Source organism: Eretmochelys imbricata, chromosome 1 (genome assembly GCF_965152235.1).
Source record: "Eretmochelys imbricata isolate rEreImb1 chromosome 1, rEreImb1.hap1, whole genome shotgun sequence".
Classification (NCBI taxonomy): Eukaryota; Metazoa; Chordata; order Testudines; family Cheloniidae; genus Eretmochelys; species Eretmochelys imbricata.
The window spans coordinates 120513672-120657850 of NC_135572.1; the positions used below are offsets into that span (position 1 = coordinate 120513672).

The 144179-nt window shown below is 45.1% G+C and overlaps 1 protein-coding gene across 1 annotated transcript; it reads left to right on the forward strand.

Moving 5' to 3' along the window:
• The first annotated feature begins 13757 nt into the window (after positions 1–13757).
• On the forward strand, positions 13758–84189 carry TSGA10 (testis specific 10). Its single transcript, XM_077810708.1, has 20 exons — positions 13758–13814; positions 18674–18793; positions 23787–24002; positions 25845–25910; positions 29682–29888; positions 30471–30626; positions 31382–31555; positions 31705–31782; positions 39088–39239; positions 42118–42233; positions 47066–47220; positions 55317–55372; positions 66353–66521; positions 68353–68463; positions 69277–69462; positions 70990–71199; positions 73184–73386; positions 73746–73850; positions 78474–78608; positions 83736–84189. The coding sequence occupies exons 1-20, from the start codon at positions 13758–13760 to the stop codon at positions 84187–84189; spliced, it is 3126 nt and encodes a 1041-aa protein (XP_077666834.1).
• The last annotated feature ends 59990 nt before the right edge of the window (positions 84190–144179 follow it).

Consider the following 144179-nt stretch of genomic DNA (forward strand, 5'->3'; position numbering starts at 1 on the left):
AGACTTACCAGAGCAGGGAAACTAGCTTGCGGGGGTCAATCTCCTCTCCTAATAAACCAGCTTAAATCCAAAGAGGAGAAAACAACAGCAAAAGACCCCCAGATACATGTAACTGTAAATGACAAACACATTATTCCTTTCTTAATGGACACAAAAAGAAAAGGAGTACTTGTGGCACCTTAGAGACTAACCAATTTATTTGAGCATGAGCTTTCATGAGCTACAGCTCACTTCATCGGATGCATACCGTGGAAACTGCAGCAGACTTTATATACACACAGAGAATATGAAACAATACCTCCTCCCACCCCACTGTCCTGCTGGTAATAGCTTATCTAAAGTGATCATCCAGCACAAATCCAGGTTTTCTCACCCTCCACCCCCCCCCCCCCACACACACAAATTCACTCTCCTGCTGGTGATAGCCCATCCAAAGTGACAACTCTCTACACAATGTGCATGATAATCAAGTTGGGCCATTTCCTGCACAAATCCAGGTTCTCTCACCCCCCTCCCAAAAACCACACACACAAACTCACTATCCTGCTGGGCCACAAGTACTCCTTTTCTTTTTGCGAATACAGATTAACACGGCTGTTACTCTGAAACCTGTCCTTAATGGACACAGGGGCTCAAATGTCCATGATTAAGCGAGAAAGTTTTCAGGGCTTGCCACCTACTGGCCGAAAGCAGGTACTTGTTACAGGAGTAAATGGCAGTACCATAACTTACCCATTAGTTAAGATAAAACTGGATATCCCATTGCAACCCCACCATCAGCCCCGAAAATATGAGGTGATTTTGGGCAATGCCAACATACTGGGCATGGATGTTTTAAGAGGAAAGAAGGGAAGGATTAATGGGGAAAGATGGGCTTTTGGAGTCAGTTCTGTTCCTCATGCCACCCACCTGGAAGAGGAAAGCCCTCCCCACTATTCTGTAAACTTACTTAGCAGCGCGCCTGCTCTCCCGCCCTCAACAGTAACAAACATAAAGCAGTATAATGTCCCAGCTGAGGCCATAAGCCCTGTTACTGACCTGATCAAAGATTTGGAACAGTGAGGAATTTTAATTCGTACCCACTCTCGCTTTAATTCTCCTGTGTGGCCCATCAAGAAACCAAATGGCAAATGGAGACTCACTATAGACTATAGGAAGCTAAACAGTAACACTGGACCATTAACTGCAGCAGTCCCTAGCATAACAGATATTGTAAACACCATACAAACCTGGGATGAACCCTGGCTAGCAGTATTAGATGTAAAGGACATGTTCTTCATGGTCCCTTTGCAACCAGCTGACCAGGAAAGATTTGCTTTTACTTGGAAAGGTGTACAATACACTTTTACCCGAATGCCACAAGGGTTTAAACACTCACCCACTATTTGCCATGGGGCACTGGCAAAGGTCCTAGATGACCTTATACTGCCACCCAATGTACAAACTGTGCAATACATTGATGACATCTTAATAGGTGGGAAAACCTCAGAAGAGGTACAGGAGGCTATGAATCAAATCAAAGGAGCACTAGAAGCCCTTAATTTAGAGTTACCAGCTGAGAAATGCCAAGGTCCCTCCCAAGAGATAAAATTCTTAGGTACTGTATGGATGGGAGGTAGGAGGTCTGTGCCTAATGACACTGTGCAAGAGCTAAATCAGGCACCCTCCCCTGAAAGTAAAGATCAATTGAGACAGATTTTGGGAACCCTGGGGTTTTGGAGAAAACATGTACCTGGCTTTGCCATTATAGCCAGACCATTGTACAATTTGTTAAAGAAAAGTGCTGCCTGGGAATGGGCTCCTGCCCATGAGGAAGCCCTCAGGCAACTGATAGGGGAGATACACACCTATCAGGCTCTGGGTCCCATACATCCTGAAGCCCCATTCCATTTGTACCTAACTGTGGGAGCCACTGGAATGTCTTATGCTCTCTGGCAAGAAAGTGACACTGCTCCCAGACGACCAATTCAGTTTGGTTCCAAGTCATGGCAAGGGTCACAGGCTAACTACACGCCTTATGAGAAGGTGCTTCTGGCAGCTTACACAGCCTTGAGAGAAACTGAGGAATTAACTCAGGATAAGGACATCACAATTCACACTCCTCTTCCAATTATTAAACCTATATTGGAAGGGAAAGAGTTACCACCTGGTGTAGCACAAAAGATGACTATCCAAAGATGGGCACTTTACATACACCACAGGGTAGGTAGTGCAGACACTGCACAAAACCCCACTATGATTCAGGAATCCCTATGGAAAGTAGGAATGCCTGATGAATACCGCCTACCTCCACAGCAGTCTCCCATTAAGGATGCTGCCCCATTTGATCCTTCTAAGCCTGAGGGAGTATGGTTCACTGATGGCAGTGCCAGGCTGGTAAAAGGAAAATGGAAGGGAAAAGCTGCAGCAGAGCCTGCAGACACCTCTGCAGCACCCCTAACTGCTGAAATTGATGGGTCAGCACAACTTGCAGAATTGGCTGCAATTAAACTGGCCTGTGAAGCAGGAGCCACCGCAGTATATACGGACTCCTATGCGGTCTGGGCAGGTGCCACTCAGTGGATCACTAACTGGAAAAATAACCACTGGGAAATAGGAGGTAAACCAGTCTGGGGACTGGAATACTGGAAGTGGTTATATCAGCATGCCCTGCAACAACCCCTGTCTATAGGACATGTCTCAGCTCATCAGAGGAATAATACCCCAGCTGCACAGTTAAACAATTTAGCCGATGCAGCTGCCCAGCTCTTTACCACACAAGTAGAATGGGAACGCTTATATTCATGGTTACATGATAATTTAGGACACACAGGAAGTGATGAGTTAGTGCGGCAAGCACATATCGGGGGTGGCCTATCACCCACAGACAGGCTAGAGACCTGGTGCAAGCCTGCACTATTTGTGCTGAGACTAGAAAACATATAGCAGAAGGACAAAGGTTTGCCAGGCTAAGAGATGGAAAAACACTATGGGCAACCTGGCAGGTCGACTATGTCGGACCACTGCCCACTACAAGGCAGAGGTGGAAATACATCTTGACTGGGGTAGAAATTGTTTCAGGGATTGGTTTTGCATATCCAACCCGATTGGCAACAGGGTTGTCCACAGTTATGGGACTAAACCACTTAACAGCAATTGTCCCAATGCCTCAAGAAATCCAATCAGATAATGGTTCGCATTTTAAGAATAAACTTGTAAGGGAATGGACCCTTAACCATGGAGTCCAATGGACCTTCCACCTTCCATATTGACCTCAATCTAATGGCATGGTCGAGCTCTGGAATGAGTTGCTAAAGAATCACTTGAAGCCTACTGATGGCACATGGGGAGACAGACTGGACGAAGTGGTGCAGAGATTGAACAACAGAGAGACTCCTACAGGAAGTCCAATCAGCAGGGGATTCTTCCCTACAGGGAAAGCTATCTCCCCTGCCACAACACCACTGCACAGTTCCAAGTATGCTCCCGGAGATACTGTTGTGATTAAACACCCAGCCCTGGGAACCTTTACCTGCGTTTTGCACGCCTATAAAGAGAAAGGTGTATGGAGTGCCTTAAATGCTGATAAAAGGCTAATAACTATTACAGAGGCTTGGATCGCATCCAAGACCGGCTGACCATGTGATTTATTGCAGGAATGGTCCCATGGTTCCGAGCAACCTGCCAGCTAACCTGTCAGCAAAATGGACCATGCAGCAGACCTGTTTGATCACTAGAGACTACTATGGACTGTTGATATATTTGCCATTACTTATAATAGCAGGTGTAATTTTTGCTTTTGGTTTTAAAATAAGTTTTTTAGCTAGAACACGACCCACCAGAGATATGTTCCTGCAAGCCCTCATGATCCTTCTGTTGGCTCCAGTCACCTTGGCAATACCAGAACATCCTCTTCGGGGAGCAATCCAAACCATCGCCTCAGCTGCTGGTGCTACAAATTGCTGGATGTGCACCTTGCTAGATTCAACCAATCTTGTTGTTTTTATGTAAATCATTCAGGGCAAATAGAGCAAGATGTGGTTGCTATTAAAGGTGTAGTTAAAATTTTACATGCAGTGGCTGAGAATGGACAAACCTCATGGATGCAATGGTTAGCTCAACACTTGGGATTTTCCCTCTCCCCATTTTTACATTCAGTTGTAAATACTGTTTTAACCATTTTAATTATTGTAATTGGTTTTTTTTGTGTAACTTTATGTATTATGAAGCCTTTGATTCAAACTGCTCTTTCCTCCACGCAAATCAGATACCTAGAGCTAAAAAGGGATCCTAACCAATTCCGCGAACCCTCATCCTCTAATTTGGTTGTTGGGTATTTCTAGATTTCCCCAAGGAGGGCAAGAGGTGCTGGCATCACTGCCACCTTGCAATCTGGGATGTAGTGCGGTGCATCAGGGGGTGGAATGTAGCCAGACAGCCAGCCCCCCGCCTCAGACCAGCATTGCTGGAAACACAGGAGGAAGCCGGAACAGGGCACTTAACATATATTCCAGCACAGCCTTTGAAGCTGTGAAAAGCACAGGTGTGCTGCGACAATGTGCCTCTGGGAACAGATACAACGATTAAGCTCACAGCAGGCAGAGGCCCTGTGACAGACATGGCTCTTAGCCCCTACTAAATAGCGTGATGCACACACACCAACATCCTAGGTGGGAAAATATTTACCCTGATAAAAGAAATGTCCAGTAGTCAAAACTTATTGTTTCTCTCCCTTGCAAGTGTAAACTACTCTTGCGAAAGCTGGCGTCACCCAGACAGACCAGCCTCAATTTGGCATAAGAAAGGAGAAAGAGAATAAAGGAGTACAGAGGTATAAGTAGGGGACCTACAGCACCATGATTTTTGAGTGCTTTTCACTATCTATCTGCTGGTCAGATAAGTGACAGCTTTCCCAAGGCTTCTGCAGCTAAGAGGGTCCCTAAGCCTTGTCCCTTATTCATCTTTCCGGGGAATTGAGTGACCGATCCTGGCTTGGCACCGCTGGAATCGAGAGATGCAAGGAGGGTAAGACGCACCCACACCTGATCTCCTATCTTTAGTGTACACATATTTTGAAATAGAGCTCTATACTTTGTTTTCTTTCTTTGGGATTGTGGCTTCAGTTTTGTAACCTGTTTGTGTGTGTAACATCTCTACATTTAAATAAGTAGGCACTAGCAATTTTGTAACCACATGATTAGAATCTAGCTTAATAAATTTTGGTAACCATTTGTGCATAAGCCTGACTTGTTTCTCTGGTTTACTGTAAAGCAGCCAACACAATTAAAGAACCTCAGCCGTTTTGGCTCTAAAGCCTGGCCATTAGGTGAGAGTACTAAGAGCCTAGCGTTGAGTTGTGCCGCCTCCACGGGGCAAACTCTTGGGGCACCTGTCAGTCAATCCTGGCTGCCCGCTGCGAAGGAGCTCTGAGCTCTAGCAGTTAAAGTCACGGGTGTGGAGAGGCTCTTAGTGCTGCCATTGGGGCACCTGTCAGTCAGTATTGACTGCCCGCTGTGAAGGAGCTCTGAGCTCTAGCAGTTAAAGTCACGGGTGGTTAGGACCTTGGGGCATCCGTCAGCCTAGCCCGGGCTGCCCGCCGCGAAGGGACAGTGCGTCCTAGCGGTTAAAGTCACGGATGGTATAAACGGGCATAGCTGGCACCTCACCAAACATCCTTGGCCGTCGGCTAACAGGCCCCACATTTCCCAGCACATACATGGGAGCTGGGAAAAGGGCTCAGATCCCCCTCAAGGGGCAGGGACCCTGTGATCCCAAGAACACCTCAGTGCCAAATGGCAAAGTGTTCACTGTTCTATAACAGTAAGTTCTGTCAAGCTGGACAAACTCACTGCACTGAACACACTACTTTCAGAGTATTTATCCATAATATCTTGCAACATAGGTGCCGGCTTCCTCCAGGCCTAGGGAGTGTTCAATCCTGCATTCTGTCCCAGGCCCTGCCCCCACCCCACCATTTTTCCCAAGCCCGTCCCCTCTAACCCTACTCTGCCCCAGGCCTCATCTCCACCCTATCCCTTCCCCCAAGCCCCCACCCTGCCCTGCCTCTTCCTCCCTAGTCCCGCCCCCTCCCCTCAACATGCATCATCCCCACTCCTCCCCCTCCCCTTCAGAGCCTCCTGCAAGCCGCAAAACAGCTGATCACGATGGACAGGAGGTGCTGGGAGGGAGGGAGAGGCGCTGATTAGCAGGGCAGCAGGCACTGGGGGAAAAGGGGATCTGGGTGCCAGTGAGTGCTAAGAACCGACTAATTTTTTTCTGTGGGTGCTCCAGCCCTGAAGCACCCACAAAGTCAGTGTCTATGTCTTGCAAGGTATCAAATAAAAGCAAGTGACACACTGGTCATAATTATCATTGTAAAACATATGTATGGACACTGTATAAGGAGTTGTGTATGCATACTGAAAACATATTTTAAAGTCTGTAACAAGGCAGAGTTGACAAACATGTTTTCTTCTAAACAAAGCATATCTATTCACCTATCTCTCTGATGTGAATTAAGCCTTGTAAGTCAGACACAACGGGAGCCACATTTGCATTCCAAGACAAGACTTGTGAAGTCAATAGGAAAGGAGCACACAGGAAAACAAGCAACAGGGGAGAAGAGTTTTATCTGAGGATGCACTTCAAAAGGCTACACTTCAAAGGTTTACTGGACAATATCTGTGGGGACAGGGACAGCGCCCTGGTTATCCATCACCGAGATAGCAAAATGGATGGAGCTTTCTGCTTCCATGAATGGTGGATCCCAGCCATGTGGGCTGGTGATGCTGGAAGAAAAGGCTTAGAGGAGAAACTACTTTAGGCAAGGATTGTAATCTGTTAAAGTTAAATTTTAGCAACTAAAAAGTGTGTTATATTTTTGTTTTATATTAAACCATTCTACTTCCAATATTCTTACTCACTAGTCATTTGAATCTTTGAATATCTGTTCTTTGTTAATAAACTTATTCTTGTTTTTATTATAAATACATCTCAGTGCTGTGGTATTAAGCAAAGTTTGAGTCCTCAGCTGAATCAAACAAGTGTACACTGTTCCCTTTGGGGACAGAAAACCTGGTAATTTTTGTGAGGGTTCAGTGACAGGGGCTGGAGACAGCAGGAGACACTTTTAGAGGGAGTTCTGAGGCTGGGGTATATCTACAGCTCCCTCAAGATGAGGGAAGGTCTGGCAGAGCCCAAAGGACAGTGCTTGAGCCGCTGAAGGCAATGTCAGGGAGCTGACACCCAGCTACCACAAGAAAGATTCCCTCTTGCTGAAGGCCAGTGCTACCAAGGTGACTCACAGTCCTGGGCATCTTGAGAAAGCATTACAGTCCCTCTGATCCTGCTACAAATATGGGAGAGGAGAACGTGGGGTTGACAGGCTCCTCACCCCTAAATCCCTCACTTCTCTTACTGCCCACCCTTATGTCCTCATTCCCATCTCAATTTATCCCCTCCACATTGCAGTCCCATCCCCTTCTCCTATTCCCCCCAACTCCTCTGCCCCCTAATCCCCTCCCCTTTACTCTCCTAATGCCAATGCTCCCATGCATTGTCTCTCTCACATACACACCCTCCACTGCTCTGATCTCCCTGCCCCATTCCTTATCTCTGCACCAAAAGTTGTAAGAATCTGCATATAAGACACATAAAGTATTATTTTTCAGAAAAAGAAAAGGAGTACCTGTGGCACCTTAGAGACTAACAAATTTATTTGAACCAGCTGAGCAGCGGGGACAGCAGAGCAGCTCACAGCAGGAGTTTGCCTGGGAGTTCGCCTGGAGTGAGCCCAGTGAGGCTTACATCTTGCAAACTGCTCTGAGGAAGCTCGTAGTAGGAAGGTGATATGGAAGGGCGGGGTTCAGCTGTTGTGACCTGCACTGGATGTGCCATGTTTGTCTTTCTTCCACAGGACAGAAGCGACTTTGTCTGTACAAAGTGCAAGCTGGTCTCCATATTGGAAGAGAAGATTGAAGGTCTGGAGCAACAGATAACGACCCTGCGTTGCATACGAGAAACTGAGGATTTTCTAGACAAAACTCAGGATAGGCTTCTAGGGGCACAAAGCTCTAAAGATATAGAGCAGGTTGCACACAGGAGCCAAGAGGCCAGTGAAGAAGCTTGGCAACATGTGACCTCCAGAAGAGGTAAGCGGAATGTCCGGGTTCCAGTAACACAGACACAGGTAACTAACCGCTTTCATGTTCTCTCCACAGGTACTGTTGCGGAGAGTGGACCAGATGATATGTCTGGGGCGAGAAAGCAGAAGGAGACTCCGCTGGTTGGAAGGCATGAGATGCGATGTCCTGAGGTTGTGGGTTCCACGACCACCACTCCCAAGAGGAGAAGGCGGGTGGTGGTGGTCGGGGACTCTCTCCTCCGGGGGACTGAGTCATCTATCTGCCGCCCTGACAGGGAAAACCGAGAAGTCTGCTGCTTGCCGGGGGCTAAGATTCGCGATGTGACGGAGAGACTGCCGAGACTCATCAAGCCCTCGGATCGCTACCCCTTCCTGCTTCTCCACGTGGGCACCAATGATACTGCCAAGAATGACCTTGAGCGGATCACTGCGGACTACGTGGCTCTGGGAAGAAGGATAAAGGAGTTTGAGGCGCAAGTGGTGTTCTCGTCCATCCTCCCCGTGGAAGGAAAAGGCCTGGGTAGGGACCGTCGAATCGTGGAAGTCAACGAATGGCTACGCAGGTGGTGTCGGAGAGAAGGCTTTGGATTCTTTGACCATGGGATGGTGTTCCATGAAGGAGGAGTGCTGGGCAGAGACGGGCTCCATCTTACGAAGAGAGGGAAGAGCATCTTTGCCAGCAGGCTGGCTAACCTAGTGAGGAGGGCTTTAAACTAGGTTCACCGGGGGAAGGAGACCAAAGCCCTGAGGTAAGTGGGAAAGAGGGATACCGGGAGGAAGCACAGGCAGAAATGTCTGTGAGGGGAGGGCTCCTGCCTCATACTGGGAATGAGGGGCGATCAACAGGTTATCTCAAGTGCTTATATACAAATGCACAAAGCCTTGGAAACAAGCAGGGAGAACTGGAGGTCCTGGTAATGTCAAGGAACTATGATGTGATTGGAATCACAGAGACTTGGTGGGATAACTCACATGACTGGAGTACTGTCATGGATGGTTATAAACTGTTCAGGAAGGACAGGCAGGGCAGAAAAGGTGGGGGAATAGCACTGTATGTAAGGGAGCAGTATGACTGCTCAGAGCTCCGGTACGAAACTGTAGAAAAACCTGAGTGTCTCTGGATTAAGTTTAGAAGTGTGTGCAACAAGAGTGATGTAGTGGTGGGAGTCTGCTATAGACCACCGGACCAGGGGGATGAGGTAGATGAGGCTTTCTTCTGGCAGCTCACGGAAGCTACTAGATCGCATGCCCTGATTCTCATGGGTGACTTTAATTTTCCTGATATCTGCTGGGAGAGCAATACTGCGGTGCATAGACAATCCAGGAAGTTTTTGGAAAGCGTAGGGGACAATTTCCTGGTGCAAGTGCTAGAGGAGCCAACTAGGGGGGGCGCTTTTCTTGACCTGCTGCTCACAAACCAGGTAGAATTAGTGGGGGAAGCAAAAGTGGATGGGAATCTGGGAGGCAGTGACCATGAGTTGGTTGAGTTCAGGATCCTGACGCAGGGAAGAAAGGTAAGCAGCAGGATACGGACCCTGGACTTCAGGAAAGCAGACTTCGACTCCCTCAGGGAACGGATGGCCAGGATCCCCTGGGGGACTAACTTGAAGGGGAAAGGAGTCCAGGAGAGCTGGCTGTATTTCAAGGAATCCCTGTTGAGGTTACAGGGACAAACCATCCCGATGAGTCGAAAGAATAGTAAATATGGCAGGCGACCGGCTTGGCTTAACGGTGAAATCCTAGCGGATCTTAAACATAAAAAAGAAGCTTACAAGAAGTGGAAGGTTGGACATATGACCAGGGAAGAGTATAAAAATATTGCTCGGGCATGTAGGAATGAAATCAGGAGGGCCAAATCGCACCTGGAGCTGCAGCTAGCGAGAGATGTCAAGAGTAACAAGAAGGGTTTCTTCAGGTATGTTGGCAACAAGAAGAAAGCCAAGGAAAGTGTGGGACCCTTACTGAATAAGGGAGGCAACCTAGTGACAGAGGATGTGGAAAAAGCTAATGTACTCAATGCTTTTTTTGCCTCTGTTTTCACTAACAAGGTCAGCTCCCAGACTGCTACGCTGGGCATCACAAAATGGAGAAGAGATGGCCAGCCCTCTGTGGAGATAGAGGTGGTTAGGGACTATTTAGAAAAGCTGGACGTGCACAAGTCCATGGGGCCGGACGAGTTGCATCCGAGAGTGCTGAAGGAATTGGCGGCTGTGATTGCAGAGCCATTGGCCATTATCTTTGAAAACTCGTGGCGAACCGGGGAAGTCCCGGATGACTGGAAAAAGGCTAATGTAGTGCCAATCTTTAAAAAAGGGAAGAAGGAGGATCCTGGGAACTACAGGCCAGTCAGCCTCACCTCAGTCCCTGGAAAAATCATGGAGCAGGTCCTCAAAGATTCAATCTTGAAGTACTTGCATGAGAGGAAAGTGATCAGGAACAGCCAGCATGGATTCACCAAGGGAAGGTCATGCCTGACTAATCTAATCGCCTTTTATGATGAGATTACTGGTTCTGTGGATGAAGGGAAAGCAGTGGATGTATTGTTTCTTGACTTTAGCAAAGCTTTTGACACGGTCTCCCACAGTATTCTTGTCAGCAAGTTAAGGAAGTATGGGCTGGATGAATGCACTATAGGGTGGGTAGAAAGCTGGCTAGATTGTCGGGCTCAACGGGTAGTGATCAATGGCTCCATGTCTAGTTGGCAGCCGGTGTCAAGTGGAGTGCCCCAGGGGTCGGTCCTGGGGCCGGTTTTGTTCAATATCTTCATAAATGATCTGGAGGATGGTGTGGATTGCACTCTCAGCAAATTTGCGGACGATACTAAACTGGGAGGAGTGGTAGATACGCTGGAGGGGAGGGATAGGATACAGAAGGACCTAGACAAATTGGAGGATTGGGCCAAAAGAAATCTGATGAGGTTCAATAAGGATAAGTGCAGGGTCCTGCACTTAGGACGGAAGAATCCAATGCACCGCTACAGACTAGGGACCGAATGGCTAGGCAGCAGTTCTGCGGAAAAGGACCTAGGGGTGACAGTGGACGAGAAGCTGGATATGAGTCAGCAGTGTGCCCTTGTTGCCAAGAAGGCAAATGGCATTTTGGGATGTATACGTAGGGGCATAGCGAGCAGATCGAGGGACGTGATCGTCCCCCTCTATTCGACATTGGTGAGGCCTCATCTGGAGTACTGTGTCCAGTTTTGGGCCCCACACTACAAGAAGGATGTGGATAAATTGGAGAGAGTCCAGCGAAGGGCAACAAAAATGATTAGGGGTCTAGAACACATGACTTATGAGGAGAGGCTGAGGGAGCTGGGATTGTTTAGCCTGCAGAAGAGAAGAATGAGGGGGGATTTGATAGCTGCTTTCAACTACCTGAAAGGAGGTTCCAAAGAGGATGGCTCTAGACTGTTCTCAATGGTAGCAGATGACAGAACGAGGAGTAATGGCCTCAAGTTGCAGTGGGGGAGGTTTAGATTGGATATTAGGAAAAACTTTTTCACTAAGAGGGTGGTGAAACACTGGAATGCGTTACCTAGGGAGGTGGTGGAATCTCCTTCCTTGGAAGTTTTTAAGGTCAGGCTTGACAAAGCCCTGGCTGGGATGATTTAACTGGGAATTGGTCCTGCTTCGAGCAGGGGGTTGGACTAGATGACCTTCAGGGGTCCCTTCCAACCCTGATATTCTATGATTCTATGATAAGCTTTCATGAGCTACAGCTCACTTCATTCCACTGAATTCATCCGATGAAGTGAGCTGTAGCTCAGGAAAGCTTATGCTCAAATAAATTTGTTAGTCTCTAAGGTGCCACAAGTACTCCTTTTCTTTTTGAGAATACAGACTAACATGGCTGCTACTCTGAAACCTATTTTTCAGAAAAGAGTTACAACCCCTTCTAACTGAGAATCAGCAGAGCACATTTTCGAAAAGTAAACAAACAAACAAACAAACAAACAACTCATCAAAGGCAGATAATAGCAACGTGCCTAAAGATCATTCTCAGATTTCTAGCATGGGGATAGCTCAGGTTCAAGGACCACATGATGTCCCCTTGAGCTATTAAATTACTAACACAAGCTGCCTGCAGATATAAGAACAGAGGAATGGCCATTGTGGGTCAGACCAAGGGTCCATCTAGCCCAGTATCCTGTATTCCAACAGTGGCCAGTGCCAGTGGGTACCATGCCCTAGCTGAGATAAATGTCAAGAGACTGAGATCAATTGCGGGACAACCAGAGGCATAATCTGATCCCAGATGTGCATTAAGAAAACGCTGTAACGGTCTGTTGATTTTGTAACACGCTGTAGGTTTTTTGGGGTGAGGGCTGAATCTCAGGAGCCCCTTGCTCAAATGACCCCACATCTGGACCACTAACCATCCATTGACAGCAAATTTCAAGTAAAAAATATGAGCACGCCTGTGGATTTCACAGCATTTAGGAGTTGTCCTTAAAACAGAAAACGCATCTCAGTCCGTGAGCGCGAGTCTACAGCCGCGCGGCTGCTGGGCTGGGCGCAGTGAAAAGGGGATTAATGCTGTGGTGTCAGAGTAACAGCCGTGTTAGTCTGTATTCGCAAAAAGAAAAGGAGTACTTGTGGCACCTTAGAGACTAACCAATTTATTTGAGCATAAGCTTTCCTGAGCTACAGCTCACTTCGTGGGATGCATACTGTGGAAACTGCAGAAGACATTATATACACAGAGACCATGAAACAATACCTCCTGGTAAACTACACTATCCAGGAGGTATTGTTTCATGGTCTCTGTGTATATAATGTCTTCTGCAGTTTCCACAGTATGCATCCCATGAAGTGAGCTGTTTCCACAGTATGCATCCCATGAAGTGAGCTGTAGCTCACGAAAGCTTATGCTCAAATAAATTGGTTAGTCTCTAAGGTGCCACAAGTCCTCCTTTTCTTTTTGCGAATGCTGTGGTGGAAACTGCCTCCGCAATTCACTGCTGCCCCAAGCCGGCAGCTGCAATTGTGTGTGTGGCTTTCAGGTTGGGCTTTTGGCACATGATTTAACACTGCAGCCGGCTGCGCTCGCTCCGAGCTCGGTGGGTCGGTAAACCTGGCCGCCCCGGCCATGAACGGGCTGCAGCGAGCTCCCTGCCTCCGGAAAGGGGGGTCATCAATTGACGCCCGACAGCGCGGCTCCTAGGCTGCTCCGCGCTGCCCGGTGCGCGCGTGGAGACAGGTGAGGGAAGGTGGGCTGGGGGGCAGGAGGGCACGCGACAGGCACGCGCTTCACCACCTGCTGTGTGCGCGCGCGAGCGGCGGTTGTGGGGATGGAGGGGGGATGGAGCGCGCGGCTCCGGACGGGGCGGGAGAGGCGCGCAGGGGAGCGAGGGGGTTAATGCAGCAGGTAACGAGAGGGGCGCAGGAGGCTCGGAGGGGTGGCTGGGCGGAGCCCGGGGGCGGCGAGCTGTGGGTGGCCGGCCGGAGATACCTCCTCCCCGCGCGGCCCGGGTGGCTGCGGGGCGAGGCCGCCCTGCCCGGCAGGAGGAGCCGGGGCCGCGGCCGGGGTCTCTGATTGGGCTGCGGGGCTGGAGCGGGAGAAGCGGGAGCCGCGGCGGGTAAGTGCGAGGGGGCGGCGGCGGAGCCCGGCCAGAGCCGGGGGAGTCGCCGCCGCCATGAGCGCCGGAAAGTCCCCGGGGCGCAGGAGGAGGAAAGCGGCGTGTGCCCCGCAGGTACAGACCCCCCAACCCCCGTCCGGGGTAGCTGGGACGGCGGCGGGCGGGGGGGCGGCCCTGTCTGGTGGGAGCCGGGGACCCCTCCTGCCCTGCCGGGGGTGGGGCGTGGGGGCGTAAGGCCTGGGGTTGGGCTCGCGCAGCCTGCGCTGGGAAGACACCCCCCCTCCCCCGTAAGACCCGGCGCGAGGCGCGGGTTCCCCCACTGCGGGTGGCGCGAGAGCGGCCGGCGCCCCGGGGCGGTCGGAGCGCAGGGCGCTGAGCGTGGGCTGGGGACCCGTGCCGTGGGCTAGCCCCGCTATCACCATGGTGACGGCTTGACTCCGGCTGGCGGGCAGGGGGCATGGAGAGACGTTGGGCTTTGTTTGGCGTAAGGGCGATTAGTGCCCTTAGCTCCTGTGCAGCTTCCTTTATTTTTAGAAACGCCTAATCTAGCTGTATGGCGTCTACAGCCCACTTCTGTGCAGATAGTGTAGTTTACTTAAAAAAAAAGAAAAAAGAAGCCATTATCAGTCTTGCAGAATATCAGAATCTCCTGGCCCAGGCACAAAAGCTGCTTGCCCACCATTACGACTATCAGGATGGAAACACTTTATTTTATGTACCTGGTTAACTTCTTCCACCCACTTCCGCCACAAGCACCCGCCACTGCCCAGGCAAAGATAATTCTGAAAGGTTCTGCGTAAAGTTATTCGGATATATTTACTTTCTAAATACAGTAGGTAGCGGGTTTCCCACAACGAACAAATCAGCAAGTTTCAGTGAGGGGCTATCAAAGCTTCACTTCTATTTTTTATTTAAGTCAAATAGATCTGATATAGTAGACTTATAAAAAATACGTAAAGGCATATATATTCCGGCTCTTTTATCTGTTAGTTTTCAAATATACTTTTAAGTTTAAAACAAAAATGAGAAAGGCTAGTTTTCCTTTTTTTCATGGCTGGATCCAGTGAATTTTCTGCTGATTTTCATAGGAACAGACTCTAACCCTCATGCAGTATTTTGCATTTAATATCTTTCATTGTAATCTGTGATAAAATACTATTATTTTACATTCAGTTAGCTGATTTTAATTTTTTTATGTGCCCATTACTAGGAGATAAGGTTGCATTTTGTCTTTGATCTACAGTATTTCCTTCGGTTTCCTTCCATAGCATGACCACTTTTTTTTTTAACTGAACCAATTTGTCCCACCCATATTTCTGGCCCAATCCTGCTTCTTTGAAATCTCTGGGAAAACTCATATTAAATTTAACGAGAGCAGGATCAGACCCTTAAAGTATTTGTCCTATTTTTTTCTTTCAGTTTGTCTAAAAACTGTTTGAACATTACTCCTGAAGGCATTCTACACCAAAAATTCTGTGCCAAAAAATTAAAAATTCTGTGCACAATATTTTAAAATTCTACAAGTTTTATTAATCAATAAATAAATGCAGAGGTTCCACCATGGCAGTGGGGAGCACAGGCCACTGGCTGCATGAAGGTGGGAGATCACCTTGCAGCCCCCTCACCCCCAGGACATGGACTCAGCAGTGAGGCTGCACCTGACCCTGACACAGCACAAGGCTGGGCTTGCCCCAGAAACACCTTGGGGCCATGTCCCGGGCAGGCAGGCTCAACCAGGCAGGATCCAAGTGTGGAGGGGCTTAGTGTGGGGGATCCAGGTGTGGGGTGAGAGGGTTCTGTGTGGGAAAATCTGGGTGCAGGCAGCTCAGTGCGGGGGTCTAGGTGTGGGGGAATCTGGATGCACAGAGGCTCGTGGGGGTTCCAGGTGCAGGGGCAATGGGACTCTGCAGGGGCTTCCAGGTGAAGGTTGTTGGGGCTCAGCGGAGGGGTCTAGGAGTGAGGATCTCAGCCGGGCAGGGGGCGGGTCTGGGTGCTGGGGGAATGGGACTTGGTGGGGTGGAGGTCTGGGTGCAGCTCATTGGTGGTCAGTGGCGTGGAGGTCTGGATGTGGGGGCTCAGGGTGTTGCAGGGGTAGGGCATCAGGGTGGGGGTTTCAGTGCAGGGTGCTCAGTGGGGGTGGTCTGGGTGCAGGGGTGGGGTTCCAGAGGGAGGGGGTCAGGGTGCAGGGGTTGAGGTTCAGTGGGGTGGGGTTTGGGTATGGAGGACTAGGGGGGTTCTGGATGTACCAGGTGAGGCGTGGCAGGGGTGTCTGGCTGCTCTGGGTGCCTGAAACATTATACCTGTGCTGCTAGGAAGTGGTGTGTGACTGCTCTTGCAGCTTCCCTGTCAGAAAGTCATTTTTCTGCAGGGAAGCAAAAAAATCTGCAGAGGACATGAATTCCGTGCACGTGCCGTATTCCCCCAGGGGCAGAACTTGTGGTCAGTTTTTGCCATCTATTTATGACAATAACTTTCCTGATCATTTTCAGTTTGATTCTGCAGAGATGATTATTCTACCAAGTTTGTTGTTTTATAAGATTATAATAATATATCCACTACTGCCTCAAATTGTTCCTCATCTGTTTTGAGATTCTTGGGTTTATTATTAATCATCAATTACTATTAATCTTGTTTTTTGTGGTACTGCTTTAAGGCCAATTAAGAATGGAGAGTGAATTTGTGTGGGGGGGTGGAGGGTGAGAAAACCTGGATTTGTGCTGGAAATGGCCTAACCTGATGCTCACTTTAGATAAGCTATTACCAGCAGGACAGTGGGGTGGGAGGAGGTATTGTTTCATATTCTCTGTGTATATATAAAGTCTGCTGCAGTTTCCACGGTATGCATCTGATGAAGTGAGCTGTAGCTCACGAAAGCTCATGCTCAAATAAATTGGTTAGTCTCTAAGGTGCCACAAGGACTCCTTTTCTTTTTGTCTCTGCCCTGAAGAGTTTACAATCTAAATAGACAAGACAGTTTTGATTTTTTTTCAGGGCTAGATCCAGTGGCTGTTCCGGGACTACTCCAGGTGGTAGGAGCAGCTGCAGAAGCAGGGACCTTTGGATTTTTAGATAACTTTCTACAGTTGTTTTGACAGGACCTTCTCTGTCCTGTTTTAACTGGCTGTTTGTGCCAAACCTCTTTCTCACAGTCTCTTCAGGTCTACTCCTGTTACCTGTTTCTTCCCTGCCCCATCCCCCTCACCTCCATTCCCTTCCCTTTTCTTTCCATTTAGCTTATCCCTTCAGAAGGAACCCCTCTTAAAAACGATTGTAAAACTAATATGATGTCTTCTGCCATCACACTGTTCACTTTGCTTGTGTGTTATACCCTTTCCCACATGGGGTGTCTCCAGCTGGTTTCTCTTTATTTTTTTGCTATCATATTTGACACAACTGATAGGAGCATTGTACTTCAGTTATGTAGGAGGGCCCAGTCCTGCAAACACTTATGCACATTGAAGTCAATGGGACTGCTCACATGTGTAAAGTTACACACTTGTGGAAGTGTTTGCAGGATCAGGATATATATTTGATATACAACATAAGGGTATGCACATAATTGGAGTTTTACCTTTGTAATCAGTCTTCTGGTTTTACAGCAGGAATTTGTTTCTCTCCTATGAATTGTCAGTGCAGGGTTCTATTTTGGGTCCACTGCTTTTTTCCCCCTTTAGTCTGATTCTTTTAAGTATCATTTATATGCAAACTATACTTAACTTAGTTTCTTTATTTTTTTAGGACAGCAACTAGCTGCTTTTTATTGCTTAATATGGACAAAATAAAAATGCTAACAAAACTTTTTTGCTTCCAAACTGAGTTATTTTATTTTCTGCATTAAGGGCCTGATCCAGTGCCTACTGAAGTCAGTGGAAATATTCCAGTTGACTTCAATGGGTGTTGGATCAAACCCTGACTCCCATTTCTACAGTTTTGGGGTTTAATTCTGCCTCTTATGTTTTACATATTAAGTCAATAATTAAAATGTATAGAATTTAATATTTGTAATTTTTTGTCTTTGTTACTAAATCATTGATGTATGATTCAGTTATTTCTTGGCTTAACTGTTGTAATGGCTTTCTTGCCAGGTTTCCTACTTTTTTCTTTTTGGTATACAGTCTGTTCAGAAATATGAAGCTTGTTTCATTATGTTTATTATTATTCTATTACTGCTTTATTCAGGCCATTACACTGCCTAAACCTAACCTGTAGAATTAAGTTAAATCTAATGCTTTTTGTATATTTACACTCACTCATTTTTAAGATTTTGTTTATTCTTCTTATTGCAATTTACTCTAAGCTTCAGATTTGAGTCTTATTGCTTCTATGCTACTAGTTTTCCACATCAAAATATCAGGCCTTTGTGGTGTGGGGCCCTGGTGGTATACATTTGTTTTCTTTTAAAAAAAAATATTTTCCACTTTGTTGAATGTATTTTTGGGTTTTGTCTGTTGAGATTTTTTTTTATATTTGTTTTTTGTTATACTTGTAAAAGATGGTAGATATTATTAATAATGAAATTGATGCCAATGTCAGACTCAGTTAAAACAAGATCCTCCCCACTCTTGCTTTTTAAACTTGTCAAAGGAACGGAAAATCTATATGCTTTACTGCTACCTCCCTCTCCCCTCATTCTCCCCAACCAGTGGAGCAAGAGACCAGTAATGAAATCTAGGTGTCTTGCATGGGATTGTAGAACAATTCCACTAAACTACCAGACTAACCTAAACCCTTTTGTTTGTTTTTAAAAATGAAATGGACAAAATTTATCTTTAGCTGCTCTGGTGCATTCATGAATAGTGTTATCTCAGGATGTTCTCTCAGTGTGCAGTGTTAGGTACCTTAAGGGGAAATATTGTTATGAAATATCTTCAGGAGTATGTCTTCTCCCATTTTCAAAGGTCACACTTCATGACTGCATGCAGAAATTCATTCCACAGAAGTACTACTTATGCTGTTTTCCATTCCTCCAAAAGGTAACAACAAGAGAAGACCATTTTGATATAAGGGATCCACCGTCTGACAGTGAGAAACCTTTTAAATTGGAAGGAAAGCCTAAGAACAAAGACAAAGTCATCCATAAACTGAATTTAAAGGTTGTTTTATTTTTCTACTTTTTGTCTTTTGCTTTGGTGACAGTTTGTAAGGAACAGGAATTCTGATAATTTTATATAATGAAATGATAACTCAGCAATAACATCTGTTATTTAAATCAGTGTCACAGTCTGTAGAGCTGGCAAGCCTTTTCTTACCGAATAGAGTTGCAGAACCAAATCAGTTATGGCGTGATATCCTGACTATGTTGCATCATTTACATTATAGCATTTTGTCAGTATGTGATGACGTTATGTAAATGTGACTTAACATCCTTTAAATATTGATGGAACTTCACAAAACAAAAAACATCATAGTTCAGTTAGTGACTTGTGTATATTCATTTGAGGTCAACTACTGTCATTCCTTCATCTCTCTGTTGTTGGGAGAGAAGGGAATCTTCCCAGGACTAATGGCCAGATTAGGAGGAAATTATGGTTATGCACCCAAGACTTGTTCACAGTCCCAAATATCTAAATGTTTCAGCTGAAATCATTAGCAGTGAAGTAGTTACCAATGTTGCATTTAGATTGACATAATTTTTTTTTTGTCTGTAGGGTTGCAGGCACTTCCCCAAATTTAATGCACAGAGTTAGTCATTAATTTATCATTACACATTTTCCAGTTAATATGCTCTCCCACAAAAACTAAAGACATCCTAAACCATCCTCAGTGTTCAGCCCCTCTACTTAAGTGCCTATGAGAAAAGAGGGGTTTTGTAGCATGTCTGGATGCTAACAAATTCATGGTCTGGTTATCGAGACGGGACACTAGTTCTAGAGTCGAGGATACGCTTCCAGGAATTCCTTATTTATGAGAAAAGAAAAGGAGTACTTGTGGCACCTCAGAGATTAACAAAATAAATTTTAGTCTCTGAGGTGCCACAAGTACTCCTTTTCTTTTCTCGAATACAGACTAACACGGCTGCTGCTCTGAAACCTTATTTATGAGGAAGCTCCAGCTCAGATGTAGGGTTGCCAACTTTCTAATCGCGCAAACACGAACATCCTAGCCTGGCTCCTTCCCCGAGGCCAGCCCCCCACTCACTACATTTCCCCCTCCCTCGGAGGCTCGCTCCTCCCCCCTCACTTTCACTGGGTTGGGGCAGGGAGTTGGGGTGCAGGAGGGGTTGAGGGCTCTAACTGGGGGTGTGGGCTCTAGGGTGAGGTCAGAAATGAGGAGTTCAGGGTGTGGGAGGGGGCTCTGGGCAGGGGCAGGGAGTTTGAGTGTGTGGAGGGGTACAGGCTCTGGGCTGGGGGTGTGAGCTCTGGGGTGGGACCAGGAATGAGGGGTTTGGGGTACAGGAGGGGGCTCCAGGCTGGGGGGTGAGGCTGAGGGATTTGGAGTGTGGGAGGGGGCTGCGGGTTGAGGCAGGCAGTTGGGGTGCAGGAGGGGGTGTGGGTGCTGGACTGGGGGTGTGGGCTCTGGGGTGGGGCCAGGGATGAGGGGTTTGGGGTGCAGGAGGGGGCTCTGGGTTTGGGGGGGGCTCAGAGCTGGGGCAAGAGGTTGGGGCTCGGGGTTGGGGTGCAGGCTTATCTCGGTCAGCAGCGCAGCAGGGCTAAGGCAGGCTCCCTGCCTATCCTGGCTGTGCTGTGCCCCAAAAGCGGCCAGGAGCAGGTCCGGCTCCCGGGCGGGGTGGGGGCGGGGCAGGAGACTCCACATGGCTGCTCTCACCCACAGGCAGTGCCCCCCAGCTCCCATTGGTCATGGTTCCCAGCCAATGGCAGTGCGGAGCAGTGCTCAGGGCAGGGGCAGCACATTTTTAGTGCATTATAGTAGTCTGGTGGCTGATGGTAGCAAGGTCAGCACTGGAAAGGTTACTCTCTTCTAGCAGGCACAGGTGAAAGAACTATTTTTTTTATTACAAGTGCTATTCTATCTTCCAGAAACAGCCCAGGTGCTAATATGATTCCAAGATTGCTAATTTGAATCATGTAATTTGAATCACAAATGGTATTTTGAGAGCACAAAGGCTAAGCGTTCTCTTGCTGAGTTTAGGTCAATAACAATCACTGAGGTACTTAGGCTGACCAGTTAGCAAAAAAATCGGGACAGGAGGTGGGGGGGTAATAGGTGCTTGTGTGAGAAGAAGACCCAAAAATCAGGACTGTCCCTATGAAATCAGGACATCTGGTCACCCTAGAAGTACTAGAAGAGTTGGGACCCCACAACCTGTTTTTGGAACCTGTGTCCTACCTGGCTGGGGAAGGCTAAAAGAGAAAACTTGATCCATTGCTGGTGGATATTGTCAAATGAGAGAGTGTAGAATGCCAGTGTCTCTTAGGAAAGCTGTTGCTTGGCTTTTTCTCAAGAAATCAGCATTTGATGTAGTAATCTGGCTCCTGTTTAGTATCTAATCTTCTGTCTGGTTAAAATTAGATAGAATGTTATAGTGAGACAACCTTCAGAATACCTAGATACCTCGAGTCTTCTTGACCCTTGTCAATTTAGATATGTACCCTGGTGCAAGACAGAAGCTGCCGTGGTAGTAGTGGTGGTAGATTTCCTACTGATGGATAATCTGAGATCTCCATACTGATATTGTTAGGTCTACTGGCTGTTTTCCTATCCTGTTGATTATGGAGTAGTAGTCACTTATCTGCAGACTAACGGAAATGGACAAGCAGTTCCTCAGATGATACTATCTTTTCCTTATTGAGTGTTCTCTGATGGTTGTTAAGGGCAATAGCATGAGGTCATTTGGAGTTTCACAATTGGTTCCATCTTGTGTTCCTTTTTCTTCAATGTATATTTGAGCTGGGAGGACGTATGGGCAGCAGTAGTGGTATGTTGATAATATCCAGCGTCATATCCTTGTTTCACTTGATCCAGCAGCTGGTGCTGTTGAACGAATTGGCGCATGGGAGGAAAGTTTGCTGAAGTGATGCTGGTCAGTTGGGAGAAGAAATCAGAAGATATTGTTTATATTATGTCTGTCCCTCATATTTAGCATGTGTGCCTGCCATTTGTTTCTAGAGTTCATAATCTACAGGTGCTTTTGGACTCCTGGTTGCTGCTGAATGATCCTATAGTAACATTGCCCAGGAAAGTTTTTCTCCATCCTTCTTTGGCTAGGAGACTGCTACCGTTTTTGTGCCTTTGTCATCTCAAGATTGTTATAGTAACATGCTCTACATGAGGCTATACCTCAGTCAACCTGGAAAATGAAGCTGGTGCAGAGTGCAGAATTTTGGTAGGAGCATGTAACGTGTGCTCTGTGATCTGTGCTATCTGCCTTTTGATTTTTGGGTAGAATTTAAGGTGTTACTTTTTATCTGAAAAACCCTAAATGGTTTGGATCCTGTGTACTTGAGAAACTGCCTCTTTCACCTTCTCACAGTTGCTCAGATTAGAATCCTGTTAATATAAAGGAGAGGGAGATACCAGCAGGGTGTTCTCTGTTAGGGCCCTCAGCTTTGGAGAACACTTCTTTCCTTTGTGGGCCAAAACAGCCTGAATATGGTGACCTTTTGAGCATGCTTCAAGGCCTGTCTATTTAGCCTGGGTTTTGGGGATAGAGGAGATGATATAGGTGGTTTGTGTGGAGTAAGGGAAATTTTTTTACTGTGGTTAGTTATTTTCAGGTATGAAGGCGAGCAGCTGTTGGCCTCACCTTTATTTTTGTAATTTTAAATGTTGGTCATGTTAAAACTTGAAAGACATTTAAAAAAATAATGTATTCCCTCAACCAAGTGTGCAGATATCCCCCTTGCTGACATTACTTCGGTTTTGTCTGTTTTAAGACTCAACCACTTTACCTTTATCCATTCTCCAAATTCATAACTGCATTGGGTTATTCATTCCACTGCGCCAACTGGATCAGTTGTGGGGGAAATATGAAGCTGATTCTCATCAGTTGTTGCAACTCATATTTCTGCGGGTTGAGGCAGGCAGTGTATGTATAAAACTCTGTTAATATAGTATATGAGTTGAACAACAGGGGTGACAAAATTAGCCCCGGTAGAAATCCCGGTTTTGACAGAAGGAACAAACTTTTGTCCCAAACCACTCTTAGGGACCTCCCTGATAAGAATGATTCAAGGGCAGGTCTGTTGACTGCTGTTCATGACTGCAGATATACCAATAAAATGTTGTGGTAATTGGTGTTGTTTGCAGCTGACAGATCCAATAATATCAGCATGGACACTTAATCCTTATCAATTACTATGAAATCATTCACCAGTGCAGTTTTTATATCATATCAGGTCTAAAGCCTGATTGACTGAGATCTCTGAAATCTGAGGACTCGAGATTGCCTGGGTGTCTGCCACAACTTTCTTAGGGACCTTCCCCAAAAGTGAGCAGGTCAGAGCAGGTTGATAGGTGACAAGATCATTGACATGTTATTGTTTCTTAAGCAGTTTTCTTAAGAACATCAGGTACCCTGTCCTCTTCCCCTTTAGGGGGATATTAACAATCTTCACCAATAATGAACCTAGTACATCCCTGCTGGCTTTTTCCACACATGAAGTACATAGACCCCACATGCAGGTGGTGGAAAAGATACTTGCAAAGTCTTGGTGGGCAAGACTAATTGATATTCAGGCAGAGCTTGAGAGCCATTTCTTCTCCCAGCGCTATCAGAGAAATGCTACTGTAGCAGCTCAGTTGTGAGGGTGGTCAAGGGAACACTGGGGGGTTACATATCACACTGGGAGACCAACAAATGGTGTACACATCACATGGAGAGGACAGCCAAAGAAGCTGTGGAGCTGCTGATCAAAGGAAAACAACTAGTATGGATAAGAGAAATAAACAGAAGCAGATAGCTTCATTTTAGGGTGGAAATTAGGAGCCTGTTTCTTCATTGCCTTTCACGTTGGATAGTCACTACAAAATGCTACTAGTGTAAATTAATGAAAATTTTGGGCTTGTCACTGTCTGTCTTTGCACTCAGTTTAGTGTAAATAAATATTTCTGCTGTGAAATGACTTCAGTTTATATCTTTTAAGATTAAGAAAAGTAAAATGTCTTTGTTCTTCCTGGTCCTAGTAGATTGACGATCTGAAGAAGAAAAACCATGATTTAGAGCAACACGTTACGGAACTGCTTGATAATAAGCAGGTGGTGGAGAGTCAGGTGGATAGTTTGACCAATAAGAATGAGTATCTGTGTAAAGAACTTGCTGTAGTTGACAAATTAGCTGAACAGCTGGAAAAAGAAAAAGAATTAGTTTTGGATACTGCTGATCAGGAGCTTGAGGAAGCAAAGGTATTAAATGCTAAACAGAATACGTATATTATAGGGGGAGCCAGTAAGTTTTATAAAACTTTTTGGATGAAACTTTATAGCCATGGTCTCTGTCTGAAGGTAAATTATTTTTGTTTATTTTTAAATTTAAAATCTTACTCATTTTAAAACTTAAAAATGAATAAAGGAAAGAGGGAGTAATGGGTAATGAAGATTGGAACATTCCAACCTGATAAGTCTTGAAAAGGGCTCCTAGTGTAGTGGGTTAAACTGAATGTCTGAGGACAAGGAGTTACGTTTAATTTGGGGAAGAGAGGTCACGAGGAGGCTGCCACACATCTCATAATTTGTGGAAGTACCACTATATCTGTTAAGACTGTGTAGCCAATATAATACATGTGGGAAGTGCTGCAATAGAGCCTGAAATATGAAAAACTGGCTTCTCTGAGCTCAAAATAAAAAAATTAATTCGTTCCAGAGCAATACGAGAACCCTTCCCTGACCCTAAATAAATTATTCAAGTATATGACTGAACCTTTTGAGATCTTGTATCTTGAATTTATTCAGCAGATGAGGAAAGAGTACCATTTCAGTTCACTGTATATATGAAAGTGAGAGAGAAAACACTAGTGTCCCAGAGCTTGTTGAATTTATTAAAGAGGACCAAATCCTCAGATGATGTAAATTATCATAGATCAACTGAAATAAGTGGAGCTATGACAACATAAACAAGCTGAAGATCTATCCTAGGGTGAATATTTAGAGAATGAGTTTTTGTAGTAAATTATCATAGAATATCAGGGTTGTAAGGGACCTCAGGAGGTCATCTAGTCCAACCCCCTGCTCAAAGCAGGACCGATCCCCAACTAAATCATCCCAGCCAGGGCTTTGTCAAGCCTGACCTTAAAAACTTCTAGGGAAGGAGATTCCACCACCTCCCTAGGTAACGCATTCCAGTGTTTCACCACCCTCGTAGTGAAAAAGTTTTTCCTAATATCCAACCTAAATCTCCCCCACTACAACTTGAGACCATTACTCCTTGTTCTGTCATCTGCTACCACTGAGAACAGTCTAGAGCCATCCTCTTTGGAACTCCCTTTCAGGTAGTTGAAAGCAGCTATCAAATCCTGCCTCATTCTTCTCTTCTGAAGACTAAACATCCCCAGTTTTGTAAGATTAGGGCAGTAATGGCTGGAATATGGCCATTTAAAATGGCTGGAATGAACATTTTATGGTGGGTACTGGGAAGAAGAAAGTAGAATACATCCTTGCTATTTTTTTTTATATGGCCATTCCTGTGCCAAAATGGTTGAGGGATGAAAGTTGTAATAGTTATAGTTGAAAAGTGCTTTTGAGTATTCCAGTGAAAATTGCTTTTGATTTCACAGCGTGATGAAAAATCACACTTTGTGCATGGATAGTACATTTAGTGTGATTGTATTAGCATTATTCAGAGGGAAGGTAAGTTGAGCTATGCATGTGTGGTTAACGTAACTACATGCTTATCTTCTTAGTCCTTTGGAATACTCAAACTGGTCCGATTTCCAGAAGTTTATTGAAAATGCAGATCTGGTAAAAGGGGATCCTGCACTTTCTTTTTGCTCACCCAGACAGACACTGCTCCTTCTTTGTCCTGATCCTGTACAGTTTATGCAAGCAAAATGCTAATTGACTGCACATTTGTGTTCTAGTTAATTCTTTAAAGGTTCATCTTGTTAAATAGCGTGTCTCCAGTCCAACCAACCTGGAAGAGAATTCCAATTAGATGCTTCAAAGGAATAAGAAAATGGGGCAAAAAATGCTGTATTTTCAGTTTACTACCTGTAAATAAAGAAATGTAATTTTTATTACTTTTTATTCTAGACTCAAATTAGATGCCAGCAAAACAATATTAGAAAGTTGGAGCACACAATCAAAATACTTAGATCTGTAAGTTAAATATGTATTCTTAGTATTTTTGCAGCTATGCATTTATGTAGGTTATTACTTTCAAAGAGCAATTAATACTAGTATACGTACATTTAATTGTCTTTTGGTTTTTACTGGTTCAATGAAATAGAAAGATTATGAAGAATATTTCCGTTTTGGTATATATTGGCAATTCTCTTTCTTTAACTAGACTGTAATATATCCTTTATCTTTCAACTCACTTTGAATTTTTTTTGTTTTTGGTAGTCTCTTTAACTTTTCTACCAAATCCAAAATGATTGACTGCTCTGAATACTCCTAAAACAGAATTCTGCATATACGTGAAATACACACAGCCAGTATTTTATCCTTTAAATATTTATTTTAATATTCTATCTTCCCCAAATGTTCATAACCATAACACTGAACAATGACATTTGGAAATATACACAAACGTGTATAAAAGTCTAATAAACAATTTATCAGCAAGAAAAACTTCTGGGTAACAAAATGGATATATATTATTTGCTTCCAGATTAAATTGGTATAATTAATAGACTCCTTCATTTAACTGGGAAGTATTTTTTTGAATTTATCGAGATCACATAGACCTCTTACCATATTACAGTATTAAGCTTTTTCACAAATTTCCATGTTTACAGTATAAGGCTTTTAGTAATTACACTTGCTTCTTAGACCCCAATCCTTTAATGAGCTCCCTGTGGAAGGACCCCTCTGCAGATCTCACTGCCAGATTAGGGCCTTAGTGGCTCTGATCCTCTGAGTAGGAATTGTGGGAATTAAGAGCCCTGGAGAATTGGGCCCCATGAAACGTTTTCCTGTGATCTTGTCATTAAATGTTGCCAAGCAAAATAGCCTTTTTTTGTTGTTGTACCAAATTGAGACACGTATTTATAGCACATGTATCTACCTGTGTGATAAAATTAACTCATATTGAAATGGGATTTTTCTCAGCCAAAACACAGAAATGGTATACAGATCTTATTTCATGAGTGTTCAACAATTTTTAAAGGTGACTTGTAAAACTAAACATTTGGTTTATCATCCAACAGCAATAAGTGAATATTTTAAAAAACCCTTTCAGGCCTTCTTCCTTGCTTTGTTTCTTTTTCATTCGAAAATTAGGTTTTGTCTATCCTGTTTTTCCTGAAAGATTCTGTGGATGACTGGCGAACTTGATGTAGTATAAACCTATTAGGACTCTAATCGGGTCAAACTTGAGTGAAAGAGAAAGTGATTCTTATTCAGTTTAACATCTATTTAAATTAAATTCATTAGAAATCTTTGGAGAAAAGATATCATTGTTAAAGACTCAGCACCTCTGCCTGCTCAAATAAAGGCTTGACACTCCCACCCAACTCCCGCAATCCACATCTGAGACCTCCGAAGAGTTCCCGGAAGATGTGGAAGATGTTACTTAACATTCCTGGCATTTTTAAAGTAAAAAAACAAGCAGAAAAATATGGGTAGATCTTCTTTACGCATCATAAAAAAACAAAAATAAAAAAACCCACATCGTTTTTTTCTTTGCAGATGACCTTTAATTAACATAGTTATCTACACTCCAGTTTACTACCATCCTCAAAATTCACCATCCATTACCCACATCAGACAGGATAGCCTCATGTTTTTCCTATTAGTAGTAGTAGTAATTAGGGTTGTTGATTAATGGCAGTTAACGTGCATGATTAATTAAAAAAATTAATTGTGATTAATCGCAGTTTTAATCACACTGTTAAACAATAGAGTACCAAGTGACATTTATTAAATATTTTTGGATGTTTTTCTACATTTTAAAATATATTTATTTCTATTACAACATAGAATACACAGTGAACAGTGATCACTTTATATTATATTTTTAATTACAAATATTTGCTCTGTAAAAATGATAAACAAAAGAAATAGTATTTTTCAGTTCACCTTGTACAAGTACTTGTACTACAATCTCTTTGTCCTGAAAGTGCAACTTACAAATGTCAGTTTTGTTTGTTTGTTACATAACTGCACTCAAAAACAAAACAATGCAAAACTTTAGAGCCTACAAGTCCGCTCAGTCCTACTTATTGTTCAGCCAATCGCTAAGGCAAACAAGTTTGTTTACATTTATGGGAGATCATGATGCCCATTCTTTATTTACAATGTCACCAGAAAATGAGAACAGGCGTTTACATGGGACTTTTGTAGCTGGCATTGCAAGGTATTTACTTGCCAGATATGCTAAACATTTGTATGCCCCTTCATATTTTGTCTACCATTCCAGAGGACATGCTTCCATGCTGATGACGCTTGTTTAAAAAAATGTGTTAATTAAATTTGTGACTGAACTCCTTGGAGGAGAACTGTGTCTCTGGCTCTGTTTTACCCACATTCTGCCATATATTTCATGTTGTAATAGTATCGGATGATGACTCAGCACATGTTCATTTTAAGAACACTTTTGCTACAGATTTGACGAAACGCAAAGAAGGTACCAATGTGAGATTTCTAACCGACCCAAGTTTTAAGAAGTGCCTTCCAAAACTTGAGAGGGATGAGGTGTGGAGCATGCTTTCAGAAGTCTTAAAAGATCAACACCCAATGAGGAAACTACAGAACCCAAACTACCAAAAAAGAAAATCAACCTTCTGCTGGTGGCATCTGACTCAGAGGATCAAAATGAACGTGCATCAGTCTGCACTGCTTTGGATTGTTGTCGAGCAGAACCTGTCATCAGCATGGATGCATGTCCTCTGGAATGATGATTGAAGCATGAAGGAACATATGAATCTTTAGCACATCTGGCATGTAAATATCTTGCGACGCCAGCTACAACAGTGCCATGTGAATGCCTGTTCTCACTTTCAGGTGACATTGTGAACAAGAAGCGGGCAGCATTATCTCCTGCAAATGTAAACAAACTTGTTTGTCTGAGCGATTGGCTGAACAAGATATAGGACTGAGTGGACTTGTAGGTTCTAAAGTTTTACATTGTTTTATTTGTGAATGCAGCTATTTTTTGTACATAATTCTACAAATCATCAACTTTAATGATAAAGAGATTGCACTACAGTACTTGTGTTAGGTGAATTGAAAAATACTATTTTGTTTTTTACAGTGCAAATATTTGTAATCAGAAATAAATATAAAGTGAGCACTGTACCCTTTGCATTCTGTGTTGCAAATGAAATCAATATATATGAAAATGTAGAAAACATCCAAAATATTTAAATAAATGGTATTGTTTAATTGTGATTAATTTTTTTAATCGCGTGATTAATTGCAATTATTTTTTTTAATAACTCGACAGCCCTAGTTATAATATAATAATTAGACACTGCTATATAAGTCAGTAGTTTAATGGTGCTTCCTGTTAACTTGGTGGTAATGTATCAAGGATTAATCATCATTTCCCCATTTTGTCTTGGCGTTTATTTAGCTCAGGATTACCTTTTAAGCAGGAAGCCTTCTCAAGTTGCCATTCTAAGTACACAATCTTTGTTATATTTAAGATGCTAAAAGTTTCAAGGAGAACTCTTGTAAAAAGAAAAGTAGTTAAGAGAAAAGATGGAAGAAACTAAATAACTGAACAGCCTGTTAGATCAACTGTGTAGAATTACGTACTCGTACTTGGGGAAAGTGTTTCAAAATGTGAAAGTGCAAATATCCACAAGCGGTTACTTCACTTTAATATTTGAAGAGTGTTTATCCACTTTGTGTTGAAATATAAGTGCATTACATTTTAAAATCTTATATTTCAATGAACACATTTTTCATTTTGGCACTTAAAAGGTTATTTTAGAAACAGAATCTGAAAAAACACTAGGGAAGTCTCCTTCAAGACTTGATACCTTTATCAAGACATTGGAGGAGGACAGAGATTATTATAAAAGTGAAGCTGAGAATCTGAGGAAGATGTTTCGAAACACATCCACATCTTCAAGTCCTAAGCACAGCCCCACTCGTAGCAGCATTTCAAAACATTCTTCGCCGATGCAGGTAAGCTTGGAATATATTATAGTATAGTAGTCATGCATTTATTTTGTACTGAAATCCCTAACACAGGACTTGGCTCCAAATCCATGTTCAGTAATAAGATAATCTATTAGTTATGAAAATGGATGGCAAGCTCAGGCAATTCACACGTAGCTAAGCACTGCCTTAAGGGTTCTAGATTTACATCTCCTTAAACATGTCTTAAGGCTTACTGTGATTACATTTAAATACTCCCTAAGGTGTTTAATAAAAATAGTTTTGTAATAGTTAGGCAATTAGTAACTCAAAACAAGGTGAATCAAACCCTTTAGTTCCATGATATAAAGTGAGTAGAGAATACTGAGTCAGATTGATAAGAGACTGAGTTTTTGCATATGAAAGAGATTTCCAATCTCCGTTTAATGTTTTTATTTAGTATATAATATTGATAAAATTCATATGCATCTAGTTTTGACTGTGTTCAATCTGTTCAATGCTGGGCTTTCTTCTTTGTGTGTGTGTATAGTAGTAGTTTCAAAACCTAAAGTACTAGGAAATGTGTACAAATTTGTTTCTCATCATTAAACTTTTTTGACATTCTTTAAGGGAATGAGTTCAGATGCAGAAGTTATGAAAATATTCAGAGAACGTGAAGAACTGAAGTCAATGCTGGAAAAATATGAGCGCCACATGGCAGAAATTCAGGGTAACATCAAGGTTCTAACAGCTGAGAGAGACAAAATCGTCATTCTTTATGATCGGGTAATTGTATTCACGGGAGTGTGAAAGACAGTGGAAAAATATTTGCAACACTTTAAAGGAAAAAAATATTTTAGTCTTGTTCTTGCATTAGAAATTCAGGTCTCATCTACCCTGGAAGATTCTATGGTTGAAGTTTATCCCTTTTTGGGATGGCACTTAGGCAGGTGTTTAAGTCCCCTTGACTTCAATTTAAGCTCATTCATAAATGCTGCCCTGAATAGGGCTGCTTTCCTGAATGGAAGAATACATACATGCGTCATTGCATTCAGACTTTGACCTCATTACCCCCAATGTTGCTGAGGTGCACTTATATCACTAGTCACATGTCTTGTGATTAAAGTTGGTCAGAATTTTTTTTGAAAATGTTGACTTTTTGAAAAATCCAAAATTGAAATAGTTTGATTTGGACATGCCACTGCAGCATTTTATGGGAGTTGTAGTTTTGGTGCCTCATGCTTCTGTTCTCTTCTATAGCCAAGTTTCCTGGTCAGACTATATCTCCCATGATGCACCATAGTCTTTCTTGACGAGAGTAGGTGGTGCATCATCGGAATGTTCAGGTGCTTAGTTTTTCAATGAAAAAAATCTCAATTTTCTGCAGAAAGCAGACTTTTTTTTGCAAAAACATTCAGTGAAAAATCCAATTTCCTGTTAGTTTTGATGGGAATTTTTTTACCAGCCTTATTTGTAAAATATGTAGTCCATAATGCATTAAAGTATCTGTTTCACATTTCACATGTGTTTAACAATAACAGGCACAGGAAGAAATATCCCGACTTCGCCGAGATGTTATCAAATCCCCCAAGACTCCTAAAACGACTGTGACAGCCCAGGCTATCTTGAGGCGTGTGGAGACAGAAAGGGATACAGCTCTTTCTGACTTCCGAAGGATGACCACAGAACGAGATAGCCTCAGGGAGAGGTTAAAGGTTTGATTTTTATCCCAGCTTGTTATAGCATTAATGTATAGTTAAGATTGTAATGTGGTATCCATTCTAATAAATATGTAGTTAAACTAAATGTATGCAATGAACTTTAAAAGTAACGTTTTGTATGCATTTTTTGTTGTTTGAAACAGATTGCCCAGGAGACTGCATTTAATGAGAAGGCTCACCTGGAACAGAGAATTGAAGAGCTGGAATCAACAGTTCAAGATGTAAGGAAAATATGTCTTGTTTACATACAGAATTGTTATTAATGTCATAAAGGTGACATTTGTGGCTAAAGATCTGTGGGTATAGTTTTAGGGCCTGCTTTTCTAAAGGCACATGTGAGTAACTGTACATGTCTGAATAGTCCCATTTAAGTCGATTTGATTAGATGAGTAAAGCGTTTGCTGGATTGAGCCCTTAATTTATAAAAGAAAAGCATTAATAAAGGAAATGTACATATTAAATATATTGTTTCAGAGATTATAGTGTTTGAAGTAAAAACTGGAGTGCATCCACACTGAAGAATGTAATGGAAGCTTGTATTGCTCTGAAAGTGAGATTCTAATATACCAATTAACTGAACATTTACTTACAAGCAGGGCTTAAATTCATCCAGAGCCCACTGGAGCAGAGCCCTGGTAAATATTTTCAAACCTGCAAAAGCCTTGTGGCTTGGGGCTTCAGACCCGTAGGAGCCCTGTTGGTGGGGGAGGGAGCTCCGGGAAATAATTGTTGAGAATTTAAGCCCTGATTTACAAGTTTAAATAGTTGTTCCGTACTCTGCATTCTCTTGGGAATCCCAGTGGTTAATGGACACCCTTTTCTTTCTGCAACTCACCTGATAAATATGGAGATTGGTACTTCAATATTCGGGTCTTGTCATTTTAATGTTGGGAAGGTTGCTGAATGTACAGGAGTCCTATTGATTTGCTCTCAAATGGTTTGACCATTGATCAGAGTAACTTAGTGAATCAGTAAACTAGGAGAGAGAAGAAGGTGGAGAATTTTTATAGGTTTTTTTTTTTTCTTACAGTGTTAAATCTTTAAATAGATTATAGCAGGTGATTTCTTTGAATATTAAGTTGAAACCTTTTACTAATCAAGCTGTCATATTTTTGAAGTGATCTGATTTTAATGTTGGTTTGCAGGGAATCCAAATTGAGATTCTGGACTTACTTTTTGTTTCTGGACTCCAGAACTGAGGGAACTCCAGAGATAAGACTTAAATTGGAGCGTTATGCTCTACAGTAACCTATCTGGGTGTCTTTGCTCAGGAGAGAGCTATGTCTTGCATTTTTGATGCAGTGATTTTATTGCACTGTGATTCTTTCACTCATTATCATCATCATGTTACAATACCTTTTGCTGTATCATCCAACTCTGTGATTTTTAACTCTGTTAGGCACTATATGACTTTTATGGTTGGGCATAAGCACCAAACCAAGACTTCCACTAGCGGAGCAACCTACTACTAGAGCTGAAAGATATGACCCAGTAACTCACACTTTGTTTCTATGATTGGTCTCAGGCAAATAGTATAGTTTTGCCAGTGCTGCTCTGTTTCAGGTACATAGATATACTACAAGAAAGATGAAACGCACACTCCAATTTCTTTCTATTGATCAGTGGACTTTGAATCGGGCCCTGAGCACAGATGGTATGGAGATCTGCCTTTCAAATAAAAGATTTACAGTACAAATCAGGGTAGAAATTGAACTAGCAGAAGAAATATTCTATATAAAATATATTCTTCTTAGAGTAATTGCTAATGTCAATTCCAATTAGATCTGCACGACAGCCTGAAGACTTTTCCTCTAGCGGTATCAGTAGGGTTGGGCTGGGCACCCCCTGGGATCTCGCCTTCTTGGTGCTCAATATAGGGCCCTGCCAACCTGCCACCTACTCACTTCCTTCTTACTGCCAGTGATGGCTAGCTGGAACATCCCATAGCTCTTGTCTTGGCAAGCATGTTTTCCTGGCAGTGTCCTTTGTCTCTGTTGTACACAGTTGTAGCTAGTGGTAGTTTCTTAAGTTTCCTTTGTGATCCCCTGGCACTGGGGCATGCTTCGGTCCCCAGGCTTGAAGGTGTGTATAGACTGTGGCAGGCCTTCCCAGAAGTGTTCCGCCTGCTTCATGCTTGAAGTGTCTTGGTGAGGGTCATCTCAGGGACCGCTGCAAAATTTGCAGAGGGTTCCATCTTTGGACCCTAAAAGACCAAGATCAGCACTTCCATATTTTACTCACAGAGGCAGCTCTTTGACCCCAGTCAGACCCCAGCGCGCTGGAGCCAGCCCCAAGCACCTCCTCTTTGGTGTGCCGTGCGCCGGCACCCGCAAGCCAGTGCCGAGGTCTTCCAGAGACCCTCAGCAGTGCCAGAGCTCCACGCACAGAGCCATGCCACAGACCTCTGTGAGGCTCCGGTCACAATCTCCGGTACCTCAGAAGAAGAGGAAACCTGACAGAGGTCTTTCCCCAACCAGGCCTAAGGACCCGGCAGATGGAAGGCCCCCATCTGGTGCCTAACCGCCACAGGTTTTGTCGACTCCTGTCCCAGTGGGGGTTCAGTTGTGTCCAGACCCCCATCACTTGCTGACCTGCCACAATGAAGACCTGCAGCTCCCCTCCACACCGGAGGTGTTTGAAGCTGTCTCGGGTCTCTTGGTGATTATGGTGGGAGAGGTCGCTGGCAACGGTTCGGGCCCTGGTGCAATCAGTGGCCAAGCTGGGGATTATGGGTCAACGTGCACCATCCCCTGCGCACCGCCCTCTGGAACCTGCCGCTCATGTGGAGGAGACACATTGGTCTCCCAGCCCTCGGTATCGATCCCAGTGCCAAGGGGCTTCGCACCTCTGTGGTTGTCCCAGTTGGAGACTTCGGAGTCGGAAGCAGAGTCATCGCGCTCCAGTAGGAGCAGGAGGTCCCGGTCCTGCAGAAACCATCAGTCCTACCTGGCACCATGGCCGAGTCAGTGGCAAGCCCTACCTCAGTGGCCCATCACCAGAGCCAGGGGTAGATCCAGGTCGGTGTTGGTAGTCTCAGCATCCTTTGGGCTGCCGCAGACACCTTCAGCACCAGGGACATCAACGGTAACGCAGCCGATCACAGTACTGGCATTGACGGTTCCGGCACTGATACCATCTGAGGTGCTGGCACCAACACTCTTGGCTCCAGGAACCTTCCTGTCGGCTTCAGCACCAGAGATCTTCACTCTTTGGGACCCCAGAGGGGCCAAGGGCAGAGATCAGGCTCTGGTTCAGGTCAGTTTCTTATCCTCTTCCTCCCTGGATGATGCAGTGGTTGGCACATTGACTGCCCCAGCCTCGGAGGACAGCCAGGTTCTACAACAGCTGCTGAGACAGGTGGCCCAGAACCTTAACATCAAGACAGAGGAAGTGGTGGAGGATGCCAACCCTATGGTTGATATCCTTTCCCCTCGTGGGCCATCCCGTATTGCGCTACTGCTGATAAAGACTATGGTGAAGTCACTAAGACCCTGTGTCAGACCCCGGCCTATTTGCCTCCTACCACTAAGAGATATGAGCAGAGGTATTTTGTCCCCTCCAAGGGGTTTTAACATCTTTATACGCACCCCTGCCGGATTCCCTGGCAGTGGATGTGGCCAACCAGTGCGAGTACCAGGGCTACCTTGGGCCCTCCCCAAAAAATTGAGAGGCCAAAAAATTGGGCCTTTTCTGGAGGAAGGTGTACTCAAGGTAGCTGGGGAGGTGGGGCATTGCAGCTCTGCATTGCGAACCAGCAAGCCATGGTCAGCAGGTCTAATTTGAATACCTGTGGGGTGATGGCAATGTTTGCAGAGTTCCTGCTCCCGCACTCATGCGCAGAATTCTCTGCACTAGTGGAGGAGCGCAAGCTGATTTCCCGCACTTCCCTACAAGCAGCCTTACACGCAGCATATGCAGCGTCCCGCACCATGGCGACGGGGGTGGCTGTGAGGAGGAGTTCCTGGCTGCAGGTCTGGCCTCCCTTATGAAGTTTATCAGACAATCCAGGACCTCCCATTTGAGGGTCTGGCCCTGTTTTCAGAAAAGACTGACTCTCGGCTACACAGCTTGAAGGACTTCAGGGCCACCCTAAAGTCCCTTGGGCTCCACACTTCCGCCATGCAGTGGAAACATTTTTAGACTGCAGCCCCCGCCAAAGTTTTACCAGCCGCAGAATAGGCAGGAGAGCTCATGGTGGAGGAATAGGAACTCCAGGAAGAGATCACACCCCTCGTCTGGTCAGGGCTCTGGCCAGTTGAAACCTTCATCAAGCCAGAAGCAGGCCTTTTGAAGGCGCGAATGAGAAAGGCGCACCAGTTCAAAGACTGGATCCATCCCGCCTTACCATTTTGTCCCAACTATCCCCTTTCTACCCTGCGTGGTCCTGTATCACATCGGACTGTTGGGTGCTCCGCACAATAGAGAGGGGATACTCCCTCCAATTCTCTGCCCTCCCACCGTTCCACCCCCCCCTCTTCATCCCTCTTCAGGGACCCTTCTCACGAGCAACTCCTCTTATAGGACATGCAATCGCTCCTATCGCTGGGGGCAGTGGATGAGGTTCCTCAGGAGCTGAAGGGCAAGGGCTTCTATTCCTGTTATCTCCTAATACCAAAAGCCGAAGGTGGCCTCGGGCCCATCCTAGACCTGTGAAATCTCAACAGATTCATGAAGAAACTGAAGTTTCGCATGTCTCTTTGGCCTCCATTACCCCTTCCTTGGATCCAGGGAACTGGTATGCCGCCCTCGACTTGAAGGATGCACACTTTCACATAGCAATCACACCGTCCCACAGAAGGTACCTCAGGTTTGTGATCAGCCATACCCATTACCAGTTCACAGTCTTCGTTCGGCCTGTCATTGACACCTCAAGTATTTACCAAATGCAGTTATGGCTGCATTCCTGTGCAGGTGGCAAGTACAGGTGTTTCTGTACCTCGACGACTTGCTGATTAAGGCCGCTCCAGGCTTCAAGTGGAGGCACAAGTTGACTTCATAAAAATGACATTCGACGAACTGGGCCTTCTTCTGAACGTGGGAAAATCAACGGTTCCCTACCACCACAGCAAGGAATTACCTGAATCTCCTGGAATATATGGCTAATTGTACATACGTAGTGCAACACACCAGGCTCAGACTCCGGCTGCTCCAATCATGGCTAGCCTCATTGTATCGGCCGGTGAGGGACAAGTTGGACAGGGTCATCCCTCTACCTCACCCAGTCCTGGACTCCCTCCTGTGGTGGCTCGACCCACAGGTAGTGTGTGCAGGAGTCCCCTTCACTGAGCCTCAGCCAGCTCTCTTACTAGTGACGGGTGCGTTGGTCTTGAGATGGGGTGCACATCAGGGAGACCTCAAGACTCAAGGTCTCTGGTCCCAGGCAGAACTTGCTCTCCACATTAATGTCAGAGAACTGAGCGTGTTCCACCTAGCATACCAGACCTTCCAAACTCATTTGGAAGGGAAATGTGTGTCGGTAATGATGGACAACAGCACAGTGGTGTTTTATATAAACAAACAAGGGGGTGCATGCTCCTCTGCCCTTTGCCAAGAAGCCCTCAAGCTGTGGGACTTCTGCGTAGCACATTCGATACACCTGGAAGCATCATACGTTCCTGGGGTACAGAATGAGTTGGCGGACTATCTCAGCAGGTCATTCCATGGCCACGAGTGGTCCCTGCACCTGAACGTCATGAACTCTATCTTATAACCGTGGGGGTTTCCCCAGATAGACCTGTTCGTGATGCAACAGAAAGTGCCAGCAGTTTTTTGCTTCTTCCTGAATCGCAGCCCAGGCTCCATCACGGACACATTCCACCTTCCTTGGGGAGACCATGTCCTCTACGCATTTACTCCCTTCCCGCTCATTCACAAGGTGCTCCTCAAAGTTCAGAGGGACAAGGCCTACGTTGATAGCCCCAGCCTGGCCCCATCAACATTGGTACACATCTCTCCTGGAAATGTCCGTGGAAGCCCTAATCTCCTTGCCCCTCTTCCCAGACTTGATAACTCAAAATCATGGCTGTCTCCAGCATCTGAACCTCAAGTCATTGCATCTCACGGTGTGGTAGCTCCATGGCTGAGCCTGATGGAGCTCTCCTGTTCAGACCCGGTCACAGAAGTCTTCCTTGGCAATAGGAAACCCTCCACCAGGGCTACCTACTTGGCCAAATGGAAGAGATTTTCAGTCTGGTCAGTGCAACGCTATCTGTCTCTGACGCTCATGTCTATTTACCTTATACTGGACTACCTTCTCCATCTTAAGCAGCAGGGGCTGTCCATGTTGTCAATAAATGTTCATTTGGCTGCCATCTCTGCCTTCCATCCAGGTGGAAAGGGCTGGTCAGTCTTTGCCAACCCTATGATCAATTGTTTCCTGAAAGGTCTCGAGAGGCTATATCCGCACGTCCGACAGCTGGTACCAGCCTGGGACCTCAATCTGGTTCTTTCCAGACTGACGGGGCTACCCTTGGAACCGCTGGCAACGTGCTCTCTGCTCTACCTTTTGTACAAGTGTGTGTTTCTGGTAGCTATAACCTCAGCCAGAAGGGTGTCTGAGCTCAAGGCCTTAACATCAGAGCCTCCTTACACTGTGTTCCACAAGGACATGGTTCAGCTCAGATCCCAGCCAGCATTCCTCCTTAAGGTTGTCTCCCGGTTTCATGTCAACCAGGACATTTTTCTCCTAGTTTCTGATCCTAAGCTGCACATAAGCAGCAGGGAACAAAGACTTCACTCACTAGATGTTCGCTGGGCATTGAGTGAACCAAATCGTTCCGGAAGTCCATTCAGTTGTTCATCGTGGTAGCAGACAGAATGAAAGGGCTTTCAGTCTCCTCACAAAGGATTTTGTCATGGATCATGTCCTCCATCCGGGCATGCCACGACCTGGTGAAGGTACCTGCCCCTCCGCTCACAGCACACTCCACCAGGGCACAGGCTTCGTCAGCAGCGTTCCTGGCACATGTTCCAACCCAGGAAACATGCAGAGCGGCAATGTGATCCTCTGTTCATACATTCATATCGCATTATGCCATTACCGAGCAGGCCAGATACAATGCAGCCTTTGGTAAGCGGAGCTGCGGTCAGTGAACATTTAAGCTCCGCCACGCCTCCAAATTTAGGCTTGGGAATCACCTAATTGGCATTGACATGAGCAACACATCTCCAAGAACAACAGTTACTCACCTTCTCATAACCGTTGTTCTTTGAGATGTGTTGCTCATGTCCATTCCAATATCCACCCTCCTACCCCTCTATCAGAGTAGCCAGCAGGAAGAAACTGACAGGGTGGTGGTTTGGCAGGGTGCTATATCGAGTGCCATGAAGGTGTGACCACAGTGGGTGTCCAGGCCAACCCTATGGATACTATTAGGGGGAAAATATTCCAGCTGTCATGCACGCGCTTGTATATACACCTAATTGGAACGGACATGAGCAACACATCTCGAAGAACAACAGTTACAAGAAAGTTGTTAACTGTTTTTTTCTGCAGTTCTTAATGTTTAGTCATTTTACTCCTATAGCTTGACGGTGAACGTTTGGAACAAATATCAAAGATAGCACTGATGAAAGAGACCATAGATTCTGTGGAAATGGAGATGAAAATATTGGCAAGAAGGGCACTGGATTCAGAAAGTGAGCTCAGCAGACAAAAAGCAGAGTGTGCTTCACTAAGGTAAATAAAAGCATATACATAAAAACTACTGCAATTATAAAAGTAAGCATATATCCACTGTTTTTTTCAAAGCTATTCTGTTTATTTAAAGGAGAAGGAGCTTGTGACAGAGTGCTCTCATGAGGGGCCCACAGATTTCTAATCTGCTCTCCTCCCTTCCCCAGTCTTCACCTTGGTCTGATATAGCCTAGGTTTGTTGACCTTCAGAGCATGCTGCAAGGCATATCTATTTTCTCTGTCTTTTGCAAAAGGTGAAATTTTATGGGGATTGAGGTTTGTGGGGTTAGGGATTTTTCTAGGCGTGTGTAAGGGTTACATTTTGTTGGATATTTTTGAGTCAGCAGCATAACTCCTTTAAGACCTTTGTTTACTTCTATAAATTGAAGTAAATACAGAAACAAACATACATTTCATGTAATAGCCAGGTTGTCAGCCTTCTCAAGCTTCCCTCTCTCTGTCCTTGAGAGAGGCTCCAAGAGGAGGAAATGATATTGGAGCTTCTTTCAAGGACTGGAGCTACCAGCCTGACTGGAACTTCTAGCCACTACCAAGAGCCACTAGTGGGACAAGAGCCATGAGCCATCCTCATGAGAGGACTACAGGGAAGAAGGCAAGTTAGGCAGCATGTGCAGGAGGAAGAGGGGAACCAAGTGGCAAGGGAGAATGATCAACAAAAGGGAAGCATGTGCAGAGAAGTGGGGAAGAAGAGGACAAGGTGGCACAGAAGCATATACAGGAGATAGGGGAACACATTGGAAGGAAAGATATTGTGATTCTTTTCCAAGATGGTAAAAAATCTAATTCCCTTAAACATACTTCAAATACATGTCTACTGTTACTTACAAGTAATTGCTGTTGTTGCCATGTGAATGTTGCACTGTTATAAGTAGGTCTGTAATGGACAGGGGAGCTGCTCCACAGAATTGTGAATGCGAGTGGGGCTGGCCCACAATACTCTCTCTCTTTTAAGATGTGGCCTACATTAAGATGTAGGCCTATATTATCTGAGAAACTGCTACTTCCTGTTAGTCTCTCAGCTTCATGAGCACCATCAAAAAAAATCTGTGTTCTTTATCTTAATTTCAATTATTTTTAAGATTGTTCTCATACCTCCAAAGTAGCACTAATAGCTCTTTCCAGTTCCAAAGCACAGTATGAGCAGGTATAAGCTTCGCTATCTAGCTCTATCAGTGCATCTCAGTCATGATTTATAACAGTTTGTAACTTTGCCCATCCCAGTTTTAGGCATTTTCTAAGAACATAAGAATGGCCATACTGGATCAGACCAAAGGTCCATCCAGCCCAGTATCCTGTCTGCCGACAGTGGCCAATGCCAGGTGCCCCAGAGGGAGTGAACCTAACAGGTAATGATCAAGTGATCTCTCTCCTGCCATCCATCTCCACCCTCTAACAAACAGAGGCTAGGGACACCATTCCTTACCCATCCTGGATAATAGCCATTAATGGACTTAACCTCCATGAATTTATCCAGTTCTCTTTTAAACCCTGTTATTGTCCTAGCTTTCACAACCTCCTCAGGCAAGGAGTTCCACAGGTTGACTGTGAGCTGAGTGAAGAAGAACTTCCTTGTATTTTTTTTTAAACCTGCTACCCATTAATTTCATTTGGTGGCCCCTAGTTCTTATATTATGGGAACAATTAAATAACTTTTCCTTATTCACTTTCTCCACACCACTCATGATTTTAAATACCTCTATCGTATCCCCCCTTAGTCTCCTCTTTTCCAAGCTGAAAAGTCCTAACCTCTTTAATCTATCTTCATATATGGGACCTGTTCCATATCCCTAATCATTTTAGTTGCCCTTTTCTGAATCTTTTCTAATTCCAGTATATCTTTTTTGAGATGAGGGGACCATATCTGTACACCATATTCAAGATGTGGGCGTACCTTATAAAAGGGCAATAAGATATTCTCCATCTTATTCTCTATCCCTTTTTTAATGATTCCTAACATCCCAATTTCTTTTTTGACTGCCGCTGCACACTGCGTGGACGTCTTCAGAGAGCTATCCACGATGACTCCAAGATCTTTCTCCTGATTAGCTGTAGCTAAATTAGTCCCCATCATATTGTACATATAGTTGGGGTTATTTTTTCCAATGTGCATCACTTTACGTTTATCCACATTAAATTCCATTTTGTTGCCCAATCGCTTAGTTTTGTGAGATCTTTTTGAAGTTCTTCACAGTCTGCTTTGGTCTTAACTATCTTGAGCAGTTTAGTGTCATCTGCAAACTTTGCCACCTCACTATTTACCCCTTTCTCCAGATCATTTATGAATAAATTGAATAGGATTGGTCCTAGGACTGACCCTTGGGGAACACCACTAGTTACCCCTTTCCATTCTGAAAATTTACCATTTATTCCTACCCTTTGTTCCCTGTCTTTTAACCAGTTCTCAGTCCATGAAAGGATCTTCCCTCTTATACCATGACAACTTAATTTACATAAGAGCCTTTGGTGAGGGACCTTGTCAAAGGCTTTCTGGAAATCTAAGTACACTATGTCCACTGGATCCCCCTTGTCCACATGTTTGTTGACCCCCTCAAAGAACTCTAATAGAGAGCTGATAGTTGATTAAAAGCTTTATTTCATTTTAATCCTTGGAGCTGTCCGCTCTCTCAAAACCCCTCTAATTTTGTGGGATTCTTCTCAGGAATGGACCAGCCTTCACAATTAAAGATAGACAAAGATAGACTAAGATAAACGTTGGTGCACTATCCGAGATTACTTGAAATATCTGAAGAAATGCTGATTTACTTAACTTTGGCAGTTGTGGTGACATTACAGAACGTGAGAAAAGCCATTTTAATATAAAATGTTTGCATTAAAGCTGTCACTCTTAATACTTCTACAGCTTATTAAATGAAAAGACAGAACAGAGTCTTTCAGAGACACAGCGACATCTTGCTAAAAAAAAATATGAATTACAACTTACCCAGGAGAAAATTATGGTTTTGGATGAAAAAATTGGTGAGTTAGATATTTAGTTAAAATTAATGGTAGTATTGCTTTCTCTCCCTCACTTCTTCTACGTTATATAAAAAGTAATGTTTACTCAACTATTTTATTTTATACTATTTTAAGTGTTCCAGTAGTACAAAAGAAAAACAATTAATTTGTCACCAGAAATTCAAAATTAAAATAGTCTTATATTTTATGGCTAGAGGAAAGCTTATGGGTACATCAAAAACCTTTTTTTTTTTCCTTTCATCAACAAAAAGCAAACAACTTATTTTCTGTTTTTAGAAGGAGTTTTCTCCCTATCTCAGACCAGCATAATTAAGATGGTTATCAATGAAGTTGTTCCTGATAAACTGCTCATACTATTAGTTGAACAATAAGTTTTGTTACCCATTTGATTTGTTTGGGCTCATCAGTAATATTTGCTTAACAAACTGGAGCTCCCAATCCTGCAAGGTGCTGAGATAGCACTTCCTGGGACTGTTCCTTTAATTAAGGATGTAAGTAGTCACAATAAATTTTCAAATGCAGTACAGAGCAATATGCTAAAGACAGGAGTAAAAGAGATGGGTACAGGAATGGCGGGGCATTTGACTAAACTAGAGTCCAGTTATATAGCACTGGATAACTACTTTCTAGATCACAGTCAACATCATCTGCACTCACCAAAGTAAAATGCAGCAGTTTGCAAAAAGAAAAGAAAATTTATTATAGGTGGCAAAACCTACAGTTAAAATTGCCCAACGTTTTCTGTTATGAGATTTTGTTTTCAGTTGCTTATGTGTACCTGTTGTGGTCCCTGGGAGATAGGGGACCTAAGGTGCCCAAAGCTAAAAACCCTCAACCAAGAGGGATCCAGGCCACAAATAAATTCTGGGGACAACAGATGGAAAAAAACAGGGACAGGAGTGAAGGTCAAAGGCTAAAAATTAGGGAACCGGAATGGGAGACAGCTCAGAGAACTCCTGACAGCACCCACTGCTCCTCAGAGGCATCTTAAGGAGTCAGTGGACACTGCCCAGAGGAACTCTACTCGGAGGCGTGACTTAACAAGGGATTTGAAATAGGCCCCATAGTTGCACCCCTTGGAAGTACCCCTTGGAAGTTGTATACTGTTTGTACCACTGGGGCAGGCAGATCTAGGATCACCCAAAAATAAGGGCCCACCCCCTCAATTGAGGGGGAGGAACCACTAAGTCCAGGCTACAAGAAAGTAGTTGGGGTAACAAATGAAAAAACAGGAGCAGGAGTGAGGTGAGAGGTAAAGAATCAGGGATTCAGAAGTGGACATTGAGCAGAGAACCCGTGACAGTGCCCACTGCTCCTCAAAGGCATCCAGGGATAAACTAATGACTGACTGAGCGTGGATTTGTACTGATGACCTACAGGTGAAAGCCTGAATCATGTATAATTATCATGCCACCCCCAAGCCATTTGGTTCCCTCCTGTTGGAAGGTGTGGATGAATGAGGTAGGGGATTGCAGAAAGGGTGGTCTCATGGTTAAGGCAGCTGAATGCTGCCATGGGGAAATGCATTCTGTCCCTGCCTCTGCCATACAGTTCCTGTGTGATGCTAGGAAAGCCAATAAACCACATCTTTTAAAAGTGGTCACTAATTGTTTGTTCCTCATTTTCTGGGTGCCAAACTTGAGACCCTGGAGCCTGATTTGCAGAATTGATGAGTAATTCAGTCTTGGTGGCACATATTCAATAAGGAGAAAACAAATATTAAATAGCAGCTCACTGAGTGAGCGTCCCTTATTCTGTACGCTGAATGAGGCAGTGGAAAAACTGTGATAATATAACTAAAGGATGTATGATGATATGTATGCATAAGGAGACTGAACTAAAGTAGCACAGGCAACCTTAATTCTGGTCTGTCATAACTTTTGAGTTACTCCTGGGGGAATTCTGCACCTTGCGGGGGGTACAGAATTCATACCTTCTGCAGATTTCTTGGTTCCCCTGTAGAAAAATGGGACAGCAAAGAAATCTGTGGGGAACACATGCTCCTTCCGCAGCAGCCCAGGTGCATCTGCTGGGAGCAGCTGGCAGCAGAGAGCAGATGACCGCAGGGGAGTGGAGGGATGCTGGCCATGCATCCATGGAGAGATGTTTAGGGGGTGGGGCTGGGCACCTGCCTGCATGCGAATGAGTGAGAGAGACTCACTCTGTCCCTCTCCTCGCTGTTGCTGCATCCTGGGTTTGGAGATGTAGGGCTGTGTGAAGCAGCCTCTATCCCTGAGGCAGAGCAGAAATGTAACAACTAAACAGGCTGGCTGCTAATGTTCCCATTGTTTCCATTCTTAGTCAGTTAAGGCTCCTTTACCTTTCCAGAGTGGTGTAAAGGAGACTTATTTTAAATGACAGGAATGGAATCCTCAGCTAGGAAGGTCAAAGTGCTTTCTTGCTTTTTCCTTTGCCTGAGAGGCACAGTGGGGTTAGATTGCAGCTCAGGATCTATTTTACTTATCCATTTAAAAAAAATGCAGGACAATGATTAGCAAAACTGTATGACTTTCTTGTGTGGAAGTCTGAGCAATTTAAAACGACCTTCTACTTTTACAGAACACCAAAATAAAAGTAATCTAATTTAAATGAAAATCCAGGATTATAACTGGAATACAGGGTCTTGGTTACCAAGTATTTGTAACTTAACTTTCATGTGTTTAGGAAATGCTGAACACTTACTGTGATTTTTTTTCTGTATGGTAATTTAAATAAATTAACAAAATAAGTGGAACTGGTGTGATTATATTGCATTATTTTGACAAAATATGCAGAATTTTGCATTTTTTTGGTGCAGAATTTTGCATTTTTTGGCGCAGAATTCCCCAAGGAGTATTGAGTTCTTGACTTTGCAGCCTCAATACTTTTCTTTTAAATGTAGGTTTCAGAGTAACAGCCGTGTTAGTCTGTATTCGCAAAAAGAAAAGGAGTACTTGTGGCACCTTAGAGACTAACACATTTATTTGAGCATGAGCTTTAGTTGCCTTGTGTGTAATACATATGCATTTAGGCATTCGTTGTGTCAAAAACATTTCATTAGTTATTTCTTAACTACTAAAACTTTTGGTAATTTCTTACAAGTTATAGATAGAGCATGATCTAGGTTTGCTTTACGTAGAGTATGTATGTATGTGTGTAGCTGCACTGCAGCTGTGAGCGTGCTTTCCAGCACTAATAAAGAGACGCATGCTAGCTCTGCTCTAGTTAGCACGCTAAAAATAATAGTGTGGACACAGTAGCACAGGAGGTGGTTTGGGCTAGCCGCCTGAGTACATACCCAGGAGGTCTGGTGTAACTGTATTTGGGCAGCTAGCCCATGCTGCCCTGGCCACACTGCTATAGCATTTGTCTATCTGCTGGGATGCATTCTCGCATGTGCAGTGTAGACTTACCCTTAGTGCAGAGGTGGGCAAACTATAGCCCACGGGCCACATCCTGAGCTCCTGGCCGGGGAAGCTAGCCTCCGGCCCCTCCCCGCTATCCCCCCTCTCCCACAGCCTCAGCGCGCTGTGCTGCCAGCACTCTGGCCTGCTGCTCCTGCTGGGTAGTGTGGCTGGCTCTGGCCCAACGGCGGGGCTGTGAAAGCTCCTGCTGCTCTGAGCAGCATGGTAAGGGGGTGGGGAAGCGGGGGTGGGTGGGTGGGGGTTGGGTAAGGGGGTGGGGAAGCGGGGGCGGGTGGGGGGGGGTTGGGTAAGGGGGTGGGGGTCCCAGGAGCAGGTGGGGAGGGGGGTTGGATAAGGGGCAGGGGATCCCAGGAGCAGTCAGGGAGCAGAGGGCAGTTGGATGAGGTGGAGGTTCTGGGGGGGCAGTCAGGGGACAGGGAGCAGGGAGTGGTTGGATAGGCGTGGGAGTCCTGGTGGGGGGGCTGTCAGAGGGTGGGTGTGTGGATAGGGGTCGGGGCAGTCAGGGGACAGGGAGCGGGGGGGGGGGGGAGATTGGATAGGGGGTGGGGTCCTAGGGGGGGTTAGGGGCGGGGGTGTGGATAGGGGTCGGGGCAGTCAGGGGACAAGGAGCAGGGGATGGGTCAGGGATTCTGAGGGGGGCAGTCAGGGGGCAGGAAGTGGGAGGGGGCAAATAGGGGGCAGGGGCCAGGCTGTTTGGGGAGGCACAGCCTTCCCTACCCGGTCCTCCATATTGTTTCACAATGCCAATGTGGCCCTGAGGCCAAACAGTTTCCCCACCCCTGCCTTAGTGTCATATAATTCAGTTACAGCCTTCTAAAAGTGTTTTGCAGTATTTACGTGATATTTTATTATGAATTTGTTATTTTTCTTTAGTTATTCATTCTGAATACTCTTGTGTGGAATACTCAATGTCTTTTTTTGGTTTATAATTAGCATTTATAGATCTTTCTCTCTTAAGTAAATGTCTTTCTCTTAACATAACAGAGAAGACCAACGTTTTGCACAAGGACAAGAAAGTTTAATAATACCCAGCTTTATATTTTGTAATTTGCACTTTACTTTGCTCTGTTTTAAACCTATTTCCTAGGCACTTCAATTTACATTATTGAGTTATTATAATTATTGTCTTAATAGTCTTAATATTTGCAATTAAAAAACATCCTAAAAAGGGGTAAATTTGCATCGAGTCTTTAATAACTTAGGCCCTGATCCAGCAAAGCACTCAAGCACAGGCTTTCAGCATGTGAGTAGTGCCATTGACATTAGTAGGACTATTTCTGTCCCCATCATCATGCTTCAGTGCTTTGCTGGTTCTGGGCCTTAGTTATGTTTTCTTGTGGTTTAGAAGTGTATCAAACTATGTGAAATGGAAAATAATTATTTTAAATTGAGTTAATAAAAATGAGGCCTTTATGGTTATATGTGCAGATAACTTTTTGAAACAAAATGTTTCACAACAAGAAGAAATCCATATTCTCAAAGAAACTATTGCTGAGCTGGATACAGAAAGGGACTCCTTACAAGAATGTGTGGATGAAAAAACTGAGAAAATTTCTTCTTTTCAAGAAACCCTGGCAATTAAAGTATGTTCTTGCATGTAAATTTCTATATAATTTATTATTGATTCTTTAGTTTTAAAACTTTTTTCATAATAGTTATATATGCAGAGGACCCATTAGGACCCCCCACCTCATCACTGGGATCCTCAAAAGTGCTCAGTGTTAGCTAAATTCTGCTCCCGTTAAAGTCCATAAAAAACTCCCATTGACTTCAATAGCAACTGAGTTAGGCCAGTGTGGAGCTCCCCATCCTTAGTGTTTTGTACAGTCTAATTTTAAAAATGACAAAAGATGGGATTTTCACCACTTTGCTTGGGTGAAGCAGACTAAACTAACAGGCTAATAAGTTTCACTTCAGAAACTTTTTCTTGAAATTCAGACTTAATTTTCTCTTCTAGGGCCCATTTATGTAACCAATACAACCAAATTGGTGATTGTAGTTACAACTTTGTTATCCCTTGAAATGGTTACAGTATATTTCCAGTTTGTAGTGCAAATGGGCCCTTCACAGGGCTCAAGCATTCAACATCTCCCCTTGGGATGTGTCTTTACTGCAGTCCAAGGTGTGATTGCAACCCAGGTAGATATACCCATGCTAACATTGCTAAAAGTAGCAGTGTGGATGTGTCAGAAATGCAAGTAGGTACCCAGAATTCTTCTTCGAGTGGAGTCCCTGTGGGTGCTCCACTTTAGGTGATTGTGCACCGTGCAACTCTAGTCAGAGAATTTCGACAGCAGTACCTGGCTGTGGCGCACATATGCTCTCCCCGCCTGGCACCTGCAGTGGCAATTACCTAGTGATGTGCGGCTCCTCCCCCAGCCCTGTTCCTTCTTAACCTCCCGTGGTCTGAGTCGGAGCTCCAGCAGTGTGTGCACCTGCTTTACCTCAGATTTAGTTTAGTCAAGTAGCTTAGTGCAGTTAGGTTAGTTGATTAAGAACCTTTTATTTCTTTTTCTCCCGCATTTAAAAGAAACACCCCAACAACTTTTTTTCCTTTTGTCCCCTTAAGGGACGTTATTTTTCCTCAGAATGCCAGGGTTACTTGGCCTTAAGCGCTGCCTCTGCTGTTGTGAGGCAATTCCGCCTTCTGACAGACACTTGCAATGTGTTTGGTCCCTGGGGAAAACTCATATGCCCCAGAAGTCCACCCGTTGCCACTCCACAATTTTAAGACGTGGACTAGGAAAGCGAGGGACCTTAAACTGAAACTTATCCTATTGGAGAAGTCCCTCCGTCCTGCCTCAGACCCAGGCTAGCAAATTTCTCCTGCCGCCCTAGGTGGCTTCTGACAGACCCCTCTCCTCCACACCACACGGAAGGGACGTGTCTCCTAAAGTACTTGGAAAGAGGAGAAATAACACTAACCCTACCAAGACCATGTGAAAGAGGAAATGTTCCCTGACTCTGTCCACTACATCGGTACCAACCGCCCCACAGCTTAGTACCTTTGAGTCAGCAGGGACCTCTGGTACTGGTGGTACCGTCTCAGCTGCAGACCCTAATTGGGCAGGCTCTAAGAAGGAGGACAGGCAGAAGACTGCCTTCTCCACCTCGGCACTGGCAGCACAGACAAAGTGCTCGGTATTGAGCGACTCTGCAGTACAAAAGGCAACAGCACCACCTGCTGGCCCTATGTTGAATAGCACAGACACTGCACCGCACATTGCCACACCGTCCTTGGCACGCTGTCTGTCGGCTCCTTTCCTACTGGTACCATGAGGTCCCCTAGTACTGCCGCCATTCTCTGTACCACCTTTCACACAGGTACCTCAAATGGTACCACAGCCTCAACAGTTCCTTGCTCTGAAGGACCTGAAAATTTCCCCGGTACCGGAATCGCCTCTACTCAGTACCAGTACTGCTTCGGTACTTTCACTACTGCTCACTCCGCCAACTGGAGCCATTTCTCCTTTCTCTAGTGAGGAGGATGAAGATGAGGAAGGGGAGGCTTTTTCCTCTCAACACTCTTCACCTATGGAAGGCAGAGTTCGGTCCATACATCAGGAGTGTCCTAAGCCTCCGCCAGGGTCTGAATTGCAAGGGTGGTATGGTCACCCCTTGGGCCCCCACCTATGCCCTTACCACCTCAAAGAGCATTCTGGGACCCAGGGGCAGCTTATAGACAGTTTTACCCCAAACCCCGAAGTGACACCGCGGAAGTACATAGGCACTCTTCACAAAGATCCACAGTGCCACCGGCTGCCCCTCCCGAACAGAGCCTTGAGGAGATGGAAGAAGTTTTAGCTCAGGAGGCAGCTCATGCCACCTGCACTTCATTCTCACCAGATGAGATGTTATGCCCCATATGCCTACTGCTGGAGATGAGTTCAGGAATTTCCAGGAGCTCTTCAAAAGCGAAGATGCTCCAGATAACCCTAGAGGAGGTCTCCGAGTCACGTCATGAGCTCTTGGACATACTCCACATGTCCACCTCCTCCAAGATTGTCCTTTTGATTTACTCCAGAATCATGGAACCCACCACAAATATCTGGCAGACCTTGCTACCATCCTGGTCACATGTAAGAGAGTGGACAAAAAGTATTACATCCCTTCAAAAGGGATGGAATTTCTATTCATACACCCTCAGACAAATTCATTGGCAATCGATGCAGTTAACGAATGGGGCAAAGAGCATTACTCTAGAATTGCTCCTTATGATAAAGCGTGGAACAGACTGGATTTACTTGGCTGCAAGACCTGTTCATCAGCCTTCTGGATTGCCAGTTATGAAGCCCTTATGGTGAAGTATGACCATATAAACTATTCCAAATTTTCTTACTTTATTGACTACATACTAGAGGACAAAAGAGAGCAGTTTACATCGTTCATTTCTGAGGGCCAGCTCTTAGCTAGAATTGCCCTTCAAGCCTCTTTTGGACCCTGCTGACGCAGCAGCAAGGACCATTACCATTGCCACCGCCATAGTAATGCGCCAGGCCTCTTGACTTCATCTGTAAGGCTTCCCTAGGGAGGTCCAAGCCACGGTCCAAGGTAAAGAACCTTCTGTTCGAGGGTCCAAAACTGTTAGCCGCCAAGACCGACAAGTCGCTCCATTTGTTGAAAGATTCGAGGTCCATGATCAGGTCTCTTGGTATCTGTACACCTGCAACAAAATGCAAACAAGGCAGGTATTATACATCGCAGTGTCCCAGACAGGCCCCGTACACACAGCAACCGAGACAATACGATAACCAGAGGCACAGACAGAGACCACCCAGACGCAGACTAAGCTCTGCCCAAGCCACCACATGTTAACAACCAACCTCTAAACAGCAGATTTGAAGTTTGGCTGAGGGTTTGCCAGACCTCCCCCAACTTTTGCTGCCAACACTATCTCCCACCAACCATCCCTTTACCAATTGTCTAACACTATTCTATCCAAACTGGCGAGCCATCACCGCCAACAGATGTTTACTGGAAATGATCAAGACTAGCTAGGCCATCAGTTCCTCTCCATCCCTTCTACCCACTCTGCCTCCCCATCCTTCTTCAGGGACCCCTCTTATGAGCCCCTCCTGAGACAGGAAGTAGAGCATCTCCTACAAATGGGCACGGTAGATTCAGTTCTGGTACATCACAGAGGGAAGGGCTTCTATTCCCATTATTTTTTAACCTGAAAGAAGTCTGGAGGATGGAGACCCATCTTCGATCTCAGGAAGCTGAACAAAGAACACAATGATACAGGATGGTTACGTTAGCTACAATCATTCCAGCACTGCAGCAAGGAGATTGGTTTGCAGCCCTTGACCTGCAAGATGCATATTTTTACATTACTATATGCCCTACACACAGGAAATTTCTTTGATTCATACTGGGACAGGACCATTTCCAATATACAGTACTACCCTTTGGCCTCTCCATGGTTCCCTGGGCATTTTCTAAAGTCCTTGCTGTGGCAACAACTCACCTTCACCAGCACGGGGTCACGATATACCCCTACTTAGATGACTGTCTAATCAAGCCTGACACTCAGGCAGAAGTCGTCGCAGCCATGCACCAGACAATATCGCTCTTCACCAGTCTCAGTCTACAAATAAACCTCCAAAAGTCCATATTAATGCTAGTCCAGAAACTAGACTTTATCGTTGTGCACCTAAATTCTCTAGAAGCAACCGCCTCATTACCTTTTCAGAGATTCACCGCTCTAATGAACCTCATCAATACATCGGTGCATAGCCCAAGGATATTGGCCAGGACCTGTCTTCAGTTAGTAGGTCACATGGCGGCAACCGCGTACATGGTGAAACATGCCAGGCTGCATATGCACTGCTTGCAGAGTTGGCTCAAGACAGTGTTCAGGCCACACAAACACAATTTGAATAAAATTCTGAGTATGCCAATGACGGTCAAGGACTCGCTACAATGGTGGAGTCACCCGCACAACATCTGCACAGGTGTCCCTTTCCTTCAGCCTCCTCCCGAATTGATAATCACAACGGATGCCCCTCTTCTGGGGTGTTGTGCCCACCTAGGCAAGCTCACAGTACAGAGAAGCTCTTATGGCCTAGTACAGAGAAGATAGTCTCCTTCCAAATCAACACTCCACATCAGTGTACTGGAACTACGCATAGTTCGCAATCCCTGTGCCCACTTCATGCCTCTGATCAAGGACGAAAACATACAGATAATGATGGACAATGTAACCTGCATGTTCCACGTAAACAGGGAGGAGCGAGATCACACTTCCTTTGTACAGAGGCCATAAAACTCTGGACATGGTACATACAACACAATGTCACCAAACCAGCCACCTCCCTGCCTCGGTCTCAGAATATCACAGCCAATGCATTAAGTCGAAGGTTCTTGAACGACCACAAGTGGGATATCAATACCTGCATGATCCAGTCATATTTCAACTATGTGAGTTCCCCGCAGTAGACCTATTTGCCACAAAACACCCCCAGCAAATGTCCAGCTTTTTCCTCCAGAGTGGGACTGGGATTGGGATCAGGATTCAACGGCAATGCATTTTTCATTTCATGTCACGCACCCCTCCTGTACGCTTTTTCCTCCTGCCCCATTGCTGTCCAGCATCCTGCACAAGATCAGAATCGATGCAGCTAAAGTCATCCTGATAGCACCAGCATGGCCCAGACAAACCTGATACCCATACCTGAAACAGATGTCATCATGCCCCCTATGTCTCCTCCTGCTTCTTCTAAATGTCCTCTCTCAGGACACGGGTCAGACTCTGCATCCAAACCTGGAGTCGCTCCATCTCAGTCTGGCTCCTCAATGATTCCAGGGCAAGGAGATAACTTGTTCTGAGGACGCTAAAGACATCCTGCTAAACAGCAGAAGGCCCACTACACAGCACACTACCTCCACAAACAGAAGGGATTCCACATGTGGTGCCTAAATAAACAAATCAACGCCACCACCTCTACCATACCAGTCATCCTGGACTACATGCTCTACTTTAAGAAATCTGGCCTTTTAATGATTTCACTGTAGGTGAATCTGGCAGCCATTACAACATTCCATGACACAGTGGATGGCATTTATCTTTGCTCACCCAATTACCAAAGGATTCCTCCAGGGAGTATGCAACCTCTACCCAGAGGCCCAACATCCCCATGAGACCTGACTTTAGTGCTTCGATTTCTCTTTCTCAACTGCCCATTTGAACCTTTGGCCATGTGTTCTCTTCTACATCTTTCCTTGAAGATGGCCTTCCTAGTCGCCATCACATCTGCGAGATGTGGGAGAAATTGGTGCTCTTATGGCTGGACCACCCTATACAGTTTTTTCCAAAAACAAGATCAGTGACCTCACCCCAAATTTTTGCCTAAAGTCCTTTCTTCCTTCCACATCAATCAACCTATCCATCTTCCCACGTTCTTCCCTAAACCTCACAAGGACAGGCAAGAAGCAGTTTTCCATGCCCTGGACGTCGGAAAGGCGCTAGTCTTTTATCTTGAATGGATCAAATTGTTCAGGAAAACTCCTAGATTGCTCCTCTCCACCGTGGACCGCTCCAAAGGCAAACCCATCTCTAAGCTCAGACTTTCCAGATGTATTTCTGATTGCATTCAGCTCTGTTACCAACAACATGACCTATAACCCCCCTCGTGTTAGAACACACTCCACAAGTAGACACAAGTTGCCTTCCTGCATGATGTGCCTATTACTGACATAAGCAACACAGCTACTTGGACATCTCACACGTTCATTTAACACTACATCACTGGTCAGGTCTCAGCCTCTGACACTCGGTTGGGACACATGGTCTTATTGTCCATTCAGGCCTAACTCTGAAGCCCCTCCTTTCCCCTGAGGGGCACTGTTCTACTGTCACCTAAAATGGAGCACCCACAGGGACACTGCTGAGGGGGGGGGAGGGGAGAGGATTGTTCACCTGATGCAGTAACAGGTTCTTCAAGATGTGAGTCCCTGTGGGTGCTCCACTACCCTCCCCCTACTTCAGAGTTATAATTAAATCCTCTGTGGTAAGGAAAGAACTGGGGGGCGGGGGGCTGCACAGCACTAGTTAATTGCCATTGCAGGTGCGAGAAAGGGAGAGCATATGTGCAGCCCAGCCAGGTATTGCTGTCGAAATTGTCCAACTATAGGTGCAGGGCGCACAATCCCTGAAAGTGGAGCACGCACAGGGACTCACATCTCGAAGAACTTCAGTTACTGCACAAAGTGAGTAACCCTCTCTTCCAAGTGGGGCAATGAAACCCATACCACCTCCTCTACACAGTTACTTTTAGCAATGCTAGTCTCAAGTAAAGCTCGCAGGAGTATGTCTGAACTACAGTCAACACCCTTAGCTTTACGTAACCAAGTGTTACATATTTATCTCTTTTTTTAAACTTTCCTTCTAACTCTTTCCAGCACCATGATCATTTTATTGCTCTCTTCTAAATGCCCTTCAGTTCTCGACACTTCATTACCAAAAAGATGATTGACGAGCTGAACATTTTATTCCTGCTTTGTTTATACCAGAGCCATATAGAAAGGGTCTATTTCCTGCCTTTCCCATGAATTGTGGCTTTGTTTATTCAGCCCAAAATTGCATTGCCCTCTATTATTGCAGTTAGGTCTGAATAACAACATCCTTTGCACTCTAAGGGCTTGTCTACATGAGAAAGTTGCACTGGTTTAATTTAAGGTATGAATTTAAACTGATTTAATTAAAACTGGTGCAGACTTGTGTGTGGACACTCTTATTTCAGTTTTGAAGTGTTCAGTTTAGTTTAAGTTGATTTTGTATCAGTTTAACCTAAACTGAAATAAATCACTCTTAAAGTATAATAAAATTGTCTACACAGGGATTTGCACCAGTTTTATCTAAATCATTTCAAGGATGTTCAGTACCTTGTAGAATGATCTGTAAGCTAACAGGATAGCCAGCACAGGCAACAACTTTCCTGACATTAAAGCTTTATGAAAAAGAATTGTTCATTTAAGAATTGTTTCTCTTTGAAGAGAATGTGGCCCCTAAATCATGAATGAATTTGTATCAGTGAATCAGCATGCCAGGTCATCATATTTTGCTCCAATATGGGAAATTGTCTCCATCCAGTTTTGGGCCCTCTTTCCCAGCCTGTCTCTTTCTGCAGCAGAATGAAATTGATTTGATTCTTGTTGGTATCCCTGCTTTCCGGGCTGTCAGCAGAATTAAATGGCAACAGTAAAAGCTGACACTCTAGTTAGTTTTCATTTAGCTGCACTATAGGAAAGCTATGAGAAGATGGAGCTAATCGTCAGCAGTCATAGGAAGACACACTGTATCTGCTAGCATTTGGTTCACATTCAGGAGATTATCTTTGTAACCATGGAGGATGAAGAAATGTAAGTTCTAAAAAAAAAAAAAGTTTAACTTTTGCAGAATCTAATATTATTGGTTCCTCCACTCCCCAGTGGCAAGTAGGTGATTAGACCTTTACAAGTCCTGGCCAAGTCAAAGTACTGTATACTATTGGCATAGTGATTCTTTATAAAATGTATGGTGAAGTTTTGCAAAACCAGAATGAGTTTCAATGTAGACAATTACATCAAGCTGGAGAGCTAACTGAGCCAGAAGAAAAGCAGTATTTCTGATTTTGCTCAATCCTTTTCTTTTATTAACTGGGGAGAAACAGGTTTACTGAACTTTTTATCTCTTTTCAAGGAAGAAACCATTTCAGGTTTGAAGGATCTCATTTCTGAGATGGAGCAATCATCAAAGTAAGTCTCAGATTCCAGTTATAGCATCACAGAGGTTTTAGTTTGATAACTATAAAATCTGTGAAAATATTGCATTGTTAGCCAAGTGTGGCAAATAGTCGACATTATTATGGTGGGTCCCGTGCTTTTCCTTTGTGTGATGAGTCAGGGTGCCGCCTCTTGCCCCTATTCTTGGGCATCGATGGTTCTGCTAGTGCCCTGGTGGGGGAGGGAAGGGGAATGGGGAAGGGACCCAGGTCTGCCCTCTACTCCGCCCAGGGGCCCTATGGACAGTGACTAAGCAGTTGAAGCTGTAATTCTTTCTCCTGGGCTAGCTCCTGCTCTTCCCCTTCAGCTTCTCAGGCTTCCTGACCTCTCTCCTCTTGGGCAGGGTTTCTCTTGGTCCTCGGGGCCTGGGGAGTCCCTCTGCTCTGCTTGAGCAGGGTTTCCCTTCCCCTGGTGTTCTGATCCTCTGGTCAACAATAGTACTCCTCCAAACTACAGTCAGCTGTCCTTCCCCTCTCTCATATGACTGAAGCAGGGATTTTTATTAGGCCTTGGGCAGGGCCTTACTTAGCTCCAGGTGATCTAATTAACCTGTAGTAACCTCTCAGTCAACAGGGACGAAGGCTCTGATTATCCTGGGACCTCCCATCTATCACTCTCCTGCTGCCCTCTGCTCAATCTCCCTCCACCCCCCCAACACCATGGTGTTGAGCTACTTAGGATGAGAGGCAGTGCTGTCGCGAAAGGCTATCAGCGTTGCTGTGTTGGCTTCCTGCCCTATATTGTCCTGGAATTGGAAGGGTTGCAGGGATAGGAACTATCTGGTCACTCTTGCATTCTTTTCCTTGCTTCTGTGCATCCGCTGGAGTGGGGTGTGGTCCGTCATGAGGGTGAACTGCTGCCCCAGTAGGTAATATCAGAGAGTCTTCATGGCTCATGTAACCACCAGACATTCCTTTTCGACGATGGCTTACTGTTCCTCCCTGGGGAAGAGTTTCTGGCTGAGTTACAGGATTGGGTGCTCATCCTCCTCCACCATCTGCAAAAGGATGGGCCCTAGCCCTACCTCCGAGGCATCTATCTCTAGGAGGAATTCCCTCTTGAAGTCTGGGGCTATGAGCACTGGATGACTGTAAAGGGCTGTCCTTAAATCTGTGAATGTGTATTCCGCCTCATCTGTCTACTTTACTATATCTGCAAAAAGAAAAGGAGTACTTGTGGCACCTTAGAGACTAACCAATTTATTTGAGCATGAGCTTTCGTGAGCTACAGCTCACTTCATCAGATGCATACCGTGGAAACTGCAGCAGACTTTATATATACACAGAGAATATGAAACAATACCTCCTCCCACCCCACTGTCCTGCTGGTAATAGCTTATCTAAAGTAATCTTCAGGTTAGGCCATTTCCAGCACAAATCCAGGTTTTCTCACCCTCCACCCCCCCACACAAATTCACTCTCCTATCACCAGCAGGAGAGTGAATTTGTGTGGGGGGGTGGAGGGTGAGAAAACCTGGATTTGCGCTGGAAATGGCCTAACCTGAAGATTACTTTAGATAAGCTATTACCAGCAGGACAGTGGGGTGGGAGGAGGTATTGTTTCATATTCTCTGTGTATATATAAAGTCTGCTGCAGTTTCCACGGTATGCATCTGATGAAGTGAGCTGTAGCTCACGAAAGCTCATGCTCAAATAAATTGGTTAGTCTCTAAGGTGCCACAAGTACTCCTTTTCTTTTTGCGAATACAGACTAACACGGCTGTTACTTTGAAACTTTACTATATCTGTGCTCCGAGCTTTCATCAGGTCTGTCAATGGCCAGACTCTCGTGGCGAAGTGAGGGATGAATCTGCGATAGTACCCCACTATCCCTAAAAATGCTCTGACTTGCTTTTTGCAGACTGGTCAGGGCCAATCCTGTATTGCCTCTACTTTGTTCCATTGGGGTTTCAACAAGCCCCTTCCTATTACGTACCCGAGGTATCTGACCTTGGTTAGCCCCCCCACACACTTGGGAGGGTTGGCGGTGAGGCTGGTCTGTCTGAGGACATCTAGCACCGCTTCTACTTTTCCTAGGTGCATCTCCCAGTCAGGGCTATGAATGACTGTCGTCTAAATAGGCAGCGGCATACTTGCCAGGGGGTGTATCCATTAGTCCATTTATCCATTAGTCTTTTTGGAATGTTTGCATTTATCTACATTGAATTTCACCTGCCAGTTTCTTGCCCAGTCACCCAGTTTTATGAGATCCATTTGTAACCCTTCACAATCTGCTTTGGACTTAACTTTCTTCAGTAATTTTGTACCATTTACAAACTTTGCTACCTCACTGTTGACCCCCTTTTCAAGATAATTTATTAATATGTTCAATAGCACTGGTCCCTGTACAGATCCCTGGGGGACACCACTACTTACTTCTCTCCACTGTGAAAATTGATCATTTATTCCTACCCTTTGTTTCCTATCTTAGAATAATAGAACTGGAAGGGACCTTGAGAGGTCATCTAGTCCAGTCTCCTGCACTCAAGGCAGGACTAAGTATTATCTCCCTGACAGGTGTTTGTCCAACCTGCTCTTAAAAATCCCCAATGATGGAAATTCCACCACCTCCCTACGCAATTTATTCCAGTGCTTAACCACCCTGACAGTCAGGAAGTTTTTCCTAACGTCCAACCTAAACCTCCCTTGCTGCAATTTAAGCCCATTGCTTCTTGTCATATCTTCAGAGGTTAACGAGAACAATTTTTCTCCCTCTTCCTTGTCACAACCTTTTATGTACTTGAAAACTGTTATCATGTCCCCTCTGTCTTCTCTTCTCCAGACTAAACAAACCCAATTTTTTCAATGTTCCCTTATAGATCATGTTTTCTAGACCTTTAATCATTTTTGTTGCTCTTCTCTGGACTCTCTCCAATTTGTCCACATCTTTCCTGAAATGTAGCACCCAGAACTGGACACAATACTTCAGCTGAGGCCTAATCAGTGCAGAGTAGAGCGAAAGAATTACTTTTCATGTCTTGCTTACAGTACTCCTGCTAATACATCCAGAATGATGTCTGCTTTTTTTGCAACAGCATTACGCTGTTGACTTATATTTAGCTTGTGATCCACTATGACCCCCAGATCCCTTTCCACAGTATTCCTTCCTAGGCAGTCATTTCCCATTTTGTATGTGTGCAACTGATTGTTCCTTCCTCAGTGGAGTACTTTGCATTTGTCCTTATTGAATTTCATGCTATTTACTTCAGACCATTTTTCCAGTTTGTCCAAATCATTTTAAATTGTAATCTTATCCTCCAAAGCACTTGCAACCCCTCCCAGCTTGGTATCATCCACAAACTTTATAAGTGTACTCTCTCTGTCATTATCTAAATCTTTTAACTGCTTACTGATTCATGAGATGACCTTGGCTTATCCCATGACTCTTTACTTTGCTCAAGATCCTTTGATGATGGCACTTGTGAAAGGCTTTCTGATAGTCTATAACCACTATAGCAAATGGATAACCCTTGTCCACTTTTGCTGACCCTCCCCACAATGAATTCTAAGAGATTAGTGGTGTATGATTTTCTTTTACAAAAGCCATGTTGACCCTTCCCCAACAAATCACGTTTATCTATCTGTTTGATCATTCTCATCTTCATTATAGTTTCAGCCAATTTGCCTAGTACTGAAGTTAGATTCAGAGGCTTGTAACTGCCAGGATCGCCTTTGAAGACTATTTTAAAAATCAGTGCTACATTAACAACCTTCCAGTCAGCAAGTACAGAGGCTGGTTTAAGCGACAAGTTACACATGACAGGATAGCGCAGATGTTGCAGGGGTCCCATGGAGTCCGAAAGGGAGGACGGTGTATTGGAAGAGGCTGTTGGGTATAGAGAAAACGGTTTTCTCCTTGGCATCCTCAGCCAGGCGGATTTGCCAGTAGCCTTTCTTCAGGTCCAGGATGGTCAAGTATTAGGCCTTGCCTAACTGATCAACTAGCTCATCAATGCGCAGTTTCGGGTAGGCATTGAATTGGGATATTTCATTCAACTTCCGGAAGTCATTTACAAAACCTCAGGGTGCCATCACGCTTGGGGACTAGGACAATAGGGCTGGACCACTGTCTGTGGGATTCTGCAATAACCCTGAGTTCTAGCATCTTCCTTACTTCCATCCTAATTTCTTCCCTTTTTGCCATCGGTACTCGGTATGGTTTTATCGTTACCCTTGCTCCGGGACAGGTGACGATATGGTGTTGGATCGTTGTTGTATGGCCTGGCTGCATGGAGAACACATCTTGGTTCTGCTGGATCATATCAATGACCTCTGTTCCTTGTTCCGCGGTTAGTTTGAAGGATATCGTCTGCCTGGGGTGGAGCTCCCTGGGTGACCAGACTTGTCTCCCAGTCGCACCAGGGTTTCAGTAAGTTGATGTGGTAGATCTGCTCTGGCCTAGTGGCGGTCTGGTTGCTTTACCTTATAGTCCACGAACTCAATGACTTCCACTATCTCGTGGCCCATGCCAGCTGGCCAGGAGCTTGCTTTCTGCTGTCGGCACCATCACCCGTTCTCCTGAATGGAAATCTCTGTGCTTTTGCCCGCTGGTTGTAATAGGTTTGCTGGGCCTCTTGTGCTTTCTCCAAATGCTCTCGTACTATGGGGGTCACTCAGGCTATTCGTGCTCTTATCTGTGCCACGTGCTCAGTGATGTTCTTCCCTGGGTTGGGCTGTTCTTACCAGTCCTCCTTGGCCATATCTAATATGCCGCGTGGGTGGTGTCCATATAGTAGCTCGAAGGGGGAGAATCCAGTAGATGCCTGGTTAACCTCCCATATCACAAACATCAGGTACAATGGAAGAGTATCCCAGTCTTCCATCCTGGGCCACCACCTTCTGGATCGTGCTTCTGAGGGTACAATTAAATCGCTCAACCAGGTCATCTGTTTGAGGATGGTAGACTGAGGTCTGCAGGGCCTGGATGCAGACTAGGATACATAAGTCCTTCATTAATTTCTACATGAAGGGAGTTCCTTGGTTGGTCAGGATCTCCTTAGGGATGCCCACTCTAGCGAAAACCTGGAGCAGTCATTTTGCTATTGCCTTGGATGTGGGGCTTCTTAGTGGAATGGCTTCTGGGTACCATGTGGCATAGTCAAGGATGACAGGTATGCTTCCGTGGCCCTATGCCAATCTTTCTAGTGGGCCCACTAGGTCCATGGCTGTCCTTTCGAAAGGGACTTCAATAACAGGCAAGGGCATTCTGGGCAGGAGGCGCAATAGCGCTGGACTTCCGCTCATACCCCTGGCCAGTAAAGCCTCCTTAGGACTCTATCCAGGGTCTAATCTACTCCTAGCTGTCCCCCAAATAAATGGCTGTGCGCTAGCTCTAACACTTCCCTTGTGTGCTTCCGTGGTACTAAGAGCTGCTTTACTTCCCCCCCCTGTATTTGCACTACCTGGTACAAGAGATTGTTTTTGATCACATAGTGCGGCCCTGGGCCTTTGATTTTTCCCCTCCATGGACATGCTGTTTACCTCCACTACCTCCTCCCTCACGTTTGCATATAGCAGGTCGTAGGTTTGGTCCTGCCCGAAACTCTCGCATACGAGACTTGATCTGGCCTAATTTTATGGGATTGGTTTCAACTCTGCCCCCTGGGTTGCTCCTACTGGTGCTGGGGACCGCCTCTGGGTCCAAACTGGTCAGAGCTGTCTCCTGGCCTCCCAGACGGGTTTGCCTACCAATCAGGGAGTTCTGGTTCCCCGCCCAAATCCTGGATCCTAACTTTTTATCTGCCTTTCTTTCTGGACTACATTTTTGGGGCTTCTCAGGGGATGAAAATAATTCTGGGGCAAATCCGACAAAAATTCGGGTGGGGCTATCCATGGTTACCTCGGTCTCAGCCTGGGGGTTGCTACCCTCCCCTAGCTCTACTGGGGTGGGGGGGTAGGTTCTCCAACCTTAGGTTCTCAAACCCTGGGAAATTCCTACCGATTAAGGCAGGGTAGGGGAGTCTGGGGACCATCCCTGCAGTCACCTTGGTAGTGTTCCCCTGGAACTCAATCCACACTGGGGTCATGGGGTAGAAATTTACCATGCCGTGGACACACGTTACTCCTGTGTCTTGTCCCACTAACTTCCCCGAGACCAGTGTGACAGCACTTCCAGAATCCACCAAAGCTATGCCATTCATTTTTACCGACGTTGTGTACCCACGTGGGGTCATTGCAACCCCCATCAGGCCGATTAGGCTACATCGCTTCCCATGTTCCCCCAGATTGCACTGCATGGGCTCCTCCCTGTTGGAGCACTGGGCTGCTATGTGCCCCACTTCCCCACACAAGTAACACTGATACCTTACCCCGGTTGTCACCCTCTGCCTTGGGCTATTTGGCCTGCTCCCCGAGCTCTCTCCCTCCAAGTCTCCCGGTCCCTTCAGGGCCTCAGGCTGCTCCTCAGCGCCCTTCCTTCCAGTTATGGTTCCCCTGGAATCTGGAACAATTCACGGGCTGCCAGTTGTCTCTCTACAAGGGTGGCCAACTCGTTATAGGTGGAAGGGTCATTGTGGCCAACTCTGGCTTGGAGGCCTGATTGTGGCCCCTTCGTATACTGGTCCAGCAGCAGAAGCTCCTTATTTTCTCAGAGCTGAGGGCCTCAGGGCACAGCCACTTCCAGGTCAGGTGGATTAGGTCAAACAGTTGCAACCATGGTGCCTTGTCCTCACTATATCGCCACTCATGGAACCTCCGGGCTCGCAACGCCGTCATTACTTCAGAGCCGGCCAGGATCTCTGCTTTCAACTGGGGTAGTCTGCTGCAGCCTCCGCGGCTATATCGTAGTAGGTCTTCTGGGCCTCCTGACACAGGAACCGGCCCAGGATGCCAGACCACTGATCTCAGGGCCAGGCCTCCCACAGGGCTGCCCTCTCGAAGGTCAGGAGGTACACCTCCACATCATCCTCCCGCATCATTTTCTGCAGACAGTTACTGGCTTATACAGACCGTGTCTCGTCGCAGCTGCAGCTCAGCTCAGCTCTTCATCTGGTTCGCCACTTCCTGCAGCATGGCCTAGTCCTGGGCAGCCTGGCTCATCAGCAGATGATTGGTCTCCTGCTGCAGGCGTACTGCCTCCTGTTGGACAGCTGCCTGGACCCAGGTAGCCTCCTATTGGGCCGCTGTGGCTTACAGTGGTGCTTTGACCACATCATCCATCTTGGAGCTGGGATGGTTTTGGCTTACCCTGGATTAAGTCCACAGCACGGAATCCCACTCCTAACACCACATGTGGCAAATGGCCGATACTATTATGGTGGATCCTGTGCTTTTCCTTCATGTGATGGGTCAGGGTACTGCCTCTTGCCCCTATTCTTGGGTGTTGATGGTTCTGCTAGTGTCCTGGTGGGAGAGGGAAAGGGAGCAGGGAAGGGACCTAGACCCACCCTCTACTTGAGGTTCCAGCCTAGGGGCCCTATGGACAGTGACTAAGCACTTGAAGCTGTGATTCTTTCCCCTGGACTAGCTCCCACACTGCCCCTTCAGCTTCTCGGGCTTCCTGACCTCTCTCCCCTTGGGCAGGGTTTCTCTTGGTTCTTTGTGACTGGGGAGTCCCTCTGCTCTGCTTGAGCAAGGTTTCCCTTCCCCTGGTGCGCTGATCCTCTGGTTAACAACAGTATTAATTCAAACTAGAGTCAGCTCTCCTTCCCATCTCTCACCTGACTGAAGCAGGGGTTTTTATTAGGTCTTTGGCAGGGCCTTAATTGGTTCCAGGTGCTCTAATTAACCTGTAGTAATCTCTCCTCAGTCCACAGGGAATAAGGCTCTGATCATCCTGGGGTTTATATACTTCCCATCTATCACTCTCCTGTGTCAGTCCTGCGGTGCTTTTGTTTGATTCTGCATCCATCTCCTTCTTCTACGCCCTGGAGAAAAAGAGGGGGGCGAAAAAGCACGTCATCCGCCTCTTGGCGGAGGACAGCGCCCCCTTCATGGATCCAGTGGAGATGCGTGAGAGGGCCAGGGCTTTCTACGCCAGCCTCTTCTCGATGGATCCAACCGACTCCAATGACTGCAGGGTGCTTTGCAATGACCTCCTGACAGCCAGTCCGACAACTGGCTGGAGCTGCCTCTCACTCTGGTTGAGTTCTGGGAAGCCCTCCATCTCATGCCCACCAATAAATCTCCGGGCATGGACAGGCTCACTGTGGAGTTCTGCTGATTGTCCTTGGCCTGGACCTTGTCATTGACTGGGCTGAGCCTTTGGGGAGTGGGTTTCCCCTCTCTGTCGTGCAGGTGAGCCATGCTAACCTTGCTCCCAAAGAGGGGGGACCTCCGCAACTTTAGGAATTGGCATCCTATCTCGCTCCTTAGCACGGACTATAAGGTTGTGGCAAAGGCCATCTCGCTATGACTGGGGTCTGTGCTGGTAGATATGGTCCATTCTGACCAGACCTACACTGTCCCGGGATCTCCTTGAGCTTGGGTGTATGGATGGTCTGTTGTTCATCCTCCTGTCTTTGGATCAGGAGAAGGTGTTTGATCAGATGGACCATGGATATCTCCTGGGCACTCTGCAGGCGTTCAGCTTCAGGCCCCGATTTGTGTGTTTTCTCCAGGTGCTGTACACCTCCGTGGAGTGTTTGGTCAGGCTCAACCTGACCGAACCCATCCACTTTGGGTGAGGAGTGCGTCAAGGCTGCCCGCTGTCAGGCCAGCTGTATGCTCTGGAGATTGAGCCCTTCCTCCATCTCCTCTGAAAGAGGTTGGCGGGGATGGTGCTCTGTGAGCCAGAGATGCGGCTGGTCCTGTGAGCATATGCCAATGATGTGCTCCTCGTGGTCCAGAATCCGGGAGACCTGGTGTGGGTAGAGGGCTGCCAAGCTGTGTACTCGGCGGCCTCCTCTGCCCAGGTCAACTGGGTCAAGAGCTCTGGCCTGATGGTCGGAGCTGGGTGGCAGGTGAGCTCCCTCCCACCCACACTTCAGGCCATTCAGTGGGGCGCAGCTCCACTGCTCTATCTCGGCGTTTTAATTTTCTGCGCTGGAGAACTGGCACGATTTGGAGGGCAGGGTGGTTGAATGGTTACGAAGGTGGGAAGGAGTGCTCCAGTGCCTCTCCCTTCGGGGGAGGGCACTGGTGCTCAGTCAGTCTTGTCCATGCTCTGGCACCAGCTCAACACCCTCTGCCCAGCCCCAGGGTTCTTGGTCTGGCTCCAGAAGCTGGTTCTGGAGTTCTTTTGTCCAGGGCTGCACTGGGTCTCTGCGGGGGTTCTGCATCTTCCCCTGGAGAAGAGAGGACAGGTGTGCACAGGCACACCAGGTCCATATCTTCCGCCTCCAGGCCCTACAGAGACTCCTTTATGGTACAGATAGCTCGGCGTGGAGTACGTTGGCGCATGCCTTCCACCTCCGCCTCCAAGGGCTCTAGTATGACCGGCAGCTTTTTTATCTCTGTCCGAGAGGTCTTCTGTGAGACCTCTCTGAGCTGCCGGTCTTCTACCAGGACCTCCTCCAGACCTGGAAGCTGGTTTCAGCGACTAGGTCCATGGCGGCCACAGAGGGGGGCAGATTTCCACGTAGAACCCCTGCTACACAATCTTCATCTTCATGTGCAGGTGGCGGAGTTGCCCTCAGTGCGCCAGAGGTTGGTCCTGGAGGAAGTTACCAGGATCGGAGACCTCCTGGACTACAACCGGGGGACTGGTTGGATCCCTATGCGGTCGGCTGGCTCGTGGTGTTCTCCACCCTTGGTTCCCCCGGTGCATATTTTGGGAGATGGAGGCAGCCTTGTTGCCCACTTCTCGGTCTTTCCTTCAGTGAGTCGTATGAGAGGGTATCCCCCGCCTGCCCATCACCCCAGGCCCTCCGGATCTCTTCATCAGGCCCCTGCCATGTGAGCCCTCTCAGCCCCCACCCCTTTGTACCCCGAGCCAGCTGCGTGATTTCCAGCCGGATCGCCTCCGAACGGCGCCACGGTACCATATTTACATGCTCGTGCTCCACACTCTTCACTTCCCTACGCTCATGTCCCACCCCGACACCAAGTGGCTGGACCTTCTACCAGCTGTAGAGGCTGAGGGACCCTGGTGGGCCATCCTGTATTCCATCTTGGTTCCATGGCCCGCTGGGGACATTAACTGGTGGCTCCTTCATGGAGCCATGGGCATGTACCTAGCGTGGTCACCCCTGTTCCTGGCGCCTGCCCTTTTTGCGGTGTGAGGGAGACCCTGGCGCATGTCTATCTGCAGTGTGCCAGGTTGCAGCCCCTCTTCCAGCTCCTCCAGAATCTCTTGTTGAGGTTCTGGCTGCACTTTTCCCTGCACCTATTTATTTATGCACACCCCATCCATGGTCTCATGAAGTCGAGGGACCTCCTTGTCAACCTCCTCCTAGCTGTAGCCAAGGTGTTCATTGAATACACATGGGAGAGTAGGTTGGCTGAGGGGGGGCTCTGCAACTGTGGGGCCTGTTTTCATTCCTTTATCCATTCACGCATCCAGGCAGAGTTCCTCTGGGTGGCTCCTTGGATGCTTTTGAGGAGCAGCGGGCACTGTACGGGGTTCTCTGCTCAGTGTCCCCTTCTGGTTCCCTAGTTTTGGCCCTTTGACCTCCACACCTGTTCCTATTCTGTTTTTTCGTTGTCCTTTGTATTTAGTTGAGTACTGGCTGCGGGAGAGGCCTTTAGCAGTGGGCAGGCTTGTGCCTGCCCACTTCCCAGCACTCAATAAGATCACTCTCCTGCGGGATGTGGAGCTACTTAAAAAAAAAAAAATCACTCTCCTGCTGCTCTCTGGCCCAGCTGTATCCCACTAGCCACTGAAATCTAAATGTGTTAACAAATAAATTATTTGTAGTTTATTATCTTATTAAAAGTGACTTTCTATTTTATAACTGTTTTTTTGTTTAATGTTTATTTGTAAACTCTTTGACTCCTTGGAAATATGTCTCTTGTTAGGTTAATTATTGTTGTTATATTGAAATGCTTATTACATTCTGTCTTATTTGCTGCATAGACAGTCTACTGAAGCTCTATGCATCTGTAAGGAGGATATCACCAGATTGCGTCAACAACTGGATGAAACCAATGATGAACTTGCTCAGACTGGCAGGGACAGAGAATCATTAGCTCAGGAGAATGACAAGTTGCAGGAGCAACTTCATAGAGTTAAGAAGGAAAATCAGGTATATCTAGGTACAAAAACCTAGGCTGAAAGGTAAAATTGCATATTTCCCAAAGTGTTGCATGTAATTTATGTGCTATTATATGCAAAAGAACTAAACTCAGATCATCTGACTGGTTTCTGATCTCATCTCTGTCCTGTCATGTCCTGTTTTCTCCTACATCTCATCTGCAAATGGTGTGAAATAAGTTTCTAGGTCAGGGATTCTCAAATTTTTTCATAGGGTGGATCACAGAGAGGTATCTTGAGGAGCCACTACACCAGTTGCTTACATGGAAAAGTAATATTAAGAAAGTATTTAGTATTTTAGTTGTCTTTAAGGTGACAAATATTTTGTCCTTTTAAAAGTAAGTATTACACTGTCATCTTTCATTCTTTCTTTCCCTCCCAAGTGTTCTGTTCCTTTTGCTCCTCTTCTCTCTTGCACATGCTTCCCTCATGTCTGGTCGTCTTCTCCCCTGTTGCCTGGTTGTCCTCTTTGCTCTGCAGATTCTTTCCTGTAACTTGGTTCACTCTTCTGGGCATGTTGCCCAGTCACCTGGTGGTCTTCTCCATCTGATGTCTTGAATGTTTTATTCTTTTCTCTTGTTGACATTCTTTCTTTTTATTTACAGTATTTATATCCCTAGGAAGAGAGCCCAATCTGTGTGCATGTCTGTCTCTCTAGGAAGCTCAGTTATCCTCCTCTTCATCATCATTTTGTTCCTTCTCCTCCATCCGTTCATCATCATCATTCTCCTCCTCCCTGCTCTTGTCTTGTTCCTCAGAGTCTGCCTTCTTGTCTTTGTCTTTCCTTGCTTCTTTCTTGCCTTTGTGCTCACTCCTGTAAACTTCCAATGATTTCTTTAGAGGGGCTATGAATCTCTGGAACTCCATTTCCTCCATGGCTGAGAGCACATCTCCAGCATTCTATGTTTTTCTCTTCCCCTTCACTGCAAAGTTATTTTTGCTTGTGCTAGATAGCTTTGATAGATAGGAGTTGAAGGAGGCTCCTGTTTCTTCTTCTCTTAAGTAGCAGTGGTTTAATGTAGGCCTAATCTGCCCTCAGAAATTGCATTGATTAAATATATTTCGGAATTGATTTTGTTAAATTAGTGCAACCCCTCCTTCTGTGGACATTCTTAAATGGCTGTGTTATTAGTGTTGTTAATTTGTGTAATTTCTGTGTGTAGACCAACTGACAGAGACAGCAAAGCTTGCTGTTCCGTCTTGTTTCTAGTTACTTTTACAGGGCTCCAGGTTTTTCTTTGCAGTGATGAGTCAGGATGCCTGTGGAAGCAGTTGGAAGTAAGGAAGAAAGCCAGCATCTTATAACTGGCCAACTTTCATTGGACCAACAGGAAGTGCTTTGTAGCTTTAATCATTTTGCTCTTGCCCTATGGAACAGTTTTATCCTGGACTGTGTCTCACAAATAAATCAGAACCTTGTAAAGTCCTATCAAAGAGCTGACCTCTTCTCCCCTACCCTTTTGCTGAAGAACTTTAGTACCAATTACCTCCGCACCTTTTTATAAATCATTGTTTTTGTCTTACATTAGCCAACTATGTTTTTTGCATAATGTTGTGTTTTGTAACAGATTCAAATGTCCTCTTACAACTTTTTATAAAAATTAATCTGTGAAGATTAACTAGAAGTGTAATCACCATGTTAATATTTTCTGATGTGTTTGCACAGCTGAAATGTTTGAGTTTATAATTTTTTTTGCAACTTTTAACCATAAAAAACTATGCATCAAAGCAATATTCACTATTTACCTGCTAGTAAAATGGAATAAGAAACTAAAGGCATGAAGAGTGTTAACCTTGTGGAAAAACTATATCTTTTTTCACAGATTCTACACCAAAAACTTGCAAAGTGTCAGAATGAGCTTGACGATATGAAGTTGAAAGGGCAGGATTCAAGCTCAGATATTGCCAGATTGAAGAGCACATTGAATTCTGTAGTAAGTGTTTGCATGTAGGTGAGACAGGTAGAAAAAGCTGAGTTGCAGTTTTACTACTTTTGCACTAGGCAAGCACTAGGCAAGAAGTGTACTTTACTGTTTTTTTGGTTTGTTCGTTTTTTTTGACGTTCATAAGATGGGATACTACATGATGCAGGGACTGGGTGTCTTGTATCTCCAGGTCATTGGTTTAATACCAGATTGGATCAATAGTGACTGAAATGTAGCATCTACTCACTGTCCAGGGACTTTTGTGAATGCTTGAACTCAATCACCTGTTTGCTTCCCATGGTATTCTTTGCCTCCATTGTTTTGGGGAGTGCTGTACACAACAGAATGGGCCACACAACTCCCCATTAGTGATAGTGCTGGCACTAGTCTATGAAGTGGTAACAATTCACCACATTTTTTTCTCACTATGAACTATTCCAATAATATTCTATAAATGTTAGAACTTGTAATTTAATGGTATTTCTAGGATTTAGTATACAGAGTTGAAAATCATTTATCTGCAGGAATAGGGAAATTATTCCAATCATTTGTGTCTGTTCAGGAAGTTTTAATTTAAAACATGAATGGGGCATATCACCGTATTGAAGAAATTCATTTTTATCATTTAACTTAAAAATGTGGCTAGTAGATAAATGTAAGCAGATACAAAACATTCTGCCTCTTGCGAAACCTTTTATTTGATGTCTTGGCTGAAAGGGCAGACTCTTTGTGTCATCCCTTTAGATACTATGCTTCCTATATTTATTTTGTCCCACTTAATGCAGAAGATCAGTTTAAAAAAAATCAGATGCTGTATTTTAGGAGAGACAGAACCGTGAACTTTCGGAGAGCTACCACAGAGCCAGTGAACAGGCAGAAAGCTGGGAAACAAAATTCCACCAAGCGGAGGGAGATTGCAGCTCTGTCAGAGTGATGCTCCTCAATACAGAGTCTGAGAGCCGTAGGCTGAAAGAAAGAATGGAGTCCCTTGAAACAGAGATTGAGCAAGTAAGGTGGCATAGTATCTTAATAATCCCCCTCACCTAAACAATGTCTGGCAATATCTTAACTCTGCAGTTGTTTAAAGATTTGGTATAATACCTACTTCAAAGACAGGTGGGATAAAAGACACAATTTTATGAAGAATCCTGGACCATATTGTATCTTATAGTAGCATGGATTGGAATACTGTTAGCCACAGATTTAGGAGGCTGTTGATGGAATTTAGATTCCTAAGTGCCTAATTCCCATTTGAAAATGAGATTTAGGCTCCTGAATCAGTTAGGAGTTGCAATGCTGAGTGTAGCAACATCTATAGACTTTTAACAATGTGGGACGAAATGTTTGGGTGATCCAGGAAAACTGGGACAAAACCCCAGTTCCACTAGAACTGGCCAGGACACTGGCACTGCCTCCTCAGATTGGGACATACCATGGGTGGCAGTTCGCATAGGCTGGGGGAGGCTGTGCCTCCCCAAACAGCCAGGCGTGACCCCACCCCCCTGCTCCCTGTGTGTAGCCGCTCCAGTCCTGCTCCAGCCCCGCAGTGCTCCAGCTGGGGATGCTGTGATGGCGCGCCGCCTGCCCTCCCACGCTCTGGGGCTGAGGGGCTGGGGCTGCCTGTCCTCCCGAGCTGGGGAGCCTGTGGCCTCATGCCTTCCCGGTGTTCCAGGCCTGGGGGGACTGCAGCCACTGCCCACCCTCCTGCACTCTGAAGCTGGGGGGACTGCAGCTGCATGCCACCCGCCTTCCCAGCACTCCGGAGTTGGGGAGTCTGGGGCCACACACCGCCCGCCTTCCCGGCACTCCAAGGCTAGGGGGCTAGCCTGGGGCAGGACTGGGGCATTGGCCGCACTGGGGGCAGGGAGCACTCTGGGCTCTGGTGGGGGTGGAAGGGGCAGGGCCGTGGGCGGGTGGAAGGAGCAGGGCTGGGGTTCATACGCTGCCCATGGACATATCAGGATGTGCTCGCCCTAAGCAAGGATGTTAGTGAGAAGACCTGTGGCTGTCATCTTGGGAATGTTTCTTTGGCGTGATTTTTTTTGGTCACTTCCATAGGAGTGACAGCAGTGTAAGTATTACTCACAATATCTAACTACTCATTGATCTTTTTTTTCCTTTTCAATCTGTTTTCTATACATAGAAAGATGGGATTTATTTTATTGTTCAGATAAGTGATTCTCTTATGAAAATGAATGTAGGGCTGAAAGCAGAATTTTGAAGATATCTGCTCCACAGGCACTGCAAAATCCCAAACAGGGATTCCAAAACGTCAGTGACAACTTTATGATCAGAAACAAGATTTTTTAAAAATTATTTGATACAAGGGGTGTGAAAAGTTTATTTTAAAACTTACTCTAGAATCTTTCAGAAGTTCTGACATTTTACAAAAGAATGTGCAGGGTTTTTTTCATTTTCCATGGGAAGTTTCTCAAAAACAGTATGGATTGTTTTCTAATAAGATCAGGTTTTTGGATAGTGTTAAATAATTTTCAGTACAAATTGTTACTTAACTTAGACCATTCATTTTGGCAGCACTTAACAACAGAAAAAGCCTACAAGTCACAGATTTCTACCATAAACAAGTCTCTTATGAAAATGGAAGAGGAGCTTCAGAATGTGCAGCTGGAGAAAGTCTCTGTACTTGCAGATCTCACATCTACACAAGAGCTTTGTATTAAATTAGACTCTAGCAAAGAGCTACTAAATCGGCAGCTAAACTCTACAGCACAAGAAGTAGAAAGGGTATGTAAAATAATATGTACTGGAAGAATAGTTTACATGTGAAAATTACATTTCAGTTTATAAGAGAGAATTTTTTTTTGGTGCCTTGGGTCTAAATTTTCAGAAGGAACTGGTGATGACATTGAAGAGGGAAGATACTCTGAAAATCAGGCCCCTTTGAGGTGTCTTAAATTGAACAGCTTGGTAATTGAGGCAGCTAAAATCACTCGTCACTTTTGACAGTGTGAGCCTTGGATTTTAAATCCATACACCTGGTGTCATCTTCCTTTGGAGTAGCTGGCTGCTAACAAAGAAGTTTCCCAGAAGGAATGTTGAGATGCCCAAACTTGACTCTTGTAGGATGTACAGTATAGGCTGTCTTGTCCATAAGGTTATTTAGTATGCTTGATAATTACAGTATGTTTTTGTTGGTCCTGATTTTCACAAGCATTGTGAAGTTAAAGTTGGTGATAGACAAACTTCAAAAGCTTCAGTCTGATAAACTGAAGAATATGGACGCTTAGTCATACTACTCAAATATTTTCAGTATAATGCCTCCTCTGTGTCATTCCCTGTCTCAGCCTTTCTTTATTTTTGTTTTTGTCCCTCCTCCCAACACCACTAGATCATTCCTCTTTTTCTTCCCTGACTTCCAGCATTCTCCTTTATCTTTTTTTCTCCTCCATAACAGACCCGCTACCTTTGAAGATAACATTGTGAGGTCTGGTAGTCTCTTTGCTGGGCTATAGGACAATTGTTCTAGTCAAATCTTGCATGTTCTGCAGGCTTTTCATATCATAAGCGTGCAATACATTCTGAGATGCTTCCGATAGGAGAAGCCACCACCTTCGTCTTCTTTTGTATGGCTTGGGTAGGTAGCAACAACTACAAATGTATATCTAAGTTTGATAGCCAGCACATTGCCGCAGCAGTGGGCTGGTGAATGTCCTTCAGGCCCCCAGCAAAAGAACAAAGTGGACACTCAGATATGTGCAGGGGAAGCCTTATACTGTATGACGGGGTAGTCAATTATTTTTTGTCAAGATCCAAATTCTTGGTCAAGGCCCAGACTTCAGAGAAAATAATAATAATTAAAAAAAATTATGATAAGTAAATAAAAAGATTTTGGGGTCTGTTCAAAAGCATCTGGCAGTCTAGATTAGTAGAGCCCTATGCAGATACAAAATTTGTATATGTATCCAATCCGTGATCCGCAAAAATGGTCTACGGATATAATGCGAATAGCTGCGGATTTGCAGGACTCTACGGATTAGGCCCGTGGTCTGCCTATTGACTACCCTCTCTCTATGAGGTCTGACTGAAGCTGTCTGAGATGTAATGTGAGATTACCATACTTGCTGGATCCTTCCATGAACTCATCAAGTAGGAGGGCTGTTAGTGATTGTGGAGAGGGAGAAAAGTTGCAGAAAAGAAGGAAGCAACTTGAATGTATATTAGATTCTGGGAAGAGTTTTTGGAGGAAGGACAGAAGTTGGGAAACTGTCTCTAGCTTTGCACCCGTTTAACGTACGCTTTACCCAAAGCTATGTGTACTCTGCCACACAGGCCTCTACTTTCTACAGCATTCCATTGCAAAAATCAGCAACAAACTGGAAATTCTATGGCAGCATGAAGTATATTCAAAATTGGAAATTTTTATGAATTAAAGTGATTATGAATAATACTGTTACAGTATTCCTCATATTACAGTATGCTTTATACCACTGATTTCATATTAACTTCATGCTGCTTCCAAACTTTCAGTTTTCAGTGTGGTGCAGATTTTTGTATTGACCTATATAGAACTGCATTGTGAAAGTTATTGAGGGGAGAGGGAACTGGAGGTTTTGACTGCTGGGTAGTAGAAAGTTGGGCATCTGAGACCCGGAAAGATGATTTAGGTTTCAACAGCCATCCTGAAATCTTAAATTAATACAGTATATTAAAGAATGGTCAATAGGCTAAATAGGTATAAATGGAAAACCTGTAAATCTATGTCTTTCAGCTGCAGAATGAATGGGAGTCTTCTCGTTCTGAAGTAGAACTCCTGAGGAAACAACTAGCTAATGAAAGAATCTCTATGAAAAACCTGGAATCTTTGCTGGTGTCCAACCGAGAGAAAGAATTTCAGTCTCAGATAGCCAAACAAGAAAAGGAATCTGAAATTCAGCTTCTTAAAGAGCAGCTTTCTCTGGCTGAGAATAAACTGTGAGTAAATAACCAAGAGATAAAACTATTTGATTATCTGAGCAGAAGTGATTTTTGTCTCTCTTCTGGATGTATATACATATATTGGTTATTTACCTGCATTTCTGAGCAATTAGAGTACCTGAATAACTTTTTAAAAATGGAAGAAGTCCAAGAGTTGATACCTGCTTTTGATTCAGCAGCTGTACCATATAATGTTTCCCCTTTAGATTTTTATTTAACTCCTTTTTAAAACTGTTTATGTGAACTGCATGCGAATGCTGCCCTTGCTAACTAATCAGCTGTGTATATTGATATATTTGGAAGGTTATAATTGCCCCTTTTTTCTGAATCAAATGACAATTTAATGTACTTTACAGTGCTATCCAGAGTCGAGATTTTGCCCAGCTCAGAAATACAACAACTCAGCTAGAGTCTGAGCTAGATATCACCAAAAGGCAGCTGGGGACAGAGCGCTTTGAAAGGCAAGTGTATGTTTTTGTACTATTCCTAATTCCCCATATTATTTCAGATGAAGTATAATATAGTAGTTAGAGTAATAGAGTAGTAATTGAGAAGAAAGATGGCAGAGTATTTAAGGTAATACCCTGGGATGTAGGTTCAATGCCTGTGTGCTGCCACAGTAAAATTAATTAATTAAAAGCAGTCAAATCAAGGTCCATATTTATTTTGATACTGAGGCCATGGCAAAATCTGCAAAAAGTTAGTTTAAAACCTGGAAAATGTTAGTTGAAAAACTGTTACCCATAATGCTCCTATAGTATGTAAAATAGATCAGTTTGTAACACTTGTATCCTAATCGATCAATACCAGTGCTTTTCAAACAAAACAACCTCCTAACAGTTCAGTCGCTTTCTTTTGATGCCCTCCCCACCTTTACTTTGGAAGTGCTAGCTAATCTGATCAAAGATAGTCGAAAGGAGGAGAAAGAAATAAAGTAGAGGAAAAAGGAGTATGGAGGAGAGGCGGGCTAGAGAAAGAAGAGTAGGAAAGTGAAGAGAAGGAGGAAAGGAGTTAGAGGTAATGGGGATATAGAGGGGTGGGGAAGGAATACAGGAAATTCTGAAGTATTTTGAAAAAATCTTCAAAAACAATGACAATTCACCAGCTTCTCCTATAGTTTTCCTGTTGCATCCCCTCCCTCTACCCCAGTAATGCAATCTGTCCATACCTCCCCTCATACTGCACAATTGGCTCAGCAGAGGAGTTGGGGCTAAAGGTGAACCTGAGGGTAGAACTGGGGATGGGAAAGGAGCTGGGACGAGAGGCAGAACTGGCCTGGGAGTGGAGAGGGAATGAGAGCAGAGCTGGGCTGGAAATGAACAGGGGACGGAGTGGAGCTGCGGCTGGGGATGGAGCTGGGCTGAGCAGGGGGCAGAGTGGAGGTAGAGTGGAGGTGTGGCTGTGGTTGGAGCTGGGCGGGGTGCGGAGCAGGGGACGGAGTGAAGCTGCATCTGGGGCCGGAGCTGGGCTGGGGGCAGAGCAGGGGTGAAGTGAAGCTGCAGCTAGGGGTAGAGCTGGGCGGAGGCAGAGGGGCTGGGTAGTGCTCCCTCCCTGCCCCTTTTGGGGCTGGTCTGGGTGCCACCATGCGCCCCCCTGAATGCTCCTCCATGCTCTCCCTGGGGGACATGCCCCACAATTTTGGGCCACTGTTCTAGAAGACATTATAATTTGATAAAATGAGGATAGTATGGTAAACTAGTCCTAATACAGTTATTGTAAGTTCTCCTAAAGTCCATAATTCTGAACCTTTGCTGTATCAATCAGAATCTTTGCTTTAATAAATCATTTTGTGAACAACATACCTCCAATATCTGTCTAATACTGTTTTATATTGCATAATCTACTGGTATGTTCTGTTCCTTGTGTACCACAGCCAGCAGCATATTTTATATCAGGAAATCCTGACATTTGGCAACAGTAAAGTGAATAGAATAACATTTATAGTATTTTTCATAATCCAGACAATGAAGTAGTTTTAGAAAGTAATGTGTTAGAGACACATATTGCGGTGTCTGTAGGGAACTGGAGCAGCCATTATGTGCTCCGCAATAGCTCTTGCAGAACCCTGAGGAATGCAAGGAAGAGAACATTGGCCGAGAGAGATTGGGATTACCCTCTCTATTATGGAATTTTTAGCTTTGGTCTGAGGAACCACCAGAGAAGTTCAAAAGAATCTTCTGCTTAGTATGTCTTCTAGCAGATAAATATTTCTAATAGTGCAGAACAATTTCTCTTTAGTGCATTGGGTATGTGTCCTAGCCTTGTGCAGATGTTGTGGAAAAAGCTGAAGTACTCAATGCTCTTTTTGCCTCAGTCTTCACAGACAAGGACAGCTCCCAGACTGCTGCACTGGGCAACACTGTATGGGGAGGAGGTGAGCAGCCCTCAGGGATGAAAGAACAAGTTAAGGACTATTTAGAAAAGCTGGACATGCACAAGTCCATGGGTCCAGATCTAATGCATCCAAGGGTGCTGAGGGAGTTGGCTGATGTAATTGCAGAGCCATTAGTCATTTTCTTTGAAAATTCGTGGCAATCGGGGGAGGTCCTGGATGATTGGAAAAAGGCAAATATAGTGCCCATATTTTAAAAAGGGAAGAAAGAGAACCCAGGGAACTACAGACCGGTCAGCCTCACTTCAGTCCCCAGCAAAATCATGGAGCAGGTCCTCAAGGAATCCATTTTGAAGAACTTGGAGTTGGAGGAGAGGAAGGTGATCAGGAACAGTCAACATGGATTCACCAAGGGCAAGTCATGCCTGACCAACCTGATTGCCTTCTGTGATGAGATAACTGGCTCTGTGGATATGGGGAAAGCAGTAGATGTGATATATCTTGACTTTAGCAAAGCTTTTGATACGGTCTCCCACAGTATTCTTGCCAGCAAGTTAAAGTAGTATGGATTGGATGAATGGGCTATAAAGTGGATAGAAAGCTGGCTAGATTGTCGGGCTCAACGCCTAGTGATTGTTAGTAGGCTTGATGTCTAGTTGGCAGCCGGTATCAAGCAGAGTGCTCCAGGGGTCGGTCCTGGGGCCGGTTTTGTTCAACATCTTTATTAATGATGTGGATGATGGGATTCATTACACCCTCAGCAAGTTTGCAGATGACACTAAAATGGAGGGAGAGGTAGGTACGCTGGAGGGTAGGGATATGGTCCAGAGTGACCTAGACAAATTGGAGGGTTGGGCCATAAGAAATCTGATGAGGTTCAACAAGGACAAGTGCAGAGGCCTGCACTTAGGAAGGAAGAATCTCATGTAGTGCTACAGGCTGGGGACTAACTGGCTAAGCAGCAGTTCTGCAGAAAAGGACCTGGGGATTGCAGTGGACGAGAAGCTGGATATGAGTCAGCAGTGTGCCCTTGTTGCCGAGAAGACCAACAGCATATTGGGCTGTATTCGTAGGAGCATTACCAGCAGATCGAGGGAAGTGATTATTCCCCTCTATTTGGCACTGGTGAGGCCTCACCTGGAGTATTGCGTCCAGATTTGGTCCCCCCACTACAGAAGGGATGTGGACAAATTGGAGAGAGTCCAGCGGAGGGAAACAAAAATGATTAGGGGACTGGAACACATGACTGATCAGGAGAAGCTGAGGGAACTGGGGTTATTTAGTCTGCAGAAGAGAAGAGTCGGGAGGATTTGATAGCAGCCTTCAACTACCTGAAGGGGGGTTCCAAAGAGGATGGAGCTAGGCTGTTCTTAGTGGTGGCAGATGACAGAACAAGAAGCAATGGTCTCAAGTTGCAGTGGGGGAGATCTAGGTTGGCTATCAGGAAACACTATTTCACTAGGAAGGTGGTGAAGCACTGGAATGGGTTATCTAGGGAGGTGGTGGAATCTCCATCCTTAGAGGTTTTTAAGGCCCGGCTTGACAGAGCCCCGGCTGGGATGATTTAGTTGGTGTTGGCCCTGCTTTGAGCAGGGGATTGGACTAGATGACCTCCTGAGGTTTCTTCCAACCCTAATATTCTATGAGTCTATGAATACAGCAGAACCCCGTTTTTCTGATCTAATTGGGGGACTGGTACCGGATCGGATAATCAAAAATTCAGATAATCCGGAGCAGTGGTTCTCAAACTTTTTTTTCCATGGACCACTTGAAAATTGCTGAGGGTCTCGGAGGACTACTTAATGATCTTTCTAAATGTCCTTTGTACCATTAACTAACTATTGTTAAGTGCTTTGGATAAAAGCACTATATAAAAAAACCAATAATAATTAACATTTTTGTTCTACAAATAAAAGCACACAACTCATATTTTAATATCATTACTTACCTTTCTAACGCAATGGATGTGCCCTCCCTCCCGAACTGGGGCTGGGAAGGAGGGGGGTCTCTCCCCCACCACAGCAGCCACAGAACTGAGGTTTGGAAGGAGGCCCATCTCTCCCCGGCAGCCACAGCCCTGGAGCTGGAGTAAGTCACCTCTTTCTCTGGCTGCCTCAGCCCTGCACATCCCAAATTCCCCTCATCCCGTCTTCTTGCCCCACCTACCCCCTATTTCCCCCCCTCCCCAAGGCTGCCACCACCTCACCTTACATGTGTGTCTTCTCCAGGGTCCAGGCACCTAATTAGTGGAGCCACGCCTGCGCGGCTCCACTAATTAGATGGTTGGCCCTTCATTCTCTTGTGTGCGGCTGCCCAGAGGCGCAATTTAGAGGGAACTATCCATGGACCACCTGAATGGAGCTCGCAGACCACTGGTGGTCCGTGGACCACAGTTTGAGAACCTCTGATCCAGAGAATAGGAAAGTCTGAGGCCACAGCACTGTCTAGTGGCCACAGAAGAGATCACCTGCTTCTGGACCTGTGTGCGCTGGATGTTCAGATAATACGGAGAGTTGGATAATGGAGGGTCAAATAAATGGGGTTCTACTGTATTTCTAACTACAACTTTCTGGTTTAGAGATTGAGTGCTATCCATTGAACTGTGCTGACAAAACATTTATGCACCCTCTTTTTTTATTGCACGCCATACTATAACATAAGACTACTTTGGATCTAAAGTAGAGTCTTGTAGAGAGGCTTTGCTTCTTAGCTGGTAATGTCTCCTTTAATATCAATTACCATTTTGATTTAGGGAACGTGCTGTACAAGAGCTTCGTCGCCAGAGTATTACTACTTCATACCAATTAAGCTCTACTTTAAGGACATCATCACCTGAACGTTCCCTCCATCGATCTCCTGATTGGACTCTGGACAGATCCTTGGAAGGGTAAGTCATTCAAGAATATCCCAACTCATGGTGGGAAAAGAGTACAGAGACTTAAAACTTAACTTTTGAGGAGACAGAAGAAGTAGCACGGACCTGTTTCAGCTCGTGGTTGAAGTCTATGGAATTTCAGTACTGTAAAAACTGGTGTGAGTGAAAGGAGAATCAGGCCCAAAGTCCCTACTAATGATCTTAAAATTTTGTATTCAATTATATCAAATATACAGTACATAGTAGCTATATGCACTGTAATTGCTATAGTTATAACACTGACAATACTGTACAGACTTTCCTAATAATCGTAAATCATCCCACTGTTCAATTTTAGGTACAAATATTTGATCTTGCCAACAACAAAGTCAGTATTTCATGTTAGTCCAACACTTCTTTAAGTATTCGTCCACTGTAGTTAGACTCCACTGTAGGTGCACATGTGCCCCATGCATGTGTAACCCTTCTGCCAGCCAGAGTTTACAGCAACAAGGGCTGGGTTCAGTACATAGGGGTTCCCTTTCAACAATACAGTGCAAAACCGGCTCAAGCCCCCACCCAGTGACCTGGGAAAATTACACACACACACACCCTGGGTGCCTCAAAGAGGCAATACTTCCCCTCTCGCAAGCACAGAGTCTCGGTGTAGCAAAACATCTTTAATAACAGAAGGTAAGCAACTCAGCATTAAATTGGGAAAACACCACAACTAGGGTTCATTAACACAAACCATGAACTAGAAGACCCACCCATAAGTAGATTGGGCTGTGTCTTTTCCCTTTGGTTCTTGAGTCCAGCAACCCAAAAGTCACCCCACTTGCAGTTGCTGTCGTTGGTCAGTGCAGCCCCAGAGTTCAGAAGTTCAGCTGCAGAGTTTACCTCCCAGCCTGGGTAGAAGCTGGGGAGGTATGGAAGCCCCTCACACGCTCCACTGCTCGGGCCCTCGACAGCTGATTGCCACGCCTCTCTGTGGGGTTCTGCTCCCGTCTTTACTGCCAGCCGTGCCTTTCCGCCAGCCGCCCCGCTGGCTGTGCCTCTCCGCTAGCCATTCCGCTAGTCGCTCACCAATATGTCTTCAGGCCCCCCCTACAGCTCTCAATGATTTCAGCTCTTAGTGATTTCAGCTGTTAATAAGGGAGCCTCACTGCTGGTGCACCTGGATAGTCTTCTTGCATCAGAACTACTAGCCCAAAGTAGCTCAAATGCTTAGACCTAGGTATCAGTGATTTCAGCTGTGCAGCATGTAACAAGACTCCTAATTGAGTCTAAATTAGCTCTGTTATTACACAGTGGAAAGAGGAAGGGTCAAAGTGGTGTTTAGGGCCCTCAGAAGGGCCCCACACTACCAGGTGCAAATACCTGTCCCCAACCCCTCTCAATTCACTGGGCTTTGGAACCCATGTCCCTTGCCTAGCAAGTGCTGCTTAGTTGAGGGTGAGTCTCTCAGTCATAAAATGCCAAGTACAGTTCTACTGTCCTTGATTCACATAACCAGAATAACAATCCGTTATTACTCCTGCCCCAATAACAAAGAAACTGGGGATCCCACAGCAGCCAAAGTGACCGTTTGACTCTGCGTACACATGCAAGATTGGATTCTTTTGCCCAGCAGTGTTTGGTGGGGGCATTTTGTTCCCTGCATGCCCTCACACACACCTTTAGGCATAAATGGCAGAGCAAACCCAACCATCTCTCAGTTACTTCTTAATGCCAGTGGCAGCAAGACAGAATCTCCACAGTGTTTGACTGCTATCTCATAGCTCTCCATCTTAGTTATACTTAGTGTTCATATAATGTTAGTTTTGTAATGACTGGAGCTGCTCAGTACACCAAACCCCTAGGTTGCCAGTATCCTGTCAGATGTATCACAACTTGCGGATAGAAAAGCAGTACTTGTGGCACCGTAGAGACTAACAAATTTATTTGAGCATAAGCTTTTGTGAGCTACAGCTCACTTCATCGGATGCATGCCATGGAAAATTCAGTGGGGAGATTTTATATACACAGAGAACATGAAATAATGGGTGTTACCATACACGCTGTAACGAGAGTGATCTGGTAAGGTGAGCTATTACCAGCAGGAGAGGGAAAAAAAAACCTTTTGTAGTGATAATCGAGGTAGGCCATTTCCAGCAGTTGACAAGAACGTGTGAGGAACAGTGGGGGGAGGGGGAATAAACATGGGGAAATAGTTTTACTTTGTGTAATGACACATCCACTCCCAGGCTTTATTCAAGCCTAATGTAATGGTGTCCAGTTTGCAAATTAATTCCAATTCAGCAGTCTCTCGTTGGAGTCTGTTTTGAAGTTTGTTTAAGAATTGCAACTTTTAGGTCTGTAATCGAGTGACCAAGAGATTGAAGTGTTCTCCGACTGGTTTTTGAATGTTATAATTCTTGATGTCTGATTTGTGTCCATTTATTGTTTTACGTAGAGACTGTCCAGTTTGGCCAATGTACATGGCAGAGGGGCATTGCTGGCACATGATGGCATATATCACACTGGTAGATGTGCAGGTGAACGAGCCTCTGATAGTGTGGCTGATGTGATTAGGCCCTATGAGGGTGTCCCCTGAATAGGTATGTGGACACAGCTGGCAACAGGCTTTGTTGCAAGGATAGGTTCCTGGGTTAGCGTTTTTGTTGTGTGGTTGTTGGTGAGTATTTGCTTCAGTAAATTTGCTTCTCTACAAAAGAAAAAGGACACTAAACTATCTAAACTACTACATGCCACAAAGGGCCATAACAGTGGTTCCCTTAACCCACCCAGCAATATCATTAATCTACCCAGCTATACTCTTAGCACAGCAGAAGAATCTGTCCTATCTCGGGGCCTCTCCTTCTGCCCCTCCACCCCCATGAAAGTTTTAGGTGCAGCCACTATAAGAACACTAAGGGAGAGTCATGGGGTTGCTGGCCCCTTTAAGGGGAATCCAGGCCCAGGCTAATTTAAAGAGAACAAGACTTTCTAGGCAGTTAATTGAATAACGAGCACCTGTGCCTGTTAAAAGGCCATCAGGGCTCAGTTAGAGGGAGGTGCTCACAGAGAGAGAACTTCTCCTAAGGAAGTAGAGCTCTCAGCGACCACAGGTCCCACGGAAGAAGGCTGTGCAGAACCCTGAGTCTAAGAAGAGAGACTACAGGTCACACAGATCTGGTGGGTTGGGGCTCTCTGAGCATCAGTCAGGAAAAAGGCAGATGACAGCTGCCTGGTCAGTCAGAAAAGGGCAGGTGAAAGCTGCCTGGGAATGAGAAGTTTGCAGATGAGAGCTGCGCGAGCCAAGAGGCTGTACAGCATGTGGTTCCGGGGGAATTACTGAAAGCTAGAGAGCAACAGAGGGTTGTGCCTGCTGACTTCTAACCTGGACAGCCAAAGCTGAGAGCCAGAGAGCTGAAGGCAGAGGAGTGGCAGACTTATCTGTTGATATCTCCATGCTGTAGAGCTGAACCCAGAGGTCCAGGGGGAGTGAGGATTGCACCCGTAGTGAGGAAGAGGAAGATCTTCGAGCAGAGAGACTGTACAGGTTCCCGCTGGGAAGAGCAGGATTTTAAGGACTCTCTATGCTGGATGTGGGAAATGGACTATGATTGGGACTCACGTTGGGGATTATTTGAACAATGTTTCGGTAATAAACCAGCTCCAAGGAGGGGTATTAAGCAAGAGACCCTAAGTGGTATTACTGTGTGATTCTTGAGGGGCCTTGAGAATAGAGAAACTGAGAGAGGGAGTGCTATGGGGCAGGGATGCACCGCAACAGGGAGAGATGGGGTTTTTAGTCTCCTGTACTGTCTCCTGTTCTTCTTGACTGAAGAAATCAATTCTATTTAGCCTCCAGGCCAGACAAGATTATTCCCATTCTCCAAGGAAGCTTTTAAGATCCCTTATATTTTCTCTTGCAGCACTCCAACAGTCTCAAGGGATTTATTTCAGGTGCTATTTAGGTCGGGCAAGGTCATCTTCCCCCCATGTCCCCACGTGCATCAAACCATGCAGGAGAGCAGAGTGATGTGAGCCCAGGAAGAGCCCCTCAGGCTGGGCAAAGCCAGGTGCTGTGACCCCTCTGAACAACCTGCTTTCCCAGGCTCTGTATAGTAATGCACAAGCGCTGAACTGCTGCACGTACGTGTTGTGCCATAGCTGCTGCCCTGAACCCAACAAACCCGGGGGGATGTGCTGAGAAAGATGAATGAAGTCACCAGAAAAATATTTGATATGTACTATTCAGTTCCCCATTGCCACTTGTACAGATCTGCCATCTACTGGTTATCTGAGATTTAACAGGAGCTAGAAATGTGTTATTTTGTCAATAGAGTCTGACGGAAACTCACGGCTTTCCCGTAACAGGTTTAATTATGCTATTTAGGACTCGCTTTTTATGGTTGCCAACTTCTTATTTCTTCCCTTGTAACTCACTGAGCATTATACATTAAATGTTGTGAATAAGATGCCTTCCTTTCCAGTTTCTAAGCTTTTGGAAGATTCATATAAGAGTCCTGTAATCCAAAAGCCCTCTTCCTAAAGGAGATATCCTTTCTTGCCCATTAGCAAGTTTCAGTCAAATATAAAACAAAGACTAAAATCCTTCTGCAAATTAGAGTATAAATCAATCCCTTTCCCCTTAAGCCAACTCAGTCAGAGTAAATCCAAACAAATAATATTCAGCATGGTCTTCAGTCATTATCACAGGGGAAGGTACAGTTCTTCGAGTGCTTGTTCATGTCAATTCCAATCAGGAGTGTGCAAACGCATGTGCATGGTAGCCAGAAGATTTTTCCCATAGCAGCATCCATCGGGTCAGTTGGGGCGCCCCCTAGAGTCGTGCCTCAGTGGTGCTCAATATAGAGCCCTGCTGACCCACTACCCCCTCAGTACCTTCTTACTGCCAGTGATGGTTAGCTGGAACGTCCCATAGCCCTTGCTTTAGCAAGCGCCTTTATCTTTGTAATTTGGATATAGTTTGTCTGTAGTTAGTTATTGTATAGTAGTTGTTTGTAGTTAGTTTAGGGTTAGTTGGGGGTATTCACCCCCCCCCCCCTTCTGACTCTCTAGAGTCGGTGTATGCCCTGGTCCCCAAGGTTTAAAGACTGTGAGGTCTGCACTAAGCACATGTCAGAGTGACCTTCATGCCTCTTGTTTAAGGTGCCATGGGGAAGGTCACCAAAAGTACTATTGTAAAATCTGCTGCGAGTTCCGTCCCAGAACTGTTAAAGAAAGGGAACAGCGGCTTAAAGTTCTCCTTTATGGAGGCAGCTCTCCACCCCCACTCAAACCCAGGGTCCGGGGACCCTGCACCAGCATATCCTCGTTAGCACGGAGCGCTCCAGCACTGTCATCCCAGAAACTGGTGCTAAGGAAGGACTCTTCACAAGACGCTCGGCCCCGGCACAGCTCCTCCCATGGCCAATTGGCAGATAGGCACCGTTCTCAGTCACCAGTACCTCAGAAGACAAAGAAGCTGAAGAGAGATCATTCTCCCCCGGCCAAATCCAAGGAGCCAGTTGGGCCACAGCACCAGATTCCTGGGCAGGGCCACGTCAACTCCTGCCCGGGCGAGGCAGTTGAGTCCAGGCCTGCCGCACTTGCCAGACCCTAGTATCCAGCAACTGCCGCTCCCCTCGAGACCAGAAGCTTTTGAGGTGGCTCAGGACTTGCTGCAGCTCACGGTGTCATTTTTGCACCCTAGGACAGTGGAGACACCGCACCATCAGCACTACCCCGCCCCCAGGTGCAATCAAGAGGGAAGCCAGCGATGATGTCCCAGCGCTCTCCTTCTCCACAGCACCCTCCGGCACCAGCATCTCCAGAGAGAGAGCCCAGTTGGTCCCTGAGCTCCCAACGATTGATGCCCTGAAGTACGGCTCCTCTGTGGTCTTCTTTTTCAGAGACCTTGGAGTCGGAGTCAGACTCCTGCAGCTCTGATAAGAGCAAGAGCAGGAGCAGGAGGTCCAGATCGCGATGGGAGAGATGGGTTTACCCAGCACTCGGGCTGCCGCCATGGCAGAACCCATCGCAGTGGCCCTTCTGGACTCCCTGGGCCTTCCACCAGAGCCAGGAAAGGAACCAGGGGTCCCGCTCAGGAGCAACTTGGGTAGCTTCGGCCACCTTTATTCCACCTTCGGCCGAGTGACCAGGCACTGAGCCGCCACCACCTACGTCAACGCCATCGGCTGCAGTACCATTGCCGACACCGGCTTCGGCACCGAAATCAGCTTTGGCGGCGGTACCAACAGCGGCTCAGATACTGATACCAGCATAGAGTTCGGAGCTGACAGCCCCAGCACTGAGGGGCACGGCAACGTCCACGTCAGCACCTGTCCAGGACCCCCGAGAGTCATGGAACCCCTTGGCTGCTGACGAAAGGAAGCAGCTGCCTTTCATGGGGACCTCCTCCTTGTCATTGCCAAACGAGACACTGGTGGGCACTGCTTGAAGACAGAAGGGTGTTGCAGCACTTGCTGCACAGGGTTGCCCAGGATCTGGGCATCAAGGCAGAGGAGGTAGTTGAGGATTCTGATCCCGTGATGGATATCCTCATCCTCATGACCGCTGGATCTTCTCATATTGCCCTGCCGCTCATAAAAATCATTGCAGGCACCACCTTGACCCTGTGGCAGACCCCAGCCTCATTGCCACCCACTGCCAAGTGCAACTAACAATGAAACTTTGTGCCCTCTAAGGGCTATGAACACCGATATTACCACCCGCAGCCTGATTCCCTTGTTGTGGACGCTGCCAATCAGCACAAGCGGCAAGGCTTCCAAGGGTCCTTCCCCAAAAATAGGGAGGCTAAAAGACTCTACCTTTTCAGGAGAAAGGTCTGTTCTATAGGTGGATTGCAGCTTCGAATTTCAAACCAGCAGGCCATTGTTAGTTGGTACTCTTATAACACCTGTGTGGCAATGGCAAAATTTGCGGACCTCCTCCCCCTAGACTCCCGTGCCAAGTTTTCAGCCTTGGTTGAAGAGGGCAATCTAATCTCCCAAGCTTCCCTACAGGCTGCGCTGGATGGTGCTTATGCCACCACGAGAGTCATGGCTACAGGAGTGGCCATGGGAATGGGCTCCTGGCTCCAGGTCTCTGGTCTCCTGCATGAGGTCCAGCAGACCATATAGGACCTCTCCTTTGGGGGTGTGACTCCGTTCTCTGAGAAGACGGATAAAAGGCTGCATAGCCTGAAAGACTCCATCAAATCCTTGGGCCTACACACTCCCACCACACAGCGGAAGCACATCAGGCCACAACCTCCTCCGCAATTCTACCAACAGGATGGTTCCTGGAGGAGGAATAGGAGTGGCAGGAAAAGGCTGCACCCGTCCTCAGGCCAGGGCTCTGTCCAGCCCAAGCCACTGTCCAGCCCGAAACAGGCCTTCTGAAGGTGCACCAGAGCAAGAACTGGATCCACCCCGCCTTACTTTTTCATCCCAACTATCCCCTTTCTACTGTGCATGGTCCCGTATCACTTTGGACTGCTGCTGCTCTGCACGATAGAGAGGGGAAACTCCATCCAATTATATGCCCTCCCCCTCTTCCCCCCCCCATTCCCCATTCCTCTTCAGGGACCCTTCTCACAAGAAACTCCTTATATAGGAGGTGCACTTGCTCCTATTGCTAGGGGCAGTGGAAGAGGTTCCTCAGGAGCAGAAGGGCAAAGGCTTCTAGTCCCTAATACCAAAATCCAAAGCTGGGCTCAGGCCCATCCTAGACCTGTGAGAACTCAACAGGTTTGTGAAGAAACTCAAGTTCTGCATGGTCTCTTTGGTGTCCATTGGATCCAGGAAACCGGTATGCCGTCCTTGACTTGAAGGATGCATACTTTCACATAGCAATAACTCCATCCCACAGAAAATACCTCACGTTTGTGGTGAACAACACCCACTACCAGTTCACATTCCTCCCATTCAGCCTGTCCGCGTGTTCATCGAGTGCATGGCAGTCGTGGCCGTGTTCCTACGCAGGCGACAGGTACAGGTGTTTCCGTACGTCGATGACTAGCTGATCAAGGGCCGATCCAGGACTCAAGTGGAGATTCAAGTCTGGGATTGCTTGGACATGATCATAACCCTGCCTCACCTGGTACTTGACTCCTTCCTGTGCTGGCTCGACCTCAGTATGTGCAGGGGTCCCCTTCACCAGCCCTCAGTCGTTTCTCTCGCTAGTGACAGATGCATTAGCCTTGGACTGGGGAGCACATTTGGGAGACCTCAGTACACAAGGCCTCTGGTCTCATGTGGAACTCACTCTCCATATCAATGTCAGAGAGCTGAGAGCGGTACGCCTGGCATGCCAGACTTTCTGAGCCCACTTGACAGGGAGATGTGTATCAGTTATCACAGACAACACCATGGCAATGTTTTATATCAACAAGCAGTGGGTGCACACTCCTCTCCCCTGTGCTAGGAAGCCCACATGCTGTGGGACTTCGGTGTGTAGAGCATTCGACACATCTACAAGCATTGTACCTCCCTGGAGTACAGAATGAGTTGGCGGACTATATCAGCAGGTTGTTCCATGGCCATGAATGGTCCCTTCACCTGAACATTGCAAACTCAATCCCCCATCAGTGGGGCTTTCCCGAGATAGACCTGTTCACCATGCAACGCACCAGGAAGTGCCAGTAGTTTTGCTCCTTCCTGAATCACAGCCTAGGCTCCATCGCAGACACATTCCTCCTCATTTCTTATAAGTGTTTCTGCATGTCCCTCTTGTTCACAAGGTGCTCCTCAAGATACAGAGGGAACAAGCTTCGGTGATATTGATAGCTCCAGCCTGGCCCCACCAACAGTGGTATACATCACTCCTGGAAATGTCCATGGAAGCTCCAGTCACCTTGCCACTCTTCCTGGACTTACTAACTCAGGATCATGGCCGTCTCCAACACCTGAACCTCGAGTCACTGCACCTCACGGCATGGAAGCTCCATGGCTACACCCAATGGAGCTTTCTTGCTCGGATCAGGTTAGACAAGTCTTCCTTGGCAGCAGGAAACCCTCCACAAGAGCCACCTATCTTGCCAAGTGGAGGAGATTTTCAATCTGGTCAGCACAACACCATTTGTCCCCGACGCTTGCCTCTGTGCCACTTATACTGAACTATCTTCTCCATCTCAAGCAGCAGGAGCTGTCCATGTCATCAATAAGGGTTCACTTGGCTGCCATCTCTGCCTTCTATCTAGGCGCAGAGAGCCGCTCGGTCTTTGCTAACCCTATGGTCAGGTGTTTCCTTAAAGGTCTCAACAGGCTATACCCGTGTGTCCCACAGCCTGTCCCAGCTTGGAACCTCAGTCTTTCCAGACTCATGGGACCACCCTTTGAACTTTTGGCGACGGGCTCCCTATTCTATCTCTCATACAAAGTAGCGTTTCTGGTAGCGATAATCTCAGCTAGGAGGCTGTCTGAGCTCAAGGCCCTGACATCAGAGCCCCCTTACACTGTGTTCTATAAGGACAAGGTTCAGCTCAGGCCTCACCCAGCTTTCCTCCTGAAGGTTGTCTCCCAGTTTCACATCAGCCAGGACATCTTCCTCCCAGCGTTCTATCCTAAGCCGCACTCGAGCAGCAGGGAGCAAAGGCTTCACTCATTGGATGTCTGCAGAGCGCGAGTGCTAACATCGAGTGAACTAAGCCGTTCCAAAAGTCTGTCCAGTTATTCGTGGCAGTGGTGGACAGAATGGAAGGACTTCCTGTCTCTTCTCAATAGATTTCATCATGGATCACATCCTGCACCTGTGAGTGCTACAACCTGGTAGGGGTGCCTACTTCTCCAATCACTGCACACTCCACCAGGGCTCAGGCCTCTTCAATAGCATTCCTGGCACAGGTTCCCACCCAGGAAATCTGCACAGCAGCGACATGGTCCTCCGTACATACTTTTAGCACACACTGTGCAATCACCCAGCAGGCCAGAGACAATGCGGCCTTTGGAAGAGCAGTGCTCCAATCAGTGGACGACTCCGACCCCACCTCCTGAACTTGGGCTTGTGTGTCACCTGATTGGAATTGACATGAACAAGCATTCGAAGAAGAAAAAGCGGTTACTCACCTTCTTGTAACTGTTGTTCGTTGAAATATGTTGTTCATGTCCATTCCAATACCCACCCTCCTACCCCTCTGTTGGAGTAGCCAGCAAGAAGGAACGGAGGGGGAGGTGGGTCGGCAGGGCTCTATATTGAGCGCCATGGAGGCGCGACTCCAGGGGACGCCCAGGCCGACCTAACGGATGCTGCTATGGGAAAAATCTTCCAGCTGCCGTGCACGTGTGCGCACACACACCTGATTGGAATGGACATGAACAATGCATCTCGAAGAACAACATTTACAAGAAGGTGCGTAACTGTTTTTTCTTTCTTAGGTATTGTCTACACATAAAAGTTCCACTGGTTTAATTTACTAAATGAATTTAAATTGATATAAACCACATATAAACCAATTTAAGTTTGTCCACGTAAGAGTTTCTATGGGTTTAATTAAATTGGTTTTTTAACAAAAACAAATTTTTAAACAAAAAGGTGTGTATACAAACTCCTTAGTTCCCAAAGGAATGTACTTCCTGAGCTGCTGTTTTTCTTCTTTCCTTTTGTTTGGTTTTTGGGACTGAATGTTCAAGGTGGTAATCTTGCCCAGTTTTTTGACAATTTAGACAAACTGGAGGGAACTCAGCCACAGTAATTGAGACTAGATTGAAAGAAGAGAAAACAATGTAAAATATGTATCTTGACCAAATTAATAACAAAAATATTTTAAGGTTGTTAAAACTTGTAAAACAGAAAAATTGCTTAGGATGGTTCAAACAGGTAAAATTAGGAGTTAATACAACTATTTTCTTCCTGTAAGATCTTATTATACTATGAAATAGTCCTTCAACAGAAGTGATGAAATCATATTTATCACCTGAATCATTGATAACTGGACAAATCATTGGACAAAGTAGACACAATTCACCATTGGAAGGAGAGACCTTTTTCATAGCTGATATCTGGTTCTATAATACCTAAAATATTTTGGGAGCCCACACCAATGTTGACATTACCAGCACTCTTCTTTCACTCCTCCTGCCTTCCTGCTCCTCTGCCTCATAAAAACAAATCAAGTGGCTGGACTGTGATCTGGTTGGAGACTAAGTCAGCCAATTAACATCTTTCTGTTTCAGTGGGATTGTGGCATCAGAAATAAATCAGACAATAATTGTCTTCTCCCTCATACTTTTTTCATCTTCTTCTTCTCTCCTTTCCTGATATCTTCGTTTCATAATATTTAGTGCATTTATCTCATGAGTTTCCACTGCCTGTAAAATAGTACTCCTCTGTTTCTGTAAAGTGAACCCAAATGGTGTGTACCTACTATCCTGCTCAGGAAGTAGGAAAGGCTCTTGATTTTTCAGAGATGGTGGAAGGAGCCCAAAGTTCCTTTGACTTCAGTGGGCATTTTGGGTGCTCATTGCTTCTGAAAATTGGGCTATTAGCGCCTAATCCTGCAAATCCTCTGTGCATGGAATCCCTGTTGAAGTGAATCGTTACTTACAAAGTGGAGTTACTTACAAAGGGGGCTTGCAGGATTAAGCACTTAAGTTTTACACATATAAACCTCTGAATGGGTTTCTATATTAAGTGAATATAAGAACAATTCAACTTCACACTTTCTTCTCTTGTAGGAATTCTACATTCAGGGACTTCTAACATTACTCAGGATGACTTGAAAAGAATCAGCACATCCTCTAGAAAGCTGCAGGTTTAAAATTGAACTCAGGGTTTGTTAATTGTTTTTCCCTGATGACTGCTACATTACGTTAAATATATGTTAATATACCAGTGTAAGAGAACACATACTCTGAAATTATTTTATTTTGGTCAATGGAAAGAAATCAGTCTTGATGTTCTGAATTTTTTGATACAGCTAACCTTTACTATTTAGTGCCATATCACAATGACCCATTTCAGGAAACAGAAGGAGAAATGCACACAGCTGCATCTGTACATTGATAGTGTGCAAAGGAAAAAGTTCGTATGTTCCCCTATTAAAAAAGTATACGGTAGTAGGGAAAATGAAGAAGAGTGTAACAATACAAAACTTACAACAGATATTCGGATGCAGATTGTTTTTTAAGTTGGTTGTATTTTTGCCAAGGTATGTTGTGTTTACATTTGCAAGCATGTGCCAAGCCTTCTCTTCAAGATGAGGCATATTCTTCTCTTAATTCCTTAGTTTTGCATTTTGATACTCTTGGGATTAACATCAGGTTTTATTCATTTTTATTTCAAAGCCAGTAAATCTATTACCCATCTATTAAAATTAGTATGAGTGTCTGTTACAAATATATACATACTATGATTGGAAGGAGTATTTAATTACTGAGCATATTACAATTGTGCTAACCTCTTATTAAATTTTATTAATGTAGATAAATGTTATTTGTAAAGATATCTGTATTTTAAATTAATTTGCTTAAAATTTAAAAGAAAACTAATACAAGTCTTAGGGGCTAGGTGACTTTTGTTAATCCATGTCAGATTCTTGCACTCTTCAGATGTGAGGTGCAGGCTTGACAGGTTTTATTCAACTCTTCCAAGTCATTTTATAAACCTATCACTAAAAAATGGATTTAATATGAATTTTAAAGCCTACGTAAAACTTTATCCCTGCTATAACCTGTCTGGGTTTATTACCATTTCTATGTCTGGAAACATTGAAAAATAATGCTGTTGTTTTATTTCCAATAATTTTCCATTTGGCCCTTTCCCTTAATTTTTATTGAGACTTCTTCACCCTTGTGGCCACAGTAACACAAGGAAACCTTTTGAAAATGTTTTATGTAGTCAGTCTTTTCTTTGGGGGCAGGGAGGATTGGTCATTCTAATGGTTTACTCTGGTATGTGTTATATACATACACATACATACATCACTTATGGTGGCTTTCATATTCAGCTTTCAAATGCCATTCATTTCCTCTGAAACCTACTGGTATGTATAGCACATATCAAAACTTTTTATAGTAAAAGAAAGCATTCTTTAAAAAAATCTTTTAAAAAAGTATTTTGAGGAATAATGTGCAAAAACAATTGTTTGTAACATATATATTTTTATAACAAAAATGCTTAAGTTTAGCCTTCTGCTCTCTAGCAACCATTCTCTAGTCTTCTGTTCAGGAGACCTGGGTTTAATTTTTGAGGCTTGATTCTGCAATCTTTATTTAAGTGACTAGTACTTAGCCGCATGAATAGTCCTACTAACATTAATGGTATGAATAAGGACTGTGGGATCAGACCTTGGTATTATCCTTTTGCTCATTGGGCTGCTAATAGGTTGGGAATTCTGCACACAGCTCCAGAATATCTGAGAGAGAGAGAGAATAATTTGTGCCATTCAACACTGGGGCTGCGGTCTGATTTTAAAAGCATTGATGGGGTCTGAAGGGAATTTGATTATCCTTATCCATAAGACTAATGTGGGCAACTTAAGGCATGAAGAGGGAGAGGTTAAGTAAGAAAAAATGAGGTATCCTCAAGACTGTACATGGTATACAAAGGTCCACCCCAAGAAACATGAAGTTTCAAGTATTCATGTTAATAGAAACAATGAATGCTCTGTGCCTGCATAGAAAAATTAGTTAATTTTTGATGATATACTATCATCAAAAAGTAAAAACTCGATTATTTTAAGAAACTTGTTGGTACTGCCTTTTTTAATCAGAACTGATTAGAGCCAGATTAAGAGAATACCACTTCAAAATAACAGTATTAGATGTGACGCTTTCATAATAATGTTCAGGGCTGGCCTTTGTTTAGAAAACACTAAGCGAACCAGAATTTAATACTCCCCTATATACATGGACCTCTTACTGCTAGCCTTACTGCAGTATAGACTGTACATAGAGACTAAGATTTCTGAGGTGGAATGGATGGACAGGAGGAACATAACAGAAGATGGCCTTTAGTCATGAATTTGGGATGGGTTTAGGCCTGGTTTCCAGGAGCATTTAGTTGCTCTATATTTGTGCATATTAAAAATGAATACAATATTAAAATAAGAGAGAGCTTGGACAGGATCTGTGGGCTGGTAGTGGCACTATCACTGCATTTAACTGAAACTGAGATCAAAGAATGAAAGGGAGGGGAGAGGAAAAAATGTGGAAGAAATAAACTGACTTGGCTTTAGTTTGTGAATCACCAAGGTAACATGAAAAACTAAAACCTTGCTGAGATTCTTGTTCAGCTATAGACTGATGAGGGGGTTTGGACAGTATTAGTTCACTGAGCACCGTAGGCTATAACAGTATATTCTAAAGTCTTGAGACTGTTACTTCATTCAAGCATGTTAAACTTTGCTTCATTTCCTAAGTGAAAATTATGTAATGAACTAAACCAGGACACTATTTATAGCTTTTTCCTATTTCTGACAGCAGCCTTTTTAATCTTTTTAATAACATATCTCTTTTCACCCCTTAAAACAGGAAAGTATATTGAATGTGTTCAGATTTAAATGTTTATATAACATTTGCAGTGGTTTATCTTTCCTCATACTGTGGGATCTTGGTGGTAGGGCAGTTTTCTTGTCATTTTATTACAGTAGTCTTGTTTGGAAATAAATAAATGGATTATTTTCATATGTTTATCATTTCTGTTTCTTGTTGGTATATTGTATGTGACATTTAGAAACACTAAATACTGTAATGTTTGTTATGCTTTCATATTTCATTTAATCATTTTATTATTTGCAAACAATCTGAGAAATAGTAATTTTTTACATATTTGAATTTGATAACATAATTGTATTTGTTTTCTAGAATGAATAAAATCATACTAAATCTGTTGAAGTTTTATTTTACCTTGTTCTCAGCTATTTATGAAATGCTATAAAATCTGAGTTTGTGTAACAAAGCATGCTAAAGTAATTCAAAAGGAATTTTTTAAATATTGTTATCTGAGCAGCAGCCATTCTCGGTTCATTTGTGATTAATTCATCCTGTGATTTGTGTTTCACTGGGTTCTGCTTACTCAAGGCTGTGGACACTGTTTCAGGGTAAGCCAACAGAAGATATTTTCCTTAAACATCACTTACTATTAACAGGAGCCACAGTTAACAGTAAAGTGCCTCTCACCTTAGTCCATGTCACATGCTTCATCTGATTTTCTTTTTCAGAGGGAAGTGGTTTATACAAAACACTGTTTCCCTTACCTTTATAATTCCAGAAACTCAGCAGGAGAAATTCATAACACCCTGCTAGACAGAAACCATTTCAACATCTTTTTAACAATCCCTGCAAGCAGACTCTTATTAACATGTGAACAGTCTGGACCAATGGGGTTTATTCTGTTGTTTCAAAGCAAATTGATCAATTATCAGATTAATTTTTTTCTCACTCCCCTGAAAGCTCCTGCTGCCGGTTGCTTCTAGAGCAGTGGTCACCAACTGGTAGATCGCAATCGACTGGCCGATCACTGAGCTTCTGCCAGTCTATTGCAATCTCTGGCCGCTAAAAATCTGGTGGTGCAGTGGGGCTAAGGCAGGATCCCTGCCTGCCCTGGCCCTGCCCTGCTCCCGGAAGCAGCCAGCATGTCCCTGTGAGGGAGGAGCAGGGGCAGGGGGTCTCGGCACATTGCTCCTGCCTGCAAGCACTGCCCCCTCAGCTCCCATTGGCTTGGAACTGCAGCCAATGAGAGCTGTGGGGGTGGCGCCTGCAGGGATGGATAGCATGTGGAGTCAGGTACCCCTACCGGAGGTCGCAGCGCAGGGACGTGCTAGCAGCTTCCGGGAGCAGTGTGGGGCCAAGACAGGCAGGGAGCCTGCCTTAGCCCTGCCGCCTGAGGTAAGTGCCACCTGCTGGGAGCCCGCATCCCAACCCTGAGCCCCCTTTTGGAGCCAGCATCCCATACCCCCTCCCGCACCCCAACCCTGAGCCCCCTCCCAGAGCCAGCACTCTGTACCCCCTCCTTCACACCTGAGTCCCCTGCCCCAAACCACCTCCTGCACTCCAGCCCGGAGCCCCCTCCTGCACCCAAAGTCCCTCCCAGAGCTCACACCCCTCACCTCCTCCTGTACTCCAACCTCTGCCCCAGGCTCATCCTGGACCCCCTCCCACACTCCGAACCCTCGGCCCCACCCCAGTGAAAGTGAGTGAGGGTGCGGGAGAACGAGGGAAGGGGGAATGGAGTGAGCGGGGTGGGGCCTCAGGAAAGGGTAGATCCTGGGTTGCACTTAAATTCAAAGTGATCTTGTGCTTAAAAAGGTTGGAGACCACTGTTCTAGGGAGAGTTCAAATTCTCCTGCCTGTGCTCAGCCAGCTTCTTTTAGCTTCAGCTTTTCACCTGATAAAATGCCCACAGTCTAGAGATTACTTTGGTAGCAGAATTCTGATACCAGAACTAGGATGTCTACCTCTCACCAACTAGTCCAGCCCAGTGTTAATGCACCCTTCCGAGTACAGGCTGTAGAGTGTTACATAGCAGCAAGGCCTGCAGCAGCAAACAGGGCCACTCCAGGTGAGGTGCCTTCTCTTAAGCCTACAGTAATAGAAATATATTTAGTTCAGAAATTAGATTTTTCAAGCCTTAAAAGATGATTTTTAAGAAAGCATCCATGAATGAATGGGGAAGGCTTTTAAATAAGGGTTTAAATGATGGTTAATAACATGATATGGAAGGGGAAGCTATCTCACCATGAATAAAATTGTTTTAAGAAAAATATATACTTGGTCTCTAGCACCCAAGGGCTTAAAGAAGTATATACACTGTCTCATTGATCCGTACTGAAGGATCTGTGAGGAAGTTAAATCTTTAATTCACAACTACTTTAATTACACAAGAAGTAGGGCATCTGGGGAAAGTATATTCTTATATATTAAACAAATACTTTTATATGAACCTCTACAAATTCTAGTTGATCCCCAGCAGAGGTAGTGTGTATAAAAGGGAAGTGAATGAATTAGTAAGTCTGGTGGTGTCAAGAAGTGTGATTGCCTGAGCATGTGGGAAAGGATTTCTGCATCAGAAAGTTCAAGAAGGGTTTTGAGTTTGGGACATTTTTCAAAAGGAAAAAATATTACTATCTGGATGAGTTGAGGAAAATATTCAATTTTTCTTATGTCCTGGCACATGTAATTTGGGTTGGATTGGGTTTAAAAATATGTATCCTTAGCTGACACATTAAGTCAATGCCAGTAAGGCTTTTTTAATACAGTTGTATCTTTCAGAAGGTAAAGTAAAAGTCTGTGAACGTATACACTTAACATTTATAAATAGTCAAATTGAAAGTTATATGTAATGTTCCCATCTAAAGACCGCCATTGCTAGTTGGTCTTCCTTTCTACCATATTGTAATTTGCTTCTGCCTTGGCTTTCTGTGGCTTGAGGTCTGATCTTACTCCCACTGAAGTCCATGAAACAATTTTGCCACTGATTTCAGTAGGATCAGATTGGTCCTGAAATTAGTCTGAGGTTTCCTACCTCTGCCTTCTCATATGGGAATGGTTAGCAACTGACACTCCGAGTGTTTTTTCTTTTGAGGTGTGAGAGAGAATAAATATGTTCATAACAGATGAAATACACACCCATGCAATTATATACAGAACACAAAGAAAGCAACAATCTTCTCTATTTTCAGAGTTGCCCCGCAACTTGGCTGCTGAGCAATAGGCTTCTCACGTTTACCATTCTCTCAGCTCTTCTGCTCCCAGGTGCAGGACAATCAGATTCAGAGAAAATGGCAAAATAAACAGAACAGAGAATAAATAGCAGCAGTGAAGGTTTTCTGAAGTTGCTGTTCAGTGTGATTTTTCTTTTTATTGTTATATTGTACTTTTGCAGTTGTTTCTGTCAAACAATTTAAATTGGCAAATCCAGTTTTTGTTTGAACAAAGCAGTAAATAAACTTGCACCTTTTTATATTTTTTCTGTTGTGAAAAAGGCTGTCTTAATTTGGCATGTGCATAGTTATTAATGAAGCCTTTTGGGGGAAAAATTGTCTAAATATGGATAAGCTAATCTACTTATACTACTAAGCATTTTTAATGTGGCTATTCCAATGGGCACTTGCCCTTAGACAAGATTGTGGCTATTTCTTATGCACTGTAATACTTTCTTTTTAAAATGTATGGTGAGAAAAGTGACTATGTAAAAAACATAACTACTCCTTACTCTGCAGAATGGCTTTCTTGACTCGTCTTTTGATGTGGCAATAGGGACTCCACAGTAAAGGTTGGAACTAATGTCTTGTTATGACTGATTTTTACACGCTCCCTATCTTTTCCAGAAAGAAAACAATATCCCTGAAGGCAGAGCTAGGGGTGGAGTTGGGGATGTGGGAGGAGCTGGGGCTAGAGGCGGAGCTGGTCTGGGATGGGGAGGGAACGAGGGCAGAGCAGGGAGCGGAGTGCAGCTGCAGGTGGAACTGTTCTGGGGGTAGAGAGGGAATGAGAGGAGAGCTGGGAGGGGGGCGGAATGGAGCAGTGGCTTGGGTTGGAGCTGGTCTGCGCGTGGGGAAGAGATGAGGGCAGAGCTGGGCCTAGAGGCAGAGCAGGACTGGGGGCTGAACGGGGCTGGGAGAGGAGTGAGACTGGGCGCAGAGCAGGGCTGGAAGTGTGGCACTACCTCCCCACCCCCATGGGGGTTGGCCCCAGCCCTGCCCGGGGGTGGATGCACCTCACAATTTGGGAACCACTGATTTATGTAGTGCAGCATGCCTTTTAACACCTCAGAGATCTACAGCATTGGTGTACTCACTAGCCCATCGTCACGTGGACAAGATGGTTCAAGTACCAGCTCAGGTTTTGTCCTCCCTGGACTGGTGGCTAGAACTTATGAATATTTGTGAGGGAGTTCATTCATTTGCAGGTCACCAGGAGTGATCTCTTTGACTGGATGTGTCTAGGTCCATTTTCCAGCAACGAGGAACTTCCTAGATGGACCTGTTTGCACCAAGAGGAAACAAAAATGTCATTGTTGTTCTAGCATGGGTCACTACCTGGGTTCACTGTTAGCCGACGGCCAAGGATGTTTGGTGAGCTGCCAGCTATGCCCGTTTATACCATCCGTGACTTTAACCGCTAGGACGCACTGTCCCTTCGCGGCAGGCAGCCCGGGCTAGGCTGACGGATGCCCCAAGGTCCTAACCACCCGTGACTTTAACTGCTAGAGCTCAGAGCTCCTTCGCAGCGGGCAGCCAGGATTGACTGACAGGTGCCCCAAGAGTTTGCCCCATGGAGGCGGCACAACTCAATGCTAGGCTCTTAGTACTCTCACCTAATGGCCAGGCTTTAGAGCCAAAACGGCTGAGGTTCTTTAATTGTGTTGGCTGCTTTACAGTAAACCAGAGAAAACAAGTCAGGCTTATGCACAAATGGTTACCAAAATTTATTAAGCTAGATTCTAATCATGTGGTTACAAAATTGCTAGTGCCTACTTATTGAAATGTAGAGATGTTACGCACACAAACAAGTTACAAAACTGAAGCCACAATCCCAAAGAAAGAAAACAAAGTATAGAGCTCTATTTCAAAATATGTGTACACTAAAGATAGGAGATCAGGTGTGGGTGCTTCTTACCCTCCTTGCATCTCTCGATTCCAGCGGTGCCAAGCCAGGATCGGTCACTCAGTTCCATGGAAAGACGAATAAGGGACAAGGCTTAGGGACCCTCTTAGCTGCAGAAGCCTTGGGAGGCTGTCACTTATCTGACCAGCAGATAGATAGTGAAAAGCACTCAAAAATCATGGTGCTGTAGGTCCCCTACTTATACCTCTGTACTCCTTTATTCTCTTTCTCCTTTCTTATGCCAAATTGAGGCTGGTCTGTCTGGGTGACGCCAGCTTTCGCAAGAGTAGTTTACACTTGCAAGGGAGAGAAACAATAAGTTTCGACTACTGGACATTTCTTTTATCAGGGTAAATATTTTCCCACCTAGGATGTTGGTGTGTGTGCATCACGCTATTTAGTAGGGGCTAAGAGCCATGTCTGTCACAGGGCCTCTGCCTGCTGTGAGCTTAATCGTTGTATCTGTTCCCAGAGGCACACTGTAGCAGCACACCTGTGCTTTTCACAGCTTCAAAGGCTGTGCTGGAATATATGTTAAGTGCCCTGTTCCAGCTTCCTCCTGTGTTTCCAGCAATGCTGGTCGGGGTGGGGGCTGTCTGTCTGGCTACATTCACTGACAGATGCTTTCTTCTTTCCCTGGTCAAAAGCCTGTTGTATGCCTTCCCTCCAGGTCTGTTCCTGGCTACAGTCTTATCCAAAGTCAAGCAAGATTTCATTTACCTTATTCCAATAGCCCCAGCATGGCCTCATCAACTTTGATTTTTGACTCTATTAGCCCTATCGGTCAGACCTCTGTTGTTGCTCCAAAGAGATATGGATGTGATCTCCCAGGCCCCTGGCCTCCTCCTTCATCCCAACTGTCAGGTCCTCTACCTGACAGCGTGAATTCTTTACCATGTGGGCTGTACATGCAGCTGCCAATGAATTACATGGGCTGCATCCACGCAACATATATAGTACCTGTATGGCCCTGAGGATGTCACATGGGCTGTAGCTGTGTGCCGATTGGGCTGCGGATTGAGAACCACTGACTTACCTTATTAAATGGAAGAGATTCTCTATCTGATCCATACAAAGAGGCATCCTCCCTGGTCAAGCTCTGATTTGCCATATCTCAGACTATCTTATGTTTCTGAAACAGCAAAGATTAACTCTTAGTTCTTCTTCGAGGGGTGTCCCTGTGGGTGCTCCACTTCAGGTGTTGGTGTATCCCTGCACTTTGATCAGAGAATTTCAGCAGCAGTGCTCGTCTGGGTTGTGCATATCCTCTCCCTGTCTTGCGCTGTTGTCAGCGCCTACCTCGTGCCACGTGACCAGTCCCCCCTCGGTTCCTTCTCAGCTGTCCTCTGCCTGAGACACAGCTCCCAGCAGTGTTAAGATTGATAGCTATACTTAGTTTTAGAGTAGTCTTTAGTACCCTAGTTATGTTTACTTATCCTTTTCTCCCCATTTCTTTTCTTTTTTTTTAATATTTTTTTCTGTTCCCCTTTTTACTCCAAGTTTGAATACCCCTTAGCTTAGTTAGTGTTCATCCTTAGCGTTGAACCACTATACCTTGAGCCATGCCCAGTTCACTGGGCTTCAAGTGTTGCCTTTCCTGCCGAGAGGTGATCCCAGTCTTGAACAGGCACTATTTGTCTAGGGGAGACACACGTTCCTCAAAAATGCTCTTGTTATGCCAATAAAATAAAAACCAGCAGGATCTTATTAAAGGGGAAAAGGCAAAATACCACATTTATTGTGAATACAGAAAGAATCATAGTAAAGCAGTTAGTTATAGCTATAACATTCCATTCAATCTCATATTTATTCACACATTCATTCATTCATTCATTCATACACACACACAGGTTCGGCAAGGTTGTTACCAGCCTTAGAGTTGCTCATGCCAAGCCACTGGCCAGGTAGCCTGGACATGAGGAGGGAGCAGGGCCTTGTCAGATGCACATCTGATGCTCCTGGAAGTTGGTTTGCAGAATCAGACCCCAAAGTTCTCACTTTCTAGAGTCCATTTTTATAGGAATTTTTTCCTATGCCAGTCTATGGGAATTGCTTCATCATGCTGTTGCTGAATCAATCAGCAGATGTCACATTCCTGACGGCTCCGTGCTGCCAGATGTTATCTTGTTCTTTGGTTCTCCCATTCTTGAGGCTGTTGGGTGGATTCCAGTCTGTGCTCTGGGGGTCCTCTGGTTATTTCCACTTGATGCCTTCTTCAGCTGATGGACACTGCATTTGTAGGCTGGCACCTCCCTGATCATTTAGTTATTATCCACACCAAGCATCCATCCACATATATCCTCTATCTCTATTTTAATCACAATTGTTAACAAAGCGAGATGAATACAACAAAAGGGCGGGGAGTCTCTGGGTGCTGTTTCTATTGTTACAGAGTATTGCTTTGAGTCTCTCTCTGTGTGAGTAGTTGTTACGAAGAATTGCTTTGAGAACAGACTCTGTCTTAGAACGTACTAACACAATTAGCAGCTTGCAAGTTTCACGCATAGAGGGAGAGAAACAGTACCAAAAACCAAGAGACCTCTTAATTAGTAATACCCTGGAATTTAAACTATGGGGACTCAAACTCATTTGTGATTTTAATCAGAACTTCTTTAATATGATCCAAAACTCTCACTGCACCAATCTGAAGGACAGAGATCTATGTCTCAAACTTTGGTTAATGGAGAAGTCTATGCACCCAGCATCTGATCCAGGTCTGCAGACACGCACACACCCCCCACCAATCACCCTGGACAGTGTTCCCTGGTGACTTCATCTGCCTCACAGCAGAAGGTTCACTCCTCCAAAAAGGCAGCAAGGAAAAGGGCTTTGACTTCTCCTCTCATGGACTGGACAAAAACAACAGTCTCTAGCCCGTTCCTCACCCTCAGTACCGACCACACCACAGCTAAGTACTTATGAGGTACTGGGATCTTCCGGCACCACACATACAACGAAAGCCAGTGACCGTAAGCGGGCAGGCTCGGAGTCGAGGAGCAAACAGAAACCTACCTCCTCCGCTCCGACACCAACCAAGCTTCCTAAAGATGTGGCACTGAAACACTCCATGCAGGTTATGGCACCACCTCCTCTTCCAATAGTGCAGAGCGCCCCCATGCCAGCACCAACAGCTACAATAGCACTGTTGGCACCGACCACTTTGGTACCGAAACCATTGGCACAGCACCTTTTCCTACATCATGTGGACTTCCATGTCTCATTGATGTCTCATCAATGCTGGAATCACATCTCTTCGGCACTGATGTTTCTCCAGCATGCACAGCACTGTGTCAGCCCACTTCACCTCTGCCCCCTCCATTCGCTTTGGAGGAAGAAGATAGTGAAGAGGAGGGTGCCTTCTCATCTCGCCACTCGTCTCCCATTCAATCTACTGCAGTGCTGGGTCCACCTGTACAGCCTAAAGCTCATGACAGGGCTGACACCCAGACCTCGTATGGCCCCGTATGGATGCCACCGCCTATACCATTCCCCACTCAGTGGCCCTACTGGGACCCCTGGGATGGGGGGCATACAGGCGACAGTACCCCAGACCCCCGAGCTTATACAGGGAGAGGATTAGATCTCCCCCACCACACTCAGTTACTGCACCTTCAGAGCCCCCTTTGAAGAACATGAGGAGGCCCGGGAACAGGACACAACACCAACAACCAACACTTCTTCTTCATTGCCAAAGGAGGTCATAATGCCCAATCCTCTGGAGATCCCTCTAGAGGAGGCCCCAGAGTCCAAGCACAAATTAATGAACATTCTCCATACATCCTCCTCATCAAAAATTGCGCTTCCCATAAATGACACACACATGGAGCCAGCCAAAAACCTATGGCAGACTCCAGCTACGATACCGCCCACCTGCAAGAGAGTGGATAAGAAGAACTATGTTCCCTCTAAAGGACTAGACTTCTTATTTTCTCACTGCACACTGAACTCGCCAGTGGTCAATGCTGTCAATCAACGAGGCAGACAATGAGCCAGATCTACCCTGTATGACAAAGAGTGGAAATGTCTGGATCTCTTTGGCCGCAAGACCTATTCATCTGCCACTCTTCAGTTCCAGATTGCCAGTTACGCTGCCCTAATGATGAAATACAAACACCCAACAACTCGCTGAATTTATTGACGACATACCGGAGGACAAAAGAAACCAATTTAAGTCCATCATTTGAAAAGGCTAACTCCTATCCAGAACCGCCTTACAAGCATCTCTAGATGCGACTGATACAGTGGCACACTCCATGTCTACTGCCATAGTTATGTGCTGGGCTTCGTGGCTACACCTGTCTGGCTTCCCAAGGGAGGTACAATCCACTATGGAGGACCTTCCGTTGGATGGCCAGAAGGGTAAATACTATCAATACTCAATGTACGCCTCACAACAGAGGCACTACGACACGCAAAGGCAAAGACAGAGACCTCCAAAGTGTCACCAACCTCCAACTCAATCATCATCATCCTGCCAGCCCTCTGCAAAACAACAATTTTGAGGGTTTGGTTGAGGGCCCGAAAGACCTCCCCCATTCTTCAGTGCTGACACCATCACTAACCATCTCCCATTTTGGATACTGCTTGACCCCTTTCAACGCAGCGTAGCAATCCATCACCACGGACGAATAGGTTCTAGAAATAATCCATTCAGGTTATATGATACCATTCATCTCCATCCCACCCATCCACCCTCCCTCTTCAGGGACCCCTCTCATGAACACCTTCTACAGAAAGAAGTAAACCACCTCCTACCTCTGGGTGCCGTGAAACAGGTACCATCATAACACAGAGGGAAGGGTTTTTACTCCCACTACTTCTTAACCCAGAAAAAGAATGGCAGATGGAGGCCTACTTTAGACCTCTGAAAATTCAACGAATTCATAAGGCTCTAATGGTTCAGGATGGTCACATTAGCAACAATAATACCAGCACTGGAACAGGGGGACTAGTTTTCAGCCCTTGACCTCCAAGATGCCTATTTTCATGTAACCATGCATCCCACACATAGGAGGTTCCTCAGATTTACTCTAGGGACAGAACACTATCAACACAAGGTTCTGCTGTTTTGCCTTTCAACAGCACTTTGGGTGTTTTCCAAAGTGCTCGTGGTAGCGGCCACACACCTCCAGAAACATGGAGTGACAATTTTTCCCTATCCGGACTATTGCCTATTAAAAGCACCACTCAGGCAGATGCCATAGCCACTACGCACACAACAATCACCCTCCTCTCATGGCTGGGACTACAACTCAGCGTACAAAAATCAACGCTGACACCTGTGCAGACACTGGACTTTATCGGGCTGCATCTCAATGCTCTAGAGGCCAAAACGTCACTATCACCAATCAGATTTATCATAGTCAATCTGATCTCCTCCGTACGGAATTTATGGTACGACATGCGTATCTTCACATGCGCTGCCTTCAGGGTTGGTTAAGAACCATCTACATACCACACAAACACAGCCTAAACAGAGGCCTCGTAATACCACTCAAAATCAAAGACTCGCTAAACTGGTGGACACAACCCAATAATGTGTGTGTGGAAGTCCCTTTCAAACAGACTCCAACTTCAATGATTCTCACAAGCGACGTCTCTTTGATAGGCTGGGGAGCTCACCTACAACATCAAACAATTCAAGGCAGGTGGTCTCCTACCGAGACACTGTAACACATAAATAGACCATCCATAGACCTCTTTGTGACCTCCCAGAATTGCAAATGTCCACAATGCTTCTTGAGAGCAAGGTTGCCCACCCCCCCCCCAACGTTCCTTGGACGACACCTTTCTCTTCAAATGGAACGTGCCTCTGCTATCCCTCTGCTATCAAAGGTAATACATAAAATAAGAGCTGACAAGGCCAAAATCATCCTGCTAGCCTCTACGTTGCCCAGAGAAACTTGGTACTCGTACCTGTTGAGGATGACTGTATGTGCACCGTGTACTCTTCCACTCTTGCTGAATCTTCTCTCACAAGATGCCAGACAGATTTACCATAGAAACCTACAGAGACTCACCTGAGAGCATGGCTCCTACTAGGCTCCAGCACGGCAAACTGACCTGCTCAGAACAGGTGAAAGACTTATTAGTAAACAGTAGGACAACCACATGGACTACTCACCTGCATAAATGGAAGAGATTCACCATCTGGTGCCAAAACAAATGAGCCCAACCTGTGTTTGCCCCCTTTCCAATGATTTTGGAATACACGCTAGAACTAAAGAACTGCAGCCTATCCCTTAGCTCACTTAGAGTACACCTCACCGCTATTACTGCTTTTCACCATAAAGTGATGAGATATTGATATTTGTCCATCCTACTGCCAAATATTTTCTTAGGGCATCAGAAATGTCTACCCTGAAATACCTATCCCACCTTGGGACTTGAACTTGCTACTATGCTGCCTTACTGGGGCCCATCGAACCATCAGCAACATGCTCTGTCAATGCAGATGGCCTTCTTAGTCGCAATCACATCCGCCCAATGAGTGGGAGAGTTAAGAGCCCTCATGGCACACCCACCATATAACATCTTTTTCAAAGAAAAGGTCACCATAAGACCTCACCCTAAATTTTTACCTAAAGTATCCTCCTCTTTCCACTTGAACCAACCAAACCATCTTTCTTAGTTCTTCCCCAAACCTCATAGAAGCAAACAGGACTCAGTATTACACACCCTGGATGTCAGACGCACACTAGCATTCTACCTTGAGAGAACCAAGACCTTCAGAAAGTCACTGAGATGTTTTATTTCAACTTCGGAATGATCTAAAGTTTCCGCCATTTCCAAGCAGAGACTATCCAAATGGATTTCTGGATGCATTCACCTTCGCTACCAACAGCATGACATACAACCCCCACTAGGGATCCAAACCCTCTCTACCAGGTTATCATCCTCAGTAGCTTTTCTCAACAATGTACAGATCATGGACTTTTGTAAAGTGGACACTTGAGTGTCCGCATACACATTTACAAAACACTGTACGATAGATCAGAGCTCAAGATGGGACGCGTTGGTAGGGCTTAATATACTATCATCAATTACCTACGCAACTCCAAAGCCCCTTCTGCCCACTAAGGGGCACTGCTCCTCAGTCACCTGAAGTGCAGCACCCCCAGGGACAATCCTCGAAGAAGAGAAGGTTATTCACCCTGTGCAGTAACTGAGGTTCTTTGAGATGGTGTCCCTGTGAGTGCTCCACTACCCACCCTCCTCCCCTCTACTTCAGAGTTCAATCTATGGATTTGGTGGTGGTGAAGAAACTGAGGAGGGGTCTGGTCACGTGGTGCTATATAGGCACTGACAACAGCGTGAGATGGGGAGAGAGCATGCACGACCCAGACAAGCACTGCTGCTGAAATTCTCCGATCAAAGGCGCAGGGACACACCAACATCTGAAGTGGAGCATTTCGGGGACGCCATCTTGAAGAACCTCAGTTACTGCACAGGTGAGTAACCTTCTCTTCCATCAGAGTCCATTTGGTGGCTATCTCAGCTTTCCACCCTCCCATGGATAACCAATAAATTTTTTCAAACCCTATGTCTATCAGATTTCTAAAGGTTTTGCTTAGATTTTACTCGTAGGTTCATAACCCAGTTCCAGTGGGGCTTAAATTTAGTGCTAGCAAAGTGGAAGGGTCCCCGCTTTGAGCCCTTAGTGACTTGTTCTCTGTTACATCTGTCTATGAAAGTGGCTTTCCTGGTTGCTATAACCTCAGCCAGGAGAGTAGGGGAGCTGTGAGCTTTAATATCAGAGCCTTTCTATACAATTTTCTTTAGAGACCATATTTTTCTTTGACCTCACCCTAAATTCCTGTCTAAAGTGGTTTCCAAATTTCACATGAATCAAGTGATTTTATTTACCAAATATCTTTCCAAAGCCCTTTTTGAGTAAAAGGGAAGAAAAGCACCGTACTCTAGATAGTAGAAGAGTTTGGGCTTTTTACCTGGATTGGACTACACCATTCAGGTCTTTGTCTCTATTCTTTGTCACAGTTTCAGGCAGAGTAAAGGGCCACACAGTATCCCCCCTAGAGCAGGGGTGAGCAAACTTTTTGGCCCAAGGGCCACATCTGGGTATGGAAATTTTATGGCAGGCCATTGATGCTCATGAAATTGGGAGTTGGGGTGTGGGTTCTCCGGTGGGGCCAGAAATTAGGTTCACAGCCAATGGGAGCTGCAGGGGAGGCGCTTGAGGCAGGGGGAGTGTGCAGAGCCCCCTGGCTGCTCCTACACGTAGGAGCCGGAGGGGGGACATGCTGCTGCTTCCAGGAGCCATGCGGAGCCACGGCATGTGCAGAGCGGGACAAGTCCTGGACCCAGCTCCCCGGCAGGAGCTCAAGGGTCAGATTAAAACGTCTGAAGGGCCAGATGTGGCCCCCGGGCCATAGTTTGCCCACCTCTGACCTAGAGGATCTCTGCCTGGATTTCCAGCTGTATTCACTTATGTACTGATTGGGTGATGTTACACCTCTGAGTAAAGTGGTGGCTCACCCAACCAGGTTCCAGGTGGCTTTCATGGCCTTTCTGGTTCATGTTGTCTTTCTGGATATTTATAGGGCAGCAACCGGGCCATGGCACTATATCTTTGCCTCTCACTATGCCATCTCTCATCAATCTACACACAATGCTAGATTCAGAGGAGTGGTTCTACAATCCATGTTAAAGTTGGACTCTGAGCCCATCTTCAATTCATACTGCTTATGAGTCATTTACAGTGGATGGATGTGCAATCACTCAAAGAATAAAAAAGTTACCTGTGTTTCCGTAACTGCTGTTCTTTGACACGTGTTGCACATGTCCATTCCACGACCCACCCTCCTTCCTCTCTCTCTCACAGTCTTTCTAGTAGGAAGAAATCGAGACGGGTCAGGACAGGGGTCCTTCATTCTTGTCTGCCCTGAAGTGAGGTACCAGAGGGCACTCATGCTGCCCTAATGGTTACAGTTGAGGGAAAAATCTCTGACGTGCACACACTTAAATTAGAATGGACACATGCAACACATCTTGAAGAACAACAGTTACGGAAAGGTAGATAACTTTTTTCAGTTACATCAAGGCTGAGCAAGTTCCAGGGTCAAGGACCTCTCACTGAGCATATTTTAACTTTGTCCCCCTCCCATTTAAACTGAGGTCTGGTAGCTTAAGAACTTTTGATCACAACTGCTGCTCTGTCACACAAAAAGAAAGCCAAGACCAAGTCCTTTTAAGACTTTATAAAGGTCAAAGCCAACACCCTACATTTAAGCCAGACATTCCTCGCTACTTTTCTAACTAACAAAAGTTGCCTCTTGACTTCACCTATTCAGATGAATTGTACTTCAGTATCCTATGTCAACACAATTCTTAAAAACATTCTAGTTACTGGCTCTTTAAAAGGAGAGTGATGTTTGAGCCAGAGCATATAGTTTGGCTTTCATATGCCAGCTTGGGTTTTCATGGCTGTGAGTTAAAGGGAATATACCCAACATTTCTCCCTTTAAACAGAGCTACTTTAATGTGGAAGCCATTGATGGACAACCAGGGACCATCCATCATTGTCCTTTTTGTAACAACTTTTCAGACTACATCCACATTTTAGTAATGAAAGATTCTTAACTGATGGAAAGTGCTACTAAAGAATGACCCTGAACTGAATGGACCTTCCATGGGACCAAAACGGTCTCTCCATGATCTTATTGCTAAACTGCCACATATCGGTATCAATACTAGTTTTTTCTTTAAATGAATATTTGTCTTCTAGTCCCTGAAATGAGTGGTAAGCTACTAAACAGCCATCAGCCGATAGTGAATTGGATTCCAATCTGACTAAGCAGATTCCATTACCAATCCCCTGAGCAAATCAGTCCTCCAACTCAAAGTATAATTAAGTTTTAAATAATAATTTAGTGGCTAAAGGGTTCCACTCTACCCTTGGTGTAGCAACTCCAACTGATGGCTCTAGTTTAAGAACATAAGAAAGGCCATACTGGGTCAGTATCCTGTCTTCCGACACTGGCCAAGGCCAAGTGTTCAGAGGGAATGAACAGAACAGGTAATCATAAAGTGATCCATTCCCTGTCACCCATTTCCAGCTTCTGGCAAACAGAGGCTAAGGACACCATCCCTGCCAGTCCTGGCTAATAGCCATTGATGGACCTATCGTCCATGAATTTATGTAGTTCTTTTTTGAACCCTGTTACAGTTACATCCTCTGGGTAGCAAAAGGCAATAGGTTGACTGTGCAGTGTGTGAAGAAATACTTCCTTTTGTTTGTTTTAAACCTGATGCCTATTAATTTCAGTTGACCCATAGTTCTTGTGTTATGAGGAGTAAAGAACACTTCCTTATTTACTTTCTCCACACCAGTCATGATTTTATAGACCTCTATCATCCCCCCCCCCCTTAGTCATCTCTTTTCCAAGCTAAAAAGTCCCAGTCTTATTAATCTCTCCTCCTATGGAAGCTGTTCCAAACCCCAAATCATTTTTGTTGCCCTTTTCTGAACCTTTTCCAATTCCAATATATCTTTTCTGAGTTGGGGCAATCACATCTGCATGCAGTATTCAAGATGTGGACATACCATGGATTTATAGAAAGGCATTAAGATATTTTCTGCCTTATTATCTATCCCTTTCTTAATGATTCCCAGCATTCTGTTTGCTTTTCTGACTGCCCCTGCATATTGAGTGGACGTTCTCAGAGAACTATCCACAGTCACTCCAAGATCTCTTTCTTGAGTGGTAACAGCTAATTTAGAGCCCATCATTTTATATGCATTGTTGGGATTATGCTTTCCAATGTGCATGACTTTGCATTGATCAACATTGAATTTCACCTGCCATTTTGTTGCCCAGTCAGCCAGTTTTAGACTGATCCGTCTCTACTGGCAAATACCAACTGCAGCTACCTGCCCAAAGCACCCAACCAACAGCAACTCCAATGCTCTCTTTAACCCAGCAGCTTAACCCCAAAGAGCACATCAAACATGATTGAAGGCAAGACAAGAAACTGGGTTTAATCTGCAGCAAGGGAGCTTTAGGTTAAATATTAGGAAACACTTCCTAACTAATTTATAAGGGTAGGCTTCCAAGGGAGAGGGTGAGGGCATGTCGTCCTTACCTTTCTACACCGCTGTAGTTACACCCTGAAGGCATGTTAAACATGCCAGAAATCTGGGTGCAAAAGCGCCAGCTCAGAAATAGCCCTTTCCTTGACAACGTCGCGCGGCCTCGCGGCCCTGGTTTGGACCCTCCCGTTGCTCTGATGAGCCGCGAGGGTAAAATCCCGCGCTCCCGGCTCGGCCAACATTCCCCTTGGACTTTGGGCCCCGGCCAGTTGGGTACACGGGGACTGGGGCTGCCACACCCTCCCCGTCCCCGGCCGCTTTTCAAAGGAACGTGGCGGCGGGGCCGAGGCCTGGCAGAGGCTCCCCGGGTTTGGCTCGCACAGAGGGGAGGCTGGAGCCCCAGCCCCGCAGCCTTGGCTCCCGCTGCGGTGATTGCCGGCGCGTCCCGCCCACACCCTCCCCGGGGCCTCCTCTGCTCCGGCAGCGCCAGCTCCGCTTCCTCCTCGGCCCAGCTGCGCGGGCGGGGCAGGTTCTCCGGCTCCGGCGCGGGTCCCGCCGCGGGCGGTGCGAGCCCGGCTGCCGCTCTCCTGCCTCCTGCAGGGCGCTCGCCGGACGCTGATGCGGGGGCGGCTGCAGCCTTGGTCCGACAGCCAGGAGACAGGTGGGTGCCGGCGCCTTCCCTTCCACTTAATGGGGTGACCCGGCCGCTGCTGAGCCGGCTGGCTCCCGCCCAGCACTGAACTGGCCCCGGCTGAGCAGGGGGCCCGGGTTTGCCACGCCACCCCCGCTATGCTCTCAGTGGCTGCCCCCCCCCACCTCACTTCCCTTACCCCCCATCTGGTTCGTGTCTCCCCAGCGCTAGGGAGAGGAGGCTGCTTGTCCCGAACCTCCTTAGCAGAGTGTAGCACAAGCCTCCAGCGGTTGCATGACTCTGTGCAGTCAGCAAGGGGAGTTACAGCCCAGCCTGCCCCTCCGGCATAGGTGCTGGAACCAGGGGTGCGGGGGTGCTGCAGCACCCCCTGGCTTGAAGTGTTTGCCACATACTCAGCATGTATAAATGTTCTGAGGGAGGCTGCCATATCGATGGCTCTCAGCGCCCCCACTACACACATTGTTCCAGTGCCCCTGCTCTCGGGCAAAGCTGTTCTGCAGGAAAAGTTGTGGGAGGAGGTGGTGAAGCTTTGCTATATGCGGCCCCGTCTACACGAGCATTTTCCGTGAAATCTCCCACTGTTGCACTACCAGCTCTGAGCGGGACTGGGCATAGACAGTATAGTGGTTACAATACCAGTGGGTGTGAGAATAAGAAACGTGTAGAGAAAGGGCCTAAAATAATGCCACTGTAAGATATTGTGGAGATATTTCTCTGGAGTTGGTTCCGGGGGCAGGAAAATAATGCAGCAAAATTGTTTGCAAAGGGAGTGGGGTGGGGATTGCAGTTAATTGGGAGGCTTTCTGCATTGTCAGAGGGTTTTTGCATGCCTTTCTTGAGTGCTTGCTGGTAACACTCAGAACAGATGCTTTGGAAATGAACCGCTGCTGTCTTTGTCATCATGTATACTTGGGGAAAGAGGGTGCAAGAAGCTACCAGTCTGATCTTGTAGCATTTTATACTCACCTGTGTACATGCGAATGAGTGCATGAAGAGCAAGGCAGCAAAGAATGAGGTCCTTCTTTCTTAAAGCATGTAGAACACTTTAAAGCCTTTGGGTCACATTAATCCCGGATGTAACTCCTTTGAGGATTTCCCTCTCTAATGTACTGTATAGTTTTTACAATCATTGTCTAATGTATGCCTAAATTGAATTTATTTTGGAAGGGTACTGAAAGAGAGCAATATATGTTTATGACACAGATTCTGTGTTTCTTACAAACCTGGCAGTTGCAGAGACTTCAGTGGGGGCAGAATGCAAGAAGTGCAGGCTCATTCCCAAAGTTTTTAGGAGGCCAGAAAGATTTTGTATTTCCTATTCTTTGTATGTAGTCAAAAGGCTCCAGGGCGATGGTAAAAGCTTTTTTATACAAAGCATATAGTGAATGAGGTACTTACAACATTCAGAGTTGCAACAGACATTTCAATTTAAGGTGTAGAAGAGACACTTCTTGCAAGGCACTTACAGATTTAATTTTCCATGTACGTAGAAGATTTTTGAGTAGTTTATATTTCGTTGTTAAACATTCATAGTAAACATTGAAAGTGAATTTGTATGAGTCTATACTTCTACTAAGTTTATACCTTTATACAATGTTCTACATTTCCTTTAAACTGTGCAAGATGTGTACAGCTCTGAGGTTTCTTTTGTAGTGCTGAAAAGCTATAGCTTTCTCTCTCATGTTTGTGTAACTACTTATAGCAAGAGTAAGTTGCAAAAAAATTTTACAGAAAAATCTGCATGTATCCTGAAACTGTCCTGTAAGATCTCAGAGGTGGTTGTGTGCATGCATTGTGAAATATTGCTAATCAAGTCACTACTTCACATTCTTATATTGTTTTGGTGTGTCAGTTTCTAAAACCACACACTTTTTTGCAATAAAATACAAGTGTGGTGTAATTTAATTGCTATACTTAAATATTGGCTCTGGTAAATGCAAACTATCTGTAGACAAGTCTGTTAGAAATTACAATCAAAGTTTTAAAAAATGCCGGGACAGAGAATGTTTTGGTTTTTTTTGTTTTTTAAACACCTTTCTATCTTGTAACTATTAACATACATGAACAGCAACAAAATCATTTAAATTATACAAATTTTTAACTTTATTACCACTCAGATAATAAATTCACATTTCCACCCAAGGATTTAAAATAATATTCATAATAATCCCCACATATCTCACCTTTTATTCCACCTTTTTCAATCTACAGAATATAATGAGGGTCTCAGGTCTGTAGTTAGTGACAACGTGAATACCAGTTTAGAAGGTCTAGTCTGTTGTCTGCTGCACGCTTCATCTAAATGTAAATAGTTAGTCTAATTTACACATATGAGACCTTCCAGAAATTTTTCGTTTCTACTTTTTTGCCTCTGTAAATCACATAATAAAATCACATCATAGCAGCAGGCTATATATGTCCCTTCGGATGGGAATCATGTGCCATGCTTCACTTCTGTTTATCCCCTGTATTTGCCACCTTTAAAAGACCCATTTATGTTTGGTCAGCCTCATATTATTGTCTGTATATTTATTTTTTTCAAACTCCAAAAATGGTAACTATATATTGTAAATTCTATTTGATCCTAATATAAGGTTATCTATCATTTCCATTGCAATAATTTTCCAGACCTTGTTTCTCCATGCCCCTAATCTCGTGGGATCAGTCCTTTTCCAAAAACAAGATATAGTTAGTTTTTATGTAAATTTCAGAAGTAAGCTCACATCAGCAGTTTCCACAGGGCAAAGATTAGATTAGCGGGGAGAAAATGGTATTATTATTACAGGCACTTGCCTTTTAGCTTTTTAATCATTGAAAGAAAGCAATTCCATGGTATCTCTGTGGCCTTATCATAGGGAAGGGAGCAGGTGCATTCATGTTGACTGGGCAATGAAGCAAGAATTCTGCTTGCTTTTATTGCTAGGTAATTAATTTGTTTGACTGTTATAAATATGAAGCAAGACACGATAGAGAATTTGCATTTCTGTTTCTTTGTTATTGTCATCTTGCAAACTCTCCTTTTAAATTAAAAAAAAACTTTTTAAATATCTGTATATATTCTTCCAAGTTATTGGACCTGATAGTTCTCTCACAATGATGTAGCCCTGTTGGCTTTGGTAGAGTTACTCCTGATTTACACTTGCAGGAGGAGGAGAATCAATGCCCCCTGATCCATGAATGAGCTCCACCCAGACAGAGGGGTTTACTCATTTGGTGCTCATTGCATCAGAGTGCTAGTGACATTCCAAGCCATTCCCTCCAACAGGAGGTGATACCAACAGCATATCAAATGTTACATAATTTACAGATATATTATTTATAGTCATGATGGAAGTTTATTAAGCAATTGATAGAAAAGAAGATATGTCTATAATGGCAAAGACTGGGTATTGAACTGTTGAAGAAGCAAAATATGATTAAATAATCAAAACATCTCAGCCAAATATTTATTGTAGTGACAAAGCTGCATTATAGATGCAACAGTGTTAGTGTGGTATCGTCCACAGCTAATGATATAGGGCCAAATTCTCCTTTGTGCTAAGACTGAATACATGGGTATTGAGTATGAGCTCTCCAAAGGCATCAAATGATGGAGTCATAAGAACATAAGACCCGAAGGGACCTCTTTGGACATTGGGTTCAATCCCCTACTATCCCAGGCAACCACATCGTATAATCCCACCCATGCTCTCCCATTTCAGGCTGCAGAGTACGAGTGGGAGCTGATCTGTGGCAGACCCACACCAGCCAAAAGCCAACTCAGAGCTACTGTGGATGGGGATCCTTCGGAGTGTACAGAGGGTGAAGATTCCTTCCCCGCACCTCTGTACGGACCCTCTGCTGTCCAAACACCCGCACAGCTGTAATGCGTCATTTCTGCTGCCCTTTGGGGTTCTGCTCACTTGGGGGCAGGGAGCTAGATTTGGCTCAAGACAGATATCTGTTAGCACCAAAATCATTTATCTTTCTGTATTCAGATATCTAAAAGTGCTTTCCCTGAGTCCTAGGTGCTGTTGAACTGAACATGTTTGTTTTGGTTTGCTGAGAAACATTAAAATACACTAATTTGAGCACAATTATTCTTGTCTCAAATTAGCAGACCAAAGCTAGTTCTTGCTAGGATTTCAACACATTCATTTACTACACCAGTCTCCTTCTATAACTTTGCAGACTCTGAAATACAATTAATAATCCCAAAGTAAATGCAAAGTTAAACATCAGGTAAGTTAATTTACTGTGCTTCCAAAGGTCAGTATGAAACAGCCCAAAATATTAAGTATGTCTTGTCTTATTGTAGGGATTTAACGTAATGCACTATGACATAGAAAATAAAGCTCAGCATAAGCTCAAACAAAATGTTCAGTGAAGGAGAGCACTTTGGCATTCATTTCACTATCATGTTTCTAGGATGAATTGTCCCTTAAGGAAGATAGATATATAGATATATGGATTTCCTGTCGCTGTGGATCTCTGTTTACCATCAGGCCAACAGAACTCATTTGGAATCTCCTCCCACTTGTGCAATTTTGGGTTCTGGGGATTTTATTTTCCTCACTCCACCCTTTAAATAGTGGGTATTTAACTAATACCCCAGGCCCAGTGGAATCAGAAGCAAGCTTGATTTGAACTCTATAGTTGGGGGCTCTGGATTCTACTACACTACAGTGCAGAAGGCTAGAGATCCACTGACAGCTTCAGGTAAATTTAAAATGGAGGTTTTTTCAATTGAATTAAATATGTAAATTAAATATAAATACAATAATTGCAGTAATCCCTGTGTAATTTATTTTGATAGTAAATTAATTTTCTCCTACCCATCAATTTAAAATGTCCATTGTAGTGCAGAATATTGAACTGAAAATGCCTACATCTATTGGATAAATTATCAGAGAGGGAAGATGGAAATCTTGGCAGCTAAGTAAGGACCAGTGGGAGTCTCCTGCCACCTGGAGAATTGTGGGAGGCAGTTTGGGATTATGGGATTGTCTCACAGAAGTCAATGGAACTACAGTTGATAATAAACAGTGTACCTGCGATAAGTATTTGCAAGACTGGGCCCTTATTCTAGAGCGTAATAATTCCGTTCCTGAAAATATGCATAGATTTATATTAGGGCTGTCAATTAATCGCAGTTAACTCATGCAATTACTCAAAAAAATTAATTGCAATTAAACAATTAATCACAGTTTTAATTGTACTGTGAGGCAATAGAATACCAATTAAAATGTATTAAATATTTTGGATGTTTTTCTACATTTTCATATATATTGTATTTTGTGTTGTAATTGAAATTAAAGTATGTAATTTTTTATTACAAATATTTGCACTGTAAAAATAATAAACAAAAGAAATAGTATTTTTCAATTCACCTCATACAAGTACTGTAGTGCAATCTCTTTGTCGTGAAAGTGCAATTTACAAATGTAGATTTTTTTTGTTACATAACTGCACTCAAAAACAAAACAATGTAAAACTTCAGAGCCTACAAGTCCACTCAGTCCTACTTCTTGTTCAGCCAATCGCTAAGACCAACAAGTTTGTTTACTTTTACAGGAGATAATGCTGCCCTTTTCTTAGCCCTGGTCTACACTAGGACTTTAGGTCGAATTTAGCAGCATTAAATCGATGTAAACCTGCACCCATCCACACGATGAAGCCCTTTATTTCGACTTAAAGGGCTCTTAAAATCGATTTCCTTACTCCACCCCTGACAAGTGGATTAGCGCTTAAATCGGCCTTGCCAGCTCGAATTTGGGGTACTGTGGACACAATTCGACGGTATTGGCCTCCGGGAGCTATCCCAGAGTGCTCCATTGTGACCGCTCTGGACAGCACTCTCAACTCAGATGCACTGGGCAGGAAGACAGGAAAAGAACCGCGAACTTTTGAATCTCATTTCCTGTTTGGCCAGCGTGGCAAGCTGCAGGTGACCATGCAGAGCTCATCAGCAGAGGTGACCATGATGGAGTCCCAGAATCGCAAAAGAGCTCCAGCATGGACCGAACGGGAGGTACGGGATCTGATCACTGTTTGGGGAGAGGAATCTGTGCTATCAGAACTCCGTTCCAGTTTTCGAAATGCCAAAACCTTTGTCAAAATCTCCCAGGGCATGAAGGACAGAGGCCATAACAGGGACCCGAAGCAGTGCCGCGTGAAACTGAAGGAGCTGAGGCAAGCCTACCAGAAAACCAGAGAGGCGAACGGCCGCTCCGGGTCAGAGCCCCAAACATGCCGCTTCTATGATGAGCTGCATGCCATTTTAGGGGGTTCAGCCACCACTACCCCAGCCATGTTGTTTGACTCCTTCAATGGAGATGGAGGCAATACGGAAGCAGGTTTTGGGGACGAAGAAGATGATGATGATGATGATGATGACGAGGTTGTAGATAGCTCACAGCAAGCAAGCGGAGAAACCGGTTTTCCCGACAGCAAGGAACTGTTTCTCACCCTGGACCTGGAGCCAGTACCCCCCGAACCCACCCAAGGCTGCCTCCTGGACCCAGCAGGCGGAGAAGAGACCTCTGGTGAACGTACCTTTTAAAATACTACACATGGTTTAAAAGCAAGCATGTGAAAGGATTACTTTGCCCTGGCATTCGCGGTTCTCCTGGATGTACTCCCAAAGCCTTTGCAAAAGGTTTCTGGGGAGGGCAGCCTTATTGCATCCTTCATGGTAGGACACTTTACCACTCCAGGCCAGTAACATGTACTCGGGAATCATTGTAGAACAAAGCATTGCAGTGTATGTTTGCTGGCATTCAAACAACATCCGTTCTTTATCTCTCTGTGTTATCCTCAGGAGAGTGAGATATAATTCATGGTCACCTGGTTGAAATAGAGTGCTTTTCTTCAGGGGACACTCAGAGGAGCCCATTCCTGCTGGGCTGTTTTCCTGTGGCTAAACAGAAATGTTCCCCGCTGTTAGCCACGGGGAGGGGGGAGGGTTGAGGGGGTAGCCACACGGTGGGGGGAGGCAAAATGCGACCTTGTAACGAAAGCACATGTGCTATGTATGTAATGTTAACAGCAAGGTTTACCCTGAAAGAGTGTAGCCACTGTTTTATAAAATGTCTTTTTAAATACCGCTGTCCCTTTGTTTTTCTCCACCAGCTGCATGTGTTTCAATGATCACAGGATCTTCTCCTTCCCAGAGGCTAGTGAAGCTTAGAAAGAAAAAAAAACGCACTCGCGATGAAATGTTCTCCGAGCTCATGCTGTCCTCCCACACTGACAGAGCACAGACGAATGCGTGGAGGCAAATAATGTCAGAGTGCAGGAAAGCACAAAATGACCGGGAGGAGAGGTGGCAGGCTGAAGAGAGTAAGTGGCGGGCTGAAGAGAGGGTTGAAGCTCAAATGTGGTGGCAGCGTGATGAGAGGAGGCAGGATTCAATGCTGAGGCTGCTGGAGGACCAAACCAGTATGCTCCAGTGTATGGTTGAGCTGCAGCAAAGGCAGCTGGAGCACAGACTGCCACTGCAGCCCCTCTGTAACCAACCGCCCTCCTCCCCAAGTTCCATAGCCTCCTCACCCAGACGCCCAAGAACACGGTGGGGGGGCCTCCGGACAACCAGCCACCCCACCACAGAGGATTGCCCAAAAAAAAGAAGGCTGTCATTCAATAAATTTTAAAGTTGTAAACTTTTAAAGTGCTGTGCTTAAAGTGCTGTGTGGCATTTTCCTTCCCTCCTCCTCCACCCCTCCTGGGCTACCTTGGTAGTCATCCCCCTATTTGTGTGATGAATGAATAAAGAATGCATGAATGTGAAGCAACAATGACTTTATTGCCTCTGCAAGCGGTGATTGAAGGGAGGAGGGGCGGGTGGTTAGCTTACAGGGAAGTAGAGTGAACCAAGGGGCGGGGGGGTTTCATCAAGGAGAAACAAACAGAACTTTCACACCGTAGCCTGGCCAGTCATGAAACTGGTTTTCAAAGCTTCTCTGATGCATACCGCGCCCTCCTGTGCTCTTCTAACTGCCCTGGTGTCTGGCTGCGCGTAACCAGCAGCCAGGCGATTTGCCTCAACCTCCCACCCCGCCATAAACGTCTCCCCCTTACTCTCACAGATATTGTGGAGCACACAGCAAGCAGTAATAACAGTGGGAATATTGATTTCGCTGAGGTCTAAGCGAGTCAGTAAACTGCGCCAGCGCGCCTTTAAACGTCCAAATGCACATTCTACCACCATTCTGCACTTGCTCAGCCTGTAGTTGAACAGCTCCTGACAACTGTCCAGGCTGCCTGTGTACGGCTTCATGAGCCATGGCATTAAGGGGTAGGCTGGGTCCCCAAGGATACATATAGGCATTTCAACATCCCCAACAGTTATTTTCTGGTCTGGGAATAAAGTCCCTTCCTGCAGCTTTTGAAACAGACCAGAGTTCCTGAAGATGCGAGCGTCATGTACCTTTCCCGGCCATCCCACGTTGATGTTGGTGAAACGTCCCTTGTGATCCACCAGAGCTTGCAGCACTATCGAAAAGTACCCCTTGCGGTTTATGTACTCGGCGGCTTGGTGCTCCGGTGCCAAGATAGGGATATGGGTTCCGTCTATGGCCCCACCACAGTTAGGGAATCCCATTGCAGCAAAGCCATCCACTATGACCTGCACATTTCCCAGGGTCACTACCCTTGATATCAGCAGATCTTTGATTGCGTGGGCTACTTTCATCAAAGCAGCCCCAACAGTAGATTTGCCCACTCCAAATTGATTCCCAACTGACCAGTAGCTGTCTGGCATTGCAAGCTTCCACAGGGCTATCACCACTCGCTTCTCAACTGTGAGGGCTGCTCTCATGTTGGTATTCATGCGCCTCAGGGCAGGGGAAAGCAAGTCACAAAGTTCCATGAAAGTGCCCTGACGCATGCGAAAGTTTTGCAGCCACTGGGAATCGTCCCAGACCTGCAACACTATGCGGTCCCACCAGTCTGTGCTTGTTTCCCGAGCCCAGAATCGGCGTTCCACAGCATGAACCTGCCCCATTAGCACCATGATGCATGCATTGGCAGGGCCCATGCTTTCAGAGAAATCTGTGTCCATGTCCTGATCACTCACGTGACCGCGCTGACGTCGCCTCCTCGCCTGGTATCGCTTTGCCTGGTTCTGGTGCTGCATATACTGCTGGATAATGCGTGTGGTGTTTAATGTGCTCCTAATTGCCAAAGTGAGCTGAGCGGCCTCCATGCTTGCCTTGGTATGGCGTCCGCACAGAAAAAGGGCGCGGAACGATTGTCTGCCGTTGCTCTGACGGAGGGAGGGGCGACTGACGACATGGCTTACAGGGTTGGCTTCAGGGAGCTAAAATCAACAAAGGGGGTGTCTTTACATCAAGGAGTATTTCAGGCAGGACTTCACGGAGGGTTCCAATAAGAAATGGTGCACCTAAGTTATTGTTCTTATTGGAACAAGGAGGTTAGCCTGGCCTCTGATTGATACATGGCTAGATTTACCTCGCTGCACCTTCTCTGTGAGTGACTGCAGTGTGACCCAGAGGAACGAGTCCCCTAGACAGGGGAGGAGGCAAATGAGTACAAAACAAATCTGGTCTATTTCTTGTTTTGATCCACTCCATCTATCTTTTACATCTTTGGCTGGCAGCAGACGGTGCAGAAGGACTGCATGCCATCCACATCTCATGGCTGCTCGGCAGAAGATGGTACAGTACGACTGCTAGCCATCCTCATCTCTTGCCTGCCTGGCAGAAGATGGTACAGTACGACTGCTAGCAATCCGTATCGCCTGCCTGCTCACCATAAGACGGACTGACTGCAGGACTAAAGAGAATGACTTGGTCAAGTCACTCCAAATTTAGTCCCTGCGCCCATGTCTGTCCAGGCGCTCCCAGCCGACGTGGCCAGGAGCACCTTGGACATGACGATGACGGCTACCAGTCGTACTGTACCGTCTGCTGCCACAAGGCAAGGGGTTCTTGCTACTGTGTAGCAATGCCATACCGCGTCTGCCAGCACCCAGGAGACATAGGGTGACGGTTACCTGAGCGGGCTCCATGCTTGCCGTGGTATGGCGTCTGCACAGGTAACTCAGGAAAAAAGGCGCGAAACAATTGTCTGCCCTTGCTTTCACGGAGGGAGGGAGGGAGGGAACGGGGGCCTGACGATATGTACCCAGAATCACCCGCGGCAATGTTTTAGCCCCATCAGGCATTGGGATCTCAACCCAGAATTCCAATGGGCAGCGGAGACTGCGGGAACTGTGGGATAGTTATCCACAGTGCAATGCTCCAGAAGTCGACTCTAGCCTCGGTACTGTGGAAGCACTCCGCCGAGTTAATGCACTTAATGCACTTAGAGCATTTTCTGTGGGAACACACACACTCGAATATATAAAACCGATTTCTAAAAAATCGACTTCTATAAATTCGACCTTATTCCATAGTGTAGACATACCCTTATTTACAGTGTCACTAGAAAGTGAGAACAAGCATTTGCCTGGCACTTTTGTAGCTGGCACTGCAAGATATTTACGTGCCAGATATGCTAAACGTTCATATGCCCCTTCATGCTTCGGCCACCATTCCAGAGGACATGTTCCATGCTGATGACGCTCATTAAAAACATGTGTTAATCAAATTTGTGACCGAACTCCTTGACAGAGAATTGTATGTCTCCTGCTCTGTTTTACCCGCATTCTGGCATATATTTCATGTTTTAGCCATCTTGGATGATGATCGAGCACATGTTGTTCATTTTAAGAACACTTTCATTGCAGATTTCACAAAACGCAAAGAAGGTACCAATGTGAGATTTCTGAAGATAGCGACAGCACTCGACCCAAGGTTTAAGAATCTGAAGTGCCTTCCAAAATCTGAGAGGGAAGAGGTGTGGAGCATGCTTTCAGAAGTCTTAAAAGAGCAACACTCCGCTGTGGAAACTACAGAACCCAAACCACGAAAAAAGAAAATCAATCTTCTGTTAGTGGCATCTGACTCAGATAATGAAAATGAACATGCGTCGGTCCGGACTGCTTTGGATTGTTATTGAGCAGAACCCGTCATCAGCATGGACACATGCCCCTTGGAATGGTGGTGGAAGTATGAAGGGACATATGAATCTTTAGCACATCTGGCACATAAATATCTTGCGACGCCAGCTACAACAGTGCCATGTGAACACCTGTTCTCACTTTCAGGTGACATTGTGAACAAGAAGCAGGCAGCATTATCTCCTGCAAATGTAAACAGACTTGTTTGTCTGAGTGATTGGCTAAACAAGAACTAGGACTGAATGGTCTTGCAGGCTCTAAAATTTTACGTTTGTTTTATTTTTGAATGCAATTATTTTTTGTAAATAATTCTACATATGTAAGTTCAACTTTCATGATAAAGAGATTGCACTACAATACTTGTATTAAATACTATACTACCGAAATACTAAATACTACTGAAAAATACTATTTTTTTTTACAGTGCAAATACTTGTAATCAAAAATAAATATAAAGTGAACACTGTACACTCTGTATTCTGGGTTGTAATTGAAATAAATATATTTGAAAATGTGGAAAACATCAAAAAATATTTAAATGGTATTCTATTATTGTTTTAACAGTGCGATTAAGTACGATTACTTTTTTTAATCGTGATTACTTTTTTAATTGCTTGACAGCCCTAATTTATATCAAGGAAAGTTCTTACATATTTTGTTAATAATTAAGTTTAAAAGACCCTGGGTGAAATCCTGATGCCATTGAAGTCGGTGGGAATTTTGATCTCTGTGGAACCAGAATTTCACCCCATATTCATTTGGGGCCATATTATAAAACTGTTGTTCATGTTGAGTAATAGCTTATTCCACCAGGAAGAGTAAGTTTGGGTGTACTATTAGAGTAAGGTACTACTCGACATGATTAAGGGTTTCACACTCAGACCCTTAGGTAACTAGCCATGTAGGGTACAATAAAAATGAATAGATCCATAATATTAACATCCACAAAATGCCAGGTGGGGTTGTTCTGTTCTGATATTTAATGTTAGATATTTAATAGCCAGTTGAATTGTAAACAGTTAACCTATATTACAAAAAAATATTTTTTTTAAATTGGGAAACAAACAGGTTCATTGGTATCACAGAGTGGGAAGTTGACTTGACTAATAAAAATCAACAATGCCGTAGAGCTCTTGAGCAGCAAGTAGGGCATTTTTTAATAGCATCTATGATCTTGTAGAACATATTTAAGACACAGCCAGCAATAAGTTTCTCTTTATGTAGTTGAACTGGTTTAAATTCTACCATCTTTTGTAATAGTATGATTTAAGTGGAAAATTTAACAATGTACATTCAGATATATAATGGGCCTGTCTGGGGTCAGAGTAATACATATCTTTGTTGTAGATCCGGTACTACTGTTTGAGATAATTCACGTCAGTAATACAAAATGGGGAAAATTATAACTAGAGAGATTAGGCAGTATAAAACTTTGCATTCTTTACATATAATTTGCCGTTCTATTATAATGAATTAGGGCTCAGCTCTTCATTAAACATTACACCAACTGAAAAATTTCATGCTCTCAGGAATTAACAGTCCGTTGTCCCTTCATGGGGTAGGGGTGGTTAAAGGGGAAAGATAAGTGTGTATATCAAGTAGTCATTTGCAGTATTTTTTTATTCCTATGGTAGGTATGTTTATCATAACATTCAAGGGTCAGTTGGAGCTGTGGCACCTCAGTTGACCCCAGCAGCTACTTCTACCCTGAACAGAGAATCCTTTCTTTAGTGCAGTCAAAGAGCTGCTCTATGTTCCTATACTGGGCAGGACTTTTCAGGAACTACATTATATCCAGTCACAGAAAAACAAAATTGGGAAGAGAGAGAGGGGGGCTTGGAAACTCTAAGGTTCCCTGTGCAGAGTTTCTGGCTAATCTTCCCCTTATAGCTAGGGGTTTGAAGAGCAATAGTGAGGACAAAGGTTGCAGCCATCAACTGTTTTACTTAGGCCTTGTCTACATGGCAGAGTTAAGTCGACTTAAGTTACATTGACTTACAGCACCACTGTTAATTAAACAGCTGTTGCACGTCCATACAACACTCCTTATGTCTACACTGACACTGCGTCGCCCTGACTACACTGACCTAAGCGCTACATCTCTTCTTGAGGTGGTTTTATTAGGTTGGCATAGTGGGCGAGTAACAGTGGTGGGAGGAGCATTGTAGCGTGTACACCTCTATAGTTAGGTCGACATAAGCTGCTTTACATCAACTTAACTTTGTAGTGTGGACAAGGCCATAAATATAACAAGTTACCTTTACTTAGCTTCCCTCACAGCCCCTTCGTCAACCAATGTGTGGGCTAAAGAAATTTTAAAAGTTCAACTTAAAACAGAAAAAGTAGAATTAGAGAAGGCAATTAAAAAGCTATACAAAATCCTTCAACAAGCTGGAAAGGCAGTTCAGAGCAGTTACCAATATTGTTTCAAGTACTAAAGAAAGCTTGCTACAAAGATATCTGCCATCTAAGCATGTTTAGCCCAAGATTTAGAGTTTATTTACAAGAATCACTAGTTTTCTGTGGCATACAATGATATTTTTATCAGCACATCTGCATGGGTCTAAAGAGCTATTAGATTGTATTTGTAGTTCCTTAGTTTCTTCCTCCAATTTTTAAAACAATTTCCTTTAAAAATAAGTCCTCTTAAAAACACAGGATCAAGTTTAGAATTAAATACAACAAACATGATTCTAACTCCTGCAACAGCTGACTCCATTGTATCAAATGGTGAGAGAGATTGTTCTCCCCTCATTCTTTTTTTCTGTCAACAGCAAGAATAGACTGTAGGGCTGCTATGACAAGAGGGGAATGAGATGGTGATGGGAGAGCAAGGGAATCCTTCCATTTTACCCCAGCATTTTTAGGCATTGGAGATATCTACAGCTTTTTCTCTACCCAGCTTTTTCTCTGCTTTCTTGAGTTGCGATTATAAGCAAAGCAAGTCATTAGTTTTTCAAGGAAATGATATTACGCTATGCTGTTCGAAACGTGTTTATTGTCAAAGTAATTCCTTTGCTGTTTAAAAAAGAGCAGATATTGTATAGTGCTACCTGTAGAATATAGGAAACGTATACTGCATGGGTGCAGTATTGTTCATGACCTAGAGCCTTGAAGTGGGCGAAACTTTAGAGGTTTAACTGAGAGTCACACAGGGAAGAGTGAATAGAGGGTTAGCTCAAGATAACTCTTGTATCTAGCCATCTTTTGGGGGGAAAGTAGGAGTTATTAGAGGGTAAAATGTCATTTTTATATTAAAACAAGGAGGAAAACTTTCTAAAATGTACATGGAGTGTTGTGGTGATCAGCGAAACTAAGGTAGGCAGCACCAACATATAATGCAGTTCAACTGGTTTCTTTAACCAAACAAAATGACCTAGAGCAGCGGTTTTCAAACTCTTTTTCTGGGGACCCAGCTGTAGAAAATTGTTAATGCCCGTGACCCAATGGAGCTGGGGATGAGGGGTGTGGGAGGGGCTCAGGGCTGGGGCAGAGGGTTGGGATCTGGGGGTGAGGGCTATGGGGTGGGGCCAGGAATGAGGGGTTCAGGGTGTGGGAGGGAGCTCTGTGCTGGGGCAGGAGGTTGGGGTGCAGGAGGTGATCAGGGCTCTGGGCTGGGGGTGCAGGCTCTGGGGTAGAGCCGGGGATGAGGGGTTTAGGGTGCAGGAAGGGGTACCAGGTTTGGGGGGGCTCAGGGCTGGGGATTGGACATGGGGTTGGGGCTCGGACTTACCTCCGGTGGCTCCTGGTCAGCGACACAACTGTGGTGCAGAGGCAGGCTTCCTACCTGTCCTGGCAGCACGTCTGGCTCCTGGCGGAGGTACACGACTCTTGCCTGTAGGCACCGCCCCCCCAACCCCTATTGGCTGGTTTCCAGCCAAAGGGAGTATAGAGCTGGTGTTCAGGGCAGGGATAGGGTGTGGAGCCCCATGGCCCCCCGCCTAGCAGTTGGACCCGATCCTGGCCACAGCACAGTGTCAGAACAGAGAGGCACTAGCCTGCAGTAGCTGGGCAGCACCGCCGATGGGACTTTTAACTTCCAGGTCGGCGGTGCTGACCAGAGCAAGGTGACCCAGTGCCTGACATGCCGCGACCCAGTACTGGGTCGCAACCTACAGTTTGAAAAACACTGACCTAGAGATTGATTAAAAATCGTTTAAACAGAAAGTATCCTGAACACACACACAAAAAGGAGGAAATCAGAAGGGCAGATGAGAAACATGTTGGAGTTAATTACCTGACGCTGACTAAGCAAACTACTGTAATCAATAGTCCTCTCCAGGTCAGTTTAGGTGTCCTGATTTTTCAAGCATGGATGATAATGCATCTACCTCACAAACAGGTATGGCACAGAGGGAAAGAAGGGAAAGGCAAATGCCCATAGCCTTTATTCTGTTTTGCTTCTTTTAAAGCAGTTCAGGCATTTCAGCGTGACATCTCTCAGTCATTTGCACATAAATCCTGGTCTTTGTATTCTCTCTCTAGCTGTTTTTCTGGTGAGGGTGCAAAATGTTTTCATTGTCCTCCTTCCCCCTGAGTGGCTGAGCCAAAACCAAAAAACATACAGCTAGCCAATCAGCAGGGGGGGGGGGAGAAATCAGAGTGAAGTTGACCACCCTCCTCACCCACCCCTAGAACTAGGCCTGCCTCTCTCTCGCCTGGTCCATTCACACTTGGTGTGGCAGCCAGATATTGCCAGTTCTTTGCATAGTGCACAGAGATAAAGATAAACAGTATAATCAGTAAAACTACTACATGTCCATGAAAGCAGACTTTTAACATAGTCAAGAAAGTTGGAGTTTAAAGCACAGAAGTAAAGTTAAGTGGTGTAATTTTCAAACATGATTAGTGATTTTTTTTTGGTCCCCTGATTTTTGGATGCCCAACCAGGAATTTAAAGAGGCCTGATTTTCACGTGGTGGGTGCTCAGCACTTTCTGAAAATCAGGCCCCTTTCAAGTGTCTCAAGTTGGACCTCCAAAATCACTTTGAAAATTTAGGCTTTGACATACAAAAGAGTGTTAATTCAGTGAAAGATCCATTTTCCGCACTCATCATGAGCAATCTGTATGTGGTCACAGGTAGTGCCATCAGCAGTTGTATTTGTGTGCCATCATTCTCTCCACGTGGTTGGTTTGCAGGAAGATGGAATAGTGTCTCAAAGAAAATACTGCCCAATTCAGTGTTCTCAGAAATCCATGTCACGCAAGGTGACATGACTCATGGTAGGCTGATTTCCAAGCCCTTCTAAAATAATTTGACAAACAAAAATAATGTCAACGGGATCAACCTTCTGGCCTGGTCAGGTGTTCCCTTGCTTGCACCTTTATCAGTCACATTCTTCACAAATCTCACCTCTCAGTAACACATGAGGTCATAAGCATGTGCCTTTATCTCATAGCTTTAGACCTTTTTCACTTATTTCCCCAAAATGAGATGAAAGTAGATGTAAAATACCTTACTGACAGTATGTTCTACTTAATTATATATTGCTCTATATCATCATTGAATGCTGAGCTATATTATAAGAAAAATGATTCTTTAAAATGTTTGCTTTATTCCCCTAGTACACAACTGAGGCAATCAATGTACATGATGTTTTACAGTGTCTGAATGTTGAGAGTACAGAATGCTGAGTATATGGATCAGTAAGCCTATTCTCTTTTATGACTGGTTGTCTTTCAGTTACTTTCTGAAAAGCACTTCTACTGTATGCCATTTGGTACAAGTTAAACGACTTGGCCCCATTTCTGTCTTCTGACTAGTTCACACTGTCATTTAAAACACGGCAGAATTTGGCTCAGAGGTTTCCAAGGGAGTTGTATTTACTTGCTCCAGTCTGAATTTGAATGAAGGTCTTCAAGCAGAAATATGTGAAAATTATTAACATTTTGATTGTAGGGGAATTATTACATTTATTACATTTTAATCTTCTTATTCCATAAAGTAACAGGATGGACTAGGGGGCAGATATTCAAAGGTATTTTAGGTGCCTAAAGATGCAGATAGGTGCCTAGTGGGATTTTCAAAAGCACATAAGTGGGATCAGCGCCTAACTCCTCTTTAGGTGCTTTTGAAAATCTCAGTAGGCACCTATCTAAATCTTTACGCACCTAAATACCTCTAAAAATCTGGTCCTATATGAGTCGCTGGAGGTCTCTTCCAACACAAGTGATTCTGTTGCTATATTGAAAGATGTCAAAGTGGCTGGGGTATTATTTTAGAGGGGGGGAAAGTGTGTGTCAAAAATACCTTTAATTTTCTGGAGCGCCAATAACTCCCGGTTATGATTATTTGTATTTTAAGACACAGTTCTGTTATGAGACTATTGGGATTGATGCTCTGCACGGTCAAATGAGAGACCTGTGTGTGATTTCTCACTCATTAGCAGGGAGTGATTCAAGTCATTAGAGCAGGAAAGGCCACTTATTACTATTAAAGGATATGGGAGAAACCCTGTGGACCTCTAAAGGAGTCCCAGCTAATATTTATTGGGCAGAAGGCAGGTCACAGTGATGTGGGGTCTTAAAGGGTGGGGAATAAAAAGTAAGCTCCCTGGGACATATACATATTCGAAAGAGAGCAGACTTAACATCATTACCACCTTATTTTGTTTCCTATTAGATCATAACCATAACTCTGAGATGATTGAGCAAAATTTAGTTCCCACAGCTGTTGTGAGCAGATGACATTCTGGGTTCAATCAGGATTTCCATACTGATGGCTGCTCACACAAATCTGATAAACTATTATGACAAGGTCTGTGGCTTTCAGGTTCATGATAGAAGGCAGATTGGTATCTTACTCACAGAGAGACCTAATAGAATTACCCATTGATTTTTCTGTAGCCAGGTCCCCCAGGGGATTTATTCATTCAGGGATTAAAATTGTTCCACGCTTGTCTGATTTGTTCAAAGATCATGTGTTACCCTTCACTAGAGACAGAGAGACCTCAAAAATAGACATAACTTTCCATAATCCCTAAGTAGAGGAACAAGCCTTACAAACTGTTAATATTCTACCTGTTGGAGGCTTTTATACCTCTAGTACTTCAAACAGTGCCTACTTCTGTCTCATCCTCAGTCAAAAATGAGTTGAAATATCTGCACTGTAAGTTTGTTTAGAGTGGCAGAAAGCCCAGAGTTAGTTTAACAATGTTTTAGCTAGATGCTGAACATGGAGGCTTAGATTGCCAAACTGGAAAAAGAAAAATCAGGCAGTTTTTTAGTAAGGCTTATACAGGGAGTAGGTCATCATCTCCAGTGCCAGATCTGATCAGCATTCTGTATTTCCAGGGGGAATATGTTTTGCCTTTCCCAGTGAATGAATTGATATAATCTTCTCAAAAGATCCATATTCCTCAGATTACACTGAGTGAATCTCTCAAACATAATGAGTCAGGCAGTGTAGTCAGCTGGGAAATCAGATGTGAACATACACCACCCTATCTTTAACTCTTGCTAAAGTTGTAAAACAAACCAACGAAACCAAGAACATTCAAAGTGCAATCTGCAGGTCCATCCTTTATTTGTGCCCAGGCATTTGAGAACATGTTGTTAGTAACTGATCGTGCACTGATCTAGGACTCGGGCTACCTTTAAGCAACACAAAACAAGGATCTAGTACAAAGTCAGAATCTTGACTGTAACTTTGAATTTCCTTTTGTCTGTGTTGTCACAACCTTATAATAATTAATATTTTGTGTGTTCATTTCCCCTTTCATTAGAAATTGTAGTTAAATAATAATTTTAAAGAGAGAGAGAAAAGCAAGAGATTGGAAAAAAAAACAAACCCTTCCACACAGAAGGAAGCTGAGATTATGGAGCCATTGTAGTCTATTGTGTAACTATCAGGGGCTTGATCTGACAGCTGTCAATTTGGCAATATTTCCTTGGGATTAAAGAGTTGGGTCCCTCACAAACTTAAAGATCAAGGGAGTTTAATGGCGCCTAGCTGTCATTTGTACTAGGATGATGGGATATGGAAAGAAAATGCTTAGTGACTGGCTGTTTTGAAAAAATTATAGTAACTGGTTGAAAGACTATCTCCTATATAACTCAGTATAGTAAGCAAAAATGTATGAGGCTCTGTGATGGGATATACAAACCCCATGCTGGACAACAAGGGGTTAAGGAACTGCTGTGGGCTCAGCCAGCTCCGCCTCGCCACAGGTGCTAGGCATGCACAGGCTGGAGGAGTTTAAAAGGGAGCAGAACAGCTCACTTGTGGGCGGACCAGGGAAGAGAGGAGATCTGCAACCTGTAGCTCCTGAAGAAAGGACTGACTGAAGGCAGGAGCTTCCCAGCCAACCACTCCCTGAAGGTCCCTCCCTGAGAGAAAGGAGGACCAGATCCTGATACACCCTGAGAGGGAGGCATTCCATTTTCTCCATTACTAACTCAGTTTGTTTGTGTTTGTGCTTGCCCTTGCTTATTTGTTTGTGGACTACTCAGAAAGGGGAGAGACTTTGAGGTGACCTGGCTGGAGGGCTAAGTCACAGGACGAAGCAGGCCACTGAGGAGAGAGAGCTGCCATGCCACATCTGACCACAAGGAGGTGCCAGTGGTGAGTCCACCCCTTTACAATTGTGGACAATGTTGACATCCTTCCCACCTGTAGAGAGAGAGGAGGACTGACTGACTCAGATGGTCAAACACCCTAGACCTAGAGATGTGAGTTGGTACGACAGACAACATGGATCTAACGTGGATGACTGAGAACCAGCAGGAGCAACAGGCAACACAGCAGCAGCAACAATCCTGCAGCAAATGGCTGTCCAGCAGTAACTGATCTGGGACTTAGGGGAGGAACAGCAGCAAAGACTGGTCCAACAGGTCATGGCTCTGATGCAGCTTCCTGGGACTTCCCCTCCAGGAGCTATAGGCCAGTGGTCCCAACTGTGACAGTGAAACTCACAAAGATGGGCCTTGAGGACGACCTGGAGGCTTTCCTGGTAATGTTTGAATGAGTAGCAATGGCAGTCCCGTGGCTACCTGATCAGTGGGCCACTCTGTTGGCACCTCACCTGGCGGGACTAGTGCAGGCCACATATTGAGGGCTGGATGCGCCATCTGCCCTAAGACTATGCTCAGGTGAAAGCGGCCATGCTTGACTACCTTGACATCACAGGGCAGACCTGACAAAGTTCCATGAGGGAAAAATACACTCCCAGGAGCCTGGCCTATGTGGTCGCCCATAAATTAAGAGACCTATGATGGAGGTGATTAAAGCAGCAAACTCAGACTGGAGTCGAGTTGGCCGAGCTCTTTGTGACAGAGCAGTTTGTCCACGTACTTCCACCTGGGGGTAGGCACTTGGTGCCCAAACACCAGCCAGAGTCCCTAGCTGATGCTTTCTGACTAATGGAAAATTATTTAGCTGGGGAAATGGGTCTGGCAGCATCACACGAGCAAGTGCCTGAGGACAATGGGATCCCTTGACTCAAGGGAGAATGCAACCAGGGGAATCGGAAATCAGAGAGGGTGTCTCAGAAGTGGCAGCCTCTAAGGGGCTCAGCAGGCCAAGGGCCCAGCACTGGCCCCCATTGGGAAACCCCAGCATCTCAGGCCCCATAAAGGCCCCTGGAAGTCTTATGGGCTTCTCTGCTGGAAAGTCAAGGGGTGGAAGCAGACAAGCCTCTTAGGGAAGAGCTACCAGTCAGTAGGCTTAAAGCCAGTGACCACTTGGCCTGCAGTGGTGGCTTGCTTTTCATGTAGGCAGCTGGGTCATCAGTATTACAAATGCCCTTCTATGGAGTGTGGTTATGGACAGATGTGGACAACAGAAAGCCATGCCCGTAAGCAAACCCCAGCTACGGTAATGGTCCCTGTTCAGATAAATGGAACTGAGGTAATATGCCTGATGGATTCTGGATGTGGGTGAACCCTGGTCCTGGACAACTTAGTCTCCCCAGGGGATTCAGGGTTTGGGACTCTCTTTCTACAGTGTATCCATGAAGACATTAAATCCTATTCCAGTGCATGCGTGCAGCTGATAGTAGGGGAAAACACAAAGTCCTTTTAAGTGGGGCTGTCCTCAACATTAGCTGACCCCTTTATCTTAGGTCAGAATTGGGAGTATTTCTCTGAGGTACTGAGAGGGTTTAAACCTGCCCTAGAGGCCCCAGAGAGAGTAAGACCCTGAGAGAGGGGATCTCAAAACCTGCGACATTGGTAGGGGTAGATGAGAGGTTGGACTCTTGTGGGGGGGGGGGATATCTGGTCAAAGGAAAGTTCCTTCAGAAGGGTCACCTAACAATGAAGCAATATTGGCCCCCTCTACAGGAAAAGGACGTCCTAACTAGCAAGATGGACTTCATAAAGGACCAGAGGGAAGATGATACCTTGAGCCAGGCTTATGACTAATTGCCGGTGGTTAAGAGGGAGGTGTTCGACTCACAACAAGCAGAGCAGTACCCACAGTTTGAACTCCAGGCAAAGCAACTGTATTAGGTGGAGAAAGACTGACTGACTGACTGGGCCAAGTTCGGTGACAACTCCTCATTCCACAGCCTCATAGGTGTGTAGTTATGCAACTGGTTCATGCTATCCCTTTTTGGGTCACCTTGGTCATGAGAAGACTCTGGTCAAGATTTTGGATTGCTTTCTTTGGCCCGGATCACCAAGAAGTTAAAGACTTTCGCAGCTCCTGCCCTGAATACCAGTTTATAGGAGTGAGAAAAGCTCCTCTTGTCCCACTCCCCATAGTAGACATCTTGTTTGAAAGGATTGGGATGGACCTCATCGAACCCTTGAAAAAAGGTGCAGCTGGGTATAAACATGCATCAGTTGTAGTTGATTATGCTACCTGCTATCCTGAGGCAATCTCACTGCGCAACACCAATGCAAAGACGATGGTAGCGGAGCTGCTAAAAGGCTTTGCCAGAGTAGGAGATCCTCACTGATCAAGTCACCAACTTTACATCTCAGCTGCTGAAGGGGGTATGTGATCTACTAAAAATAAAGACTTCATGTGCGTCTGGCTGTCATTCACAAATGGATGGGCTGGTTGAACAATTTAATTCAACCCTGAAAAGAATGTTTAGAATGATAATTGTTGAGGACCTCTGTCACTGAGATCCCCTGTAACTTGCTATTCGAGAAGTTTCCCAGTCATCTATTGAACTCTTATGGGAGACAACCTTGGGGAATTCTTGAACTGGTCTGAGGGAAGGAGGCGGAACAAGTTCCAAGGATGGAGAATGTGATATAGTACTTACTGAAGCTCCAGGATAGGCTTGAAACCCTAGGGGCTGTTGCCAAAGAAAACCACCTCAGTGCTTAACAGGCCCAGGAACGAGCCTATAACAGAGATGTGTATATGCCTATTTAAGCTGGGCAATTAAATACTACTTCTACTCCTGAATGCAGAGTCCTGAGTGCAGAGTCCAAGTTGTTTGCTAAATGGCAAGGACCATATGAAGTAGTCGGGCCAATTAACTGTGAAATCAGGCAGCCTGACAAAAGGAAACTAACTGAGGTCTACCATGTTAACCTTCTGAAGCCATGGAAGGAGCAAGAGAACTTTATTGCTCCTTATTCCTCTGAGCCAAAACTGGGGCCCTGAGTGCCCACCTCACCAGGCCCAGACCCTACACAGATGTGGGGGGAACACCTCTGCCCAGGTGAGAAGCCTAGTAAAAGCCTTCTTGATGGTGCTCCTGTCCAGGGCAGACTCATCTTTTGCAACATCATATCCAAACAGAACCTGGTAACTTGTCTGGGAGAATCCACGGCCAGTCCCCAGAAATATGTGGGAGGCCATGAGAAAAGAGGGCCAGGTGATGTTGGAACTAGGGGTTGTTGAAGAATCAAACAGTGAATGGCAAAGCCTAGCTGCATTGGTCCCAACCCTGGACAGCACTATTTGGTTTTGCATAGATCCGTACCTCAAGTGGATGAGCTATTAGATCAGCTGGTTGAGGCCAGATATATCACCATATTGGACCTAACCAAGGGACACTGGCAGATCCCACTCACAATAGAATCATGGGAGAAAACCCCCTTCGCTATGCTGTTGGCCTCTGTCATTTTAGGACTATGCCCTTTGGCCTCCCTAGTGCCCCAGTGACGTCCCAACAGCTCATGGATCAAGTTCTTCAACCACATGTATCATAGCAGCAGCCTGTTTAGATGATGTGGTCATCTACAGCTCAGATTGGGAGGAATAGCTAGCACAAGTTGCTGTCATACTTCAGTTCTTATGGGGAGCTGAGCTAACTGCAAACCCAGCACAGTGTAAGACTGGAAAGAAGAAAGCACACACCTGGAATATATTTTGGAGAAAGGCCAGCTTGTGCTCTTGTGCTCAAAGTCCAGGCTCTTAACGCACACACCATCCCACAAAGAAACCACAACCACAAAGAAACAAGTCCAAAGGTTTTTGGGGCTCACAGGTCACTACTGCCAATTTGTGCCAGGGTTTTCAATGATAGCAGTCCCCCACACAGATCTAATTAAGGACAGTAGCCCCAAGAAGGTGCACTGGTCCAAGGCCTGCGAAAAGGCCTTTCAGAAGTTGAAATACAACTTGTGTAAAGAGCCTGTCCTGTTCAGTACTGACTTCTCAAAAGAGCTCATTTTGCAAACTGATGCCTTAGAAGTGGGACTTGGCACAGTATCGTCCCAGGAAACAAATGGAGAGGAACACCCTGTACTCTGAGCTGCAAGCTGTTCCTTGGGGAGGGGGCATTCACCATGATATGGGCCGTGGACTCTCTCCAATATTACCTCCTGGGAAATCTGTTCAAGCTTGTCACTGATCATGCCCCCTTAACATGGTTAAATGCCATGAAAGACATGAAAATCTGGCTCATGTGCTGGTATCTGTCCTTCCAGCCATACGTCTTCCAAGTTCACACTTTGCAGAAACTTTTTCTTAGCCTCTGGAGTACAGCTGGCTATTTTCAGGCCAAACCAGTTTGCTAGCCAAAGTTATACATAATCAAAAAATTGGCTAAATTCTGCAAATTTAAGATCAGTTTCTGAATACCTTGCTCATGTTATGAAGAACTGGGACAACCCATGTAAATAAGTAACCTGACCTGTGAGGAAAGGTTTAAAAAACTGGGCATGTTTAGTCTTGGGAAAAAAAGACTGAGGAGGTATCTGACAACAGGTTTCCAATATGTTAAGGGCCGTTATAAAGAGGGCTGTGATCAATTGTTCCCTGTGCCCACTGAAGGTAGAAGTAGTAGTAATGGACTTAATCTGCAGCACAGGAAATTTAGGTTAGGTATTAGGAAAAACTTTCTAACTATAAGGGCAGTTAAGCTCTGGAATAGGCTTCCAAGGGAGGTCGTGGAGTTCCCCCTCATTGGAAGCTTTTAAAAACAAGTAGGACAAACACAGGTCAGGGATAGTCTAGGTTTACTTGGCCCTGCCTCAGCATAGGGGGCTGGACTTGATGACTTATCCACGGTCCTTTCCAGCCCTACATTTGTTATTCTATAAGTACATTTCAGGGATTATCTATACTTCTAGCTAAATTGGCACATCGATTTATTGGTATCAATTTAGCGAGTCTGGTGAAGACAAGCTAAGTTGATAGCAGCATATTCTCCCATCGACATCTGTACTCCACCTCCCCAAGAAGTGGAAGGTAAGTCAGTGGGAGAGCATCTCCTGCCGACACAGCGCATTGTGGACACCACTGTAAGTTGACCTAAGTTACGTCGACTTCAGTTACGTAACTGAAGAAGCATAACTTAGATCAATTTACAGCTTTAATGTAGACCAGCCATCAGTGTAAGTAGTGTTCATAGAACTAGCCCAAAGATTTTCTGTGAAGTTTTAAGGCAATTGGTTAAACCGTTTATCTTATAGACACCTAAAGATAACACATTAAGGCCCTGATTCAGAAATCCACCCCATTCACCAAATCAGTGGGATTTAAACATGTGCTTAGAGTTAAGCACATTCTTAAGTGCATTGCAGAATAGAGTTGGACTAAATCATATGCTTAAATGTTTTGCTGAATTGGGTCTAATCTGGGACTCTTGAATTGGAACCTGCCTGGGTTCCCGTGGAACTTATTCAAAATGGATCCATCTCCACACAATGTTTTGTTTTCAATGAAATTGTGTATTCTGACCAAAAATGCTTTGTTGGAATTTTTCTGAACGGCTGTGCTTCCTATGGCAGTGAATTCCATAGTACAATTCCAGTTGAATACACATGTGCAAAGGAGCATTCCTTTTATATTTTCCTGTTGTACCAGGCTGTAATGGGGCGCAGACTCACCACAGCAGTGCCTCCTGCTGGTTGGTTAGGGAATTAGCTCTTTCACCAGCATGCCTTCACGAGAGGTGTCTCACCCTCTGTTACTTTCTCGGTCTCCACCGTCCTCACCATCAGACCCCCATCACTCCCAGACCGCGGTGTCCGCTTCTGGACACTGCTCTCTAGCTGTGCCCACTCCGCTGGCTCTCCCCCGCATTTCCAGGAGACCGGCAGCTTCTGGTTCTATCACTCGCCTTAGTCTAGCCCCTTCCTCCCAGGGCAAACTGCAGTCTGGCTTCACTACTCTCATCACTGGCAAGTGGGGGGAAAGGGGCAGGAGCTCAGGCCCACCCGCTACTCTGGGCCCTGACCCAGGGACCCTCTAGTGGCAGCCACTTACTGCCCTCCTCCAACTCTCCTCTTCTGCCTGCTTCCCTGGGTCACTTCCCTATATCCTCAGCAGCTTCTCTGCCCCTTTGTGTCAGGGCCCCAGTCTGGCAGTCGTTAGCCTAGAGCTCTCCCGGCATCTGCTGTCCCTGTCCCTGTCCCTGTCCCTGTCCCTATCCCTATCCCTGTCCCTGTCCCTGGTGCTTCTCTAAGAGCCAGTTCTTCTCCCTTTGCCCTCCAGGGAGAGACTGCACTGCTCTCTGCCCTGCAGCCTGCTTATAGGGCCTAGCCTGGCCCTGATTGGCTGCTTTCAAGCCTCCACTTGACTGGCACTCAGTAAGCCCTCCCAGGATTGGCTGAGGCTCTGCGCAGCCTCTCTGGCTTGTTTTAACCCCTTCCACGCCAGAGTGGGGCAGCTGCCCCACTATACAGGCATTATTTTGAGTTATCCCTGTTCTTGTATCTGGGGTCAAGATAAAATTAAGTGACTGTTCAGTTTTCACTGTATCCTTCATAATTTTAAATATCTCAATCATATCCCCTCAAACACTCCTTTTCATGCTAAATAATCATAATCTTTGCAATATGGTCGTCATAAGAAACCCAGTCCTGGATACATCTTTGTTGTCCCCTTCTGGGCCTTTTATTTCTCTCTTTTTATAGCTGAGCTCAGAAACAGTCGTGACTCAGGGACCTCTTGATGCCAACTGGCAGAGGCCATAAGAGGAGCATAAGGGCTAAAGAAATCCTCTAGGGCTGGTATTACCATTCTAGTTCACTCAAGAATGTCATGTGAGGTCTCTAAGGAAGTCCTGTGTCACACTGGTCATCAATATCATTGTGAAATGCATGTACGGAAGTTGTGTAAGTTATGTATGTGCACTGAAAATTGTGTTCTTAAGGTCTGTATCTATGACTGGTCACCAGCAATGGTGAAAAGCAGGTTTTCTTTCAGACAAGAAATGTTTATCTGTCTTTGTTTACATGTAAATTAAATATTGTATGCTTCACAATGGGCCTTCATTCACACGTCTGAGCCGAATGCTACTGCAGGAGTGTGAAATCTTCAAAGAGAGGAAATTAACAGGAAGAGGTAAACAGCAGGAGTTATCCTGGTTAGGGGTAATACAATGAAAATGTGAAACTATGAACCTGTAGGTACCCTTCAGTCTGTGAGGACAAACTGTCAGCAGTCTTATGAGAGGGTGTATCAGCCAAACTGCTTGCAAATGCTGGGGAAAGAACTTGAGGTAGGCTTTCTTATATGAGATAGGAAAATGCCTTGTTAGTTAAGTTTAGTCTCTGGAAAACATGTTATGATTTTGTTACATATGTAACCGTTTGTTTTCAATGTTCTTACTATCACTTGAATCTCTGTTCTTTGATAATAAACTTATTCTTGTTTTCACTATAAAGATATCTAAGTGCGGTGTGTTCAACAGAGCTGTGTTCAAAGGTGTAACTAGTGAATCACAGTGCACTGTTCCTTTTTGAACAGCAGGCCTGGTAATTCTGTGAGTGTTCAGTGGATGAGGCTGGACACTACAAGGACTCGGGGGGTTGGTGTGTGCCTATCACTAACCTGTATAGAAAAAGCAAGACCAGCAGAGGCCTGGAAGGGAGTGCTTTTGTTGCCAGAGGCCGATGGTTTCATGTTGCTGATCCACAGCAGGCACAGACAAGACTTCCTCACACTACGGGCAGGTGGTGGTGTGGTGCTTCACAACCCTGGGTACCCCCAGAAACTGTAACAAAAGGATAGTTGAATTTTTGAAATCCAAGCATTGCTGACTGGGCCATTAAAAGTCCAGTCAGCAGGACTAAGGCAGCCTCCATGTCTGGCTCTGAGCAGCTCCCGGAAGCAGTAGCATGTCCCCACTTTGGCTCCTACATGTAGGAGCGGCCAGGGGGCTCCGCACACTGCCCCCGCCTCAAGTGCCAGTTCTGCAGTTGGGAGCTGCAGGGGCAGCGCCTTCAGACGGGCAGAGCCGCTTGGCTGCGCCTCCACATAGGAGCTGGAAGAGGGACATGCTGCTGCTTCCAGGAGCTGCTTGACGTAAGCGCCGCCCAGAGCCTGCACCCCGATCTCCCCTCCCGTGCCCCAACCCCTTCCCCAGCCCTGATCCTCCTCTCGCTCCCCACCCCCCTGCCCCAGCCCCAGCTCTGATCCCCCTCTAGCCCTCTGAACTCCTCGATCCCAGCCCGGAGCCCCCTCCTGCACCCCAAACCCCTCATCCCCAGCCCCACCCAAAATCTGCACCCCCAGCTGGAGCCCCCGGCCCCATCCTGGAACCTGCACCCCCCAGCCCAAGCCCATACCCCCTCGCACACCCCACCCCCCCTGCCTCAGCCCAGAGCCTCCTCCCATACTCTGAACCCCTTGGCTCCACCCCCCAGCCTGGAGCCCCCTCATGCACCCCAAGCCCCTTATCCCTGGCCCCAGATCCCACACCCCCAGTCAGAGCCATCTCACATCCCAACCCACTATCTTAGCCTGGAGTCTCCTCCCTCACCCTGAACTCCTCATTTCTGGCCCCACCCCAGGGCCCTCACACCCCAACCCCCTGAGCCAGCTCCGTGAAAATGAGTAAGTGAGGGTGGGTAGAGCAAGGGACAGAGGGAGTGGGAATGGAGTGAGCAGGGGTGGGGCCTCAGAGAAGGGGCGGGACAGGGGTGGGGCAAGGGTGTTCAGTTTTATGTGACTAGAAAGTTGGCAACCGTAGTAGCCCTGATCCAGTGCTGTAACCAAGGACATCAGACAACTGGGGAAGTTTAGTTAATAATTGTTATAAGCTAAATTTAACCTTGTTATAGGTTCAGTGAAAACCTCATTGAAACTAACGCATGAATTCATTGAAACTGATGCCCTTCACTTGAGATTGTTGTAAGAGACATTTAAGGGGGAGCTACACCCCAAACAAGTGCTAATAGAGTCTGCCCAGAAATTAGCACCATGTGGGCAGAGGGTTTGACAGAGTATTGTTCTGACCAGGGGTACATGTGTGACTGTATATGTGTGAAAAGAGAAGCGCAGGGGTAGGCAGGCAAGATACACAGAGTCTCAGACCTGGGCTACACTTAAATATTAGATTTACCTAGCTACGTTGTTCAGGGCTGTGAAAAATTTAGCACCCCAAGCACCGTAGTTAGGTCGACCTGACCACCAGTGTAGACGTGGCTAGGTTGACAGAAGAATTCTCCCATCGACTTAGCTGCCACCTCTCGGAGAGGTGGATTAACTACGTCGATGGAAATACCCCTTCTGTCAGCGTAGGAAGAGCCTATGTTACGGTGCCACAGCGTCACAGCTGCAGTGCAGTAGCTGGGCCACTATTGCAAATGCAGTATAGACATATCCTGAGAGGAGAGAGAGAAAGTGAAGCAGCATCACGTAATCACAGTGTGACTCTGGGAGAAGTCTAGAGGAAGGTTCTGGGGCGGGGGTGCGGGCTGAAAGAAGATTGGGCTTGGAAGCTGAGGAACTGCTCCTTTTTGTTTTTGGTTCTTCCTGCATTCACAGAAGCAGGATTTGGTACAAGCTTTGTAAATAAACCAGATTGCATCAAAGGAAATACTAGACTCCGTCATCAGTTTCTACTCCCCACTGGAACATTCCCAGGGCCCCAAACTTTGACTAGCTGCTTGGGTTGAAAAGGGGCAACAATAACATATCTGAGGTCAGAATCCGTGGAAAATTTGAGTCAACTGTGTAAAGTTCTTCTATCTAAATATTAAGAAATCTTCAGGGAGTCTACTGAGGCTTCCCATGTTGTTAACGTACTTTCATGTGTAATGTAAAATTTGCAGCAGTTACACTGGACAGATGTCTATAAGCCACCAGAAAATGCAGAAGAAAAAACAGTAAAAGACAATTTTATGTACTCCTTGAACCATACAGAGAAGCAGTCAGGTAAACCAGGATTTCTGAAGCATTAGTCTGTAGTTAATTTTGTGATTGCTGCTTGGGATAAACAGTAACTCTTTTGTGGCATGAAAATACCACAGTAAGTGACTGTTTTTCTCTTTTAAGATATCTGTTATGGGGACACCAATAATGAAAGGATTATAAAGTTTAATTTTCAAGAGTGCTGTTGTGGATACGCAAAAAGAAAAGGAGTACTTGTGGCACCTTAGAGACTAACCAATTTATTTGAGCTTGAGCTTTCGTGAGCTACAGCTCACTTCATCGGATGCATTCCGTGGAAACTGCAGCAGACTTTATATACACACAGAGAATATGAAACAATACCTCCTCCCACCCCACTGTCCTGCTGGTAATAGCTTATCTAAAGTGATCATCAAGTTGGGCCATTTCCAGCACAAATCCAGGTTTTCTCACCCTCCACCCCCCCACACAAATTCACTCTCCTGCTGGTGATAGCCCATCCAAAGTGACAACTCTCTACACGGCTGTTACTCTGAAACCTGTCGTTGTGGATACGGTTTCTCTGAAGCCATGTTGGACCTTTTAGTTTGTGTCCCAACACTGTGTGCACAGCGGGGACAACATCACGGAAAAGATCTGAAAGTGAAGTGAATATCACAACATTTTTACTATTATTTATTTGTATTATAGTAACCCCTAGAAGACTCAATCAAGACAGAGGCCCCATTGTATAGGAACTATATGAATGCAAGAAACAAATCCCTGCCCTAAAAGCTTACAATCTGAATTAACAAAACAGATAACATGTGCACACTGCATCCGCTCAGTAACAACTTGGTTTCAAATCCTCTGTGCTGGCAGGCACTTAAAGAGTTAATATATTGGTCTCACTAGACTCAGAAGAATGGCTGACTGCAGCATCAAGTCTGGGTTTTCAATAATAGAGCACTTACCTCTCTTGGACCCATATGTGCATTTTTGTGCTCCTTGCTCTGATGTGCAACATACCATGACATCCTCTGCTATAAAAGGAAACACACCCCTAATGAAGAAAAGGAGTACTTGTGGCACCTTAGAGACTAACCAATTTATTTGTGCTTCCTCTTCACTGCCACTGGGACAACATTGTTTATTCCATCTAGATTTCTGTCCTTCACTCTGGCTTTATTTTTAATTCCATCTCATGACTTTCCTTCTGCTCTCCTGGACAGCCACCTTCAGAGGAGTGAGGAGAAGAGAATTACCAGTGTTGAAGCATAGCCTTGCACATGTCTGCTGTTGGCCTGCCACACCACTCAGAGGCAGAACCGATGACAAGAATGAATCAATACAGCTAGATTCAAAAGTATGTGCATCATTTAAGTGATTGGACCAGCAGATGGCAAATGTAATGTAAAAGAATCAGTCTGAGGGCAAGGAACCAGTCCAGGGAAATTAAACCATCTGGCATATAAAAGAGCATAATGCCAAATTTTGCCCCCAGGTACCCAGTACAACCACATTGAAGTCACTGGGAGCTCATCACCTCATATGGGGCAGAATTTGACTGTTAGAAAGTTTTATGGAGGTTGAAACCATCAACAGCATTAAGAAATCACAAGTAAAGCACTAGGTAGCCTTGGTAGAGAATACGAAACAAGAAACAAAATTTGACATTTTAGGCTGCTGGTTATATCCTATATGGAGTGTGATATACAATATTGCTCACCCTAGCACAAGAATAATGTATAGGGTGCAAATGTAACACCCCATCTGAAGAATCTAATTTATGAAGAAAAGTTAGTCGTCATCTCACTGAGGGGAGGAGGAAAAGAAAGGCTTGCATGGGACTAGTATATTTTTAAAATTATGAAAGGGATTAGTAAAACTGATACACATTTTTACAATCCTATTTTGAAGAAATATTTTTCACTATTTCATTTGTCTGTTATAACTAACGCGTAGGAAGAAAAAGGAAAAGTTTAATAAATAAAAGGAATAAGTTGTTTATCATTCGTTGCTCATAAAATAATACTGTAATAGTTTTGTAACTTTTCATTCTGGTATATTTATTCACAGGAAAGGGGCAAGGTGCTATTTTGTGTCTGAATTTTTAAACAAGAATTCAATGAGACAGGAAATTGTGTTTTACATGAATGCAACACTTCCTATTCTTGTTGGAAGCTTGATTTCAGGCTGTTTTATTTCAGTTTCAAGCAGTTTGATTTTGAAGCACAGAGATCTAGGGGGGACTGTTAGCATTTCTGTCATTTCACATTTACAACAGACAAGAAATACAACCAACTGCTAGTATGTCTTTTAAGTTGTCAAAACAAGAGTCAGGTTTTTCGTTAACTTTTATCTAATGCATGGCCATTATAGTTCTCTGCCATATTTCTTTTACCTGATGAAGACATACCATGAATAGTACTGGAGAACCTGAACAGACAGTTTTATTGATGGAGCATATCTTCTTCGCAAGTTATTCCTATAATGGCCAACTGGTGAACATTTTACAATGTGAACTTTGTTTCCTGTTATCTGTACATGTAGCATTAAGCAGTATAAAGCAGAAGGACAACAGTTCTGACCTCTATAAAAATCCAGTGCTAAAAGGAGCAAAAATGTACATTTGGCCCCTGCTTTGTTGCCAGTAAGGTTCATAAACATGTCATAAGAGAGAAGGTGACTAACATGGATTTTTTCATCACAGTAACTAAATTCAGACATTCACATTCATAATTATACCAAGATTTAGAATTAATCAAAACCAAGCTCTTATTTCTAGTATTTTTCAAGTACCTAGTTCATTTCAGAGTCACATCTGTTGTGTTACTGGTTAGTTATTGTTGTCAAAAGAAAGTCTAGTCGTCTTTATTTTCTCCTCACATTTAATAACTGAGCTAACAAAAAGACAGTATTTCTGACCCATTGCTCAGATGAATAATTCATTACCCTGCTTTTCTTGTGTTAAGTAAATTTGAAGTACTCCAGCTGTAAAGATTATTTATGAGACACTCACGGACCAACAGGAATTTATTTGCTGCTGTCAAGCATGTCATTATCTTTTTATTGAGAGAGAGGCAACAGTCTATTTCTATTAAATTTTGGTTAAAGATTTTCCATAACTAGTGTTAGAATGATGGAATTCTTTAATTGGGGTACTCAGAGTTTGGCAGGTTTTCAGTGCTATTCTTCTGATGACCAAGAGTGGCTATTCTTTCCAAGTCAGATTAACAACAGACTAGAGTGAAAATGTCAGTGTTGCTTGGTTACAATTCATCAGTGTGAATCAGTGCTCCACATGGCTCATTCTGGATTTGAACAACCAGGAGATTTCTCAGTACTGTATTAGTGATGTATGCTGGGATGTGACTGGAGTATGTAATATCTCAATTTACTGTAAAGCTATCCCTTTCGATAGATATTTGGATGGCAGATTTTGACCTTGGAGGATAAAAGCAGGCTATTTTAAAGGATCTAGTTTACGAAGCATTTCTTTTTAGTGAAGTATGCATGTTTTTGGAAATTTATATGTTTCATTATCTCTCTAACCCTTACTTTACTTATCTACAAGTTTTATTCTTCATAAATATTTTCTTCTGGAAAGGACTCAGACCTCACGCCAACCTGCCTAATATTGTTTTAATGATGGTTACAGGAATATAGGCAGAGCTCATATGAGAGAACCGTTTAACTGGCATGCCTGCCTTCCTTCTTCGAGTCATGTCCCTGTGGATGCTCCACTTTGGGTGTATCTGCACCCCTCCACCTCCAATCAGAGACTTTAGGTTGCCTCATGGCTATCTCGCACTGCACAGGTAAACCCCCATCAGTTCCTTCTCAACTGCCTCGAACAGAACGTGTAGCAGTCCTGTTGACTACTTAACTTTCTTTTTATTGGTAGCCTATATATAGTTCATTGTGATTCTTAGTTTCCTTTTATTTTATAGTACCTTCAGAGCTTCTGTTTTGTTTTGTTTTTTATTTTAAAAAAAACAACCTTTTTTCTTTTGACCATTTCCCCCTTTGCCTTTTTTGCTGTGGGATCATCCCTGTTAGGGGTATGCCAGATTCCTCCGAATTCAAGAGGTGCCTGTCCTGCAGGGAGGCAATTCAAGTGATAGACGGACACTCTTGTTGTGTCTGGTGCGTTAGAGAGGTGCACCTTCCACAGAAGTGCACCTTCTGCCAACACTAAAGGCTAGATCCCAAAAGAATCGGGAGCTGAAGTTAAAACTTCCCCTCATGGAGAGTGCTCTTAGGCCAGCATCTGACCCTGGCCCTGAATCCTCTTTAGGACAAAGATCATCCCCGGAGCCTTCAACATCCATAAAGGTAGAATTTGTGGAGAAAGTTAACTGACTCCCCTGACAAAACCTCCAGAAAACAGGATGCAAGCCCTTTAGCCAAGTCCTTGACCAGCCAGAGGGGATCCCCGCGGGTTTGGTCACCTCGGCACTGACGCCTCCGAAGCACGGTACCCAGGAATCTCAGGGACCCCATGTGATGAGCTCTGCTGTAGTGCCTAAAGATCTGAAGGGCAAAGGCACTGAAGCAACGGCACCGCCTACCAGAGATAAGGGCAGAGACCATAAGGCCTCTAAAAAATCAGCACTAACAAAAAGACCCTTGACACTGAGTGCTTCAAAGCAGCCCTTGTCAGAGTGCACCTCCTGTAACAGGCCATCAGAACTGGCAAGTCAGCACTGGCAATCCCTGAAGGTCCTGCAGAAGTTCTGTTTCTCAAGGGACCTTATGGTTGCGAAGGAGCTGGAGTCCCTGCTAATTAAGCTCTGGCACTGAGCCCATCTTGGTCCCCAGCAGCAATGAGCCATTTGGCTCCTGCACACGGATCAGTCCCACCCTTCTCCAATGGGGAGTCTGATAGT

Coding starts and splice junctions, on each gene's coding strand:
- TSGA10 (XM_077810708.1), top strand. CDS start 13,758: ATGAGCGCCGGAAAGTCCCCGGGGCGCAGGAGGAGGAAAGCGGCGTGT. Junction 73,387..73,745: donor TCTCTGGCTGAGAATAAACT/GTGAGTAAATAA, acceptor TGTACTTTACAG/TGCTATCCAGAGTCGAGATT. Junction 78,609..83,735: donor CTGGACAGATCCTTGGAAGG/GTAAGTCATTCA, acceptor CTCTTGTTTAAG/GTGCCATGGGGAAGGTCACC.